The sequence below is a fragment of the Pyrgilauda ruficollis genome, unplaced genomic scaffold (genome assembly GCF_017590135.1).
Source record: "Pyrgilauda ruficollis isolate IOZ18807 unplaced genomic scaffold, ASM1759013v1 scaffold111, whole genome shotgun sequence".
NCBI classification, from domain to species: domain Eukaryota; kingdom Metazoa; phylum Chordata; class Aves; order Passeriformes; family Passeridae; genus Pyrgilauda; species Pyrgilauda ruficollis.
The window spans coordinates 221,314-333,056 of record NW_024509322.1 but is presented as its reverse complement, the minus strand read 5'-3'; the positions used below and the strand labels follow the sequence as shown (position 1 = coordinate 333,056).

General features: G+C 42.7%; 1 protein-coding gene across 3 annotated transcripts; it reads right to left on the bottom strand.

Moving 5' to 3' along the window:
- Positions 1–8,625: 8,625 nt before the first annotated feature.
- Positions 8,626–102,013, bottom strand: MKLN1 (muskelin 1). 3 transcript variants are annotated; one of them, XM_041477521.1, is made up of 18 exons: positions 101,889–102,013; positions 87,750–87,819; positions 80,129–80,271; positions 78,643–78,731; positions 72,718–72,827; positions 68,760–68,952; positions 61,562–61,639; positions 60,351–60,416; positions 52,254–52,366; positions 36,255–36,467; positions 34,178–34,399; positions 32,513–32,642; positions 24,454–24,601; positions 23,353–23,467; positions 21,579–21,718; positions 19,236–19,338; positions 10,950–11,004; positions 8,626–9,053 (listed from the first exon to the last, which is right to left on the bottom strand). In XM_041477521.1, exons 1-18 carry the CDS (start codon positions 101,981–101,983, stop codon positions 8,932–8,934), a joined length of 2,205 nt encoding a protein of 734 aa, XP_041333455.1. In that variant the 5' UTR covers positions 101,984–102,013; the 3' UTR covers positions 8,626–8,931. The 3 variants fall into 3 exon arrangements, with proteins under 3 accessions (XP_041333455.1, XP_041333470.1, XP_041333462.1); XM_041477536.1 differs by lacking the exons at positions 78,643–78,731; positions 87,750–87,819; positions 101,889–102,013 and having other exon boundaries at positions 68,760–68,955; positions 80,129–80,267; XM_041477528.1 differs by lacking the exons at positions 78,643–78,731; positions 87,750–87,819; positions 101,889–102,013 and having other exon boundaries at positions 80,129–80,267.
- Between the last annotated feature and the right edge of the window lie 9,730 nt (positions 102,014–111,743).

Below are 111,743 nucleotides of genomic sequence, written 5' to 3'. Positions count from 1 at the left end.
AGAACAAACAGATCTTAAATCAACACCCTTGCTAGCATATACATTTTTATTAAGAAAAAAATGAACAAAATACATTCTCTCCTTATGTACATTACATACAACATAACTACATTTGTAGATATTCCTCGTGTCACTCATTCATTTATGTACAGCATGGGGCTCACACACCAACCCAGAAATCATCAAAGATGATTTATGCCAAGGAAGAAAATTAACACTCCAAGCTGAACAAAGATCATCCATAAAGAAAAGGGTGGGAAGGGGAATCACCAGAATCCAGGGAAGATGCCTGTAACCACCATGGGCTCAGCACAGGAGCAGTCAATATTTGACCTGCCTATTAAAACACGTGAGCAGTTCACAGCTTTCATCACCCCACGGATGCTTCTTTCCAGCCCAGGGCTGTCCACACCTCTCAGCTCAGCTCTCCTGTGCTCAGGTGTCCCAGACAACAACTGCAGGACAGACACCACAGGGAATCCAGACGGACACCAGAGCCTGCAGGATTGCTGGGGAGGTGCAAACAATTCAAGATGAGTGCCAAAACAGAACAGAGAGGCCAAATTGTGGACAGGGGGCGGACACTCACACGTCCAGCACTAGGAAGGGAAAACCAGCTTTTGGGGACCACACTGCAGTGTAGAGGACAAGATAATGAACACTGAAGGTCCAGACAAACAAACCATCACACACTACAGTGATACCATCAGAGCAGAGGCAACAGCTCAACAAACAGCTCCAAACCCCACCCCAATCAGGTGATGGTGCCCAGCCAGCTCACTGGTGTTTGACCCCAAGCCACCAAGGTCCTGTCCACGCCACCAACTCCCCTAAGAGGGGCAACTGCAGCAGTTTCAAAGGGCAAACATTTAACGAGGCTCAATACTCCCAAAATGAGACACGCTGCATCTCAGCATCTGAATGCACATGTACAACAGCACCAGCCCACAAGGACGGGAATGTCACCTCCAATTAACTGGGAATGAGCCCACAGACTTTCAATTTCTGTCCCTCAGCAAAGTGGTCTGCGTGGTTCGGGGCCTCCAACTTGCAAGACTCCCATGAACACATTTGTTTGTATAATTAAGCTTTTTTTCTCTGGCTCATGGTCTCCCCAGCACCCCCTCATTTCCTGCTGTGGAGGAGGGAGTGCTGGAAGGCAGCAGAAAATACAGCTTTAGCAAATGGCAACAGCTACTAATAACGAGGGGTTTGTTTTCCTTTCCACTACCCTGCACAGCAGCTTCTGAAGTGAAGAGTGTTTTGCACATCAAAACATCAACGGGAGGGACAGGAATGAGGAGGGAGAGATGAAGGCAATATTCACCCTCCACTGCTAGTTTGCATTCCCGATGACCACAACAGACAGCAGGGGAAAACAAGTCAGCAGCACAGTAGTTCTCCTCCATTTTCCCATTTTAAGAGCTGAGATTTTGTCAAAACCTCAAAAAAAAAAAATCACTTTTCAGCCTTGAAGTGGCTTTTTTTAATGAACAGACCCTGCTCACACACCGCAGCACTTCTCTATTTAGTGAAACACTGAGTAATTGATTGAATCCCTTGGTTACTAAGTCAGGATATTTAAAGTATATTTTCCTATCACTGGGGAGTAAAACCTATCCATTGCTATTTGGGATGTGGAGATGACTGCAACTACTAGAGCCACTGTTATGGTCTAGCCTCCCCACCATCATATTAATTAAAAAGCACCTAATTTCCTTTAATCAAACTGGCAGATTTCATCAGAAAACTCAAAACATTGTTAGGTTTTAACAATCCCTTAGGGCAACCAGACCTGATCCAAAAGCCAATGGGGCTGCACCACCTCTGGTCTGTTTGAGCAGGGTTAAGCACAAGTGGCTTCCTCACAATTGCTGTGGAGAGAACAGAATTTGTATTATTCTCTCTGGTGTCTGGGGTGGAAAGGGGCGGAAGCTTCAGGTGAAGCTCCAGGACTAGAAGATCCTGACATTGCATCACTTCTCTCTGAAAAAGAGCCAGAGAATCCAGCTCACATTATAAAATCAGCTCTAAATAGCAAAGCTACTGCTAGGAGAGTCCTTCGAAGCCCTTCCACAAAGACAGACCACACCTTACACACCTACTCACATCAGCACCCCTGTATTAACCCCAAGACTATTTCTCTTCTCACTCCTTCTACCCTGCAGAAATAAACCAAACACCCAATATCCATGAAAGTTTTGGGATGATTAGAGCAGGTGCAGGAACGTAGGACAACTTCTCATCACCTTTTTCTTCTTGGGGCCACACAAAATAAACCCTGAGATGGGAGGGAAGGAGCATCACAGCACTGAATGTGAGGCCGTGGAAGGACACAAGTAAATAAGTGTGTGCTGCAGTGGGAAATCATCTTCCAGGCTTCCCTGTCCTCACCCAGGATGAGAAACAGCCCTGGAAAGAACAATATAAATCACAAGGATCCTTCCTGACTGTTTCAGAGGTAGCAGGAATTTTGCAAAGGAAACAAATGGAGTATGATGTGGAGAAACTGATGCCTCAATACCCACTACGCAGCTCTAACCTTTAATTCCTCCACAGGTATCCATTAAACTCAGGGAAGTCTGAAGCATTTTAATAGGAATGAACAGCCACACAGAGAAAGAAAATTCAGAATAAATGGGGGAATAACCAAGGGGTCATGCTTTAACCATCACACCTGCTAGTGATAAGACTTTCCTTTCAAAATTAGTAGCAAGCCCAAAAATCCAACCTGACAGAGCCAGTTTTGAGCTGTTCACTCACATCCCTGTTTCCAGGGATGAACTGTGATTCCACGCTGGAGCTGAACAGTCGAGTGAGTTCTGACAGCACTCACACTCTCCAGGTCATCAGTAAAAGCTGTGCTGACTTACAGCAAACAGCTGGAAGCCAAGGCAACGTGGAGCTGTGTCTGCACCAAGTATAAATTGAGATTTCAGGGTACCAAGGTGATGCAGTGACAGCAGCTCCATTGGAAGCAGAGCACTGAATTTGGGCCACAGCAATATCTGGAGTTCACCCTTATCAAACCAAGCCCATGAAAGCAAAGCAGACAGCAGCAATGTGCTATCCTCAGAATCTGTGCCTGGGGAAGGTGCTGCTCGGCAGAGCTCCACACCTCAGCCCCACAGCTGGAATTACACACAACCCACACAGCTGGAATAACACACAGCCCACAAACCCTCCTTGGAGGTTTAGGATACAACCAAAGCACACGTGGATAATCCCAAACTCCAGCCAGCTCTGTGACCTCTGCCCGGAATGCCAAAGGGATACCTGCTGGCATCCCCATGAGGCTCTCCTGTAGGACTCTCCAGCAGCAGTAAGCAGGTCATTAACTGGCTTCCACTCCAAAAATGTGTTTGGATCCATTGCCTATGGACAAAAACATCTGGAGTCAATTTATCCAAGTGCTGAGCCATGGACTCTTATCCTGGTTCCAGTACAGTTAACCTATTTTCTCCACTGCAACTTTTCATTATACTAGAAACTTTCAGTAAAAGAGGGATTTTGCCTATAAGCCATTACCACAACTTGAATAATCTCCAAAATAACCTTTTCTATGACAGGATATGATTGGGTCTCCCATTCCCACAGGCATTTAGATACACTAACAAGCTTCTGACAGCACATTTACATTTCAACAATATTTACAGCTTATATACTACTAGCAATCTATAGCAAGAACAAGTCATATAGCTGTTCTTAAACTCTCCTCTCACAAAATAAGACCCATCTCCAAATTAACACGTGTACTTATTATAATAGGCCAAGCTCAGAGTTTCTATAATCTTCCCCCTAAATCAAAACACCAATAATTTTAATTTTTCAACTGGGTCCACCTCTGTTTCTGTAGTAAGTACAGCTATAAAACAACACAAGCACTTCCAGAGACATACATGAACTGCTTTTACTGTCAGGACTTCACTTGACAATAGCCAAACATTCCTTAACTCTGAGCCAACTAATAAGCTAAAATTCAAAGCATACACGGGGACTTCAAAGTTTCACAAGACATTTTTCCACTTTTAAAAAAAAGGGACCGAATGGAAACGTATCTAATAATTTTTGCCATTTTCCCCAGAAGTGACACAGCAGAATTACTGCCTGTACAGAGATGGAGGTTGTACACAAGTCATTCAAACTTAAAGTTCACTCAATAAGCTCCACAAAAGTATTTATTTCTCGATTCTGAAATGCAGGAGGCAGCAAGAGAGCTGATAGTATTTGTGTTGCAGGTACCTAACACCCTCCTGCATTTGACACAAGCAGCATTAATGCTCATCTTCCTCACAGTAAGAGCAGCAAACAAGTTTGAAGCATTCCTCAGAACTCTGCTCTGAACCCATCACTCACCAGCACAGGCTGGCACAGCACGGCCAGGTCAGCACAAAACTCTGGGACAGAGAAAACTCCCTTCAAAAAATCTGCACACATCAGGAAAATGGTTCAGCCAACAGCTGTTCCACAAAGCCCTATGGAAAACGCTCTTCCAGAGTCATTACTCGGCTTTGGAAGGAGTTTCTTCTGGAAGAAGGAATAGCTCGTGGAGCCCTGGACACTTGTGGCTGCCAATTAAAGAAACACACAGATGAGCTGTGGCAATCCCTGCCCACCAGCCTTACATCTCTGCCACCCTCCTGCAAATAGGTGGATCCAGTTAATTTGATTACTGCCTCCTCAATCTTGAAACTGTAATCATTAATCATTCAATTTTCAGGCTGGGTAATTATAATCAATGACCAAAATGTTTCAGCAATTTAATTTAACTTTGTTACTCCACAAAGGGAAGCTTTTCTATGCTCTTTAGGAAAATTTCTAATTTCACTCCAGTTGCCACTGCACAAGGCAATGCCTTAGAAAAGCTTTTCCAACTGAGTGTTCCCAGACTGATTTTCCAAAATAAGACTTTGCTAACTGAAGTTCTGGTAGGAAGCTCCAGCATGATCCCTGAGCCAGCGTGTACCCGTGTACACCCAGAGCCTGGTGCCCAGGCAAACAAAATCCAAATTCCAGAGGTTTATTTACACAACTGGGTACAACCACGTTAACTACCCATGCAAGATGCCACCCAGGGAAAGGGCAAACTGAATTTTTCCAAGAAAAAGTTCTCCTTCCTCATTAGGCTCAGCAAAAGGAAGAGATTATAAGAATAAACACATCACAAATATGAAGAGTCAGAAGATAACAACTACAATTAATTTCAATGAACATTTTGCATCACCCTTGAGGCCTTCCCAGGACCAATACTAACTAATGGGAGCCTCAAAAGAAAAGAGGCAAAAAGGAGGCTAAAGTGGTTATAATCTCATTTAACAACATGTTACAAAGTCCTTCTGCCACATGACAACATTTTGGGTCACACTGCAAGAGCAGAACGTGCTTGGAGAAGTAATTTTGGGAGAACTCTTAACAAGTTCTACCTCATGCCTACTATGAGGGGTTGTGTAAGACGAACATTAACAAACTCACTTAATTCTACCTAATCCAAGTGACCAAAGAAATTAATTCTGAAGGGCTCTATTTCTCTAAGAAAATGCATCACTTGATAGGAAAAACAAAGAATAATTTCGTTTTCCAACGACATGATCCACTATAGGGTATTTTAAGGGTCAGTCAGTGAAGAATCAAACATAGGGATCTCAAAGGATATTTTGTAAAAAGCTAAATCAAGAGTGAAGTCTGGATGTCTGTGTCAAGTTTACCCCACCCTGACTTCCTCTAGCTTTAAAAGACATACCAGACCCTTGTAACTTTGGCTTTAAAGACCCAAAACATGACGAATGAGTCCCTCTCTGACAAGGAACGATGCTTTCCTTCGCAATACCTTATTTACAAGTTAACACAGAATTTACAGATATAACTACTGACTGTAGTGCAAAGATTATGTGGTGTCAAGTTCATACACAAAGTCACCTTATAATCTAAAGTAAAGGCAAATAGAGTATGTTTGTCTTGTCTAAGCTAAAGAGCAGCCTCAGACACAGCCTACAAGCAATGATGGTGAGGTTCGAAGACTTCTCACACACAGCCTGGATATTTATAACCTCGCATGCACTGGGCTGTGAAACGTTTTCAGGTGGCTGTTTTCTGATCCAGTGGGTTTCTTTACTGTTTGTATTTCGGGCTTTCTGTAATGAGCACATCAGATGCTTTCCTGGAATATCATCAGTGTCTTTAAAGATCAGCATGCAATGAAATTCAGACTACTTGTGTTACTGCCTGACAACAAGTGGCTGATTTTAAAAGGAAATTTATACTTCACTGCTCAGAATTTTTGGTTAGAATTTAAAGCAGGTAATGTAGCATACATCAATGCAAAGAGATCATTTGACTCCTAGCTTTAAGGACAAAAAGAAGGGAAGATCCTTGGCAAAGCCACAAGAAGCCTTCCCTTTGGATTAACCTCTCTGGCCACACGGTGCCTCTGCTGCTCAACAAATACCGCAGAGCCGAGCGAAGTTTCTGCTGGTTAATCACCAGCTGTAATCCATGAACTGTGCTGGTGCGAGCGGCATCGATCTGCTCGGGACAAAGGCAGGTCAATATTTGATCATCCTGAAGTGCTCTCGTTAGCTGGGACTGTCAGTCCTGCAGAAGCCACGTTCCCCTGGCTCAAAGAAATCATTGATTTGCACGACGCTACAGAACACAGAGCCGAGGCTGCCGGGCTCTGTGCGCACCCCCGGAGCAGAGGACAATGAGTTTGGATCGAATTCCTGTCACACAAATCAGACCTGACACGATGCACTGCTCACCAGCAACGTCATTCACAGCTCTGGCCGTTCCTGAACTTCCCCTGCCTGCTCACCAGGGCTTCTCCCCCAAGGTGTATCTTTTGGGTTCTTTCAGCCATCCAAGGTGGACACACAACAGTTTATGAAGAGCTTGGTTAATTTGAGAACTGTCACAAAGAGTATTTAATCATCTGACTGAAGCTGAGGATACACAAGCAATGAGATCAAGTGGTAAAGGAGCACAGCAGTACTAAATTTAAGTACTAAAAGGTTGCAGAATTTTGGCTGGTTGCATTAAAAGTGCTTATTTCGATCTCAATGGAAGTAACAGCTCAGTTGGAATATTCCCCCAGTATCTACATTTGTACTGTATAAACTCTACATTAGTTAACAAAGCCTCAGCACAGGTAGCACACCACAAAGCTCAGCAGTGATGTAAAACTTTCTGTGTCAATAGGAAAAAAACCTGCCACGTTCCAAAGGAACAATTTCATCAGATTTCATTTCCCACACCGAGTGGATTCTTCTGCAGACATCTGATTTGCCATCCACTGAAGTGCACAGTGTCTGAACAGTCTCAAGTGACAGGTTAAAAACACTTCATTTGTACAGTCCTCCCTGAAGACAAGCCTGGCCTCTGACATACTGTTCCTTTCTAAGTGATTAAACACTAGTATGAGGTTTTGAAATTTATTTCTAATGCACCAGGACTACAAAAGTTACACAAAGAACATGATAAAGAGGCAATACAATCAAAGCAAGCAGACACTCGAGCTCTGAAAAAGACACTTGACTAGCTCTTTATTTCAAGAGTCCAAATCATCTTTGCACACACAGGCCTTCCACCAAGTTCAACAGGAGCCACAGCGGGTGCAGCAACGATACCTGACTGGCATGAACACTGCTGGACAGAAAGTTTTGCAGTTTCATATAAATATTTACATCTGCCAGTGTGTACTGAATGCTCACGGACACTGAATGCAGAGTTTCTAATGCTGGGTATGCATGTCCTTCATTCAACCTCACAGTGCAGCACCAAGCCCTTACTGTGTTTATAAAGAAGGCTTTCAGCAAAAGGAAGAATACATTTTCTATACATATGCATCAGCTCATTTTCAGAGATTTATGCTAGGAAGGCCTCCCTCACATTCAGATCAAGGTCTAAAATGCATTGACAAGGGAGCTGCACTTACACAGGAAGGAGACAAGCTGTTGGGAGCAACACCCTGTACATGTACACATGGACAAACGCACACAGAAGCACATGGAAACGAAGAGAATCTGCTTCAGAAATCCTACACCCAACCTGGGGTCAGGTTTGCAGAGGTTGGGGATGTGTGTGGTGGAAGACCCAGTTCTGCCAGGCTCGCTGAGGACCCACAGGGCTTCTCAGTGGATGAGCACAGCAGCAAAGAGATCAATCCCTGAAAAGGGGCCCATGTGGGCGGTGACCGCACTCCCATTTTCCAGCTGTATCTCAGGTTCCCTCTTGCCTGCCAGGTTTAAGTGGGAGGCTCCAGAGAACAGGAGACAGGGATGTAGGTCATCAGTTTAGATGGAGTCTCAGAAGCAATTAGACATGACTCTCAGCACAACTCTGGGAAGGGGAGACAGACGGTTCGGAACAGATGCTCACCTTCCCGCAACACACCCTGAGTACAAGACTCAAGACATAAATTACATCATCTCAACACCTGCCAGTGTCCTGCCACCAAGTTATTCAGCTGCTGAGAATAAAGTTGTAGGATAAAGCAATACATCATGACTAGCTACAAATGAGGAAAGAAAAACCTCTTCCCCCTCTTCCTCAGGAAACGCAAAGTAAAACCCATCATCTTTAATCCCAGACAACTCACAAATCTCAAATTTTCCCCCATAGGCAAAAAGATCACTGCATGACTGGGTTTTATTATTTCTTTTTCTTTTTCCCCCACCTTTTCATCTTACATTTGCTAACTCAAAATCCAAAGTCAGAAAAAATATATATATTTAGTCAGAAGTACGTCAGTTACATTTTATTAACCTACTCCAAGGGAAAAGCTCCAGGGATTCACCATACAAGTATAAAACCCCTTTCAAACACCTAGGGGTTACTATATTAACTTCATCCCAGCAGTCAATCAATGCAGTAAAAAAATTAAAATACTGAAAATGGATGCTTTTCCCCTCTTCCATGTGTCCAGTGATTGCTCCGTTACAGCGTGATGAGGTCCACCAGGTTGCCTTTAGGAGGGGTCATGTTGTCTGGGAAGAAGTTGACTAACGTGTCAAACAGCTGAGTTCTCTGGGCATACGTGTGGTCAACGTCTGAAAATCCTGGGGGAGGAAGGAAAGGGGAAAGTAAGTCATTCCTCCTAATCCCAAAGACTCTGTTTAGCTGTGGAATTATCCATTTGGGATAAATGTTAACAGCTCCCTCTTCCTCCACTAATAAGGCTGCCAGCTCTCCGTCCCACTACTGTGAGCACATACAGAGATTATGTCACCCCAAGCCAGCACTGCCATCAAGATGCCATAAAAAGCAATAAACAAATGCCTGTCAAGCTCACTGACAACCCTGAAGAAACGGGGGAAGCAGGAGTTCTCAGGGGACTGCTCTGATGTCCCAGAAAACAAAATCCATGCAGCTATTTTTATTTGGTGCCTCATTCCTTCTGTCCTCGGGCTTTCTTCATTATCTTCACTGCCATAACCAGAACTGCTCCTTGGATTGCTTGGAGTTTTCCTTGAGATAAGCTGTGCTGACAGCAGGAGTCCCAACTCAGAGTTGGTATTTCCTCACTGGGCTTGCACCTGGCTGCATCTTGGCACACAGGAACTTTGCAAACTGGTTTCTGGAGTGCTGCCTCCCAAAAGGGCAGGGTTTGGTTTGCATTGTTCATCCAAATCCTGCACTAAAACCATCAGCAAGAACAATAGGGCAGGCACACAACGATCTCCTCCACTTTGGATTACTTCCATTGCTGCTATCTCAAAGGAATGCTTTTTAATTCAGTGAACTCATTCTACAGTTAATCAAAGTCAACCAAGTTAATCAAATCAAGGAGGGCTGGGGTTTTTGGTTTCAAAGCATCTCTTGATGTACATATCCTCCTATCTGTAAATCCAAAATCTGGATAAAGCATTGTACCAAGTCAAGAACTAATTAATCTTTTAAAACTCTTAAAACTAGGGAAAAGTTTTGAAGGTGGTAAAGCACTGGCACAGGTTGCCCAGGGAAGCTGCGGATGTCCCATACCTGAAGTGTCCAAGGCCACGTTGGATGGGGCTTGGAGCAACCTAGGATAGTGGAAGGCATCCCTGCCCATGGCAGAGGGGGGTTGGAATGAGATGGATTTTTGTAGGTCCCTTCCAGCCCAAACCATGAGTCCATGAAAAATCCAACTTTTTTGAAACTTGGGTTTTCTTTCTTTAAAAAAAGTTGATCCTATGGGGTCAATTTGATGTCTTCCAAACCACAGGAACTCAGCAGAGCTTCCTCATCCAGCAGGGCAGGACTGCAGTGGGCTTTAATATTCCCTCAGTTTCTCAGATTGGGAATTGCACCTCCATCAAAAACTGAAGTAATCTCTTCTCTTAGAGAGAGTTCAGTGACTTGAGGACACCCCAGCAGTACAAGGATGCAATTTCTGCCTCTACCTTTCCTACAGTTTGCCCAGGATGAGTCTCTAAGATCTCTCAAAGAGTTAACTGGACAGAGCAGTGAGACAAATCATGGCTTTGGCTCAGCCCTCCTGTTTCCAGCCCTTCATGCCACTGTTTTCTCCACTCTTGACACCCTGCCCAAAGAACTCGTTCTGCAGAGAACAGAGCGAACCAAACTACTCCAGGAATTGCAGTTATCACAGCAAACAGAGCCGTAGCCATGCTGTGAGATTCCAAAGTGACATGACAGGAGGTGCTTTATTCTGACCAAAGCTTCTGTTTACTTGGGTAACAGTGAAGGATCAGATGTAATAAGAGACACAAAATGATCCCAGGAGGCATTGGTTTAAAACCACTGATGTTGACAGATGTTTTAAATATGGGCTTGAGGTATTGGACACTGGTCATTATAAATAACCTCTCAAATGTCTGGCTAGTGGCACTTTGCATATTGAAAAGAGCCTGCAATGTTGATAGAAACTATAACATTTGATATAAAAATCAGTAGAAACTAAGAGTAATTATCAAAGAGAACATCATGTAATTCCTCTGACACACAATACTCACCGAGAGTCGTGAAATCCGAGCCAGACTTAAATAATGCTGAGGCAAGAAGCTGAAACTGCAGAAGAAGAGGTAAAGGGACAAAGAAAGAAAAAAGTATTATTAACTACAAAGGCAAAAACCCTAAGGGATTCATAGAAGTACAAGTAGCTTTAGAGTTGCTGTGTTTTCTCAACACAATCCTCGTAACTCCTGTGCCATACACACGAATAACAGCAGCAGGCACTTTCACATGAGCACTACAATTTGTCACCTTGGCACAAGTTAGATGGTTTTTCCTAGAATTAGAGCAGTGTTGATGCAATGAAAGGTATTTGACTGAGAGCTCTAAAAATCTCATTTTTTTACATATAATTTTTTGCATCTTTGGCAGAAGGTAGAGTCCCTTCCACACAATAACATTCCCAGGGATTAACACGGTACAGGCTCAGCAGCCAGGGATTAGATGGCACAAAAACAGGGTAACTGCTGGAGTGAGCATGAACTTCTTGAACACAGAGAAAGCTCTGCCCAGAGAAGCTGTGGATGCTCCAACCCTGGCAGTGTTCAAGGCCACATGGGACTGAACAACCTGATCTAATGAGTGGCATCCCTGCCCATGGCAGGGGGTTTGGAACTCCATGATCCTTAACGTCCCATCCAACCCAAACCATTCTATGATTCTAATAACAACCCTTCCTAACTGCCAGAGATCTCGCATCACAAATTTAAGGCAGTATCCTCTTAACTAAAAATAAAAATTCTTTGTTTGGGAACATCAAGACCATGAAGAAAAACATTTTACTTAACACATTCATGGTTTTATTCTCCCTTCATGTCTCACTGATAGACTGTGACCACAGTGTCTTCCTCTGCCCCTGACTGCTGTTTCCAGGAACCCAAGGAACAGAAAAGCTTAGTGCTTTGTCATGCTCCTGCAAAGAAAGAGTTTATTCCTTAAAGCCTTGGAATCTTGTGTCTCCTGCCTGTGTGTCTTTTCAGCACACAGCCTGAAGGAAAAGAAGGGAGAAAAAAAACAGAAGAGAAGCAAATATATTCAGGGAAGGAGTGGAAAGAACAGCCAGGCATTACATATCCATCAGTTTAATTTCAATTTCAATAAAAAAAATGGGAACACAAACAATTTGTAGGCATGTAGGAGTGGAGAAGGTGATGAGTAGCAGCCAACGTGAATTTGGCAACAACAAGTTGTAGCACATCAATCTGATTTCTCCTATGAGGCAGAAGGCCCTACGGATGGGACTTGGCAATAGACTTTGTCCGTTCTAACTTTCATAGGAATTCTAACACTTTTATATGATATTTAAGGCACACTGTCAAGGCATCACTTAGATTAAGCCAACCAGGTCAAATAACTTCTCTGTGGGTGGCCATCAATGGTTTGATATCAAAATGGAGCCTTGAATCAAGAGTGATTCATCTGTGCCCAGGGTCAGCATCACCCTGGGTTTTCAATGATAACCTGCTTGGCAGAACAGGGCAGGATCACCAGACCTTACACCACACTCTGACTGACTGGCAGCATGGAACAGACAGCCTTCCAACTGTTTTTCCACTTAATCCAAATTATAATGATGGATTGAGGTGCATTTCACCAGGGCCAAGTGCAAATCGACATAAACATGAAAAATCAGCAATACAGAACAGGTGCAGAGGCTCTGTGAAAATGCACTTAGGCACTACAAGAGATCAGTATCACTTCATTATAAAACTGACAAACGCAAGAAAAGAAGCAGAATCTTTAAATAAATACTCTTGCTGTTATCAAGGTTTTAAAGTCTCCTCTACAATAAGGAGACCATTTTGAGATGCCCTGTATCAGCTAGCAACATATGAGGAAACACTAGAAAAAAAAAGTGCTCTGAAAAGCAAGTTCTACGAAGAAAGCTCAAAGGATTCAGGGCTGCAGAGAACGATGGCCATGCGCAAAACTGCCAGAAGTCACAGAGGCAAAAAGTAGAAAAAAGTAGAAAAGAAAGAAGTAGAAAAAGTCCTACAGAAAGTAGATCTACAACCAAGTGCAAGAAGCTACAAAAACACTTCAGTAAGATCAGTTTCAATGTGACATCAAGGGGAAAATCAGGCTAAAATAAGGACTGTAGTGTCTGGGGTAAGTCTGCATCCTTTGGGGAGAGTATGGTGAGAAAGATACAGCACTGAGAAACTGGAGATGAGGGGGAAGGGGGTGAAAAGTGCCCTCTTGAGTGCAAGGCCTGGTCACAGTAAATCACTGCAATGCCACACGTGGATTCCACCGTGAGCCTCATTTGTGAGAGCAGCTTGGCTTCCCAGCAGCACCGTACTTAAACAGCTGCCCAGCATAAATAGCTCCAAAAGTTCCAATAAAACCCGTGGCTAAATCCCTGCAGCTTCTGAGAGCAAATGCCACGCTCTGGCCATCCCTCCCTCCCACACCATGGCCTCACGGCCCGCTGCCAGCTGCCTGGTGGCACACCCAGCTGGGATAAAGCGGGTGCCACGTGCTCCCAGGGGTTCCCATGCTCCTGCAGCAACGCCCTGCTGGGAGCACAAAGCCACGCTGGGGCTCAGGTGCCTGATTAAGAGGCCAGATGAGCAGGGTTCAGCCAAGAACTCGCTGAAGTGAGACCAAAACCCCACTGAAAATGGCCTCTGCCAAGTTTCCAGCCTCATCTGCACCAGGCATGATGGATTTTCATGGCTACGAGTTTCTTTGCAGCTTTGTGGGGAAGGAGGATCTTGTTCCCTTCTCCACTGATGGCAGCACACTTGAGTTAACCTCGAGGGCTGTTGTTTGTTTGGTTTGAAATTTAATTTGTGTATCAGCTCACACTTGAAAAGCACTTTCTGATAGGAAAGTCAAGCATGTGAGTTAAGAACATCTGTTAATGACATTGCTGAGCCTAAGCTGGTTCACTGCATTTGTATTACAATCCCAAACCCTACAATGTTCTTCCAAAGTGTAGGACCATTACTGCTCACTCCAGGTCTCCTACATACCATTCCCAGCAGATATCCAATGTACTATTTTCTTCACAAAGTACAAGCTCTGCTCTAAAGAAGAAATTAATTTCTTCACCAACTTTCTTATAATATTAATTGTTATTCTAACAGATGGCACTTCAAACTCTGATTAATTTTGGGTCTATTTGAAACTAACAGTATCTGATTTTTCAAAATATGTAGTGTTATGCAACAGCTTCTGAATTCACAGAAAAGCATGGCCCTCAAGCAAATCACACCTCAGATCTCTCCCATCAGGCACCAGAATGAAACATCCAATTAATGACCATCTAGGAAAAACAATTTGCTTAATATCACACAGCAACTCTGTTATGGAGACAAGAGCAGAATTCAATTATCCAGCAGAAGCATCCAACTGCTTTAATCACACCACCACCCATTTTCTTCTGACAATCCCTCTGGCTCACTGGCTTCATCCATTCCAAATTAAGGCTCCACTCAAAAGACAGCAGTTCCCTTTGTTACACAATTAACTTCTCTCTCGGAGATCCAACCAACCTCCTGAACAGAGGCAGGGGTTCCTTGGAGATAAACAGATCTGGTTAACTAATAGAGGGTTATATACTATGTCTATTTTTATATATTTGCTGCACACCTCTGCCTTTGCACAAACAAAATGATTAAGGGGGAATGAGTAACTCTCATTTGGGATACCTGGCTGGTTGTATGAATCAGACACAATTCCTCCTCCTCCTCCTCTGTAATGCCTGTGTGTGAGTGCTCAGATCACACCATAAACCAGTTCCTTAGCTTTGACCAGTTCTCTGGGGCTGGTGACTCCCAGCACAGGCTCAAAGGGGCAAAGAGAAGCTCAAACCCTTTGAGGATGGAGCTGCTGCTGAAATTGGGAAGGCCGAACACTGTTTTTTAAAGGCTCCTTGGCTCCAAAGCCTATGCTCCTGCAGCACTCAGGCTCTGAGGCTTTACAAAGAATCACAGCAGGACACAAAGAAGAGAAACAGGCTTTTCTTAGCTCCTTCCTAGAACTATTTTTCCCATTTGGGCTTCAATTTTCCCAGAAATACCAGTCTAATGCAGATTCAAACAATACTTTTGGGCCCTGATGGCTTTATCTGTCAAATTTATTAAAGACAAGGTCTTAAGAATGGAAAGTATGAAGCAGCCTTGAACAGGGGCCTCCAGCCTCAGTCTACAAGCAGGTCAGGCCTCAGACTGGCCTCCAGGTCCTTGCTCTTTCTCCTATCATGCTCCAAGAAAAACATACTGTGAGTTTTCCTTGTGCTTTGTATCTGTTTTACAACAATCATGGGGTTGAGCTTCATCAGTTGTTAAATCTCCATGTATAAAATCATCCTGCTCTCCCATACTTGGAAAGCACTGGACATTTTCTTGTGTCATCTTGATTTCTACTGCAGCCCATTTAACAGCAGCAAAGTTCTGGGTGTGATCACTGCAGTGTTCAAGGAGCACCTTTAGCTTTTATACATGAACTACTGATGTTTCTGTGATTTAACAGCACCTGTTTTTCTCTACAAAATTTGGAATTCAATTCGATATTTATTTGACCATCCTTTTATCTTTAAAAGCCTGCTTGTTGTAATCTTCCACCAAATTCACATCTGTGTGTGACAGAGAAGAACAGCCATGCCAGCAGAAAATTTTACACCAGCAAATGACCCTTTTATACAGTTTTTAATCTGTTAAATCACGGGCAAAATCCCCCATTTTCTAGAAACTTACCCTCCTTTTCCTACAGTGTCAGGACTATTAACCCACAGCCACAAAAAAGATCCACTGATTTGGGAACACTGAACTGACTGAGGAGGTTTAAGTGATGTCAAGCAGAATCACAGTTAACGACTGGATCTGCATTTGTGGGCAGAGAAGTTGCTGGCACACAGCCTGTGGCTACTAAACCAAGCACCCATGCAATACCTGTTACTTGCAGGCATCTACTTCATTTCACAGTAATAAAAAAGGAAAAAAACAATAGTCCTCATAGCATCCCTAAAATTCACAGCAACAGAATGAAAATCTTGGGGTATGTTCCTACTATCAATCATTCATGCTACTTTAAACAAAATCGGTTACTAAGGCCAAAGTAAGTTTTAAGAACAGTCTGTTTGTTTTCCTTGGCATCCAACTGCAAACAGCTGAACAGACTTGCCTAACTAAGTCAGAAGGAATTACTTCTATTACAAAGCAAGCAAGCCTCACCACAAGGGGAAATTCTGCTTGTAATGGTATAGAACACCACCCAGATCTCCATCCATAAAACATGAAGCCATACAGGCCAGTCTCCAGAATTACTGCACGAAGTTGGGAATGAAACTATTCAGCCTGGTCCTTCCCAAATTTAACAGCTGCTCTGGAAAGAGGGAAAACAGGAATAGATGCCTTTAAAGTTCTAAGATGCCTTACAGCATTCAATGCAGCCAATCACATCTATCACCTTTGCTATTAATTGAGATACAAATCAAATAAAGGCAGGGTATGGAGGTGTCTGGGCTGAGAGACACAATCAAACTGGTGCTTGAAATTCGATATGGAATCCAAAATGCCTGCGTCAGTCCTTTGGAAAGCACAGGAGCTATTTGAAGATGCAATGCCAGAGCAAAAAGCCAACTCGATGTGATAACCGGAAGGTAAATTGACGTCAACTGGAAATGCACCCAGTCAGTACCAGCCCAGCAGCTGGCTCTGTGCCACAGCCCTGGCAGATCTGTCCCAGTGTAAAAAAAGCTTTGGAAGTTAAAGCTTTATGACCAGCACAATGAATAATAATTAAAAAAAAAAAAAAACAAAAAAAAAAAAACACAACAAAAAAAAAAAAAAAAAAAAAACCAAAACCCAAACAAAAAAGCATCCCAGTAATTATTAGATGATTTTTGGAGATGGCTGGAATGGATGGAAGCTTTAATTCTGCTGAATGGTGTGTGCTGATCCGACAGCCCAGCACGACAGACAGAAGCTATTGGATTTTGTTTGGATCAGACATTAGGCCTGCAGAGAAAGAATCCACAATATATTCACTCAGCTGGACTGAGCTATGTAAGCTCATTCGCTGGATCATTAATGTTCAGAACACCAGTGTGCTCTCTGAAAAGGGGTAATTCTTTTTTTCAAATATTTTATTCTATTTCTACTGGTATGATACAGCTTCCACATTCCCCCAAAATCTCAGAGGAGCCCATGCAGGCATGTAAATTCTCCATTCCTACAAGGTGGACAAGTTGAACACTGAGCTGGGAAAAGGAGGATATTAAAGGGTTTTCTGTGCCAGCTGTGCCCAACATGCAGCTTCTGCAGCAGCTCGCTTGGTCTGTGGGCGACAGGAGGCAGCAGGAGCTAAGAGAGGAGCTTGCTCATCACACCACAAATGTTTGCTGTTCAGGGAATAATAAGAAGACCCAGCCAGCCATGAGGTGCAAGATCTCCTTAGGAATAACTGGCTGAGGAGAGACAGGCTACCAGCACACAGATGTGACATGGAGAAAAAAGGAATCAGAGAACACAGGACACATCTTACAGGAGTGGGAGAGAGCAGAAGGGAAAAGAGAGCAGCAGGACGGGGGCTGGTACTGTATGGGCTAGTACAGGCTCAAAGATGAAGAAGAAACCTTGAATTCTGGGTTCAGTTTTGGGCCCCTCACAACAAGAAAGCCACTGAGGGGATGGAGTATGTCCAGGGAGGGGAATGGAGCTGGGGAAGGGTCCGAGGCACCAGGAGAGGCTGAGGGAGCTGGGAAAGGGGCTCAGCCTGGAGAAGAGGAGGCTCAGGGGGTACCTTCTGGCTCTGCATAAGTACCTGACAGGAGGGGACAGCTGGGTGGGAGTCACTCACAAGTAAAAAAACACAGGAGAAGAGGAAATCGCCTCAATCGTATCAGGAAAAAATTCACCAGAAGGGTGGTCCAGCTCTGGCATAGGCTGCCTGGGGAAGTATAATCCCCATCCCTGGATGTAATTAAAAGCCATATAGATGTGGCACCTGGGGACATGGCTTAGTGGTGGCCTTGGCAGTGCTGAGGCAATGGTTGCACTTGACGACCTTAAAGGTCTTTCCCAACGTCGAAGACTCTTCCCAGTGTTACCACACTGGGAAGATGGCACATACTGGGGGGGAAAAAAAATCTCCTTTCCTACCTTAAGAAAAGCAGGATCATCTGTTGTCTTTCCTCTGCTAGAAATTACTAGAAAGGATGTGAAACTACTTGATATGGAACAATTTGAACAGGAAACCATTTACAGAGAACAGAGAGTCACAGCACTTAAATATTTTATTGAATCGCATGTTTATAAATGCTGATTAGAATTTACGATAATGTGATCGCTTCCAAGATCCTGATAAGAGTAAGCTTTTTTCCTAATTCTTTCTAACCCTACAATTCCATGCTGTGCACACGCAAGAATATTCTTATATTCTCCCCCAAGACCTTTCAGTGTCTATATAATCTTTTCTTTAACTAAAGTAGCAAGTTAAAGCCACCAGATTAAGAGATTTAATCCAGGGACTCAGCATGGAATAGAACTGCTCCTCCTCCTGCCATGATTTTATAAAAGGAGCTGTCAAATCCCTTCCCAAGTTGTTAAGGAAAGAAGACAGCAAGAACCCGACTTTTCCTTATCTACCCATCAGGAGCTGAATGCTGGCACATCTCAGCTGGCTGCCCCAAACTCCAAGTGGAAATTAATGCCAGAGTCAAATCAACCACCTTATCTGACACTTCTCACTATTTCTTTAATCCGTTTTGTAAAGTGACATGCACTGCAGTACTGGAATCAAAACAGGAAATGGGAACAAATTCCTGGAATAAATAAAGAACATCCCTATTGGATAATATTCAAAAGGCAAAGGACATAAGATTTTAAGGGTAGGAAGCAGTGTATAGATATAAATTACTTCCAGAAATATCGATCATCTTTGGAAAAGCTTTCCTTCCCCAGAGATGCTGAATATTGAGAAGCCTGAGCATGAGTAAGTTCCTACTCCCTTCTACTGCACAACCAACTACAGACTGGTGACATTTCAGAGAGTTTACATTTCAATTAAAGCTCCCAAAATACACACCAGCACACTGGAATTAAAACAAAGGCTTAGTCTTCACTCCTAAGAGTACAAAAGCTATTTTATCTGGACCTGCAGTTGTTAAATGACTGTTTCCAAAACAGTGTGACTTAAGTGCAGAGAAATACGTGATACAGCAAAGTGTCTGGCACCTGCTGAGCTTTTACAAGCTGAATAAAACCCAGGTTTAAGAGGCCCAAAAGTTTAAATGAGAATGCAGTCTAAATTTCTTTAGGACAAGGCTCATTGATCCTCACCTCCTTTGTCTCCTCAGGGTCTGAGTGATCCACGGTTACATATAAATCATTCTGCAGGTACTTCAGTGCACTAAGAGGGTCAGTCTGAGCTTTCTCTTCAAACCTGCAGAGAAGAGACAGAAAATTTGAGCACAGCCATATCCTTCAGGACTAAGTACTACTGGTTCAACAGAGAGCAAAACCCATCTAACAAACCCAGTATTTCCAAAGAAAACCACATTAATGGCAGCTGAGCCTCATGTTTGCTGGAATTTTAAGCCAGACTGAAACGTGGAAGAGGGCTTTTTGGGGTGTAAAGGAGTTAAAAGGGCAAAGTATTACATTCTTACTAAAAATATTCAAAAGCATATGCACAGAAACGTCTTAATATATAAATATAAAATCTTGAGTACAGCTTGTTTTCCACAAATGAAGTAAGATGTGAGTAGCATCTCACAGAGCAGACACAGGCAAGCCTTGAGCACTTCAGTCCCTGGGATATTAACATCTCACCTTTGGAAAGAGCACAGCTCCATAAAAATCCTGTGCACCACAACCATTATTTCCTCATTTTCTTTTAATGAACAGGAACTGCAACTTCTGTGAATTCCCTCAAGAAGTGAACAGAGCCCTCAGGAAATGATTCTGGGCTCAGCATACTCAGTGAGCAGAGCTCCTTCCCTGCAGCACTGAGCTGGTTGCATAAGCCTAGAAAGGATGAGGTTTAAAATCATCTTTTTCCTCCTCTCACCCACCCCTGAATGCAGCATCACACTGTTTGTCATCTTATCATATTGTTATTTTTTTATTTGGGTCATCTACCTGGCTATTTATACCACAGTGGACATGTGTAGCCTGAATTTTGAAACTGCCTAAAGACGTCAGTGATTGAGCAGCACAGGAAGCACAAAGACCTTGCTGTCACCTGATGCATCTGACAGTTTGGTCACTACACATGGTTTCAAACACTGCCATAGATTTTCTCAGATGACATCACCATGGTCCAGAGAGCTGAAGTGCTTTAAATGAGTAGAACCACTGCCACCTTGCTCCTTCCCACCTGCCCATCCTGGCTGACTGGTGCTGAACAAGTTCATAGGGAAAACAGGACCCAGGCTGATGCTGTGGGTTTGCTGTGGATGCAAGGCCAGTACCTGTTCTGTTACCCAGAGTCTGGGGGAGCACAGCTAAAGGGCAGCCAGTGACTCCACAGCAATTCAGCTCCAGCCAGGCACCCATCCCACCATCCCTGGTTGCTCAGGTTTGGCTCCCTCACACACACCCCAAAAATGGGAGCACGGTGCATAAACCCCAAACTTCTGCCAGGTAACACACATCAACATTTCCTGTAAGTGCAATTTAAGCAAGTAGAAACAAATAATTCAGAGCTGTCTCTGGAGGCTGCACAGCTGCATTTCCATACCATCACATCTGGGTTTAATAAGCCTCCCAGATAACTGGGCAAGGCCTTTATTCATTCTTGTAGGTATTCACATCTACTGTGTGGCTAATCTCAGTGCCTCACCCAGCCACAGTGGCTGTGAGGTGGGTACAGCAATTTGCTGGCTGCCTCAGAAATAAAATACCATCAGGTATTTTAACCTGACCTTCTAACTCTTGGCAGAGCCTGATAACAAAGTATTCTCTCCCAGAATGCAGGGAGGGCTATTTACTGCTTTCAAATGATTTGCTGGGTCCTGAAAGGCTCTCTCACTGCTGCAATTTCTTGACTAAGGCAACACCATAAGCTTGATTTTGAAAAGCTGTTGCCCTTAATAGCAAATATAAGGCAGCTCTGAAGCATCCAGAGTGCAAGAAGCACTGCAGTGTAGCTGAATTCTGCCTAAGTGAGCTCTTTCAGGAGTTTCTGAATGAGAAACTCTGATGACCTCACCACGGCTGAGTCTCAGATGTGCAAAGGCATCCAGCCCCCAGACTTCATTAGCATCCTTGCAGGCTGTTACTATCTCCAAGCACAGTGTTTCCAAAACATACTCCATTTCCTTGGGAGGTGACAGCACCAAAACACATGTTGATGAGCAGCAGAGTGAAAAGGGAATCTAAAAATTCCCCATGACTCCCCACACAATAACCAGATTCTTCTAGTTTTAGAATAGCATGGGCAAAATGAATCAAGTTAATTTTGTAGTTTAGCCTTGGCCCACTGCTTTTTATTAAAATAATTTTTAAAAATGAATCAATAAATGTGCAGAAGGTTTAGAATGGATCTTGAAGATCATCTAGTTCCATATAACCAACAAAATGACATTTCACAAAATGGTTTATGAGAGATTTGAGTCTTAGCAACTTGAAAAAAAGAAGACACCTGGAAAAGAAAATTGCAAACCACCCTTGTTTCTATACCTGTGCTTTCTGATGAGGTATTTGCAGTGTCTTAGCAGGTATTCCTTTGAAGGTCGACAGAGCTTCAGAGACCAGAAATCATCTAATCTCATCTTTGGAGAGCAGGATTTACCAGGATTCCCTCCAAATAAGTAATGAACCTAAGGAAATGAGAGGCAGATCAAAAAATTGATTGTTTGTGTAAATCCACTGAACAAAGACAATTTACTATGTCAGCAGCTTTGCAAAGGTTTATTCTGGTGGGATAAACTCTGCCTTTTAGACAAGTTGCTCCATCTTACTATCAGCCTCACTTTGTCCCATTGGAGATGAAGAAAGTTCCTCTAAACAATTTACATTTTAAGATAATCAAAGAGTTGTACTGTTAGAACATCCCTTTAGCAGATACCTGAGATATCTATAAATAAACATCTGAAATTCATGCAAACTCTTTCTTTAGGAAAAGCCTATGAGAATGATAAAATCTTAAGCACTAACAAAGTGAGTTGGCAGTCCTGAAGATGTCCAAAGTAAAGTGAGAGCAAGCCCAGTCCAGCACAATCTAGACTTAGAGAGAGGCAGATTTCCAGAAGAGTGGAAGTATCACAAAAGGACTGTTTATTTCTTTGCTAAATTTTTCTTCCCATCGTGTGGTAATTTCAGACTCTGAACTGTTGATATTAAACATGCTACAAAGGACCTTCAAATACTGAAGTTTAACAAGTCTAACAGCCTACCTTTCCCCATGGCTTTAAAAATAATCACTCAAACAATGTATTCTGCATCCCACTGCTGAAGGCTCTCCTTATTTATATCAGAGGAGTTTAGAAAGGTCATTGGAACAGAGGTTTCTAAAAATAAGACTCTTCAAAACAAGCACATCAAACAGCTCCTCAGATAAAGTTGGGCAACTGTGATTATTTAGCAACCTTCAGAGTAACTCAGAAAATACTACTCTCTCATGGTGCCTTACACTTAGAAGGAAAAGCAGAACACTATTCACTTATTTACTGTATCATTACAGTGAAGACAACAAGCAATTCAATTTCCCCATACAGAATCTGCACCCATTCCTCCTTAAAATCCCTCAAGTTTTGGGCTAGCTGGGTATCCCAAATTTGATTAACATCCCACAGAATGCAATACTAAAATATGTTTTTCTTTAACTCAAAAGAAAAATCTTTTTCTTACAGACTAGGGAGAATTTTTAGAAAAATCCATTAAAGGATTGGTAAACATGTCATAGTAATTTAAATTCATGAGTTTATGAACCTAATCTGTGGGTTTGTGCTTTACTGGCTAATATGTACAAAGCTGTAAGTTTACTGAGCTGTCATATACACTAAACCAAATTTTAAGTCTATTTAAGTATGAATGTGCCCATTGGAGGCTGACAGTGCTAAAGAACGACAGTTGCTTCTGACATGTGGGGCAAAGTCAGGCACCTCTGGCTCAGAGGATTCTTAACTGTGATTAGTTCATTCAAACACATCTTTTCCTAGAAATTCTGGTAACTGTCTGTTCTCATTTATTCACCAACAGGTGAGACTAAATCCCTGAGGATAATGAATGAAGCTTCGTGTGCTCTGAAGTGTGAGAACAGATCTCATGTTTACTTCATATTGACATTAAAAGTAGTTTAGCACCTTATTTCAAAATACAGGAAGTGAGAGTTATTCACCATATTAAAACAAACATTCAAGAAGTATATTTATTGTACCATCTTTAAGGAAACAGCTACATACTCAGAGAAAAAAGACTAAAAAAAAATAAAAAAATAAAAATCACTTTTTACCTTGTGCAACTCATCGTACACCAGCTGATGGGCAAACCTTGGGCAAGGTTCCTCTTCCTGAAGGCTTTTACCTGGATTCTCTTTTGCTGCTTGGTCATTCTTATAGACACAAGACCTGAAATTCAAGGCAGTAAAGAATTATGAGTTGTACCTATAGGAAGCATGAAAAGTTGGAAAGGCTGGAAGGTACAAATGATGTAAAACACCAAAGATTTTCTCATTCTATGTTGTCCTCTATTATCCCATCCCATCCCATTCTTTGCTCTACAAAGAACCCAGCCAGCAATCAGAGGTCATGTTGGCTGAAAACAGCCCTCAAGCACAAGCCAAACAGGAAAAAATTCTAGAAAATTATTTGTCATGAGCTTTGGGGATCTCTTCAGATGTTACATTATTTGCCTACAGAACTGTCAGCATAAAGTATTTTTTTATTATGGAAAATAACATCTTGGACCCAGTTGAGCTTTAGAACACATATTACAGCAGAGGTGGTATTTCAGTCAGTGATTTCCAAGCAGACTTAAATTATAACTGAGAATCACTTTTAAAAAACAACACTCACACCTTTTGAAGTGATTGACCCCACTTTAGAAGAGGCCTTGAACGCAAAATCTCTGCCAGCTCTGGAAAGGAACAGTGGCAAAGAGCAACTAAGTACAAAACCAGGAGATATTTTCTCAGAATATCCCATCTGGCACGGAGACTTCTCCATAAACATTCACTTGCACCAGTTTCCTCAGTTTCTAAGAACTAGAGCCATGTACACTGCTATTAACAACTTACACTGGACTGAATTTGCTGCACTGGACCTGAATCCTGGCCTTGAACCCTTCCTGCAGGAAAAGCTTTTTTTAACTGCTCACTTCCCCTCATGCCCTCCACCTGGCTCCAATAAAGATATTCACATGATTTCCCTCCCTCATTTGGATCACTGCCATTATTACCTCTAAAGACAATGGGAAAAGAGGTGTCTAAAGGGAACTCAGCTGTCTTTCACAACTTTCAACTATTCCATGGTTAATAGAGGTTACAGAGTTGCCTAATGGAGACAGGATTGCTTTCTAAATAAAGTCAGTGTGGAAGTCAGAACTTAGGACTTACCAGCTGTTCCTCACAATGTCATAAATCCAGAAGGAATTCCTCACGTTCTCTTCCCGCTTCTCCTTGTCTTTACTGAGCCCTGACAAGACGTGGATTTCATTCAGTTCAGGATCAATGGTGGCCCTTTGAGTGAAACCTGTCATTGGAACTGAGAAAAGAAAATAAAAATTACACGTTGGAAATAACAAAGGATGCAGGAGGGATCCAAACATCAGGCAAATGAGTTTCCTTCCCCCTGAAATTCAGCAGATCACCACGCAGAGGCCAACTTCTTCCCTGTTCAAACCAAGTCCAATGAAAATTCTTTTCTTCTCTTCCTATCTCTGACTCTTGGAAGAAAAAACAAACCATTCTGAGAGCTGCTGTTTCCTAGGAAAAGAGATGGACAGAGCCATTTGGGAGATGACCAGCTCAGAAATGAGGATTAGCTGCCTAATATAGGGCTGAATGACCAGATGACCCTTACAAATATGAATGGAGTGATTTTGTTATTATCTCATCTGTAAAAGGAAGCATTGATTCCAGAAAGCTTAATTGCAAAAGCTGGGAAACTCCAAAAAATTCAAGATGACCTCTCAATTCTATAGCTCACAACCCTGCAAGACAAAGATATCAAAGAAGCTTTTTGTATTTTCTGAATAGTCATGGCGTAATTACCAAACTATTCTTCTGTCCCACCTTCAGATTTAGAAATATGGTGAAATCCTGCGGATTCCGAAGGTTTTCACCATAATTCCCCGAATAAAAGGTCAGCAAATTTGTTTGGCAGTCCTTTTTGTTTGTTGTGTAATTCCCCGTTTCCTGTTTCCCTAGGCAACCATCCTTCCAAAATGTATTTGTGAAGGGCACGTGATCTTTGTTTACAGATCCTGTTTGTCTCCTTTCTCTTTCTGGGTCAGTTTACAAAGGCTGGTAAAGGTTCCTGGCCTTCGGTCAAGATTTTGGCATGAAAAATTCTCAGAACTCTTGTATTTTGCAAATTCTTCCTTGCAGTTAACTGAACTGCCCCCACGGCCTAGAAAACGAGCCCTATGTTAATAAAATATTTAATATTGCCGTTGGGGAATACACAAAATGGTATTTTTGAAACCCATTCTGTAACTGGTTTCATTCTCATGCTTCACTCTTTTCATTTGTTAGGACAGGAAAGCAATAAAGGAATTAAAAAATTCTGAGTAGAATTTGGTTCTCTACAATTTTAGCCCCTACTGAAGAATTTAACACCACCACAAAACCTAAACATTTCTTAAAGAAAAAAAAATTAAATGCTTAATTCTCATGTAAATTTAAATATAAACTCAAATATATTTGGATAACTCATTCTGAGACTCCCTTTGACAAAATCCTTCCTTATGATTTTACAGGAGCAGGAGGCTTTGGATCCCTCATTAGCATAAACCTGTCTAGTTTGCTCCAATTTTGCCACAAAGTTTTAAAGGAAAAGGAATCCAGTTTATAAGCAAATGGGTGATAGGAAAGATTAAAAAATAAGGGAATAACACTGACACAACAATGACTACACTTGTTTTATCTGCAAACCACAAAGAACTTAGTTTTTAAATAAGGCAAATGAGGACTGTGAAAGTCATTCCATAAGGAAATTGAGAACAGAAATATGACTATAGACTAAAAATTGCTAATTTTTGAAAAGTATCGTGCAATATGTTTGCTTGCATAGTCAGGGACTAAGTTGCTGACCCACATGGATTAAATTCAAGGTCTGTTTGAGACATTTCTGGCAGGAGAGCCATCTAAATTTGATCAGCAATGCTAATGCACATGGAAAATGTCTTTGCAACCCTATCTGCTGCTTTGAACATTTGAGACCAAGCCGGGAATATTACAAAAAAAAAAAAACCAAAAAACCCTGTGCAAATCTTCAGAGCACTAATACCTCATTGAAATGAAAATTATTATAATCATGAGGAACATAGCTGCTCTCTTACCATTGATACTCAAAGCATCTGAAACTTGTCTATGGAAGTCCCATCCCTCCTCCTGAAATGTTGTTAAATAAATTAATTTTGTATCTCGTTTATGCTCGATTTCCCGAAGCTGAAATTATTATTTAAATAATGAAGGAGGGAAAAGCTGCCAAAGTTCAGCGCTGGTGGTTTTTTCCTCTTGATATTAAGAATAGAATTCATCTGCAGCAACTGCAATCAAACCAAGATTCAAGTCAAGTAATTTCAGACTTCCCTCAGCTGTAAATCAGTCTCTTCTTGAGACTGTTTGAAATGCAGAATGCCTAGTAAAGTATCAGAAATATAAATCCCCACATTTACTAAGGGCCAGAGACAAGGAGCAACTTACATAAACTCTGTGACCTATCTAAGCAACTGGGTAGAAACTGTATTTAAACAGTGCCTTAGGCAAGAAAAAGTTGACATCTGGTCTTTTGCAGAGGAGGACAAAATGAGAAAGTTGGATGCAGTGTCATTAAAAAAAGCCCATAACACAAATTTGATAAACAAATCCCTGAAAATAAATAGACAGTAAGACAAGATACTACACAGTGGGCAGGAAAAGCTGTGATGTTTTAAACCAAACAGAAACGTCAAAAAAATGTTTTCCAAGGAAGTCTGATCCTTGCCAGAGCAAAAGGCCTCCATAAAAACCTCAGGACTGAAATACTTCCACTAGGGGGTAAGAGAGGTTCATCATCTGCAAGTGCAGCAGACTGGCAGGAAATGTTGGACAGAATTCAAACGAGAATGGTCGGAGTATTAGAGAGGGACACGGGCTGGAAACGTCGGAAAAATACTTGTGACATTTACGCAGCAAAATGTACACTGAGAAGAAAATCTATTTGTGCATGGGCAACCAAATTGAACCTGTAAACATGGGTTTATAACAGTGACAATAATTGATTGCTTAGGACTTGGGAGAAAAAAGTCAAATAACAAGGGGTGAGAACCAGAGCACTTCCAGACCTGTTATTTGCAATGTACTAGATCCAAGGGGTGAATCAAGTGGTAAAAAAGGTTCCATGCAAGTTTCCTCACTTGTGCTTCTTCATAGAGATGTAAGATCAGCTTTGGAGTATATCCCCACCAATTCCACACCTTTCAGGGTCAGCTGTAGGCAGCCAGCTCCGAGGACAAAGCAGTGACTGAGGACTTAGCCCAGGGTGTTTTGAACACTGGCCTGTGGCTACGTAGTATTAACTTGGCTCCTATGACAATATATCACTTATTGAAGAGGAAAAGCTGTAGAGAGAAATCACTGAATACCACATAATCCTCAAAAGTCTTGAAGATGGTGAATGCTTTTCCTGTGCTACTGAATGTTTTCTTCCCCCTTAATCTCATTAACCAGCCTACGGTGAAAGGCAGTAACTACCTGAAAATAAGAGGTCTGAATCCTTGCTCAGGAACTTAGTATTTTCATTCATTTTTACACAGTAAAAATTAAAAGCTTGTGGCCACAATATTTAAAAACAACATTCAGCCACACAGGCCTGGAGTTTGCAGCCAGTTCCATAAGCAAGCAATAACTCCTGAGCAAGCTCCGAGGAGATGCTGTGGAGCTCTGTGCAGTGTAATTTCCATTTAAATACAACACACAGGAAAAGCTTTTCTCTGAAAGTGACATCTAATCATGGAACAGCCACATTCCCACTACCACAGTCTCTGCTTACAGGAGTTTATGGGATCACAGTGATCATTTCAGCCAGCTGAATATTTTTTGGCTTGTGCATGCAAACAGCTACAGTTGTTTCAAGCACAACCTTGGCTGCTGCCAGTATCGAAGCAAGAAAAAAGCTTTTACACAGAGACAGAGCTTGCAAAGCAGGCAATTTAAATTAATGGAATTCTAGGGTGGTTTGGGTTGGAAGGGACCTCAAAATCATCCAGTGCCACCCCCTGCCACAGGCAGGGACACCTTCCACTATCCCAAGTTCCTCCAAAACCTGTCCAACCTGGCCTTGGACATTTCCAGGGACCCAGGGGTAACCCCTGCCCTGTGGGCAGCCTGAAGTCAAGTTTATGTTTACACAGATGTGGTTCTCATAGTACTGCAAAGCATTTTGGAAATTAAATCTCATGTCCTACATTTGAGGGGATACTATGGCAAATTTTTCAACACACTTTGAAACACAGCAATGGCAAAACAATTCTAAAAATGTATAGTCTACAGACCACGCCTGAAGGATTCATGAAGGATAAAAAAGGGAAGGAAGTTCACTGACAGAGTTTTAGTGCCACCTGAGTTATGAAACCCTCAGAACATGTGACTGCCAGTCCCACTGCAAGCGATTCACAAGAATCCTCCCTCCTTGTGATGCCTCGTGACTACAAAATTGGGAGAAAACTTCATCACATGGATACTGCTGCTCACCAGAACCTGGCACCTCCCAGCGGGTTAATTTTTAAAAAGTGGTAGGTGCAAATTATTCCAAGCCACTCCTTGTAGTTCCTATAAAGCAGAAGCAGCACCTCCCCCAGACTTTAATGGAGCAAGTCGTGGTGAGTGATAGCACCAGGCCAGCTGTTGACACAGCAAGATAATGATTATCCTCTTGGATTTTTCCTGATGAGACTGCATCTGGCAGTCTGCCAAGGAGCAGCTAAGGAGACCATCTGAACAGTTTGGTTGTCATGTTGACAAAGCAACAATCCAACGTCCAATGCTTGGGTCTCTCTGAGATTTTGGAAAAAAAACAATCAGTCAGTAAATCTGAATGGAATTCTGAGCTATGGCAGCTCTGCAAGGCATCTGTACAATCTGGTGACTGCCTGTCCCCCTCCTCACCTTCACAGGTAGAGGAATGGATTTGGGGATTAATTCTGAGAAGCACCTCACAAGATGAAAGGCACATAAAGTCCCTCACAAAACAAAATGTTTCCATGGCAAGGGATGCACTGGCCACTGGCAAGACCTTACCTGAACACAGGCACAACATGCCAGGTGTCACTAAGAGGTGATGAAAATGACACACTGAGGCTGCCTGTCTGAGTTGGATCCCAGCCATGCTGAGGCAGCTGTATTATCTATTTTGATTCATGTTTTTCAGACTTTGCTTTGTGTCCCGGGCTGGGCTGTGTCGCCTCTGTCCGTGGTACTTAACCATGAAATCCCCCATCCATCAGGTGCACAGCTGTGTTTGTGAAATGAGCACCTGCCCAACAAGAGCCCTGGGAGCTTCCCTGGTAGCTTAAAAACAAGGCTTAGCTTTAAAATCTGTAGGCTGCCCTTAAGAACCACTTCACCACCACAATGAGCCACAAGAACTTTTAAAGCTTGCTCACATCTGACTTTGCAAGTTACTTGATGCCAAGGGACGTAAGATGCTCTGCACATCCTCTTGCAGAAGGAATTCTCCCTCTGAGCAGGAGCTCTGACACACCACCTGAGTCAGGGCCAGAGGGGATTATCACAGCAACCTCGACCACAAGTGCTGCCACGAGCTCCCTCAGAGCTGAAATGACTGCCCACAATTAGCCATGGGACTAAGGGACCCGGGAAAGCTCCCAGTCCTTAGGGACATGCAGGACTGGTGGCATCTCCAGACCACTTGCACGCTTCAGTATACACCATTTTTGTTTGTTGAGGGGGGCTTTTTGTTGCTTGAGTGTTGTTTATGTGCTTTTTAAAGCAATTAAAATATAAAACTGCTCTAAAAGTGTGTCCATCAACATAAACATTTCTGTCTCTCCTCCAAATGCAAACTCTATTCAGCCGTACTAAAACACCTCTAATTTGCACCTCTGTTGTCTTCCTTCACATCCAACACATCACCACAGCTGCATGTCTAAATTTGTTAGAATTATGTATTTTACTTCAAATTAAGAAAATTTAAGTGTTACTTATCACCCATCATTCCCAAACACATCAGCCATCCAAGGAGCTGGTCAAAGGATCAACATCAGATGCACAAACAAAAGCAAAAAACGCTGAACAGCACAAATATCTCAGAAGATGAAAGCAGCAAAACCAACATATCATTACCATGGTTTTATAGCATTGCAACAACTCTGCGTTACTGATAATCCTTATTATACATTTCACTACTTTTTAAAAAATTCCCTACTCCACGAGATATTGAAACAAATGCACAATTAAGTTCTTTTAGAAAGGGTAAAAATCAAAATAGCTCAACTAAGAATAGAACTGAATGCCACATGCGAGCCAGGAACAAAATGTAATCATGGGACTTTATAGGAACATCTAGGTCAGGCATCCTCAACTTGACTCATCACACTGAGCAGCTTAAAACTTCACAGCAACCAGGCAGGCAATCACTTTGTTCAGACAGATCAAAATGGTGTATCACTACCTAACAAGAGCACAATAAAGACTTGCTTTTTTGGGGTGAAAATAGTGCTGTCAACATTTGCTGTCTGAATGTAATAAGCATTTTGTTCTCTTCCTGTTAAAATGCAAATCATCCCAGCGTTTTCTTTCAAAAGCAATGGAAACGTTCAAATCTCTTTGTTTACTTTCCACACACAGGAGAACAGTAAACCAAAAAAATCTACTTGTGAATTATTTCCAGTGAGTCATTTTCTTATTAAAAAAATACAAAATCTTCTATTCATCACTTCAGGGCCTGTGGGAATGGGGAGAAGGGCTAAAACTTTACTTCATTTCTCATTTACTTTACTGAACGTTGAAGTTCATGTATGAAAAGCAGAGCTCAGTGTCCTGACAAACTCAGTATCTTTAAATCTGAAGCAGACAAAGGTGTCAGCTTAAAGCCACATATTTTCAAGCTGCTGGCTATGAAGAAATGTAGCTTGAAAAGATCAAAATGGCAGAATGTTACTAATTTCCTGGAGAAAAAAAAATGTATTCTTTAAAAGCTCTAAGGACAACAAAGGGAGCGTGGGTGTGTACAGAGCAGCATCAGGCAATGTGCACCTGAATAAAGGAGACTGTCAACAATATGAGCTGCTTCTTTCTTGGAAGCACTTGAGTAAATAAATAACTCCAGAGAATTAGAGCTTGGGTACTTTTCTCCCTAATTGGCATAACTAAATTAATGAGCAAACAATAACTCGTCACCACCAATAATTGACTTCAAAATTTCAGCAAAATTACTTGCTAAAAGTTAAGCCTGATCAAAAGGAGGAGGGCAGCCTAAATTGAAAATTAATTACCTTCCTGGAGTTTTTAGTAACTGGAAGAAAAGACTGGGACTGAATATACAAAACATGAGAAACACTCATAACTTCTGTCCCATAGTGGTACACAGTGCAACTCAAATTACAAATTCTGACTGGCAGAATGAAGATCAGGGTATTTGTAACAGGAAAATGATGTGCTTATACATGCAGAAAGGCTTTTTGGGAAGAAAGGAACATTTTCCTCTGTCATTTGAGGAGAAAAGGCATGAAATCAGTTCTTCATGGTTATGTTACAGGCCTTCTGGGTGTTTTTAAACACTTCTGTCATACAGAACTACACACAGGCTATGCAGCTCCAGTGCTATGAATCACACAGAACTGAAGCCCTGCCCCCTCCTCTCCCTTTTTTTCACCTTTTTCTGATATTTATTACAAATATAACAGGACAACAGCTTGGTCTCATCTTTCTGGTGAAAATAACTTCTGTCCCTCTACTCCAATTCTCTGCCTCTGAGCACCCTACCTGCCTTTCTGCAGATTATCTTTATCTTATGGCAATTTGCACTTAGTGAAAACTAGAAAGATAAGCATTTACTTTCTCCTTTCAAGGCTTAAAGACTTTTTTTTCAGCTTTGTTTTTTAGTCTTTGTTAGAGTTTCCGGAAGAGGTACTCTTTGTTCTTATTTTGCTGTTTTGTTTTTTTTTTTTTTCTTTTGAGGTGCTATGTGGTTTCATGCATCAATTACTTGTATTGTGCTCAAGATGGAGAGTGTCAAATGACAGAAAGAACAGAACAAATGGCATAAGTTTAACCTGCATAGAGTGGAATTTACCTGGGTATGGAGGGTTAGTTAAGAATGCCAACCCAATCCCACGGGCTGAACCTGGCTTTTCACCTCCATATTTCTCCTTCTATAATATTTCATCTTTCATAGTATATTTCTCATTTGTACCAAGGGAATGAAAGGATTATGCAGTTATTCTCTTACCCATCCCTGAATCTTTCTTCGTGCCATCTGAGATAATGTCCACGTGGTCGCTGTCCACATCGTAACTGAAGAAGTCATTCAAGTAAGTCTTTGATCTCTGGCCACCAAATACATATAAGCAGCGATTTTTCTGGAAAATGGTGGGGGGGGGGGAATCTTTATGAGTTCAAGACAGCATGCTGGTCAACTGTGCTCATTAACAGCAATATTTATCATAAAATCACAAATGGTTTGGGTTGGAAGGGACATTAAAGCCCATCCAGTTCCAATCCCCTTCCACTATCCCAGGTTGTTCCGAGTCCCATCCAGCCTGGCCTGGAACACTTCCAGGGATCCAGGGGCAGCCATTAATGAATCAAAGAGGAACAGAGATGTCTCTTCTAAGTTTAACATCATTGTGCTCAGGTAACTGATGCAGCCCTGCCTCATCCAGCTTTGACTTCGGAACATTAAAGCAGCAGCTCATCTTTCAAGTTTATTATTAAAGAATTAACAGGCCCCATTTCTAAAGTCCGTCATAAAATCATTGTTAAAAACACAACAGGAACAAAAGACAGACTGTAGGAGAAACCATCCTAGTACCAGCACATTACTAAATTCAGTACAGGCAAATGGCAAGGAGCAAGCCAAGAATAACAGGTTTATTGCTTCTTTCAAGTCTGCCAAGTGGAAAGTCCGTAAGTGGCAGATTATTTTTCTTTCAAATGGTTGAGAAAACAGAAAAGGACTTCAACTTCCATGACCTGTGCTTACAGAAACCAGTACTCTTACATTTACCATGGACACCTATTTGAAAGATCCTCAAGTCCTTGTACAGAATTTTGTGGGGCAATATGTTTTTCCACCAGATTTTAAAGAACCATTCAGAACAAAAATAAAATGGAAAGCTCAGAAAGCCCAGTATTCACTGTAAAAATTCTGACCTTTCACTTGAAAGGGCAAGAGAAATAAAATCAGTAATTTCTTCAAATTGGTGGGTTGAGTTTATGGTATCAGTAAATATTTAAATGTCACAGCATTAATTTTAATTCTTGTTAGTTCTCTTAAATAGACATGTGGTTGATGAACACATCTGGAAAGGCAATGGAAGGTGGTTTTTAACACCCAACATAGAGTAAAATGCTATATACACCTCTCCCCCACCCTTCTGCTTCTCCATGAGGCTCTGGATGAAATGTTCATAATCCCAGCTGTTTGCAGTTGCTCAGGACAACAAAGAGCAGCTGGATGCTCCAGCACCAAAGACTCTGAGGCCTGTGCAACTCAATGCACACCCATTTAGTCCCACTCCAGTAACAACACAGAGTACCTACCAGACCAGAAGCTTCTAAATTGCACTTCTGTCTTAAAAGGAATACATTTTTAGGTCAAAATGAACCACAGGCTTTGTTTCTATTTACTATTATTATTTAAAATTAACTCTTTTAAATTCTCCTTGATTTTTACATGAAATTTTATTCAGATGGGAGTCATGAAAGCTCTGAAACTTGAATTAGCACCTCCTGCACTTACCAAAGCAGCATCAGAATGTCAGCAAACATTGAATTAACTGAGACAACACATCACTCAGGAGATTAAGGAGCTCAAAATTTGCAAGAAAAACCAAAACCAGATGTTCTCCTTAAAGTCAGACATCATAAATCAAAGTAGGGTGTGGATACTCACAGAATGGAACAACATGCAGTGTCCTATCCGGGACTGGATATCCTCGGGTCCGGCGTTGCAGGAATCCTCCCTCAGAAGTTTCCACGTCTGGCACTGGCAGTCAAAAGCAAACAAGCCACTGAACTGGGGCTCACTGGCTCTGCTGTCGTCCACACTGCCATTGCAGGTCAGGATTCGGCCTCCAAAGGTGTAGATCATGTGTTTTTCAGAATCCATGCACATCTGCAAGAAGCAGGGAAGCAGTTTTAAGCAGGTAAGACCTGAACACTCTGAGATCTAATACTAAACACCTCTCTCCTGCAAGCAATGCCTACTAAGCTAAGACAGTGCCCTGCACATCTCCTGAGCCTCCAACAAACAGAAAGGACACACATCTTCATGGTTGTCAGGTCTTAATCTCATAAAAGAAATTTAAAACACAAGTCTGATTTCTATATGTCATTTAATATGCAAAAGAAAAGACTAAATGTACTCTTCATCACCAGAAAACCTGCTGATTTCAGGGAAAAGTACTTGAGAGTCTTTCACAAGGATTCACAGGGTTCTTTTCCACAGACCCATAGATTCAACCGAAAAGATCCATGGGGATCTTTTCAAGCTACATTCTTCTAGCCAGAGTTAACAGAGTATCACCTCTGGCAATGGTTGTGCAAGGGAGAAATTCAAAATTCACTGCCCACTAATTAACTGATGCAAAAATCAGCCTGTGATTTGTTACTGAGATTCCATCCCCAGCACACATTTATCCCCATTACTGGAACACAAAGTGGGGGCTTAACCTGGCCAAAGATTCCTCATGGGAGTGCAGCAGAAATATGTTTAATCTGCAAACCTAAACTCAGTTTTAGGTTTGAGAAGCACTGCAACATCAATCAAACCAAACCCCCTGACTCCAGGTGATGTTTTCAGACAAAGTGCAAAGCAGAGAGTTACAAAATACCAGAGGGGGAAAAAAAAAAAAAGCAAACCAACAAACAGACAAGATTACAAGATTACAGTAAGATAGAGATGCTATTCAGCAAAGCCTACACAAAACACTTCTAGTGCAGCACATTTCTGAAGGTTAAATAAAAACTGCTATTGCAGTAGATGTTGAGGGAGAGAAGGAGAGCTGCAGACGGACAGAAGTCAGTGAGGCCCTTCTTCCCTGAGAGACAGAACAGGGAAAAAAGGAATCATTTCAAGAGGCAAGCAAAGTACCCAGAGTAGCCTTGCCAGCTGACAATTTCCTTGTGCCTCTTCCCCAACACCTGGGAGACTGGCACTGGTTATTAATAGAACAGAAAGACTGATTGGCTTTTGTTCTGCAGACATGGCGTATCTTTAATTTTCGGTGTCAGCAGAAAGGCACATTGTGCTGGCAAACAACAGCTTTGGTTACAAAACAGCCAGTACCAATAAAGCTGATCTTGGGCTGCTTTAAAAATGAGTTCTGATGTGCTGTTTCTTGGCGATGCTTCATAAAAAAAAAAAAATCAATTGAGAACAAAATACCTTTTTCAAGTAGACAAAAGCCACTGAACACAACATAAGTTAACGAAGTTTTCAATTTGAACACGTGGACAGATGTGACTTTTTAAAGGATTAGTAGCCATTCCTCTAAGGTGTTTTAAGCTCTATAAAGAAAGCACATTCTACAATTTTTAAAGGTAACCAATTTGGAAAGAATCCTGCTCCTCTGCTGGCCTCAGTCCAGCTGGTTGGAGTATACTTCCAAAGGTACCATACACAGTTTTACAAGATGCTCCCCAAGGCCCTCCAGGCAAGGCATATCTGCAAACCCAGCTCAAGGAGACTGATTAAAACCAGATGAACTGTGCTTTGGGCTTCAATAAAACGTGTCTTAATAAAATGCATTTGTTCACAAAGGTTTTTATGATTCTTCTGCCTCAGTTTGATTAGAACCAGCAGTCAGCGGTGTTGAGCAGCAATGCTATTAGGATTTAATTGAGTGCAGATCACACCTTCTTCATCCCTGCTCTGTTACCTGCTACAACGCCTCGAAATCACAGAGACTACAATCAAAACTGACTTTTGAACACTGAGAACTTGCAGCAGGAGGATGAGCGTGGCTGACCTGATGATCAAACACCAGCTTGGGGCCTCCATCTGCTGCAGTGTCCTCGCTCAGCAACATCCAGGTGTTGGTGTCGATGTCGTAGCGGTAGAAATCACTTTTCAGGGACTTGCTGTTCCTCACGGAGGAATCCAGGTACCGCCCCAGGGTGTAGATCTGCCGTCGCTGGATGTCAATGCACATCTTGTGACAGGACCTGGCACTGGGACCGCTCTGAGAATGCAAAGGACCACAAAAATGTAGAGAATAACAGATTTAATATTGTTCCAGGCAGGTTGCTAAGGGGAAATAAGTATTAGCAGCAGCTAGAAATCCTTGGGGAATTCAGGAAAATCTGCTTGTAATCAAATACAGGATTAATACATAACTAAATACAAGAGCACATCCCATAACTTCTGTCCTTTAGAAAGACACCAGCAAAAACCTCCATGCATTTGTCACAACAAACTTATGATTTGAACCTTTCTTGTCAGATTCCTTAGAAAACAGACAGTTTCTCCCAGAAGTGATTCTCAGAGGCGTGTGAAAACTACTTGATCTTTTAAAATAACAGAAGTCGATGCACATGAGAGGCAAATTAAGATGTCACAGCCTATAAATAACTACACAGGAAGAAGATTAAGAAGTGCTCTATTACAAGAGCTCTGTTTTATTAATAGGCTGTTTTCTAACAGATCATAAGCAGACACTCCCCCAAGCAATCATATCCTGTAATGGCTCTGGGAAGGTAACAAAAGCACTCCCTGTCCTTCACAAACAGATATGGCCCTCCCAGCCTCCAGCTGAAAGAAAGTTTCCCACGGTAAGCAAAACTGCCCTGAGTTATGATCTTCAAGAGAAACACATAGAGTGCCCCATGTCAAATTATTACAGGCTTAATCCATCCAGGAGTGCTCAAGTTAAATCATGCAGTAATTTATTTAATGACATTATGATGATGATTATGCAGACCTGGGCAGTTTCCTTTCTGCTTCCCAAATCTCTGTTTAAGGGCCTTCATACACTCCTTCTTGAAGCATGAGAGTGATGTTCTAGTACACCAAAATATTAGAAATCAAGATTTGCAAAGCCTTATGTGCAAAATATCAGATGAAAACCATCATATCGTGAGCATAGATCAGTTCTGTAGTTTATTTTGACATAGCTGAGTGACAGCACACAAGAATGGCTTCCCACTAACAGAGAGCAGGTTGAAATTAGATATGGGGAAGAAATTCTTCCCTGTGAGGGTGCTGAGGCCCTGGCACAGGTTGGCAAGAGAAGCTGTGGCTGCCCCTGGACCCTTGTAAGTGTCCAAGACCAGGTTGGAAATGGTATGGAGCAATTTGGGATAGTGGAAGATGTCCCTGGCTATGGCAGGGCATTGGAATGGGATGATCTTTAAGGTCCCTTCCAACCCAATCCATTATGGGATTCTATACAAAAATATCTATTAAGAACTATTGAAAAGTAAAGATTAGGCAAGTAGTCAAGGATACAGCAAATATTTAAAAACATTATTGAAGACTTATAGTTAAAGAACAATAGCCATATCACACCAAATAATCAGCACAATAGTTGCTCTGTGTACCACCTTATATGGAAAGTCTTATGAAAAAATCTTTATACCCTTTCACTTAAATTCTACTGAAATTTAGAGTACACTAATGGAATGCACACCACTAAATTGGATAAAACAAGAAAGGAAGCTTTACATCTTTATTGCCAAAAGCCTTTACTATCCACGTTACAAAATTCAATTTCTTGATTAAGCAATGGTTCCAGGAAACTGCTTAGAGTAACTCAAAAGACCATGTGAAGAGGTGAACTGAATTGTTCATATTTTGTAAATATGAAGCATTATGTTGGCAATGATTACAGCTTTGAGGATTAGTTACTTCATGGTAATTAGGATAATTTTATTTTCTGAAAATAAAAGTACTGATAGCAGTGAAATATTAGCATAAAATCCTGAAATGCAGCAAAAACTCAGTGATTGCCTTTGGTCACGAAGGAAGATGACACAGAAAGCAACAACGCAATTGTCTTTGTTCCTAGAAAATACAAAAACATTACCTTGCAGAGGACCCTGTTCCAAACACACGGGGGAGTTCCTTTGCATGAGAAGCACCAATCTGTGCACTCACAAAGGCAGCCCTTGGTTCACAAATAAATCACCCCAGTGTGCAAAGTCCATCCCAAGCCATGGAGCTGGGACCCTGAGGATATGGCACCGGTCCCCTGCCCATGAGCACCTATTTGCCTTGGCACAGCTGCCTTGTGGGTGAGATGTGAGGAGCCACCTGTGCTTTCTGAGCCTCCCCTCTGGCAGGCCACTGCAGATTTTTAATGGAATTGGACAATTTAAGAATCATCCCCCCCACTCTCTCACCTCTATGCGGACTAAATTAAATCCTCCCAAACTTGTTCAAATAATGTCTTTGGCACTTTTAGGAGTAAATCACCAATTTAGCAATTTCCAGATCTGCCTTGCCACAAAAAGCTACCTCATCAACCAAAATTGGTCTGAGCACAGACACAACACTGAGACACTTCACAACTCAATACCCATTTCAAGGCAACAACATCAAAATCACAGTTGCTACACTAAATATGCAACATACAGATTTCCTAATGCTATTTTAAAATGAGAAAAGAATTCAGGAAAAATACTTTTTTTCTTTAATTATCTCCTGGTCACATCTCACACATTAATACCTGCTTTCTTAAACAGCTCTTAAGGCTAGCATTTCATCTCTACAGACACAGAATTTTCATCATCTCAAGTTCATGCAAGAACTTCAGCTCTACCAAACTGCAGAGCCTGCCATAGCATGAACTATCTTTTGTCATACAGGAAACTTCATCCAATTTGAAACCTGTTATCCAAGAAAACTGGAGTTCTGCCTGCACACCACTCACAAGATCACAAGGAACCTGCCAAAGTTTCCTCCTTAGCCTACATGTTTACCAAAATGAGTAAATAACTCCATTAACAGTGATACATGCTGGTTTGACATTTAAGGCAGAAAAGGTCTAAATCTGTGTTCACTTCTGAGTTCAGCTTGACCATGGCAGCCCTTGTAACTCAAATGTACTTCAAAGAGGGACACAAAATCCATTTACAAAGACACTACAAAGGAGTAAAATGCTTCAAGGCACATCTGATGAATCAAATGCCTGTGGGTGGCTGTGAGTGTCCATCCAAAGTCGTGTGCTCCATGTGGTTACAACAGCAGCCTGTTGTTCACACCAGGAACACTCTGCCACAGTTTGTCATGGACATGACAATCCAGTAAATTCAAACAGGAAAGTTTGTTGATTCCACAAGTGTTCAAAGAATCTGACCCTTTAAAAGCAGTAAGTGAGAAAAACAGAGATGACTCTCCAACCCAAGGTTGAAGAGATCAAGCATGGCTAGAGGGCAAAAGAGCAACCTTCTGTCTCCCTGCCAGGATGTAGGCTGGTCACGATCCATTAATTAATGTCCAAGGCTGAGTGGCTCTTACTAGAGATCTCTATGCCCTTCTTCAAATTCAGGCCTTATCACCAAATCACAGTTTTGACAAGTTGCTTCTGTGACTGCGTGAACTTGTGACAAACCTGCGCAAAACTCCTCATCTCTGAAGTGTTCAAGGCCAGTGGATGAGGCCCTCAGCAGCCTGACTTAGTGGAAGGTGTCCTTGCCCATGGCAGGGGGCTGAAACTAGAGGGTCTTTAAGGTCCATCCCAACCCAAACCATTCTTTGATTTTATAATTAAGTACTTTACTTTAGATCTAGTTTCTTCTAAGTCGTTACATATGGAATCCACATTTTTGCAGATGAAGCTTCACGACAGGATTGACTGAGGTAGTAGAGGTGTCACTTCCCAAACAGAGCCCATCTTCCATAAGTCTCTGAAAGTCACATCCATCAACAGCACCCAAACGACCTGAACAAACACTGGCTCTGGGGACTCCTTCCAATTCTCATCAGAAAGCTCCTGGCACACACACTGCAGAAACCACACGTGAAAGGGGCTTGTGACTGGGCTAAGTCCTTATTCAGATGGCAAGAAGTGTGTCAGGCTGCTTTGGCCAGTGCCTCAGCTGCTGCCAAGGCTGTGATGGCAGGAGGAAAGCATTAGCATATCACATTTCTAACCTACAAGACACCAAACAATACCAAAAACTACTAAGCACAGGCACTCTTGGGTTTGTGTGGGACTCAATAAGTGCCCACACAGAGCCAGGACTGACCCGAACAAAGTGGCTCTGTGCCACCCAGCCCCACCATACAATCAGCACAGCACAATAACAGCTAAAACAGATTAAACAGCATGTGTAGGGTCCTGTTTGGAAGTGCTACAAAATACCAAGCTTTATGCCCAGCTCCAAGGCTCTTCTTTAAACAGGTTGGTGTTGACGCAACTCCTCCGGTCTCTACAGCACAGATAAACGCCCTGGTGAGGGTGGGATGGTGGGGAAAGGAAGAGAGGCTGTATGGCCAGGAGCACTTAAGAAAGGCTTTCAATCCTTTAAGCACCCAGGGCCAAATAGGATTTTTAGGTTTCGTCAGTGCTGCACGAAATTCAATTGTGCAATGCCAAGTGAATACACAGTATACTTTATGAAAAGCCTTCTCAACATGCTAAGCCACTTTATAAAATCTAATTAGAGCTTTCTTCATTTAACTTGCAAATGCTGAAAGCAATTATCCCACTTAAGGACTAACTTACAAAACGTTTTCAAAAAGCAACACAACAGCACCGAGAGACAACACCGCCTCCTTAGAATAATTGATTTGTTCCTATACAGGGGAGAAAGGATTGGGACTCAACTCCTTAGGGTAGGGTCTGCTCAAATCACTATTTATGCCAGAATCAGCAGGCATCATCTTAGCAACAGCATCCTGGAATCCTACATTAAGACACAAACATGATAGCTTTCATTTTTTGGTTTGTTTTTAAATAAATGTCCTATGAACCTTCTTTAATGAGAACATGACCGCAGGAAGCCGGTTCCACTGCCCATCCCAAACAAAAACTGGGGGAGCTTGGCTTCTTTTGGTTATCATAACCTTTTGCAAATAAAGGGGTTTCAGTTGCAAGAAAAATCTGTTTTATTCAGACCAATCCAGATGAAAAACCTCAGGAGCAAGCCTGGATCCCGTTCAAGAGTCAGGGAAATAAAAACAAAGAACAGCTGACTAACTCTCCGTTCTTGGTCCTGTAAAAGACTGAGTGGAATGTGAACACTGCCTCCAGTATGAAGTTCAAAAATAAGCGTCATGAGGTAAATGCTCTTGTCCTAAAGCAAACTAGGACGAGGACATAAAAAGACACAAACAACCTACTTTGTTTCCAGTCCTGAGAGCAGCCTGTCAGGCAACAAATAGTCCCTCCTGCCTGCACACAACTGCATAGATTAATTGCTCTCATTTCCCAGTTTTGGACTATAATTTGTTTCCTCCTCCACCCCACCCCCCCCAAAAAAAGGGGGGAAAGTTCTCCACAAACTTGAAAATGAAAGGAAATGCATATTATTCCTGGCATTAATTCAAGTCCATGTGCTTTAAGATTAGAGCTTGTTAGTGCTTTATCAATGCCAGTCTACAGCTAATGCGCTCCCAAAATGTTTAATCTGAGCTGCAGCAAAGATTTCCTTTGCTCTAGATGAGCACTAAATTCAGTAAGAGAAACAACTGCAGCCATACAACAAAATAAAACACTTTCATCCCATACAGGTTACTCACAGAAGGCATTTTAAGTTTACCATAACCTAAAGGTGCCAGAAACATAAGAAAATAATTTAATATATTCTCTTTTTTTTATGGTAGCATGGAGGATTTGTATGGTCCCTCAACACAAAACACAAAACAGGAGCTGGGTGCTGATGTATTGCTCCTATCACCATGAAATCACCGATGATGTGCCAGGAGCACCAAACCACCAGAGGGAGGGTCCTGCACGTCCAGTCACACAACAGGAGCATCACAACCGTGCTCAAGGCCAGAGCAGCCCAGCACAGGCACATGGCACGGGCTCAGAACCCTCTGTAAGGGTTTCTTCAGCGTGACAGACCCTCCCTCAAACAGCACATCCCAACCTCCTACTCTGTATGACGGCAGACATCAGTGCCACCTGTGTCATTTGATGTCCATAGACTAGGCACTTACAACACTAGAATTAAAAACTTTTGGATGTCACACAGGGTAAATGCAGCAAAGGACTGAATGTTTCTAGGATCATAAAATGAGAGTTTAGCTCCAAAAAAAATTTTTTGGATACTCAATGTACACTCTGTTCTTTAAATTACCCTGCAAATAATCCCTGGAAGTGTCCAAGGCCAGGCTGGATGGGGCTTGGAGCAACCTGGGATAGTGGAAGGTGTCCCTAACCATGGCAGGGGTTTGGGACTAGATGATCTCTAAGGTCCCTTCCAACCTTTAACATTCCACAATTCTTGTCACTATTTATAAAAGTAACAGATATTCCAACTAAATTTTAAGGCTGCTTTACCAGTTATAAAGAATATTTCTGAGAACATGCAAGTTCATCAGCCACTGAATGGTTTGGGTTGGAAGGGACATTAAAGCTCATCCAGTCCCACTCGCCTGCCTTCCACTATCCCAGGCTGCTCCAAGCCCCTGAGACTGGACACTTCCAGGGACAGGGCAGCCACAGCTTCTCTAGAAAACTCTTACCTATAAACTACATATTTTCTGCCAAAAAACATTTTGTGAAGCTTAAGAAATAGACCAGAATCTATCAAAGAGCCATCATGCTGAAAACTCCTCAGCACCAGTACTGGAAAGGCAGGAATTTACACAATTTTTCACACGAGAGAGTTAAATGCCTTATGATAAATATTAGGTTTGGATATTAAAAAGTTATAATTAACTATTAATAAGTCCAGGCACAGCCAAGACAGGAAGACACCCTCGGTCAGGCAGTTGACACAGAATCTGAGCTATGGCTAATCTGCTTACTGGTGCCCTCCTACAGCGATGCCACGGGATAGATTTACCAGCAAAGTCCTTTCTGGGCATCTGACTCAGACATGATGGAGCAGATTAAAGTCAGAAGCAGCTTTCAGCACACAGTTTTGTTTGCACATCTCTTCAAGGTGGGCAAACAATAAAATTTAACAGGATGAAGCTTTCTTTTTCCCCTTCCTAAAAGCATCCTCACATTTGGGACAGTCCTAATTTCCCACTGTTGATGCTGCATGGCCTTGAGCTGAGCCTGCCACAAAGAGACTTTCCCTGCTTAAATTAGAATTAAAAAAATAAATGGCCTGATGTTCTATTTTTGAAAGATGGTTCAATGAGCTTATAAGTCAAATGATCAGGCTCAGAGATCATACAACACAATCCTTATGACAGCAGTGGGCTGGATTTGATGACCCTTGACAGCCCAACCCTTCCAGTCTGACATGAACTTGACTCCAAGTCTTTGCTCCATCCTCCAGGGATCAGCACAGGTTTATCACAGCACAGACTCTGTGCAGCCCATGAGCATTGCTATGAAAACAAATAGATAATGTTCTGTTCTCATTAAATTATTATTTATTAGCCTCTGTGCCACCTGCTTGTAGAAATAACTAATTTGAGAGTATTTTCATAAAGGAATGAATTAATACATGATCTTCTGGCTTCTGATGTGCCCTGATCAAGGCACCTCTAAAGACCAAGTGTGTCCTCACAGCTGAACTTTCCAAAGCACCAACACTGTGCTTTGACAGCTGTGCTGCCTGAGTTTTCCTACAGTGCAGAAACAGCTTTGGCAGCCACTGCCAGAGAATTACCAGTGCAGGAGCCACATTCCTGGATCTCCTGAGTTCTCTGCTCTCACACCAGGGTATCATCAAGGCTTTCCAGCAATCCGTAACACCATGGATCTTATGCTGCAGTAAAACATCTTAAAAGCCAGTGGGAAGGGGAAAAAGCTCCCACATCTTCAAGCATGCAAATAGTGGGAAATAATCTGTGGCCACTCAGTATTTAAAATGGGGTTATAAAAAAAGATGAAGGGGGACTTTTTACACAGGCAGATAGTGACAGGACAAGGTGGAACAGTTTTAAACTGAAAGAGAAGACATTTAGATCAGCTGTTAGAAAGAAATTCTCTGCTCAGGAGGGTGGTGAGGGCCTGGCACAGGGTACCCAGAGAAGCTGTGGCTGCCCCATCCCTGGAAGAGCCCAAGGCCAGGTTGGATGGGGTTTGGAGCAACCTGGGATAGTGGAAGTTGTCCCAGTGGATGGTAGGGGGTGGAATGAGTTGATCTTTAAGGTCCCTTCCAACCCAAACCATTCTGCATTTCTATAATTTATTTGAAGAAGGTTGCAGGAATGTGTATGAAGGTCTTGTGCAGGCTTTAGTTTACAGTCAAAAATAAAAGTCATCCAACCTTTGTGATTCAGCTTACAAATGCAAACAAGAGAAGTACTGAAGGAATACCTCAGTACATGGTGACCTTGCAGCAAAAGGACATCAGTTCTGTGCTATTTCTAACAAAAGGCACAATTCACCTGCAAACAAAGCACTGCTCACACTGGTGAAATGCGAAAAAAGTTTCAACTTAAATTTTACCAAGTAAATTGTCAGTTTGTTCCACATCCACTGCTCAGCTTTGCTTTCAGCAACGCTGATGAAATGTAACAGACAAGCCACCAGAGAACCAGAGCTTTCACCAGCTCCGAGATGGGCCCTCAGGACAACGTCCCTCGTGTGTTGAATTTAACTAACCCCATTAACAATTGCAGGATGTTGAATGAGGTCATTTTTGCATGCATCACAAGTTCACGCTGTCCTCTCATTACCAGTAACAATGGCCAGTGAAGGTCCAGCCAAGAGAGATTTTTCCATAGACACAAACTACTCAGCTGAGTTACAGCCCCACTTGCAGACCAGAAGGCTGAAAAAATTTAACTGGTTGCTTATGAACTGTTTAGCCACAAAGGTTACAAAGCAAGGCTACACTTTTGGAAGTTGTTCTTTTTTTGTAATTAATTGTCCTTGAGATGCCGGTGATAGACAAACATGAAATTCTAAGTCCAAATCCTTCGACAGCCACAGGCTCTGAGATGTTTCTGAGAAAGTGAAGACAGTTTTTACCTGTGACAAAAGAGTAGTTTGCACCTGAAGGTGTTGGCAAGTTGTAAAAGTGGCTGTTTAATTTCCTAGAGCCCAGTATCAGTAACATCTCCATCACATGCAAGCCCTGGAAAATTCAAGGATTAAGTCCTATTAAACACAGTAAGCTCTTTCAGACAGATCTGAATTCAACACATCATTGCACCAACCACTGTGCCAATAAGTTCTCTTTAGACTCCAGAAAGTTCAATTCCCAATTACCTCCAAAACCCAATTGCTGAAATATCTCAGTAGCAAGGTCCACAAAATCTTACTACATTTCCAAGCACGTAATTATACAGACAATTTAGCTACAGATTTGTCTGTGATACTACTTGAGACTGCTTTCTCTATGTTACCACCTTGGGATAACTGATATTTCTTCAGGGATTTCTGTATTTGTACAGACTGAGCGATGTTAATGTAACATTAATGTAACAAGTCTCTCAGTGTAGCTGTAATATGACATTACTCCCAAGGCAAGCTGACTGGTGTGTGAAGCTATTTTCACTCACCGGCAAAAGAGTTAAGTTTTCCTTCCACCTCTACATATTCTCCTATTCCTTTAAAATCCTTTTCTTTTAATCCCTTCAGTGTGAAATGCTGGGGTTCTGGCATTCCAGCTGGCTCATCTCACAGGTGCATATTTCTGTGTCTTTAAAAGCCAAAAGGATATAAATCAGAATTTTTTGTACCAACAGCAACCTCTTCACTAAATCTTTACCTGAAAATCCTGTAATGTCATTTTCCCCCCAGGATGCATCCACAGCCACCCAAGAATGACTCTACACTGCCTCATCTACAATTTACAGGGAATTGCAAAATGCATTAGGATGATGCAATAATGTCCTAATAAAGCCATGTAAGTAAAATAAAGTTCCATTCCAGACCAGAGATCAGAGCATTAAACTCCTCATAAGCTGCAGCTGAAGTGGTGATTTTTATCGGAACATAAACGCCACAAATCAACTCTGCCTGATGCATTACTTCAAGGACTAAAAGTAGTTTTACTTTGCAACTGAAAGCTTTATGATGACTTGGAAATTCAGCATAACCTGAAGACTGGCATGCACAAGCTCCAGGGCTGCCAGAACTGTGCAGCCTCCAGAACACTGGGCACAAGGCATTTATTTAATGCTCCTTTCTCCAAAAGACTTGAACAGCAGCATGTGGAGGAAAAGGACCTCCACACATTCAAACACCTGGTGTGAGGAATAACTGAAGTTTGGCTGGTTTTCTGGGCTTTTTTTCATGCTGGAAGCAAGAAATACAGGCACCTAGTGAAGGAACTGAATAACTTAAGACCCAAAGTTGTTTTCAAATATGGATGATCTTTCCCTTAAAAAAATGTCAAAGTTAAAAAAAAAAAAAGACAAATAAACCAGGATTAAGAGGACAGAACTCTTGAGGCACACAAGATAGCTTTAAAAGCTGAAAACCTTTTCCAAAGAGTTTACTTAAAAATAAATCATTTTAAAAGCTGAGGTGCTACTCCCTCAACAGGGCTTTTTTGCTTTAGGCTGCCTAAGTGGAAATCACTGGGGATGTCAGTTAGGCATATGTGAAAGTCTCTCTCAAATATTCTGGTGAAAGAATACTGGCTTAGAACATTTCAAACCATTATGCTACTAAATAGGGAGGAAAATAAACCATTAGCCTGTGATATTTAGGATCAGCCTAGGATACTTTTCATTTGGTTCACTCCAGCATCTGCTGTCTTTGTCCCTACTTTTGTAGGCATTTGCACTATTTAGGGAGTTGGCTCTGAGGTACGTCTGCAGTATCCAAGTTTCTTTCAGGGACAGCTGCCTTCTCCCTATGTGCTTTTGCAGCACCAGGGATCTCCTACAACTGAGCATCTGTACCACTGGAACTGCTCAGCAGTAGGACATGGCACACTCACTGTATTAGATCTCAACTACGTAAACATCACAATATTTGCAACAAAAAGCCCCTCAAGTCACTTGATGTGTCTTCCAAACTGTATCACCATCTGTGGGGAGAAGTCAATATTTGAAACTAGTTCAGTTCCTACTCTTCAAACAGCACAGGGTAAAAGCTTTACATTGATAAGCTCATGTACTTTTGCATCACACCCAAAAAACCAGTCAGAGGTGTCACAAACTCCTACAAAAAATGCTTCTGTGGTTATATGACACTGAAAGCTTTGGGTAAAGTCATCCATGTCAACAAATGTAAAGAAATGCATGCAGAGACTGGAGAAAATTTGACTGGAAATACAATAGCAGCTGAAATTTCCCTTGGCTCTCACCATTAGCAGATCTTTCTACACTTGTCAGCTTTTACTTTCAGCATCCTGGAAAAGCACTTTCTGTTCACAGCAAACTGTCACCTCACAATATACCCATTTTCTACATCATTTTGAACCTACTGAACAGGAGGCACTTGTTGACCTACACTTTCCTTCATTGTGAGCAAAGATTTATCCTCTCAAGCAGTTAAACCACGACAAGACCTTCACTTCTACCTTTGGTAAGGAAACACTTCAACTATTTTTGAGAGAAACACAGTGTCACCTAAACCTAACCCATTTACACAATTTCCACATCCTTCACAGAGCTGATTTGTGAGCAGGATTTTCCTCTGAAGAAGCCAGAATGAGGATGAGTCAATGTATTTTCCAAGAAGCAGCACAGAAGGTACCAATCAGTGCAGTGACACTACTTGAAGGGAGATCCCCCCATCTCCTGTCTCTAGGAAATACTAGAAACAAGGTAGAGAAATACCAGAGACACACAAAATATGCCAACTATCACACTGCTTTAGCCTCATTTATCTGATCTCCAGAGGCATCAACACCCCTCAGCATTTTGATCCTATTTCAAAATCCCCTGACTATCAATTTACACCAAATGAAATGTCTTTCCTGCATTTAAACCTGTCCTCCTGCACTGATTTTAACTAAATTACCCTTCAAAAGAGAAAGCTGCTGCTTGGAAACTAGAAATAGACATCAAAACACACACATGAAATTTCCCTGTTAACTGACACTGGCTTCGAGTAAAAATGTCCAAGGAATGACAAGGTTTGTTTTTTTAAAACTATTTACTCCCTAATCCTGAAGAGGTCTGTTGATCTACAGCCACTAAAAAACCCTGAAGACAACAGCATTTGTCAGAACATTCCACTTGATTCAGGGTAGAAACTCTTAAAGGCTCTTAAATGAAACCCATTTTGGCTGTGCCTTGTGCCAGCTGATTCACAGGGCTGTCACACACTCCAGAGACAGAAGCTGTGGCTAAGCTGAGAGGTCCTAAGTTGCTCCATGGAGCGTCTCCCTGGAAGGATTCAGGTTTGAGGAAGAGGATTTGACAAGCACAGCAGGAGTCCTGCTGGATCCGTACTCTGAAGGGATGGTGGGGTCTCTCTGGCCACCAGCAGTGGTGGTGTGCTCACCAGCAGGTCCTGCAGACCCTGTTTTCATGCTGTAGGTGATCAGCTACTCCAGCAGTGCCCCGAGCATTTTGTCCAGACACACAAGACAGACATAAGGAGCTGGAGTATATCCAGACAAGAGAACAGAGCTGGGGAAGGGTCTGGAGCACCAGGAGGGGCTGAGGGAGCTGGGAAAGGGGCTCAGCGTGGAGGAAAGGAGTCTCAGGGGGGACTCTGTGGCTGTGCAAAAGTCCCTGACAGGAGGGGACAGCCAGGGGGGATTGAGCTCTGCTCCCAAGGAACAGGGACAGGAGGAGAGGAAATGGCCTCAAGTTACACCACGGGAGGTCGAGCTTGGATATTTGGAAAAATTTCTTCAGAAAGGGCTGTCCATCCCTGGAACAGGCTGCCCAAGGCAGTGGTGGAGTCCCCATCCCTGGAGGCATTCAAAAGCCATGTGGATGTGAGACTTGGGGACGTGGTTTAGTGGTGGCCTTGGCAGTGCTGGGAAAACCAGTTGGAAATCTGAGGGCTTCTCCAACTGAACTATTCAATGAATCTATGAAAAAGAGCTATGAAAAATCAGCTTTGGTAGTCTAATTGTTAAAAAAGACAAATGCAACTTCAAGTGACAGACACCTCACTGGAAAATGTTGAAAAACAGCAGCAAAAACATTTTCTAAAAAGATCACACAACTATTTTAATCATGCACTGCAACAGAAGCTCCCAGTATCCTTATCCCAAAAACATTACTCTGCATTATCCCTACAATAACACTGGACAGGATGCAACTTTCACCATATTTCACTCTTATCCAAGCTTAATTATTGAGTGGCTAATTTAACCACTGTCACTGATTAATTAGAATAAAAAAGCCAGAAGCAGAACTAGCATAATACAACAAAACAAGATTAAGCTCCACTGGAATCTACTCTGAATATTTTTTTAAAATTCCATGTCAACAGACATTTCCTTTTTGCAAATTGTTTGTGAGCAGTTGATGTCCCTATTAGAGAAACATCTGGAGTCTTTGTTTTTGAATATACTTCTCAACATTTGAGATTGACCTTTTCATTTCTAAACCAGGTTTCATCCAGATCTCTTTGGAGAAAAAAAAAAAACAACAAAACACAACCCATTGCTGGTTTCCAAGTACAGCAGCTGCCAGCTCACTGTACCTCAGAAAGCCACCAAAACCCCTGAACTACAGTTCAGGAGGCCTCCTGAACACTGCTGAATGTATCACAGAATCATGGAATGGTGGGTGGGAAGGGACCTTAAAGCCCATTCAGTGCCACCTCTTGCTGTGGGGAGGGACGCCTTCCACTATCCCAGGTTGCTCCAAGCCCCATCCAACCTGGCCTTGGACACTTCAGGGATCCAGGGGCAGCCACAGCTTCTCTGGGCACCCTGTGCTAGGGACTCCCCACCCTCCCAGCCAGGAATTCCTTCCCAATATCCCATCTAACCCTGCCCTCTGGCACTGGGAAGCAATTCCCCCTTGTCCTGATACACCATGCCTTTGTCCCAAGTCCCTCTCCAGCTCCTCTGAAACCCTTTTAGGCACTGAAAGAGGCTCTGAGCTCTCCCTGGAACCTTCTCTTCTCCAGGTGAGCACCCCCAGCTCTGCCAGCCTGGCTCCAGAGCAGAAGTGCTCAAGTCCACATCATCAAAGCCTGTTGAGCTTCTCATCCATCAGCAACCCAAGTCCTTCTCCTCCTCCTTGGGGCTGCTCTTGGAACCATTCTCTGCTTGGCCTCTACCTGTTCTTGGAATTGCCCCAGTCCATGTGCAAGACCTTGCACTTGGCCTTGCTGAACTCCACAAGGCTCACAGGGACCCCACCTCACAAGTTTGTCATGGAGAGTTCTTCCAGAATTCCCTTTCCAAAGCCATGACTCTCCACACTTCTCTCTATTAAGTACATCTCTTCTTCAAAACTCCTCGCACATTCAGCAAGTCTCCACTTTTTAAAAATTCCTTTCTTCTTCTCCTCACTAGACCATTCCCATCTTCCATCTGAATTTCCTGAACTTCCATAACACTCTGCTAACACTTTTCCCTCCAAAATCCCTTTATAATCATTTAATCACATCAACTCACAACTCTTCTACTGTGTCTCTTCCACAGCTCTCCTTTTGTGCATTCCTCCTTTCTCCCATCCCAGCCAGTCCTCCTAAGCTTTAGAGAAACTCAACTGGATGTGGCACGATGCCAGCAAGAAGGAAATGCATCCCATAAACACCAGACTGACCCACACTGGTTTGGGCAGGAAGAAAACACAGCAGTCCCTTTTTGACTAAACAGTACATAAATATAAGAATTTTACCTCTCCACAGCTCTGACAGAAAACAGAGTATCACGTTCAGTTTTGTTATTGCTCATTTTGTAAAGGATGTTCCAATCAGTAAGTACATGACACAGAGATTCGAGGGTTACAGGAAATGCCTGTGAGATTTTATTATTTTTTTTCAGCTCAGGCTATATGTTCTACTTGAACACAACCTCTAAAAAACCTTTGCTATGAAAAAAAAGAGAAAATATTAAATGTTATTTAATCTGGTAAGGAAGCTCACAAAATTAGCTGTGACAAGAAACTGAGAAATACAAATGAGAAACAAGATGTTTTTATACTGTTTTCAAATAGCTGAGGAAATCAGCTCCTGAATTTGTAAAAAAGTGGTGGGATCTCAAATTTTTCATACCTCCAAGAAGAGGCGGCATGAATTTTCCTCTGACAAAGAAGTAATGAACACAAAATACAATAACCACACAAAATTTGAAGATTTCAGTGTACACTGAAATAAATTACAGAAGCCAAAGGTCTTGGACATTTTTTGCCTGGTCCTATAACCCAAGCTACATTCATTTCAGGTTTCATACGCCAAATACTGAGCAAAACAGGCCAAGGAAAATGGTTCAAATGAATTCCACGAAAGCTCTCGGGGTTGTGTAGCCTTTGGCAGTAACCCCTGTCCTCTAGATTTCCATCTGGTAGTTGTCCATTTCTATTCATTTTTGACAGAAGCTAAAAAAATAAACAATTGGTTTCTGAAGCTCAAACACCAGGATCAGGTCTGAAATGTTCATTAGCAAGTTCTTGGAACCTTCCAGTGGGAGGTGTCCCTGCCCATGGCAGCAGGGCTGGAACTGGATGATCTTTAAGGTCCCTTCCAACCCAAAACATTCTGTGATTCTGTGATAAGTCTGATTGTTCAGCCACACAAAATTATTTAACTCGTGCTCTACTTGCTGAGCTGATTTTTTGCCCGATCATTTCTGCTTTTGAGAAATAAACCTTTCCCCTCCAGGAATCTTAGCACTTCAAAGCCACCTCCAGCTCATACTTTCCCCACGTAAGCATTTCAAAAGTCTTCAGAACTTGAAGGTCTGAACTTTGTGGCTCTCACCCTTATACTGCACTTCAACACAAGTACTTTAAGAGGGGCATTTTTGAGGGCAACCATTGATGTATTTTTAAAAATATGGATGTTTGCAGAACTTACCTCTTTCTCGGTATCCCTGGATATACAAGTCCACTGGTTTTCCTTCACACTGTATGCCCAGAAGTCAGCCAGATCCTGAGTTCCATCCCAGCCACCAAACAAATAAACAGTTTCTATTAAAAAAAAAAAAAGTTAATTTTATTTTAAAATGAGAATGTGTTTAAACAGGCTAATGCCTACAAAATATCTGTGACAAAGACAAACTATCAGAAGATAAATTTAAACTCTTTTTTTTACTTAGAACACCACTGCTCTTTGAATGGAACTAGTCATCAAGAAAAAAATGTGGTTTGGTTTAGTAATGGAAGATTTTAGGATTGATAGACAGCCAATTCTCAGAGTCATTTTCTATTTCCACATTTACATAAGAGGCAATCAAACCCACAGCCTTCTGATTAAAATTCCAGACAGACAAATGAACAATATTTAACATTTTGGATCCTGTGCATGTAGTCTATCAATGACATCTCAGCCTGTGCCCTGTTTGGTGCAGAATTTATACATCAACAAGATTTCAGTTAGGAGTAGCAAAGTTTTTCTGTTTAGTCCATCCCTTAGATAGAAAAATCAAGTACAAAATCCTCTTCAAGGGAAATGTCTTGCATAAACTAACTTACCTGATGCCACAAAAGCCCGTGAGTACAAGAGTCACAAATTTAAGTCAGTGTTTCAGGGCTGTCACCTCAAACCCACAACTGCTCTGTGTACAGCAAGTTCTAAGGCTTCCCAGACTCACTGATAAAGCCAGATGAAGCCTTTGAAAACGGGAAGCATTTAAGAAAGGAGTTTCTGTTCTGCCATGGAGAGATAACCAAACTGCTCCCATTATAGAAACAGCACTATCTGGTCTCAAATTCTAAAAATACTTCACTTTTAGACTGCATTAAAACAGAACACAAAGCCAAGCCCAAGAAGAACAAGCTCCTCAAGACTTGCAGAGCTTTGAAAAACTCCTTTAAAATCCACAAACCACTTCTATTATGGAGGTAATGGCCACTTTTTAATCCAACACCAATTAAACTGCGGAGTTAGAGTGCGATTATAAAATGGGACTAGTCCCTGACCCTTACCTACCATCAGGATAGTGGTCATCACCATGGAAAGGTTACCCTGGTTCATTAACTTTAATTACCCTTCCTCCTGGACTCAGGGCTCCCAGTGTTCCCTGCAAAGAGCAGGTCCCTTTGTGCACATAAATTCTCACAGCTCACAAAACCCACATTACCACAACAGCTTCATTGATAGCCGAGAAAAATAAAAGATTTGGCACCAGCTAAAAATCCTACTGGGGCCTTGCCAAAATGTCAGGCCTGCCTGGAAAGGCTTTGTTGGCTCACATGAAATTTAATAGCAAACCTGAATGACTCCGATGAAAACTCAGATTTTGGAAGTTACCTAACCCAGGCTGACAGAATTAAATTTGAGCACTGAGAGAGGAGCATGAGCACCCAGCTGGTGCTGAACATCCCCAGCGCAACACCCTGAGCACAACTGGACATGAACTCTGTGCCAGACCCATTTTTCATCATGAAGTAAAATTGTAGCTCACATGAAAGAAAGGCTCCATCACTATCTAGACCCAATGAAAATGATTTTTTGTTTATTGCCTTATTGCAGAAGTATATACATATCTTAGAGGAAGGTTCCATGTTTTAAAAGGAATATTTCTTAATGCATAAATGCATCTGTTGCTGGTAATGTCAAGTAAATAATTTTTTATAGTTCTCCTAAAATTTGTAATTGTTTTCCCATGGTACAAAGCAAAAAAATAGTTGTTTGGTTTGTGGGATTGTTGTTGTTTGGTTGGGGTTGGGTTTGATTGTTTTGGTTTGGTTGGGTTTGAGTTTTCTGGGGATTTTAAAGTTTTTTTTTAAGTGAAGCTTCACTCTATTTCCCAACCAGTATCACCGCTTGTACTCTAGCTATTAATTCAGATTTTATGGAAGGGGTTATTTTCACCCTGCATGCAGAGACCCAACCAGGACAGATATCAAAGGGCAATATTCAAAGAAGAGGACAGAGGCCACAAACCCCAGGCTGCAGCAGTGGGGCAGCTCAAGGGGAGCCCAGCAGTCTCACACCAATATAATTCTGGTAGCACTGGGGAAACTCAAGGAGGAAAGGATCCTCCCTCTGCATCCAAGCAATATGGAACACAGCAAATTGATGCTGCTTTATTAAAGCAAGTCTCTATTCAGCTTTAGGAGCAGAGCAGGAGAATTTTCAAACCTAGCTGCAAGGCAACAAGAAAAAAACATGAAAGCAATTATATTTACCCAAAGCTTTTACCAGCTACGTTTAGGAAGTCAAATTTCTCCTCCAGCATCCTCAGCTTATTTCCTCTACATTTTTTTCTGAATACAAATTCAACACTTTGAATTAAATATGTTCTGTGAGTATTTCTAAACTGCTTGCTCAGTCAAAAATTTTTCTGTAATGTCTGAGTTCTTTTCTTCCCTTACTCTCTAGATGATTAAAAGGTGCCAGAGAAGTCCTCAAATTAGAGGACATACATTCCCAACAATCCACATATTTCCTGTCAATCTCTCCTTAATTTCTATTTCTCAGAAAAGCAGCAAAGCAGCCTTTTCCAACCCATTAAATATGAAAATTCCTGGGGTGGTTTCAGTCCGGGTTCACCCGCATTCTCAGGGACAGTTCTCTAACTCCTGTTATCTCCATTTTCTCCATATGGTGAAATCCTTGGTGGTATTCTGCTACAGGAGGTCTTCTTCAATGAGTATATTCCAGTCCTGGTGACATATTTAACTACATTCTTTGGTCAAGTAGTATTTTCATGTCTCTGCTAGAACAGTTCTCCACGGAATATAAGAGAATTGTGGATCCACAGCACTTCTGCAAGGTGCATCAGACATCAAATTCCTCACAGGAGGGCTAACTTCAGCAGAGACCACATTGCCCAGGAATTATTCAGTTATACTTTGTCCAAGGATGGACATTTCAGATGAGATCCCTGCTGCAATGACTGATTAACTTCATTACAATTTTTTCCCCCTAATATCTAACAGGATTTTCCCTTCCTGTCCTGTATCCTCTCCCTCTGCTCCCCCCAGAATGAGCCTGGTTATCTCCATGCTCTCACCAGTAGCTGAAGACAGCTCTAGGATCCTCCCATGAACCCTTTTTCTACCAGATGAACAAAACTGGCTCCCTGAGCGTCTCCTCACACATCACACGCTCCAGCCCTGACCACCTTGGTCAGCTCAGTTTGACACAATCCTTATTGCCCCAGAGAGCCCAAACCAGGCACAGCACTCCAGATGTGCTCCTGAGTACCCAGAAGAGGAACATCACCCTCCCTTCTCCCTGCTGGCTGAGTTTGTGCGGGTACAGCCCAGCAGGAGAGGCGAGCCTTCAATGCCACGAGGACACGCTGCTGACGCACATTCCGCTTCCAGTGCCTTGCAAATCCTTCCATGCAGTCAGTCCCCAGCCTGTCCTCCTGCACAGCTGTCACATCCCAGGGGCAGGATCAGAACCTCACAATGCTCTCCTGCAGCCCCTCAGGGTCACCTGGACTCATGGCCCTGCTCCCCATTTCATCAGCCACTGCTCTCCCAGTCAGCTGCCAGCATAGACTTGCTGGGACTGTACTGGAGCATTACAGCTATGAGGGATTTCTCTTAGAAATAACAAACCAAACAAGGTGTAAGATCTCTCAGAAGCCTTCTACAAAAGGATGTCACTTCCCCAAGTAGCACCCACACCTTTAGTTATGTGCTAGCAGCGCTGCCCACTTTGTGAGGAGCATTTAAGAGCACAAATATAAAACCAGCCTTAAATCTTCTTGCAGTAACACACTCCTTGGTTTCTGAGCCACAGTTCAGCTGGATACAAGTTGGCTGAATACAAGGGGGTTTTTTTAAGGATAGGCATACAGTCTCAAATGTGAAAGCCCCATGAAGTTGAGTAACCTCCAGGATTCAGCAGCTGTTTGTGTTTCAGAGCTTAGAAGCCATCTGTGTTTTGTTTCTGAGATCCCTTCATCCTGTACACAAGTCTTGTCTTTAAATATCTTATGGATAGCAGTGTTTTCCTCAGGCAAAACAGCATCCTTCATGTCTGCTGCTCTCTCTTCATCTTTTTCATCTTTCCATGCTGCTTTTGAACGAGCCTTGTCATTTCTGCTGTGCTGCCCACGTATACAACGGGCACGCTGGGCCCAGTGCTCTGAATCTCCCTCTGTTCCCAACCTACAGATTTGTCCTCATTTATCTAATGGAAGGAAGCAAACAGAATTCCTTTGGACGAAAAGAAAAGCAAAATGATGTACAACCAAAATTACGCAGCAGCTGCACTTCAGTGAGAGAACAGAGGTACCACATCAATAAAGATCACTTCACTAACATTTTCCCTCAAAAAATTGTTTCACTTGCCAAAGAGAAGAGAAACGGAGACAGAAGAAAAATCATCCTGGTTGCTTTGCTGTTATTTTTAATGCAGGCTCATGGGAAAACTTCAACATTTAAGAAAGCCTGATATAACACCAAATATCTTTTTGTTTAACAGAATGATTTCTACATGGTCCCTATTTCTATTGTTACCAAAACAATTACATGGCTTTATGGACTGCACTGTCATTCACTGTCTGCCCTGTAAGAGCAGAAGAGATCAATTCCACCTTGCCTATGGAATTATAAACCACATCTCCAAAACACAAAACACGCGCTGTTCCTAAGTACCAACATTACTCCTTAAAACTTGCTTTTGGCAATTCACTTACCCATTCCCTCTTCCAGAACGAGCACTGGAATTTTGACACACGTGGCGTATCTGACCCATAAGGAGGCCAGGGAGGGCAGACTCAAAGAGCTGTTAGTAAGGAACCAGTGCCAGATGCTGACACCCTCATCCAAAACTGCATTAGGGTTCAATTCCCTGGGAACACAGTTCTGCACACGAGCCTGAGTGTTACTGCACCAGTATTTCCCCAGGGCCTACACAAACAGCTTCTCATGCCTGACATGCAGCACACAACACTGTGTTCTTGTGTACTTTTGGGGTTGTTTGGAGGACAATTTTGTTTTAATCTATGTACCTGGGTTGCAACTACTCAAATACTTCCCCTACCTTATAGAAAAGCAGAGAGAACTCTCCAGCCTCCCACACAGAGAGCTGCATGAAAAATGCACCTTGCAGGGAAAAGCAGGAACAACAGGAGCTTTCTGTTTTCATTTGCAGCCTAAAGCTTTAAAGTACTTAACAGTGGCTTCAGCTATAACTGTGAATTTCTCTTAGTTTATGTTTCTGCACATGTACTCCAATCCAGAGTCATTCCAGTCTCAGTGTTAATGTGATTAAAATGATGGAGGATATGTGGTAATCACTAACTTCCCATTTTTAATTTAACTTTTTTTTTTTTTATATAGGAGGATGTCAAGCTGCATTCTCAGTTCTGCATCCCACAAGGCCAACAGTTCTATTTCAAACTGCTCTAAGAGATTTCCAAAGCATCAGGAACACTGCACTTACTCAGTCAGCTGTGGCAGGTATTAAGAACAGGAGTACCAGATGGAAATGAGCTCCAGCACAAGTTACTGGCTGCCAGCAGTGATGTTAAGTTCTCCTTCAGTTACTTGCAGCCTACTCTAAGGGAAAGATACGCCATGCTAAAAGGCAGTTTAGACCAAGATAATCCATGTTCTACCCGAAACTGATAAACAAAGTCTCAGTGACTCCATGCACTAGCAACAACTTAAGATCTAGTTCAGCTACTCACCAACCCACATCCTCTACCTTGACACCAGCACCTGAATCCAGCAGGCTCAGTACTATTAAATTAGAATTATTTTTCTAGGCAATAATAAGTGGTTAAAATCTCTTTGAGGTTAATCAAAATACTGAACCATTTATAGTTCATTTATAGCTACAGCAGGTCTGGACATCAGAAATGAAAATTTGCTTCCAATACTTAACTCTACGTGATAGGAAACTTCAGAATCTCGTTGTAAGTATGATTTTGCTGTTTCACTTCTCTTCCAAAAGATTCAAGTTGAAGAAAATACTGATTTTTTAGAAAGGATCTAACTCCTCTAACAAGGAGTGCAAAGTGAGATGATTTTTCTTCAGTTGCCAAAGTCTTCTGAAAAAAACCCACTCAGCAAATGTGTGAGTAAGGAGGGAGGATGTCTTTGAAGGGAAGAGTACACCACTGCTCCCTTTTCCATTAGCACTGGATCTGTCCAAGGTTAGCCAGGGAGCTTTCCAGCTCCAGTCTGTAAAACACATCCTGACATAACTGGCTACATTCCCACCAGCTCATTAAACTCCACCTATATTCAAAAGGAAAACTCCAGCAATCAGCAATGGGAAACAGCCCCAAGAACTTCCCCTGGCCTGTCACGAGCTAAATTAAATGGCAAAACTGATCATCTCAAAAACATTTCAGCTTTTACAAGCCTCAGTGGACCTGGATGCAAAACTGAGAGCAACTTCCCAAACAGCTCACAGGGAAACTTTGGGAAGGTATCCCACCACCTGTAAATAGAGCTACAGCAAGAAAGGACCACCATGAGGGGGGGAGATCCAGGACTCCACCTCTGTGGGTACTGTCCAGCACTTTTGTGCAAGCAAAACAATTAAAATAAAATAAATAATTTGTATGTATTTGATACATTTATATTATAATGTATAATATACATATACACATTTATAATATAATGTATATAATATACTATACATATATTTCCACAAATAATAGAAATATTATTATATATGAAATAGACACATATATCCAAAGTATATATAATACATATAATATATATCAAGAAATATTTAAAAATATATGTATGAGTTTCACTGCCTTGTTAAAGCAGAGTGAAACTGAAGTCAAAGGCAGAAGTGACAAGCTTACTGGGACTTGAAAAAATCAAGAGCAATGGAAAGGAAGGCTCACACTACCATGGATATTTTATTTTCAGGAGGTGTGCAGGACTATCTTTTCCAAGTTGACAAGGATCATGTTTCTTCCACGCTCTTGTGAAACACTCACTACTAATTCCCGAGGCCACTAGGGAGCGTCCCCAGCCTCTGCATAGACAAACACCAGCAAATCTTCCAGCAGTGTTTTGTTCTAATCAATCTCAAACCTTTCCCACCAAATGAAAGAAGTTTACTCTCCTACACCAAATAACTTGAGTGCTTCCTCCAGTGCAGTAACTACTCTGAGCAAAAGCCAGAGGCTGCAGCTACTGCTGGATTTTTGCTTGTTCACCATGACTTAGCAAATTACTCTGGAAGGTCCTATCCTGTCACATGCTCTGTCCCCGTCCTGTGACCACAACAGATATGGTCATGGGCATTTTTTTGCCAGCTCCTTCAATGCCACCCTATATTCCTGTCCAATACCCACGCCCTGATTTTGTTTCTCCCTTCCCAAGAACAATCCTTTCACTCACGCAGCAAAGACTCGGGCAGATGCTTTCCTTATTTTAGTAAGGACTGACGTAGCACAGAAATCTGATTAAGTAACAGACAAAGATATAGAAAATTATGCAGAACAACAATCACTGGAACTGTTCCTGATACACCACCCCACTTTCTTTTCTCTGTATGTTCTCTGAAACAGAGGCTGAGCTATTCCTTAAACTGCTACAGGAAACATTTTTGCAAAAGATGTTTAAAGAATTACATTTAACAGGAGTTTCTAGCACACTCTGGAAATTAGAAGCCACTCCAACCAAAATACAAGGAATGTTTCAACACATCAGATCTATTGCTTGAGCACAGCCTGTAGCAGATAAGGGAAATTATTTTCCATAATTTCTCTTCTCTTGTTTGAACTCCTGCTCTAAGATGGCAGGAGGAACAAAAAATTAAAACCAATTGTTCTTGGTTTCTTAGTTAAGACAAGATAATGGCTAAGGCATAACACAGAATTATTAGGGAAGAAGGAGAAAGGCAGCTGGAATATAGACCCAGAGAGGAAGCAGAACATTTAATCCAACTATTAGAAAGTGCTATTTTTTTTCCTCAAAACCTGAAGCTAACACAGTGTCTGAAGAAAAACACATTTGCACATTAATCTGGAAAATAACTGATCAAATAATTTAGTTAAGAAATGTAACAACTACTCACCTGTCTGCACATCTATCACCATCTGATGGCCCCCTCTCATCCCTGGCCGACTGTCTTCCCCGTCACCTTCGGAAAAAGAGGGAAGGGAGAATTTTCCTTTTTAAGATTTTTAAACCAACAAAAGATACAACCTCAACATGCAAGCAGAGGAACTGAGTAACTCACCCTTCCTTAAACACTCACATGTCACTTTTTCCAGGTAGTATTTTTTATGCATTATCAAACTGTACAAAGTTTTATACTGAACTATCTGGTGACTGACAGTACAGAGAGCAGAAGTGAATACTGCAACTCTCAGTGCCTTGCAAAGGAGCTCCAATGTTCCTGACACACTCGGTGCACAGAAAAGAGCTCTGAGTCCTTGTAGCTCTCCAGAAGGGATGACACAGCCACCCTTTGGCTCCCCTTCCATCTCTCCACACCTGAGAGCTGCCTGAGGGCTGAGCTGTGAGAACAGATACCCAAATGACAGGGAAATGAACCCCTGGGATGGGAGCAGGAGGTGATGCAAACCACAGAACACAGCCAGCTTTGCACCAGCTATTCTCACATATAAGGGAATTCCAACTGTCCAATTAAAGCAGCTTTCCAACCACTTTATGTATCTTAAGCATTCAGGACAGGTGACACAGATAACCCCTCCCAAGGGGCTTGGGAACAGTGCTCCACACTTAGCAATTGTCACCTTGGATCCTACATTTGCTCTGTGACAGTGATTTTTGCACTCTACAGTTAAGGATGCTGCTACAAGTCTCCTCTCAAGGCAGACAGGAATGAAAAAGATTGTGCAGTTTGGATTTACTCTGTAATAGATCAGGACTTCAAGAGATCCACCTCATTTAAAATACTCCCTGTTGAGATAATGTATTTATTTGCCAATTCCTCAGTTTAAGTTGAAGTTACATCAATTCCATGTGCTAAATTCAGTAACACAGATAGCTGTTCTCATGTTTAACCAATATTCTGGGATTTGTTACTAAACTGATGATCTATCCTTAAAGTCACAAGTATTCCTACAGTGTTCCTTACTCAACCAGAGAGCAGGCTGAATTTCATTGAATTTGCAGACAAATGCAACTTTTTCAGAGAAGAAACCATTCCCTAGAACTCTCCTAGAGGAGACTTTCTTGCATCATTCTCTTGCTCCATATTCTCAAAGGAACAAGACAGAACTGGCAGTACATGAGTTCTATCTTAAGAAATGCTCTTACCTTTGGTGCTTTTGGGGATAATCTGCCCCCAGCGAGGTTTGTACTCTTGCTGACTGATATACTGATTGAACAAGCCATCTGCAAAACAAAAATTTTGCTGGATAAAACATTTATCCTTCCATTTTAGCGAAATCACTATTAATGTGGGTAACTTCAGCCTAACTCAATCCAGTATGCCACTCCAAAGCTTCCATTTTCAGTGAATTCTCTATTATGTGTCAGTTAGTTTGTTAAACTTTTGTTAGTTTGTTAAACTTTTGTTAGTTTGTTAATGAACTAAATGTGCAAGCACTAAAATAAAAAGAATACTTGCTACTAGATCAATCAGGAATTATCCAGTTTGCCTGCCAGGTCGTGCCAAGTGTCTATAAATCTCCAGTGTGGTGTATTTAATTAAGAATAGAATCCCTCCCCCTTATTTAAGCAAAAGGAAAGTTGCCAGTGCATATAAAATTCAACCATTTTAGTGCACGTTAAGTTAAAACTAGGTCAGACAGCATCTCTGGAGCTTCATCTGAGGAGGGAAGCAGAGCAGATTGTTTAAATGCGGTGATACGGGACAACCAAGCGCTGGATGAAAAACGAAACAAGAGTTTACATTCTCTTCAGAGAGTTAAGCAAGAAGAGCAACAGAGGAGGCGTTAGATCCTGGGCCAGATGTGCCAAGTGCAGCATTTCTGTGAGCAGCACCAGCTCCAGCACTTTATCCACACTGCCCTTGTGCACTCCACCTCTTCATCATCCAGAGGCCAGTTCCTAATCCTGTTCAGATGTTAGCAGTCCATCACATAAACACCAATTTTCTGTAAAGGAGACTTGTAACACCCACACTCCCTAGGACTGCTCTCCAGTCTGGGAAGGGCTTGGCACGTGGGGAACTTTTGTTCTTCAGTCTCCTCTGAAACACCTACCTTACCTTCTGAAGCACAACAAACCATGAGAGCACCCGAGTACTGTTTGCCTGGCTACATCCCACCCATCACCCACCATCTCAACACACAAGCTCTTCCTGACAAATGTTTCTGCTCTATTAATGCACTACCTGAAAAAAAACCAATAGGAATTCAATAGATGATGAACGCCTCTGCTTATTTATACAAAAGCCCTTTGTAGGTATATAGGCAAAAAAGAATGATCCTTACTGAACGCATCACTATTTATTTAGAAAAAGGTAAAAAATCTTTGTTAAGCACGACACAAGGCTCAGAGAAAATTTTCAAGTGTTTCCTGGCATCCTGTAGTTTGTCGTGACTGAAATCCAGGTTTTAATTAAAACCCAAGCCAGCAAGTATTTCCTGGGAGAAGATGAAAGCTCTATTTAGAGACCATCTAACAGGAAAACAAGGGCACTCAAGAGCTCCTGAAAAGTGATGAGTTTGGTCTGAAAATATAAAACTTCCATAAACTCAGCTGTGCAAGTTTTTCCAAATAAATACTCTGAAAACAGGGCAGATTTTACTTTCACCTCAGCGCTGAAACCAGCAGCACTCTCCCCCCCCACATTAGGTAATCGAGGAAAGCCAGAAGTTTGCTCAACGTATGTAGAAGGAAAAGTGGTTTATTTTGGGTTTAATAGCAGGGTTCTTAACTCCCACTTCTTCAGCATTTATGAAGCTGGGACAACACACTAGAGGCTTGAAGCTTGAGATCTCATAAATTGTGATTCAGAAAAGCCAGGCCTAATAGAACAAATGCATGTGCTGTAAGAAATCCCACAGTGACTCAGCCACAAACCCAGACAGAAATGCAGCTTTTTGGTTATCGTTACAGCCTTGGGTCTGCAAGACAGAAACCAAAACTGTATTTATCCCTATGGCAGCCAATATATAATTGGACATAAATAGTTCAAAAGGATGAATTACACCACATAGGATCTGAAAGGGTGATTTAACCTCTCTCCCATGCTCTACACCCACAGGCTGCACTTGTCAAGATATGACACTTCTCCCCTACTGTGCTTTCGGCCTCTTTTAATAATGCTTCTCGTCTTCCATGGGACATCGGTTTGGAAATACTCCAGCTTGCTTCCCAGAAATGTTTCCTTCTGCTGGAATCAGTTCCACATTCACTCTACTTGCACTGCAAACCAGCAGGAGCTTGTTTTGGAAGCTGAATCACCACCTGTCTGACACCACCAGGGAAAAAAAAGGAGGATTTCTAGGTGGATCCTGTACCCGACGCCAGACCTACGCCAGCGCACTCCTTATGTTCCTTGTCAGGAGAGCACTGCTGACCAAAAGGTCTCCAAAGCTCCTGTGAGGAGCTGAGGCTCACATCTAGGCCTGCTCAGGTCTGTCAGCTGTTCCCAATGAAACAGGAGTTTAAAATAAATTTCAAGACTCTTGTCAAAAAAAAACCTGAGTGCAAGTTTTTAAATGAAGTGTTTTCTTTTGCTCCGGAGACCTCTCACTTCAATGTCCATGTTTACTAAAATTACAGCCAAAAAAACAACTTTGTACTATTTTCAAGCCCTTTGCAGTAAGCCATGACGCATTTTGGATCTAACAACACGAAGTTCACCGTGATTAAAGCTTGGTGAATTCTGCCTCCCTGATAACCCAAGTCTTTATTTTGCCAGCCAACTGTAGGTTACCCAAAACGATTACGACAAATGTTGCGGACAAAAATATTTAACTTGCTGAAGCCAATCAGGAGCAAGTTGTATACAGTTTGGGGGTTTTTAGGCAACACATATCTCCAGGTAGGGTTGCTGAAATCTGTTCCTTTCACTGCCAGTGGCTCAAAAACCTTCAGAGTGACAATTAGCCCATAATTTCTGGGTGCTGGGGTTGAGGTTTTAGATTTTTCTCAAACCAAAGAAAAGTAGCCAAAATACTTAAACAGTTTGAGGCTTTTTGAGTCACGAACTACCTTCTAAGAAAACCTGAAGGAGAGAAAGGTTCTACCAGATAAAAATTCAGCCACTACTTGACAATTTCCTCGAGACTTGGGAGAAACAAGGAAACATACAATTTTTTTCCAGCCTCAGAGCTGTAATATTTTCTTGCACTTTGTTCTTCATAAAAATGAAACAAGGCTTGCTCTCAAATCCATGTAAGTTATCCTTCTTCTACACAAAACCCAACCATTTACTTCCCAGAGGCTTTGGATCCCTAGCCAGCCTCTCCCTTCCATATATCCCAGTACACAGAACAGCTTTCTCAGAACTAAATCCAGACAATATTAAATGGAAAAATTCAGGAATACGTGTGTGTCTAGAGTTTCCAAGGGAATACAATTGTTCCTGTGAATCATGAGTTCTGGGAGACACTGGAGCCTGCAGGCTGCGCATCACAACTTCTTGTTTGTCGCACAGGACTGACTTGTCACCAGATAAACACACGTCACATACTGACACGAGCAGTGCCAGAAGGAACACCTCAGTCCCTGGAATATTAATGGGAAACAAGCAGTTCTTCCACCCATTCCAAGCAGCTCTCCATGTCTACAGGAGCTGCGAGCAGTTCAACCAAGCAATTTGCACTCCACATACTCTCTCTGCAGGAATATTAAGCAGATATTTTTCCTTCAATAATATAGGCCCGAAAGCTATAGGAATGGATCCAAATGTGAAGCATTTGAACCTAGTCTGTGAACCAGCTGAGATTTAGGGAACCTTTTCTTTTTGAGACGAAGTCAGGCAGCTGCCAGAGTTTCCATTTGCCTATTTTCTAAGTGTAACGCACAAGTCAAAAGAATCAGTGGGAAAAGTGTGGCTGCCTGCCACCAAGCTCTCAAAAGAAATCATCTGGTGATGTGAGGTGGAAGACAGCGTTCATCATTAGCAATGCAAAAGAACAAGAGTTAGCTCTGCCAGCACTAATTCTTGACCACCTACTCTTTTTCTACATGACTAAGCCTATGGAAATAGCCCGCGAGAGATGCAGAGCGTTGCACTTTGTCAATACCCACCACTGCAAATATCAGCCTCTACAGAAGACATTTTAGGCTGAACTGAGTGTGCAGTATCTCTGTCAACCTCGCTGCACTTCTGTTTGTGCCTTTAAGGCACTGAACTCCCAGATCAGCAAGCGGTCAGGAGTTCACATATTCATGCCCAGTCTGCAATAGAACAGTTGCTCTTTGAACGATTTCAGGGATAATTTAAGGATCTGTATGTCTCAATTAACTCTACACTTCAGCTACACTACACAGGCACAGGACTAAAGTTAATCCTCTTTTATTTGGAAAAACAACACATCAGACAGGAGTTCAGTGGTAAGAACACCCACACCTTAGAGACTAAGCAGCAAGATACTGAGACTTCACAACAGAGCTGCTAGGAAAGTAAAATGATAAAAAAATCATCACAGAATGGCCTGAGTTGGAAGGGACCTCAATAATAATTTAGTTCTAACACCCATGCCGTGGACAGGGGCACCTTTCAGCAGACCACGCTGCTCAGAAAATGCTGGGGAGCTTGACAGATGCAGAACAGAGTAAGGACAGTAACTGTGGAAGATCACAGGGAGCAGGAGTAGAAATACTGTAGGAGAACATGCTGAAGGCTGAAAACCTCTATTATCCTACCAAGAAGAATCCAGCTGTTAAGCACCATTAATATTCAGCACCTTGACTGCCACAACTTGAGACAAATTGTTCCAGCTGCAGTGTTGAGGGGTTTTGTGGCTATCAGAAGAGGTTTGTCCTGCCCTCTCCCCCACCCCAGCCTGATCAGCTCCCTGTCTGGGTTGGCCATGTGGCAGCACGAGCACCAGTGCCAGGGACACAGTGTCCTGAGCAAGGGCAGGATTGACCCAGTTAGTGAAAACCCGCAGTCGTGTCAGCTTAAAGCAAATATGGGATGCAGCCTCGGTGTCTCGGGATAGATAGCACTTCTCTCCAAAGAGTGCTGGGAGGCGATAGAGCTTTAAATGGGTACATTTAAAGCTGAAGACAGCATAAAGAATGGGAGGAGGATGGGGGAAGGAAGGTTAATGTATTCCAAGACAAGCAAAATCATTAAGGATGACCAACAGAGCGACGGGAGATGCACACACTGACATTTAACTTCAGCTAGCCAGGTGCTGGATTAAAATGAAGCAAAATAAACATCCCCGTGCATATTTTTCTGTCCCTCAGAAGCAGTGACAAAACCTAATGATGCTCTTGAAGACTCTCCTGCTAAATTATCCACCGTCTGTTACTACCAAGACTTGCTTCTTATACTTGCTGGAACAAAAAAAGGCTGATAAAACAAGCTGCAGCATATTCCTTCAGCTCACCTAAGCGATGCCGAGCTCCTCAGCCTCCAAAAAGGGACGTGATTACAAAAACCAGGGAAGGAGGATTATCCACATCAAATCTGACAAGAAACAAGTGTCTGTCAGACAGAACTATACAAGACCTACAGTTTCCTACCAGGCCAGTCCTTTGCCAGTATTTGCACACCTGGAAAAGCAGAGCACTGCTGACAGCAGCCCCACTCCCAGCAAACATTAAGTAGTAAAAGAAATTAAGATATAAGAGCTCAAAACATGAGGCTACAAATATTCACTTCATTAGCGCCCAAGAAAAAATTCCATTTTTGAGAGTACTTTTTCAGCACATTCTAAGACTTTGAGTGAAATTCCATTCAAGAAATCATTTCCACTCCAGCCTCCAATGAAGTGGAAAGAGGACAGCCTCCAGGCACTGAGATTAAGCTACGGCCAAGGCAGCAGAGCGAGGCAATGATAAAATCATCACCATCAGCACACAGCACTCCTCTGGCTGCTGCAGCATCATGGTGGGCTCATCAGCTCCCTCCAGGCACTCGTGTCTTTGAGACACAGACAGAAACAGCTCCCTGCTGCTTTTCCAGCCTGCAATCCTCCCTTGCCCTTATAATTCAGGAGGAAGCTGCCAGTTGCAAAATGCCCCTGCATTGCAGGAAGCTGTTCACACTGCCAGCCCAGTCAACACTCCACTGTCTTGGGAGGGTGAGGATGAACATGGCAATTCTCAGTCTCAACACTTGTAGCTGCTCATGGAGCTCAGCACAGGGCAGGTCTCCACTGCTCTGTCTGAAGACAAACCTTGAGCCAAAGCCATAGAAAACTACTTACTGCAGTTCTGGAAGACCTGTTGCAATAAGCTCCTTAAAATTGTGCTCAGTTGTACAGCTTAGTCACAAAAAGATGGTGGGTTTTCATGGAAGACAACCCTTGATTTCCAAGCTATCGTTTCTATCACATTCTGAGAACCACTTACAGCTTGTTTGTGGTACAAACCACACTGATGGGAGTCAAGCAGGTACACCGGCATCTTTCCAAAGGTATTACAAAATGACTGATTAGCCCAGAATTAAAGAATAACATCTCTGGTGCCAGCTATCCATGAAATTGGTTCACTAAGTCCCTAACTCTACTGGCATCAGACACAAAGTTTTCCTCTTACACCAGTACAAGTCTCCCATGATGAGTGACTGCACAAAGTCAAAAAGCTCTACACCCACAGCCAAGAGCACCTCTGTTTTAACAGACTGCAATCCAAAACTGCTGCACAGGTCTTGAGAGTCACTTCAGTGCAACAGCCCCACTCTTTCTGTGTCCCATTCAATCAAGAGAAAGTACATCTCCCTCCTTTTAGGAGCTGAGAGCTGTTTATACACTGTGTTTTTAAGTAGAAAGCTTTCAAGTAAAAAATTAATAGCAGTTCCAATGAAACTGACTGCCCGGCCAAGGTCCCACTCTGCAAAGGAAAACAAGCTCTGCCTCCAGTCACTGACTTCCATACAACTGTCCAAGGATTATCCTCCCCATAAGCAAAGAGAGCATCCTCATCCAAACACAGCTGAAAACTTCTGCCTGAACACCAACTCAGTGGTGAGCTCCAACCAGAAACCACGATCCAGATCACCACTGAGAACTCCAGTCTTCTGCTTCCTTGCTCACCATTCCAGTGACTTTCCTGACAGTTTAAGCCCACCCTCGGCTTGCCAACACTTAACATGAAGAACTTCTCTTAACCCACTCAAGTGCACCGCCTTGTCATCTCTGGGGAAGATTACTCCAAAAGTAGCAGTGATAAGAGATTTCATGAATTTTTATCCTTCATCACACACACACTCACAAGTCCAAAAGCTGACAGCACACTAGAAATGAAACAACACACAGACCTGCCAACTCTACTACTAAGCACACTAACATTCAAAAGAAGGTAATATTTCAATGCACTTTTTTTCAAACTAATGAATCACTTCCTCGGATTCTCTTACCATTCACAGCTTTTTCTATCAGTTCTTCACAAGCATCGAAGTCCCCCTTCAACACCAGCTTGTCATGCAGGTCTGTCAACATGGGGTGCTCCAGAGCAATCTTGGTTTTCTTCTGCAGCGACTCGAAAGCCTCGGTGTAGTTGTGCTGCCGAAAATGCTTTAGGCAAAGGCGAATGGCTTCCTGTTCACGGTACTACTGGAACACAAGAAAACCTCTGAGACATGGAGATTATTCCTCTGACCAGCACTGCTGGCAACTACCTGTGAACCTGCCCAGAGACAGGATCTCTTATCCACGCTGCACAAACGGCTCGCGAGCTCATGGAGGAAGGCTGTGTGAGAGACATTACAAGCTGCGCAGGCATTTACTTTCCAACAGTACAGAAATTATACAATTTGGTATAATCCAATTTAATAAGCATACAAGAAAGAGAGTGCATGGTGTCCCAGATCTCTGGGGTGACCATTATTTCCCCCCCATCTGCTTGGCCCTGCTGTTTGAGGCCTACACGAAGCACAGAGCAGGAAAAAGCCTTCGCTATCAGCGTTACATAATTTGATTGTATGACTCTTACATAACAAAATAATTTAGAAGAGTAAGTAGGTCACAGCTTTTCTAGAAGCAGAAGGGAAAAAAAAAAAGCTGTGAGAATGGGAATACTTGCAATGACCAGCACTTCTGCCACGGAAAGGCAGAAGGCTGACCCCAAATCTTGCGGGTTCATGAGGGTTTGGGATCAGCAGCACCAAGGATTTCTGTGCACACCGAAGTTTTAACTTCTAAATATTCTCCTGCATCTTGAAGCAGAACCTCTGCTTTCACACCACGGATGGAGCCACAGCTGCCCATCTCCCACTCAGCTGTGGGAAGGGGTGAGAAAGGTGAAAGAAAACCCACGCTGGGTCAAACATCCTGGCACAGAACACAAGGGAGTAGTAAACTCTGAGTAAGAGCTACAATTTTCAAAGCTGCTAACAAGACGTGTAAGAAACACAGATTTTTAGGTTGATAAGTAGCAGAAACACTTATTTAAAATAGACTTTTCAATCCTAAATTCTAAGGCATTAAAGAAAAAAAAAAATCTCCATTTCCATCTTTAACACACAACTACTGTGGTAAAAAGCAAATGTAACTTTAAGCATCTATAAGACTGATTAAATTACAGACAAAAGATTTTACTCCTAAATGGACACTACTGCTAAAAGTGAAGTTTATAGTATTTAAATGAACAGAATCTTTCTGAAAACCTGGAACTAATACTGACATTTGACAAAATTTAATGCTCTTGAAAGAATGGCTCGATAGCAAGAATCTCAAACTGAAGCGCTAAAAAGAAACACGGCCATGTGCTGTATTTTTAGTTCTTAATCCATCAGTATTTCACAGCTGCAAATAGCCAGAACTATGCATTTTTAGAAAACCAGCTCCCAGCCCACATAAAGGCCAAGGACATGTACCGATAAGAATGCAAGGCTGCAGCAAAGAATTATTAAAGCTAAAACAGTTTTACAGCACAACTGGCAAAAAACAACTTTTTTTTCTTTCCAAGAGATGCCTAAGACACTCTCTAAGCAAATCTTCACTTGCATGAGTCAAGGCCAAAACCAAATTGGATTTTTTTGTTCAAAGGGATAGCAAGCAAAAGGAGAGCTGCACAGCAGTAACTACCAGCTTCTGCATTTTTAGATCCTCCAGTTTAGAAATCAGAAAAAATGCAGACTTGAGACAGAGAGTACCTCCTCCCTTTCACTGAGGCTCTCATGACTGACAGACCTGCCTTAGATCGCCAGGAATTACTTGGATGGAGTCTGGCCACTTGATGCAATATAAAAGTTTATATTCAAGTGACACCATAGTAGTACTTCAGAATTTAAATGTAAAGACCTGCTTTAAGCAAAAAATGTGTATAAAAAGTATATAAAAGGCTCCTTTTTAAATGCTGTCATACAGGTTTAAAGAGATGACAACCCAAATAATAGCTTTGATCTGAAGCTGTAAATAATTCCTATGGTTAAAAACGTAACAAGAGCATGAGACTAAGACATCAACCCTGTCAAATACACTCGCAGAATTAAAAATACTTATGAGCTCATTATCAGAAGTGGTACCCAGTGATAAAGTACCCCTTCTTAGGTGCTTTTTACCCTCCTCAGGAAAAAGGGGTAAGGCTGTTTGGAGGCAGTAGGCTGAGCTGGACAGCAAGGAGAAAGCCCTGAGGAATGTTTCAGTCCTTATCCATTATCCCCAGCTCCACTCCCCACAGGAGAGGGAGGTTTTGTTGGCACAAAACAAAAAGGAAGGGCAACATGGTATAGAACTTTCATCTGATGTCGCAGGCAGTGAAGAATTATTACACTTCAAAGACTCTGAGATTTCCAAAAACACATGTGAAAATATTCCCACCATCTCAAAGAACTGGAAGAAACAGGTCAACCTTTCTGCCTTTCCCTAAATATGGGACAGCACATCCCCCTCTGTGGATCCAGCAACAGTGGCCTCTCTGTCAGAGAGGAGAACATCAGTGACACATGCACTCATCACCAAAAACTTGGCAGTGGATCCTAGCAGAGCTCACACCACCGTGACTCAGTCTCTACACTGCTTCTTTGGGGCTCCAAGCTTTAGGAGAACAATGCTGGCACCCCCTTAAGAAGCTGTCCCTACACACAATGCTGACCAGGAAAAGCGCCGATTCCATGGGATAAGATGGAACAAAACAGATGCAGACATCATCACTGCATGACTCCTGACCAAAAAAAGAAAATAAAAATCAGAGCTTCCTGCTTGCAGCAACTGGTCCAAACTGCCAGACACACCACCACGTGCAGAGCCAGCAAAAGGAAAACCACCAGCAGCTTCTGTCAACTGGACTTTTCAGAACTGGACATCCATCATCAGCTGACTCATGACCACAACACCACTTGGACCATAAAGTAGCTCCAGACAACTTCCACTGTACTGGTTATTTAAATCCTCCACAAAGCAGCTCATGATGTTGGTGTAAATGGGAATGAGCCAGACACCACAGTCACACACAGCTTCTTCACCACTCTGGCAGCACCATGAACTAATCACACACAATCTCCATCCCCTTCTAAGTTCTTCCTTCTGGAAGCAGAGATACACTGCTCCACTACTCAGTCCTACTCAGATGGGAAGGATGTCTTCTCTGCAACACAATATGAGTTTCATTAATTGTTCCAGAGGATCCAAAGCACAAAATGTACCAATAAAATGTGTTCTGCTTGTCAGTGTGCACTTCCCTCCCACAGGAGAAGCATCTCTAATACTCAATTAAATACAACTTATAAAGTTTGGAACCCCTTGAACTTTCTGTCTATGACAGATGTCTATGACAAATGACATAAATAATCTCATCTCATAGTCCAGTGGCACCAGCCCAACTCTGTTCCAGGATATTCAGCAAAAAGACGGTAAGAGGGAAATATCTGAAGTGCAAGACACCAACAAGTATTCTCTTTAAAAAAATGTAATTTTTACACCCTGTAACAAAAGGTGCATCTGTAACCCAGAAGGTTACAGACTCCATGGACTGGAATTAAAAGAATCGGAAGCAAGAGGAGGGAGAAACAGAATCTGGTTTTGTTAAGATTCATTTCCCTTCCAATACAAATACTAATACTTTACTAATACTGTCCCCTCTGGCTCAGTGTTCCCTTCTTGTGATGTCTACCTGTCAGGTTTTTTGGGTGATGCTGGTGGTTATGGCGTTTCTTGGGGCTGTTTTGTTGGTTTTTCAAAGAGAACAAACAGATAAAATTCAGAAAGTTTCCCTTAGGGTCAAAGTCAGCCACGTGTTTCCAGCTATGCATGTTTGCTGTTTTAATAGCTGATGTTCAAGGAAAGAAAAGGTCACATCACTCCAGTATGAGAAGTTTCACAAGATTCTGAGACTGGGAATCTTCAAACAAACAGGCATCTAAAATGCAGGCCTACCTTGCTGTACCAGTTGAGGCACGGCTGGACCACATCTGGATCATCAATGCCATTTAGTTCAACATACCAGATACTAAAATTGAAGCTAGGTCCCCACGATAAGAGTGGAACTGGAGAAGAAAGGAAAAGGAGAAAAACTATGCATAAACATCAAACAATCACTACTGCAACAGAATGATTTTAAAGTTTACACAAAATTCAGTGTTTCTGACTTAAGTTCTAGCTCATTTAACTTAGCTTAGGAAAATTACCAAATACATCATGTTCAAAACTGTCACTTAAAGCAACCTGTGCTGAGCAACATTAACACAGCAGATCATTACAAAGCAGAAGCTTGCTTTAAGCAGAAGAGCAAAAACACTATCATTAAAAACAGCTCCAAGAGGCAACAAGCTTTGACAAGGATGGGAATCACGAGCATACTAGCGACAGTATTTGCTCCTCATAGTACATTTATTTCCCCATTTGTCAGCAACAATTATTTTCCCTAATGGTGAAGACAAGAAGCTTGGGTATTTTAAATTTTACAAAATTAGTAACATCTGCAAGTTGTGGAGGAGCGAGGGAGGGATAACTGTCAGTTTCTAACTTAAAAACTCTATTTTTTTAAAAGCTTTATTTAATCTGTGCAGGTTTTTTGCTGATACTATTTTATCTGACTATTGGAACAAATGGACTTGAAATACTAAAAGACCCATGAAACACAGTACAGCCTCTCACCTATGGCTTCTCTACCACTCTGGGTTAATATCTGTGGCCTTGCACTGATTTTGTGGTTACTCTGCAGGTTAAGACCTGGTTCTGCTTTTTGAAGCAACACCAACCCCCAGAAAACTTGTGTGTGAACTCTGACTCATTAAAACTGCAGTGAAATTGAGTGGTTTCATTTCACATACTTTTGTTTCCTTTTTATTTGACTGTAACTGATAAACAGGAAAAGACAGTATTGAAGTTGAATGAGCAGTTACCAGCAACAGCAAGGAGTCCACCACCTCCTCCCTTCCACTATTTTTGCTACTAAGAAATTGCCTGCTGAAACAGGCACCATGAAATACCACTGAGATTAACCTGCTGAACTCCTGTTTTTCTGACCTACTCCTTGAGGAAATAAAAACCCCAAACTCATCATAAAGCTGCTCCTGAGCTCTTACAGGTTCTTAAGTATATATACCTCAAACAAGCTACATCTATGATTGTCTGCAATGTGTTTGGGCACAAGGCACATGTTCAAACACACGATTTTCTAAGTTTTAGAGGGTGTATTTACAAACTTATTGCTAATGATGCACAGTAACTTCTGGGAACAAGAAGTCAAGATCCAAAGAGACTTTGTATATGACACTTAAATTATTTTAATATCCCTAAGAAGGTACTTTCTATTTTACAGCTCTCAAAACATCTTTTCAAACAGGTTTTTTTCAACTAGGTTATTAAGCACACCGCATGATGTTTTCAGAGCAGCTCCTTGTAGGTGCATGTTTGTGGAGAGAAGACAAAAGTGAGGTGGCCAGAAAAACCAAGAGTCACCTGTCTCCCATCCACATTCCATATTCTCTGCCCAGGAAATTTCCCTCTTGCTGACTTTCATCCCCTGCACAAGCTGAGTGCTGCCAATACGGTAACTTAACACCATAGAACATTGCTGCTAAATTCAAGTTGGGTCCCGGATATCCTACCCATTACTGCAGCAGTCTGGCAAAATACCACATCTAAGGGTAGCACCTTTGGTCTGTCCTCAGACCTGAACACACAGACCAGACCAAACTGAGGTTAAATTTGGTATTTGGTCAGCTATAAACATCAAAGTCTATCCAACAGCTCACTGAACTGAAACGCTCAACTAAACCACAGACCACCTCAAATGGGCCAAGACCATACATTTCCTGATGGTAAACCTGAGGCCAACTTCCAAACTGAAGTATTACCACCTTCTCTATCCACCTCTATTTCTTTTCAGCAATTCTCCTCAAAACTTCTATGAGCTTATCTCAGAAAACAAATTAACAATTCACTCTCCTCTCTTTGATGCTAACTACAACCCCTAAGAAGTTATTGGGATGTAGACAAGAATCTGGGGCTGCTCCCACCACAAGAAAAAGCAAAACCATCAAATTACTGACATTTGTCCTCCCCACAGTTAACTCAGAGCTTCCAACAGCCTTTTCTACCAAAAGGAAAAAACAATACACCCAAAATGGTGAATTTTAACAGCAAGATTTTCATGGTGCAATCATCTTTTCTAAGGAAAGAACATTAAGGTGTACAGGGAAGGGAAGGAAAACACTTCTCCAGAACTTCACAGGCAGAGAAAACTGAACTCCATAGGAGCAGGAAAAGAAACAAAGCTGAAGGTTGAGACTGAAATGCAACTTCTGTTCCAGTTAGGCAAGTTGAAGTGTTCTGCTGTATCATCTCCACATTTTTGAACTTCTTTCCTGACTCCCAGGAGACCCCTCTCACCCCTTCTTCTACCCTCTCTTTTTTGAGGCCTCCATAGGAGTGCTCAGATCTTCAGAAAAATCTCCTTTTAGAGCACCCACAATCTGACTTATACCTGGAAAGAGAAGGCACTTAGTGCAGCACGGAAGCACTTTTTTCTGCACACCTTTGAGATGGAAATGTACTACAATCAAAGATGCTGCAGGCCTAAAGATATATAATTCCTCCACTTTTTATCAAAAAAACACCTCACTATGTTTTTCCTGCAGGCACCACAGCAATCCATCCTGAAAGGTGCAACTGTTCAGAACAGCTGAATTGTCACTCCACAGTGAGAGGAGCTCAGCAGAGGAAAAATATTTAAAAAAAAAAAATCAATATTCTTCTGAGAAACAGAAGGTATTTGAATCACTTACATACTTCTTAATCCATACATGGATAATTTTAGGGGATACTTCTCAATAATAGCTATGCCTAGACAAGGACTGCAACTCTACAGTAGAGAAGCTAATAGCAAAGGCATTAAACACAGTAATTTTAAATACCTCTCTCAAGCGAATTTCTTTGTCACTCATCTACAGGCAGACATACAAACAGGTACACTTGCAAAATTAAGAAAATATCCATTAAAAAAGTATCCCTCATTTTTCCTCCATCAAAGCCTAAAAATCTTGAAGCCTAGTTACCAAATCCCATGCTAGTAACAAACTGCAATGAGAATTACACTCAGAATTTTTCAAGTTCCTTCATGGCAATCAGTCTACACCTTCTGCTTTCAAGGACACAGCACAGAAAAATCTCTGCTTGGGGGAACCATGAGAACAGAGCCAGAAACAAAGCTCACAGACATGAAAAAGATTATTCTTCGATATTTTGTCCTGATAAATACCTTCTTCTCTCTCTCCAGCTCTTTAATGAGGTACTACATGAAATGTAAAAATTACCTGTCAAGTAAGTTAAAAAGCCTGCACAACTGGGCATTTCAGTGCTCAGGAACTGCAGCTGAAGTAATTACACTAACAGAAGTGCAAGGCTTTTCTTGACCAAAGGAGAGAGGTTATTCATTCTGCGTTTTATGAGCCTGAAAACTCCTCTGCTATGTGAGCAATGGAGGCTGGAGCAGGAACTTTCCTCTCTCCCAGATCTGCCCATGGTTTCTCCTGCCCCATGCCCCCATATACACCCCACTGCTGTGTTGCTGACAGTGTTGTTGTAGGTCCCTGTGCTGATCTGTGGAATCCTAAAGCCCATTCCTGATGCAAGTGCTGTGAACCCCCAAACCTCACTGATAGCAGGATTTCGCCGTGTCAGTCCCCGAGAGTCCAAAAGGGCAGATTTTGGCCTTGTTTCCTGGCACTGTTACAAGGAACACAGCATGGTGCTTGAAATTTTGAGTTACTTTGGCTAGCAGCTTGGAAATTTTAACAAACTCAAAACATTTTCAAGCTGTGAATCTGAAAAATAACAGAATTTCGTAACAGTGTTTTGCAGTTGTTTCACAGTAAAAAATGCTCTCACAACTTCATCAACAAAATGACACCAGCCATCAACCAGAGGCTTTCATGGGTTTAGGTGAAAAGACCATTTCCAGTTCTGTCTCAGCACAGGAATTTCTTCATGAAAGACAGCTTCAGGAAATGAAAAGCTACAAATAAAGGAAAACTCATCTCAAACCATAACCAGTGGAAGTGGCAGCTCAATGCAAACCTAATATTAATGTAGATAATAATGTTTATTCATGGAATGGTTTGGGTTGCAAGGCAACTGAAAGAGCACCCAACTTCACCCTCCTGATGTGGGCAAGGACACCTTCTGCTATCCCAGGTTGCTCCAAGCCCTTTCCAACCTGGCCTTGGACACTTCCAGGGATGCACGGGCAGCCACAGCTTCTCTGGGCACCCTGTGCCAGGGCCTCTCCACCCTCACAATCAGGAATTTCCTTATAATATCTAATCTAAATCTACCCTCCTTCAGATAAGGGCGTTTCCTCTTGTCCTATCACTACATGCCCTTGAGAAAAGTGCTACATGAAGATCCCATCCCAAGAAAACAAAGTACTGATGTAATTTCAGAGGAAAACGTCCTGGTAATGGGAATTAATCAGCATTTCACTTTCATAACAAGTATCAACTCACAGCTACACTTCATTTCATCAGAATACACTTTCCTGGAATACAATTTACACATCCAAAGAAGCAGCCAGAAATCTTTCCATTGGCCCCTTTAGCCCTCCAGGAACTACTTGCTAGTTTTTAGCCACTGAAAAATAACATTTTCCAAAAACTTAATGTTGGAAGCTTCCGAATAAAAATAAAAAATAAAGCTTTTAAAAATTCATTTAACTTCCCTGATGTAGTCAACCTTTAACTTGATTCCTCTGCTACTCTTGAGGTTTCCTAAAGCCAAGCCCTACAGTTGCTTCCAAAAGTAGCAGCCAGAAACCAACCCAGTGAACAACCAAATCCTCTGCTTCTCTAAGAACAGGAAACCCCACAAACGATTACTGGATTCCCAGCCTGAAGCTTTCAGTTCCTGACAAACATGAGGAGATTCAGAAAGAACACAGTGGGCAAAGGGCTCAGAGGGGAGCCCCTGCACAGCCACTATCATCAGAGTCTTGGCAAAGGAATTACCCAACACATCAAAACACTCCTAAATTCATGTAAATTAGCCAACAGGATCTCATCTCATTTTTCAGCAACTACCTCCTTGCTCTATTTTTAACCTTAAACAGCTAGTTTAATCCCAGTCATTCTTGTACTATCTCAGTAGGTAGGAAGGGAAAGATAAATTTACTGAGCAAGCTGAAAGGCTCCAAATCCTTGGATTAAATCCAACAACTGTAAGGCTCTTGTTCTCTCGGGCCTGCAGAAAGCAAGGAAGAGATATCCTTACCTGCTCCCACCACACATCCCAGCACCTAGCCTTGGGGAGCACCCCCTCAACCCCTGCCCCAGGCAAAGCTGACATCAGGGGTACAACCCCTCCTGCCCCTGGGTGTCATCCTTAGCCAGAGGTGAGTGAGACACTGTGATAAGAGCAGCAGGGAGAGAACAAGGGAGGCTTCTGCTGTCGCTTTATGTGTTGCAACCGTGTTTGAGAACAAAACTTTTCAAGCTTTTGCAGACTTAAGGGCTGTCAATATGGAAACTTTTACTTGTATTTAGCTTAGTTATTTATTTAAAGCTCTATACAGCAATTCATAGGAGGACAGTAAGCAGCTTCTCCCACAATTAGTTGACTCAACAGCTGTATTTCTGAAAATTGCTCTATTTTGCTTTCAGTCCCCAGGATCTAAATTATGAAGCTACTATTTCTTATTAACAGGACTTCACTGTCTTCCAATCTAACCAGCCTAAAAGATGATGAAATGGAACAGCTATTGTGGATACTGTGCCTGAGTACAATGAAGTCACAAGTGCCAAGACAGGCACAAGTATCAGAAGAGATTATTTTCTACTCAGAATGCTGAAAAAATGCATTTACCTATCTTAATGAATCGACAGGGGAACATCTGTTCATCAATTTTATGCTTCAAGGTGAATGTTTCTTTGTTATAATCATTCTTTAAGCCACTGTGGGAAAAAATAAATAAGGTTACTAAATCTTACCTTATATTTAAGGACTAGCTAATAAATGCAATCTAGGTCACGCCTGAAACACGCAGCTTGTTTCACACCACTCTGAATCATCAGTACACGTGCTGGACCGAGGCCTGGGCTGCTCTCCACCTACCTGTGCCTCCCTGGGAGGCAGCACTGGGATTTTGGGAGGGAATTGGCTTTGGATCAGTGCTGCTCCTCTGCACCTGGAACCCTGAGACTTCAGTTCCTGATCTGCTGAACTGCACTCTTCCATTCTCAAGAGGGAGATGGATCAGATCTCAAAATTATCACCCTGACAAAGTGCTTTGTGATTCATTTATGGGCATTGCTTTCTAAAAATATCAAATATTTAGTATAATTTATCAGAAATCTTAGGTACATTTTTACTGAAAATGCAAGTACAGGTCCCAAAATGAGGATTTTTCATTAAACCTCAGCAGAAGTGAAACAATATTAAATGCCAATAATTACTGTGATAATAAAAGACTTTTCCCCCCACAATTGTAACAGCAATAAAGGTAAATTTCAAGACAGATCTATCTAAAGAGGGCAAAAGTGTGGGAAGGGCTGTGAATAGATTCTATATGGTCTTGAATGATACCCACAACATACAATTTCCCATGTTTGTCTGTGGCTACTCTGCTGATGTACCCCTAGAGATGGACTTCTCTTCTGTAGGCCCCCCAAAATACACCGGTTCTTACTACTTTTTTCTCTTGTACTCCTGGATTTTAACTCTCTTTTCCCTTTCTGAAACAGCACACTCCTTAAAAGGCCCTCACAAATTTACATTAGCAACTACTCAGAAGTTCTAGATAACCTGAACAGCCAAAAGGCTCTTTTTTTAGTCCCTATCAGTACAACTCTACGAAATCCAACTAAACGAAGGAAAATGCAGGTTTCCATTTGCCTGTTTGATTTATTTACCCATCTGGAAAAGGCAGATCAGCTGACTAGTTCAGATCCTTAAGGCTACAATAAGGGTTTTGACATGGGGGGGTTACTTGGGCTTTTAAAAGTTACTTCAAAGTCCCCTACACCTGGGGAATAATTTTTTCCACGCCTCAAGCACATGGAAGGAAGGAACTGCAATCCAGCAACGCTGCACCCAGCACTCAGCTCTTCCAAATCCCCAAGAGCTCGCTCTCCACAAACCCTCTGTGGTTAGAGCAGGATAAGGAAGGCTCCTGGAGCGAGTGTTGGGATTGCTGCTCTCTGACCTGATCACAAACACGAGGGCAGCCAATGGCAGGGTCACAACCACAGCTCTGCCCCACTGCTGGCCATGTGTCTGCTGGGGAACCAAGGGGGAAGTAAATTTTGGTCCAGCCCTTATGATTCCCAGAGCTGATGGAATCATGTCTTACCTGGATAAGAGGTCTGTCATATTCTCCTCATTCATCCCACCAAAAACTTTAAACTTCTTTAAATTGCAGACATGTGTTTTTTCATATTTGCCAAATGTGATGCTCTGGACTATGGCAGGTCTTTCCAGCTTCAGAATCAAATACTGTGGAAGAGAAAACAGTGAGTTTGAATATTAAAGCCAAGGCTGCAAAACACACTAAGGGAAAAGCATTACAGCCTCCAAATACTCAGTTTACAAAGCCAGAGAATGAAAGTGAAGTTGAAACCTCCCCATTATGGTATTTTTTCATTGGTCCTGAAATTAAGGAAAGGTTTTTTAAAAGTACTATTTTAAAATAAGTGTACCTAGGAAGAAGATTTGGTTGAACTACTTATGCCAAGCAATTTTATTCAGAGCTCACATACATTCCTTTAAGTTGGACTCAAGACTTCCTCAAATCTGGCAAATAGGATCAAACTACAGAGAGTGAAGATTCAAACGCCCACTACAGCTTGAAATGAAACCTAAACTGAATACACAATTAGATAAATACAGTATGTTCCACATGCTAAGAGAACATCAAATTACTTTTCCTCTCTGGGCTGATGCTGTTCAACCACTGAACACAAAGTTTGGTGTGTGGCAAACACAGGAACCAACTGCTTATTAACCATCCCAAATAAAACTGAGCCACTTAATTACAGAAAATGAGCTTTACATGGAAAATGATGAAAATGTTCTCCCTTGTGAACAACTGCTTTCCTCTCACACTGGGTGGACACAATCTGTGTATGAGTAGTCAGATTATACTCAGGCCACAGCTACCAGCTTCACCAGCACTGCTGGAGGAAGAGATCTGTTCCCATGGAAAAGCAGGAGCAGGGAAGCACTTGCATCATTCATCAGGGACCACCAAGTACCTTCCCCTACCAAACAGCTCTTGGGGGAGTCTGGAGACACCTTGTTTTTTCTCACCTTGCAGAATACATCAACTTTTATATCTGAAAATGTGTTTCACTCTTTTTCCCTGATTTCTCAGAAACAAGCAGTGCACCACAGAGGCAAAGCACAGAATGACAATTACTCATCGTGCTGGATTTTGTTACAAAGCCCTGTCATCAGGACTCCAGCACAAGCAGATCAGCACGTTGTAGGACACCTCCCACTGCAGGCTCTGCTGGTGGCCCTGTCCTCCAAGCAGCAGCACTGCCAAGCCAGGCTTGACGCCTGAGTTTTGGTCTTTCATCAGCATCAAGCAGAGATATTTGCATCCGTGTGGCTGCTTTCTGTAGATCCTGAGTAGTACCTCCTATGTTAAACATCTTAGCAGAGTATCTACTATCTTAGACAACTCCATCAGCAGGGCAATCTTACCCTGGCAAGGTAACTTTTGAGAGAGCAGCAGAAAAAACTTGCTCATCCATTTAGTTCTCAGTCTTTTTTTTTTTTTTTTCTCAGCCCTATAAAGCAAATAATTCTCAATCTAGGTGCAGTACTGATATTGCTCTGGAGAGCACCAGGACAAAGGTTTGACCTCAGTGGCCGGTTCCTACTACACTTACAAAAAGCTTAGATTCAGAGAAATACTTGTACACAGAGCAGTTACAGATGAGGATGCAGACTGGACAGGTACTAATAGCAGACTTACTGTCAAACATGCTTCCAGCATCTCAATTTTTTTCAAAATTAAGAAAATAAACCAGTAGCAGCAACTGTGAGGGTACAACAGAAGACCACTTTAGTGCTTTTCCAAATACTTTTAAAGAAAAATTTCCTCTTTTGTGAAGAACACCATCCATCTAAATGTCAGAATCCACTGTTCATGCAGCAGCAAGCCACGCTGTTGTCTCAAAGTACTTCCCAAACTTCAGGAAAAAAACCCACTAAAATTCTACAGAGAAAATTGATTTTCTAAAGAGAAGAAAGGAAAGGATGAGCAAAAGAACGGTCCTTTAATGAGCAAGGCAGCACTTGATACATGGCACAGCCTGCTGCCAAAATTCCCATAAAGAACAGACAGTACACAATGTCTAAGAACTCCTCCTACACCATCATATCTGCTGCAGATTTCTCCCAAAGCTGGAAAAGTGTAGCCAACACTACCAGCAATTGCAATTCTTAAGCCTGCTGGAATCCCAAACCTAATGCCTGGGCCATGAACACATACTTTCTCAAGCACCACACAAGATTTGCAAAAACTTGGCACAAACGTCATCCTGCATTATTCAATTCTTACCCTAAATTAAAGGAGAGAAAACCAGGACTGCAGTTAAATCCTTTATGCCTGGAAGGGAGAAAGGCACAGCAATTACTCCACATGGCCAGCAGTGATTTCTTAACCCTACAGATAGGGAGGGAACTCTGCCACCCTCCTTCCCACTTCCACACATCCCACCACCTGCTGAGTCATGCAGACCCTACAGAAAATAGAAGCATAAAAGCTAAACTCCACATTTCTTTGTGAATTATCTGCTGATTGACATGGAAACAAAGGACAGATCTGCTATAAAACCCTGTACCTAGACATATGTTTTTCTGGTTTATAATGCATATACACACATATCAAACTGAAAGATTTTCACACTAAAAGATACATCTAGGTTAGCTATTAAGAATAAATTCTTTACTGTGAGGGTGATGAGACCCTGTGAATTCCCAATCGCAGGAAGGTCCAAGGCCAGATTGGACAGGACTTGGAGCAACTTGGTCTGGTGGAAGATGTCCCTGCCCATGGCAGGGGGCTTGGAATGAGTTAAGGACCCTTCTAACACAAACTATTCTGTAATTCAATGATATATGTAAAAATACAGAGATGTACTTTTTGGGTTTCTATACAAACACACACTGCTGCCACTGTGTGGGTACCAGCTATGAACCTCACTGATCTTGAAAAAACACACTGCCTCAAGAGCTGCTAACAGCTGGCTGCATGGATATTTCTGGACTGCTACCAGGATTTTAGCTGTGACAGACTATTCTCTGGAGCTCTAAAAGATGTGACAGAAGTGTCTGTAGGATCAAGTGATTTATTCAACCTGGAGAGAGAAAAAGTCTATGAGATTTCAGGCAAATACATCAAGATATTTGACACTTTTTCCATTTTATTGCTGTGAGCAACATCAGTACACTTAATGTCCACGTATTCATGCAGTATTCCAAAAATTATAACTGAAGTGTTTGTCCATTAGAACGTGGCACACAGACACTAACTGGCATGACTGAGCAAAAACCTCAGCCCAGTTGTTAGGCCTCAAATCACAACACTAACAAAAAAGATGCTATGAAGAACTAGAGGAGGAAAACGTCTGGCTTCTGATTCAACACATCTGTAAGTAAATATGCACAAAGAGCAGAGTAAGTCACATATGGCACTTTAGCACCCCAACAGCTGCTTACAGTGCACCCCTAAAAAAAAGCAAGTCCAGCCTTGTCACACTTGGCGCTGCAGCAAATTGCAAACTTTTTCGAAGCTCTGGTCTGTGCTACTATTTAATGACAACCATATGCAAGCTGCTGCATCACACTGAGTGTAAATTTTATTAATGTACTTCAAATTAATTCCTGATACAATCTACACAGCAGCATGGAAATCAGAGGAAAACTGGTCTTCAGATGCAAAACTGAAATCAGTTGTTTGGACAATGCCACTAACTTTATGCATATGATCTTCAACTGTTCAAAATTCACAATTCCACAAGACTGGAATCAGCTGCCCAGGGAGCAGGTGACAGAGTCACCATTCCTGAAGGTGTCTAAGAAACAAGTGAATGTGGCATCTAACTGGACCCTGGCACTGAGAAGGTGGTGATTGGTAAAGGGCTGGACTCTAACCTCAGAGGTCTATTCCAACCTAATTGATTCTGTGACCAAATATGCTGAACTAGATTCCAAACTGCAATACACAAGTTGCCTGTACAATTGGAGTCATACAATCTTCTACCAATTTCTTTCTCTTTAACCAGTTCTGCTCAAGCATTTTTGATTAGGGGAACAGTGAAACTTGCATTGCATGTAAAAATAAAACCCACAAAATAACAAAATAACAAGGGATCCCCTTGTTCACAACACAAACATCTCGACTGCTCTTGCAATTAAGCTGGTGGCTAAATAAAAATCTATGCTCTTGTTTTACATGTTATTAATCAAGCCACTCATGGGAATTAAGTGCTCTGCACAGTCTTCCACATTAGACCATCACTGGAATCATCAGAATGAGCCTTTCTGACAGGGCCATGGTCTTCAGCATCACCAGCCTCATTGCTTCACACTTCCAATGTAAGCCGAGAACAGCAATAAAAATAGAACCATCCGCACTCTCCTGCCTGAATAGGCTACTACATAACAGGTTTGTTATTAAATATACAATTTCTGGGTCATCTATTTCAAGACTGAAGAAAGATATCTAGTTTAATAAACAGAAAAACAGCTGTCAGATGTATTTCCTTTCACTGGCACTCATTCATAACCAACTGGTGGCTTTCATGGCCACGAGAATTATTTAACTCTACCATACCCATGAAGCCCTAAATAAAGTCACGTGGCAGCATTTCAAGTGCTTGCACTTCCACTTTCATTTTCTTTCTCCTTTTAAAAAGGTTTGCTATGGACTTTAGCACATTTACTGCATTTTCATTGCGTTTCTGAACACATCTTGATGGTTTTGCCTATGTTCCTCTGATTCGTGCTCTGAAAGAAAAGGTGCCTGAAAAGATTTTTTTTTCAGTCAATGAGGGAAGGGAATAAACCAATGTTTAGGGACTCACTCATATTTTTACCCTTAAGCCAGCACAGCATCATCACCTCAGCAGGGAATTGCTAAAGCCTGGCATTAAGGTGAGGCGCTGAGACAAACACGAGCGATCAGGGCTGCAGAGCTTATTAAAATATCTCACATTGAGCACGTTGGACATCAGTTCTTGTGCTGTGCCTAAGCCCTGGTTTCAGCTAATAAAGCTGGAACAAGCAGAGCTTTATTTCCCTGACTTTTAGTTCGCATCCTGTCCAGGCCATTATGGCCACCCACACACTTCAGCAAGTGCGTCACCGCACGAGTGACCAGTTTTTAAATGGAGAGCTGCCAACACAACACCTATGAAATGCTTTCCAGCTTTATTTCCTATAGGATCCATGATGTTTATTCCAGAGATTAAAAGTCATTTGTATAAATCAACATTTTTTGGAACATGAACTATTCAACTTGATTTTTTCCCAAATTCTCTCCTCACCACACTTATAATTCAGTCATCCACTGTTTCAACTGAAGTTCTCCAAGCTAAGATTCTGCTGCAACAACTTCAGCCACTGGGAAAAGAACAAGGAAGCAGAACACCTATATAAATGATTTTCCTGCATTTAATTTGGCAGTCTTTCAATGGACAAGGTGCAAGAACTATTTCGATCAAAATGCAACCAAATCTGGAGTTCTTTCATCTGTCAAATATGAGACAACACAAATGGGAACTGCTTCTATATGCACAGAAATAACAAAAACTGCACTCTTTGCACACAGGACTCTTCTGCAGATTTTAATTCCCCACTTCCTCTTTGCAGCTGATTTTTCAACAGAGAAATTAAACCATAAAAAATGCTTTACATGAATAATTAAACACTCAGATTAGAAACATGAGAATTAGCTGCAGTATATAGCACTTTATATAGCATAAAGGCACTGCAAATACATCATCTCTCTCACTCAGTGCTCAGGATTGCGCTTGCTGAACACATGAGCAACTACACAGTACTTTATATTCTCATTATTAGATACAAAGATTCAAGCAAGAGAATATAGCAACGTGGTCTTTTCCAGCCTGGCAGCTAGGTTTTCTGTTAGTTTTGTCTTTAAGTAAGAGACTAAAACTCCAATACTGTCTTGCCAATCTCAGTTGCCACATGAGGGCTTTTTCTTGCAAGCCAGGCCTTAATTCTGGATACCTAATATATGTCTTGATATGTGACACAAAGGTAGACAATGCCAGTGTTAATTCATCTCTCTCCTACCAAGAAGTTTGGGTTAAATGCCTTGCTTAGCATGCAGAGCAGTGCCCAACTCTCCAGGTTTGGAGTCAAGTCATTCTGCAATAGTATCTCCATTCAGGTCACGACTTGTACACATGAATTTTTTGGAAGACATCTCTTTAACAAGCTCATGTGGTTTGTACAGAAGTCTGCCACTCTAATTAATCCCTGCTTAATCTACATGTCTGAGTATAACCTGCATCACTTCTTGTCAGCCTTAAGTATAAACTGGGAATATTTTAAAGCATCCACTTACAGGAGGCTCATTTCCATTCCAGAATCAGATTTTTAAAAGGACTGAATATTCAGGACGGCTCAGAAAATGCAAAAGTGAATTTAAGCAACAAATAAGAGCACATCTCAGATGAAAAACCCAGCCCAAAGACACACCATGAACCAACTTTGCCTTGGGAACAAAAGCACCCCAAGAAAAACATGTGCTTCCTGCATAAAAGAAAGTAAAGGATGGGACAGGCTGGGATACAATCCATGGTCAATACTCATTACTCTGCAATCCATAGTTCCTAGATAGACTAAACTGCTTCAGGCTATGGATTTAAATCCTACATTGTTTATCAAAATATAAATAAGTAAAATAATCAAATTCAAAGAGCAGTAGATGCACAGAGGCATCAAGAGAATCAATATCAGTCTTCACAATTAAGTTTAAGGAATACAAAGGATACCTTTCCTTCTCCTCTAAAAAACCCAAAAACCTAATTTTACAGACACAATGACACAAGAGGATTGATCAGAAAAACCAGGTGAAAGCTCTTCAGTGGCAGCAGATGACCTGCTTCTCTAGGGAGCCACCAGTGAAGACCCTAGACCTTTAACACAACTCCAAGACAAAGCAGCAAGATTTACCTGGAGAAAGACCCTGTGAGATTTCACTCATTAGGAATACTTGGATTAAATAAGTAGATAAGCAGAACTTTGCAGGAGAGGGACATTGTGCAAGTCACTCTGCTGTGTACCAATGCTATAAACAAAGAATTGAAAACAAGTAGCGTAAGAGACATAGAAGCTGATCAAACATGCCAGAGTAGTAAGGTACAGATCTAACACAGAGAGAAGGATAACATTCACTGGAGAAAAAAAAAAGTGGAAAAGAATATTCTGGATAATCTAACAACCTTAATAATAGTGAGAAAGCAAATGAGATGCTAAAATCAATACAAATCTTATTTTAATAAGGTGCTTAACCAGCAGAAGAGGTGACACTTGTGTCTCTAACCAGAGGCCACATTTCTGAACGTGCTATAAGGAGAAACAAATACCAGCTCCTTAGATCTGGGATTCAAGGCCAAGAACCTACAACAGCCTCCAGTAGTGCTGACAAAGGGGGACCTGCACGCCTCATTAGCAGCTTAATCTCACCATAAGGTTTGATTATTTCCAGCACGACCATGACTGCCAAGGAGGAAACCTGAAACTTCCCCCGCAATGAAGCACTTCTAGAAGGATCATAAATTGCTAGAAATGTAAATATCTCATGTACCAACAACCTGCATTTTACTCAGAGAAGGAAGCCTATAAATATGTTGATGTCAATAGCAGCAGCCTACATTTAAAATAAAAACACAGCATACATTACATAGAGCAGCACAGATTCAGGAGCTTACCTGGGGAGGATAATTGCTTTCTGAAGACCATCTTGAGGACTGATCATTTGGTCTATCCACCAAGATATTCCTAAGAAACAAGAAGCCAAAAGTAATTTAAGTAACAGCTGCATATTTTACATCTCCAATAAACTGTTGTATATTCAGATCACTAGCATTCTCATGCAACTACCTAAATCATTAGGTACAGACTCAGGTTCTCCTCCTTTTTTTCTAAAGATTTTCTAAATTGCTATTTTACAGGACCCATCAAAATACGCCTTCAAGCTTTGTGGTTGTGAAACAGAGCTCCAAGTTGCGAAATAAAAAAAAAATTCAAATTGTGACATAAATGTAAAACAGATGAATTTACATAGGCTTAAGTCTGTAATGAAGTGGAAAAAAATAGGCTTATACACCTCAGTAGGGTAAGAACTTTTCAGTATGGTTAAAATCATGAGCAGTTGGAGGGTTAGTGAGCCAAAAACTCTCCTTTAGTAGGTAGGCAATACTGGAAGGGAGAGAAAGGGCTGCTAACCCACTTAAGCTTTCCTGGAGCATAGAAAGATGACCACCGGAGTCGTGCCAAATTTTAATAAGTATTTTTCACGAGCTACAAGCCCAGAACAACACACAAAAAAGTAGAAGTTCAACTCTTCAACCAGCAAAATTGAGTTGCTTTCTTCACTTTGAAACAGTACAATACTTAGGTATTTAATAAATTCAAAATAGTTATTTTTTGGCTAAAATGAAAAGAGATTCATCATGACAGTTACATGACACATCTGCTTTCTCTTCTATAACCATGCAATAAAGCTCACGTCCCAGATTAAACTAAAAAAACCAACCTAAAAATCCCTAAAATATATATAATTATTGGCAAGGTGACAATGCACCACCTGCTGGACAGGGCTTGTGAGCTCCACCACTTCCAACAAACGAACTCGTCAGCCCATAAAACTTATGTAAAAAGAAGGAAACAGTCATCAAAAGGCTTCTGCCATCTCCATCTGCTGTGTAGGAGGAAAAGAACACGAGCATCTGGATTACTACAAAGGGCTGGAGGAAAAAGCACTCCAATGAAAGCTCCAAAGGGAAAGAGGTTAAGTCAGAGGTTGAGCATTACCAGACAGAAATCAGCTGGCTCTTTCCACACTGGGCAGCCCAAAATCACCATAGTAGCAACAGTATCCAGGCAGTCCCATGATGGGACAAGGGACACAGCCAGGAGCCACGCCAGGGTGGCCTCTTAAATCTGAACACTTTTGAGAGCCGGCCAAGTGGCTGTGTCTTTCCACAGGCTTGGAGAACACCTCCGGATTTTCACACAGTGCCGGAATAAAACTGAAGTTCCCCCTCGCTTTAGCTGATTCCCATCATAGCATGGCATTTATTAAACAGCGATGCCAGCACCGAGCCAGGTCTGTGGCTGCTTTATTCACCCATCCCCACTTGGGAAAATGCAATGGAACAGCACTGCCCTCTGCTCCAACCCCATCAAACATAAAAACATGGCTCTACATAATTCAACATCCAGCTAACAACATCATCTGCACTGCAAAGAGGCTCAATTACAAGAGAAAACCTGGTCCTGGCTTTAATAACAACTGGGACAAAACAAACCAATCTAAGCAAAGAGAAGAATTTGGGAACTGAGACACAAATTTCTAATAAAAGCTGCCAGTCTGAAAGCTAAGTCCCCATTAGAAACCACAAGACACTTGCTTTCGAGAAGAATCACCTGCAGTCTCCTGTACCATGCCACAGGCAAGAGCATGGTATTTGATAAATTCTTGATAGCTCTTAGCATCTGGAGAGAAAAAAAATGCTAAACTTAAAGATATGTATCTTATATTAAATACTTTAGGGATACAAAGGCAGATAAAACTAAATAATGCTGTATGGCTTTTCTCCTTTATGGAAATTTATCCTAATCCTGGAACACAAGAAGACAAGTTACCCTACGGAATAAATTTTATTTATGATTCCATTACATTTGTTTAAACATTAGACAATAAACTCTTCATACACTGAGCAACACTCGCAGGAATTGGCACTGCTGCACAGTCAGATAATGCCCAGCTGGAAAGAGGCATTTTGTACCTGGGACAGATCCCAAATATCATATTTTTAGAAGCAGACTTGTTTGCTTCTCCAGGTCAAAGATCAGTTTTGCCACAACCAAGGAAGATCTCAATCACTACAGCTAGACAAGATAAAAACCCTTCCACAGAGAAAAGGGACAGGCAGCTCACACAAAATAAAGGCTAAAAAGAAATGTGAAAGATAAAGATAGCAGTATCAATGGAGTTAGAATGTTTAAAATACATGGGTTATTAATTTATTAAGATTAAACAAACATTGAAGACAGAAGTCCATGTGTACAAAGCCATACCATAACAGTTTAGGAAAATTTGTGGACTTGGAGGAATTCAAGCACTGCAGCAGCCCTGAGGCAATAAGAAACAAACAAATGCATGTCCTAACAGCAGATGCTTTTTCCATGTAAAGCCCTTTTTCTGGACATCACAAAACTCCTACACAGTACCCGGAGGGAGGCTTTGCAGATATGACACCTAGATTAAAATCTGAGAAACTTTAGAAGTGAAAATTCCATTAACACAACGACTTTCCATGTAATTTTCACAAGACATTAAAAAAGGTATTTGTAAGCCCTCGAGCTACCACAAGTACCAACGGTTTTACGCAAGCTTTTCCTGTGAAAAAAGCAACCCATTAAACGTGGTTTGAGATAACTTCTCATCATCAGCTGTGGGTACAAGATCAAGTCTAGCACGAAACTACAACACTGCCAAAGGGACCACCCCACCCACTCACAAAGGATCCTCCCCCTCCCTGCACCAGCAGCTATAATAAAGATTTGCATAAATAACTTCTTTCGTCAGATCAGTTCTCCAGCTCAGCTCATACCATAACCAGCACAAACTGGGACTAAAAGATGAGCAAGCAGCTGGATTGGGACCAGGGGTTCCACTGGAGTGAACTCCCAATCCCCCCCCTTCCCACTGGAAAGAAACAACTAAAAAAATGAGATGACATGATATTGGAACTCTGGATGCTGAGAATTTTAGACCCTCTGATTTTATAATTTTAGCACCTCTGCTATGAAAAGCAAAGCAGAAGGGGCCATTTTATTAACATCACAAGCAATTCCAGAGGCAGCCCTGGTGCTGCCTTATTTCCTAACCTGGCTGCCTGCACAGCTCCCAGGGGCTAAGCCTCACTGTAAGCATTCCCATCACTAAAGAGTGGATGGTTCCACGCAGAAAGCTCTTGGCAGAGCACGGTGCAAGTTTCTTTTCATTACCCAGGCAGACACTGGTCTCACAACTGCTGGAAGGAGATAATTTTTCCTTTTACCAACCCAGAAACTGTCATATCCTTTGTGCCAACTGTTGGCTGGTCTCTGCTGGAATGACAGAGATGTCCCCATGCCTGGGAACTTCTCTGTGCAAAGAGCTCTGTGGGTTCAGGCACGACAATCACTAAGGGAGAGTTTTCCTTTGCTCCAGTGGGAAAGGGAGAAATAAGATGACTTTGCAGAATATGCTGCAAATTATGTTTAAGGCTGCTATAATTTGCATCTAACCTAAATATTTTCATGGAGCTGCTATTAGGGAAATCCATGAGTTTAGGAACAAGTCTTTAAGAATAAACAAATCCCAAACACTCTCTTTGCTTGGCACACTCATATGGCTCTTCAGAGAGCAGCTGTGCAGGAAAGGGCACAGGCTTTACTAAGAGGACTTGGAACTCAGACTCTCTTCTTCTAAACCACAGAGCTACCATGCCATTACACTGCAAAAAGGCACTTGGAGTGCTAGGAAAACACAGACTGGCTAGAAATGGACTAAATACTTGCTCCAGGTTTGTCCACGTGATGATTCTTTCAGTTTTTCCTACAACCATCCCAAAAGAGATTGGGAAGAATACAGCAACTGGAATACACAGACTAGAATTTCCACTAAGTCCACTGTAAGACGTGGTGGACCAAACTATTCCAAACATGCAGAACCCTCACAGCAGCCAGCAGAAAGCATCCACGGAGATAATCCTGCCCAGCCTAGACACTGGAATGTACACACAGCCTTAACCAAGAAAAACAGGGGCAAAAAAAACCTACTTACCACCTAAAAATCCAGTGGATCTGGAAAGAAATACACAAAGAAATACAGTTGTTGTTTTTTTCTCCTGCAACTCCCATAACTCACTACAAGCCATGCTGGTTTTGAACCACCTGGCTGCAATGTTTGAAAATCTGCGTGAACCTATAGCTGCCCCCTAAAGCAAGTCCAAAAACACTTTTAAGGTTCTGCTACAGTTTCTCTCCTTCTCGCTGGAAAAGTTCTCTGCTCAGAGTGGCAGAAGGATGTAAAGACATGGAAATTCCTTGATTGAAAAACAGTAAAAATGGGAAGTTATTATGCAGATCCATTGAGGAAAAAAGTGGAGGGTTTTGGGGTTGCTTTTTTACAATACAGAACTTCTTAACCTCTTGCATAGCAAAACTAAATTTGAGTAGAACAATGCACAGGAGCACAGTTTTAAATATTATAATGTCACGAGATTGGCCAACTTTCTGCTCAATTCTGCTTCATGTGCTCACACTGTCATCCAGTATATTATAAACCTATTTCTATAAAAAATAGCTTAGTAAATACAGCATTACAAAAATAAACTGAAGAATTTAGAAATCTTACAGAAATTTATTCATCAGATCACAGCTGACTATACTGGTCAACAAATCTGGGATTACTTAGCTCTGGCCTAGAAACAACCCAGTTAAAATCACGTTCTCAATTTTTTCAATGGAAAGTTTGCTTTTGTTTTTTAAGGTGCCTATCATCACTGCCAGACCAACCTAACTTCTTCTCAAATGCTAAATGACTCTGTCACAGACATTTCCAGTAAGAGAAGATAAGAAGTATTTTTTATCACTCCCCCATCTAGTTAAGACTTTAAAACAAGACTTTTTTGATTCATCAGTTCTTCCTGGAGACACGACAGGAATTAAATAGTAACAATAGTGACTAAAACTGCAGCAGTGTAGTGCGGGAAGTTACAGAATCACTTGGGGTTAGGAAAGCCCTAAGATCACCAAGCCCAACCATTAAACCAGCGCTGCCAAGGCCACTCAGGTGCCACATCCACTTGTTTTTAAAATCCCTCCAGGAACGGTGACTCCACCACAGCTCTGGGCAGCTGAGCCAGGGCTGGACAACCCTTTTGGTAAGGAATCCCTTCCTGAGATCCCATCTAACCTTCCCCTGCCACAACTTCAGGTCATTTCCAAGTTATCAGAGCCCAGTAAATAACTTCTATTCCAGTGACACTCAAAAACCCTAAATCACGGATTAAACTTTTGACTGTATCACTGAGAGTTTCAAATCCTTGGTGGCAAGAGCTCCCAGCTCCAGGCTGGGAATACCCAGTATTAGCACAGAGGAAAAACAAACAGGAGAAAAAATAAAGTCAGGCTTATTTACTTGAGTTGGTACCCACAGTAACTTCACGCATCACAGATGATTACCAGCCTAATTGTCCCAACATTTAGGGATTATAGTTTAGATGCAATTTCACTGCTAAGTGATGCTGAGAATCTTCTACGCTTGAAAAATTGCCAAGGTTTGTTCTCTCCCTGCACTAACTTTGGGTTTAAATTTAAGAATTGTTAGATCACTAAAACAGATCTTTTCTATGTAGTTTGATTAATGTCTATCTATTTTTTTATAAGCAAGTAACTTAAAATGCCAGTGATATTAATGAACTCAGTGATTATAAAATCATCTGATGCAGTTTCTTTTACTCATTTCATACTCTGTGTTCACTGGTACATATTATTACCTGTACATATATTATACATGTCCACTTGTACATATTATTATCCTCAATAAAGATATTTGAGCACACAAGGATATCTGAATTCCTGCCTTTTAACCAAGCTTAGGTAAGATACCAGAAGACTCCCTGAGTAGAAATAAATCCCTGGCTTAATAAAAAGACCAAGAATAGCATGAATTCTGCCCTCCAAGACTCAAGGATAAAGATGAAGAGATTACACTCTGCAGTTGACTGAATTTGTAGCCAATAGATAAAATACTGGAGACTAAAATCCTCCAGAGTTTAAAACATCACCACCCACAACCACTGGATAGCAAGTTTTCATTTTGAGAAAATCTCCTGTCCAGCTTGAAAATAGTTTGGATCATCCGTGAACATCGGGATTTCTACAGCCAGCAATCAGCACAAAAACTTGGACTTTCCAAATCTTCCACTCTGGTGGATGGAGCAGCCCACTTCAGCACTGCTCACTTCTCATTTCCAAAAGCATTTTTTTGGGACAGGACAGACCCTTTTTAAGTAGATTAGAAGAAAGCAATGTCTAGCACACATCTATGCAAATTCCCTGTGCTATATTTTGGAAGCATCACAACCTCAGTAGAGTATTTCTGCTTGACTAATGCACATATGGAAAAACTTAACAAAGGCCACGAAGTAGATCAAGGCCTTCCACGATTTCACAACACGGCAAGGATGCTCTTATATTCCACAATATCTGTAATAATTCCACTCAGGGGAAGCCACAAAACCAGACTGAGTGATGATATATAAAGATATACATTGCTAATGTAAGCCATAAACACATCTTTAATACTCATCAGCACTGTAACCTCACACCCAGTAAAAGTTCACCCAAAAAACTGATGCCTGTAAAAGAATTTAGAGCAGACTATGTTCAACAAAACAGACTGAAGCGCCCTCATGCCCAAAGTGATGTCAGGTTTGGAAATTTTTGCACCAAAACTCTATGGAAAATGCATCCTGGTTCCAGGTGGGAAAATTTTCACAGCTTTCCTTTCAAACTTAAGCTTCTCTCACTGACAGTGCGACTCAGGGAATGCAGAAGACAAAATAGTGATCTGGGAAGATAAGGAAGTATCAGCCTGTTAAGTGCTGGTTATGTGGAGAAATGTAGTACAGGTCAAACATTTAACCCTGGATTACATTAGGGAATAATTCCTTATTTTGGATCAATAATTCATGCTAAAGGATACAGAAGTTCCCAGGCCAAAATTACTTTCTATTTGGCAGATTCCAAATCCTGTAGCAGAAATGAGGATTTTTAGAAGACAAAATTGAAACTTAGCAATAGTGCACTGTCACGTAAGAGTGGAGTGGGACCCATTCATCAATTCCTTATTCACGGGTCAATTTACCTAACCCAAATTTTTACCTCCAATTTAACACTCTGTGTTAAATTGCATCTCTTTACTAATAAAACTTTCAAGTGCAGAACAGGCTGGGAAATTGCTGTTTAACTATAATTACCATAACAGCCAAATGCTGTTTAAACTATGTACCGACAGAAAAGGATTCCAGAAAAACACAGGTCATGTCCTAAAGAGAGTTTCACTGTTTTTTCAGGCACCCTCCCAGAGCTTGAGCATGACATTATGAACCCAGTCAGTCTCAGGAGGAAAGGCAGGGAAGACCAAGGAAAACACCACCAAATTCAAACTGACCAGAGCACAGTTTTTCTCCATGATGAAGATCCTGTCCTTTTCCAGGAACAGCAGAAGGTGCCAGCAAAGGAAGAGCAAGTGCTATCAGCCAGTCTGCTCCTGCAGTTCAAATTCAGACGTGCAGGCTGCTGTCCTCAACTTAAATAGATGGTTGTGCTCCTTGATTTAAATTGATTCAGGAAATAATTTCTCAAGGATTATGCACAGTGAGTTGGAAGTAATGACTGAAATAGCAACTACCTAAAGGAACAAACCACTCTACAACCTCAGTGTTCCTCTTCCCTTTCCAGTAACTGGTGTATTATGGAATTCAAACCCAGTGAACTTACAGCTCACTCTTCCCACAAAATTCAACAGGTAAAAAAAGCAAAATTACATCTGGGTTTACAAGTTTATATTAACATGCAACTAAGTCAAACACTGGCTTGCTTTGGAACAAGTCACCGTCTATGTAAGTGATGGAATCAGCGCTACCCACACTGCTTAATCTCAGCAAAAAAATCAGGGTCAGAGCACAAAGTCAGTGGGGGTGATAAACCTGACCAGTCTACCAGCAATCTGATAAAAACATAATCAACATACAGAATTAAAAACCATATTCTTTTGCCATAAAAAAAAAAAAAAAATCAAGCAGACTGTACATGATGCCTGAGCAATAACACTTATCCCAAGGAAAACTCTGTTTTAATAACTAGTTAGTCTTTAAACCAGTAATTAGTAATTAAAGGCTGGAAAACTTTTATTAAACTCAAAGGCTATACAGCCACATATACAGCAAATTACGCACAATCTGATGATGTTAACACCTCCCATGAAAATTTTACATTCTTAATGTTCTGTAAAATGCCATCCCAGAATAGGCTGAACATCAGAGCACTACAGGTTCTGCCAGGTTGGGCACACCAGGGAACCTGAGCAATTAGCATTTCACCTTCCTCCTTCTGCCAGTGAATAAACCTGTCCAATCTCTCAAATAATGTCTATATTTTAACTGGAGCCTAAAAAGGCTCATACTACAGCACTTGTGCTTTTACCTGGGGAACAAGAGACATCATAACTCATAATCCCTCATAACTTCATAATTTTGGGGTTTTTTTTCACTCCCTCCACCTCTCACATTTTTCTTTCTCACTAATTAACTTCATCAGACACCAAAGAAGTATTTTATAGTTATGTATTCAATCTGTAGGCAACTTTATTTTCTACAGAGCTATTTTGCTCTGTAAGTACTGAATTTCAGCACTCACAGAAAAATCCTAAGCTACAAAAGTGACATAAACAAGAGGAAAAATGCCTGTCAGAACATGAGGTTGTCTAGAAACATCCAAAAAGTCCACACAAACAAGCAGAGGGGGAAAAATATTTTCCACTGGCTACTTAAAAGGACGAAAAGCAGAACTGAGAGCATTTCTGTACACAGGGCTCAGCTGAGAGGAAAGGAGTGGGGCAGCTCACTGGCTTGCCAGAGTTTGCATCCCCTCCTCATTTTAAGAAATGGTGGAAGTGTTGATCAATATTGAAAGTCATCTGCAGTTACAGAGCCAGCCCCTGTGCCTGCTCACCTTCCCCTATGTAAAGGCAAAGCAATTGCAACAAGGAAAGTGAACTGGCTACGTCAAAATACTTAAGTAAGCTAGAAATGCTGACAACTTAAGCTGAAAAAAAGTACATTAATGCTTATTATTAGTGCAGAAAACCTTCAAAGTTACAGTTCCACAACTCTTCCACCATTTGGGTCTGGTTTAGATGGCTTTAAAGTGCTTAGACCTCAGCAGAAGGTATCCTCGCCTTGTAAAGGGAACAGAGCTTGGGTTCAGGGAACATAATATTAAAAATAAACCTTTTCATTAGTCATGAATGCTCTCAGCTTGAACAGGAGATTCTTCAAGAGCTGGATGCATCTAGAAGGAGACTTATGAACCTCTGTGGTACAGATCCGAGTCATCACTTTCATGTGGTTGGAGGAGAAACTGGGAACCACATTTCACTGGCCACAAACATATGTTTTTTCCTGTTACAAAAACCTCAGCGAGCACAGGAGCTGGAATTCAGGTTATTTTTCCCTTGGGGCTTTTTGTTTGTTTGTTTAGGTCTGTTGTTTTTAATCCTTATGGACTTTAACCCAAAAAGTTTGCTGCATGTGTTCTCTTCACCTTCTTGATAAGGTTTTGCAAGATTTGAAAACATTAGAGTACACTTCTTTCAGAGTGTACATTTTAGTCTACAGCACTACATTTTAGTGCTGTACACTACATCAGCACATTTTAGTCTGGCCAGGAACTTGGTGTTACATCCTCATAACTAGAAAGCAAACATAAGATTTGCATTCTCACTTTAAAAGCCTATGAGTCACTCATATTTTACTTACAAAGTATCTTTCACTAAGTTTTCTTCCCCTAGTTTGATGGAAATACAGAAAACTGATGAAAAAATAAAATGGAGTATATTTTAACAAATAACTAGATCCTTCCTAGGAAGGGGACAACAGAGTTATTCAGCCTTCAGCATGACACCACTCAAGGCATCAAACTGAAGAAGACTGGAATTCTCTGAACAACTGAAGTTGACCATTAAATAGATGAAAGTGAGTTGCAGTGAAAAAGTGACACCAACCAAAAGGTTGTTAATGGTATTTAATTATCAGCTAAGAAACCAGACTTAATTTATATTCTTAATAACAACCTTAGCACAAGAAATAAACAAAACACTAATTAAAAATCCTGGAGTCAAACACAGGAAATATACTCATCTTCCTCTACAGAGATGCCAAACAGGAAAACTTGAAGGACTGAAAATCTGAGCAACAGAAACAGGATGAATGTTCCTCACTAAAGCATGTGAATAGAGGAACACAGTAAAAAGCTCTTGTTGGTCTCTCAAGTGGGATTTCAGCCATATAAAACAGTGACAGAAGGACCTGAGTGCATTACCAAATACAAAATGCCATCAGTCATGAGGCTGATGCAGCCACTAGAACCCACAGCCCCAGGATGCAGTAATCTGGCAATAAAAAAGGGTACAAAGCTGCCATCACAGAGTACAGCACTTCACCTCTCATTCACCTCAGGAGGAAGTTCAAACAGGAGCAGGTACAAAAACAAGCCACTGAAAAAGTCAGGATATGAAGTACTTTTCTCCATGTAGAGCAAGAGCTTCTGGTTCTATTCCTTACCAAAAAAAAAACAAAACCAAACACCACCAAATTGGAGCAAGGCCGGCATTACCTTCTGTAACTCTTTATTCCCTCCTTGTCCCAAAAGAAACAAAGTGACTGAGCTCATCACTTCCTGCAGGAGGGCAAAGAAGGGAGAGGATTGAGCCCATCTCCCTGTCTCTGTGCATGTCTAAGGACAACAGCACTCGTCTGTGTCCCTGGAGAGAAGCCACTGTCACTGCTGGAGCAATTCCTAGGCCAGCCCCGTGTGAGGCACCAGGGAGCAGCCTCCCCTGAGGCTCCATTCCTCCCGGGAAGAACCTTGGAGAGGCAAGGAATGGATCTGACAGAGCAGTGTCAGGCAATGGGCCGGGCTGATCATTTTCCTAGTTGGATAACCTGAAGCCTCTCAATGCACCGGTGCCCCTGCACAGGCAGAGCACCTCTGGAAACACCAGATGTTTCAGCACCAAATTTCCTCTCGGATCAAGTCTCTTCCCAAAGGCACAACCTCCCCTACAACACAGACTGAGCCAGCCACTATTACCAGATCAATTTTTTGATTTCCACCCACAGTTTCTAAAATAAATATCCAAGTAAGTCTTCTTGCTGGTACAAACCAATAGACAACTCCAGTGATTTGCAAAACAGGAGAACTATTTCTTTTCATTAAGACAATCCCCACTTAACGTCTGGAAAAGTCCTTGCAAACATAGAGGTAGCTGCAGCACTGGTAAAACTGCCAGAAACTGGATCCAGCACTAACTAATCCTCCAGTACCACCACCAAATGCAAGAGGAAAGACACTGGCATTCAGCAGGGGAAGCTTCTCTGTCACTGAAAGAAAATGAGTTTTTCAATAGATCACTGATCCTCAATTAGAGCATGACCAGAAAGGCCTCTGAAAAACACTTTTTGTTTTGCTTTGTTTAGGCGTTTTTAAATTAAAAGAGAGGTTATCAGATGATTTCAGTGTTCAGTGTCAGTTGAGCATCACATAAGCAGGTGAGATGTCACTAGACATCTAATTTCTTCCCTAATCAGGAGTGATAAAAGTTTTACATTCCAGAACTTTGTTTCACATTTAAAACCATACAACTACTTAAGGCATGTGTTAAAATCGTGCTTAACTCCTCTGCTGCTCCTCCCCAGGCACTTTGCCTGTAATACCACAACTCCCAACAACAATCAATAATATTTAATAAGTTGTATATTCACTCCTACATACATGAGGGCAGAGCCCCTTTTCTCCTAAAGTAGTTTCTTTCTAGCTATGCCAGTGAATTTATTTAAACTACAGCATAACCAGAACTCCCAATGTCCTAGAATCATGCAGGTTGGAAAACATCCTCTAAGATCAAGTTCTTCCAGACAAGCATCATTTTGTTCTAAGTATTAAATACTAAGAGAACCTTTAGCTCTATGTGCATGTTGATCCCACAGGGTGTTATGGTCTTGTCCCAGCAATTTTCAAGATTTCCATCTTCAGCCCATCCCCAAAATCCCACCCTCCCATGTATTTCTTATTAAACTTTCTCTTTTTGAAAGGGTGATCTTAAATCACAGGTCAAAGCCTCTCCTTTCCAATTCAGATTGTATTCCAGCTCTCTCCCACACCATGGGAATAAAAAGTTAGCAAGCAAAAACCAAAACTTCCATAACAAGACCAGAATCCCTCAGACCAAGGTCAGCACACCAGAGAACAAGCCCATTGCTGGGATTACAGCGCTTAAAAGCAGATAAAGTTGTTTTCACTGATGACAAGCACTTTTAAACATCTTAAAACCAGCCAAATGCAAGGTCACACATTTGTAAAATACCATCCCAGCGACAGGAACATGAAGGCATTAAGGACTTTGGGCAGCACTGCAGATGCCACGTGAAACTTAATTCCTGACACGAGTCAGTAGCAAAAGGGACTAATGGGAGCCTTGGAAAGGAGTATCAAGGACAAACACAATACTCTGTGTTTATAGCACATCACTGAGATCAATAACGGACTGTCACCCCCTCCTCAGGGACCAACACTTTAACAAGATTTAAAAGCCAGAAATGCCAGTAGAAATAACATCAGAGACCTGAAAGAGGCACCCTAAGGACAAGCTGTTTTAACAGGGAAGGTAAAGGGACGGCTTCATTAGCACCAAAGATTACCAATTCGCAAAGAAACCAGTTCTTTTTCACATCTAACACAGAAAATATACAGAAAAGCAAAACAATTCAGAGTTCAGTTAAAAACCCGGTTTTAGAGGTTTACTTCATTTTGCAAAGTGGAGATAATTGAGGATATTAATAATTAACAACTAAGGCAACTCTGTCACTTGTTGACAGCAGGTGAGTTGAGGATACATCAATCAAAGGTCAGCAAATGCAGCACAATCAATGACGGGATGAGTCTCAACAGCCCTCCATGAGCTCGTTGTGCTGTGACCCCAGCAGTCCTCCCGAATTCCAGCACCAAGGATGGCTTATCCAAAAGGTGTACCAAAAACATCACACCTAAACCATGCTGTGGCCGCTCCAAACTTGACTGTCAGCGACTAGTGGCGTTCCACAGGCTGCAGCTGGATGCCACACGGCCAACAGAGGATGGGACCACCTGATACAGCAGCACAGAGCAATGGCTGTAACAGCTCCTGCCAACCCCAAATTCCTAGAAGCAGGCGATTAAGGCAGCAGGTGACCCCCTTCCCCTAAAGCCACACACAGCAGGGGACACTGCCCAGCATTCTAGAGGTCAGGGGCAGGACAGGACGCCCAGCTGCCAAAAAACACAGAGCCCACAAGCACCTGACAGAGGCAGGGCAGGGCAGGAGGGGCACTGACCCTTCCCCTCGTTTCACCCACTACCTGACCAGCCTCGTCCACGATGGTACCTGTTCTTCCCCCAAATCTGGAGTCAGCTTCTCCTCTTTAGCTGCAACTTTCCTTTGCCCGTATCTCGTGCTAAAGCTACCCCCAAACCGGACTCTCCAGCCCCTCCCGGTTTAACTCACCACTCGAAACCTGCAAGCCCAGACCCTCTGCCCCAGGCAACTCCTCCCAAATCTCTTCATGAACCACTTCCCCAAACACAGCCCCAAATGATAATACCCTGTCCCTGAACCCCCAGCCCAGCTGAGCACCTCCAGCCCCACTAACACCCCCAAGTCCCGCAGCACAGATTTCCGTCAAACGCAGCCCCCGAACCCTGCTGCAAAGAACCCTCCCATACACAGCCACCCCAAACTCTCCTGTAGAGACCCTGCTCACACATGGCCCTCCCAAAATCTGCTGCACAGAGCCCTCTCACACACAGAACGCCGCTCGCACACAGCTCCGGTCCCACTCCCCCCGCCGCGGCCTCCCCGCGCGGGCCTCAGCGCGGGGCCCGCGCAGGCCGCACACAGGCCCAGCCGCTCGGCCACCCCCAGACCCGAGCCCGCAGCGCGTTCCAGGCGCGGTGCCGAGCTCGGCACTCACTCGGGCAAGTAAGTAGAGGAGAAGCTGCTCCAGCGGTGCAGGCTGTAGCCCAACACGCGACTCTCAGCGCCCGCCGGACCCGCCGCCGCCGCCATCTTGTTGTCAGCAGCGGCCCCGGCAGCGACCGCGGGGGGCGGGGCCAAGCTCTTAAAGGGGCCGCGCTCTTAAAGGGGCCGCGCCGGCGGGGGTGGGGACGGTGTGAGGGGTTTCGGGGGTGGCTGAGGGGCTGCTCTCTCGGGCTGAGGGGTTCAGACGCTGCCCCTCGGGGCTGAGGGACCGTGAGGTGTTCAGGGAGTGCCCCATGTAGCTCAGAGGGGCAAGGGGATGCCCTGAGGGACTCAGAGGATGCCCCATAGAGCTGAGGTGGCCTGAGGGGCTCAGGGCATGCCCTGAGGGACTGAGGTGGCCTGAGAGGCTAAGAGAGTCTGAGGGGATGCCTTGAGGGACTCAGAGGATGTCCCAAGGAGTTGAGGTGGCCTGAGAGGCTCAGAGAGTCTGAGGGGATGCCTTGAGGGACTCAGAGGATGTCCCAAGGAGCTGAGGTGGCCTGAGGGGCTCAGAGGGGCTGAGGGGATGCCCTAAGGGGCTCAAGGGATGCCGCAAGGGTTTGAGGTGAGCTGAGAAGGTGGGGGAATGCACTGTGGGGATGAGGGGCTCAGGGTGTGCCCCATGGGGTTCGAGAGGGGTGCCCTGAGGGGCTCAGGGGGCTGAGGAGAATTACCATTCTCTGTTAATTACCGAAGGAAATGCTCCTTCCCCATGCGGGTGAGTGATTGGGAAAGGAGTCAAGAGAAACCCAGTGAGGTTCAATCCTGCACCAGCTCCTGGAATTATAAAATTGTTAAGGTTGGAAAAGACCTTTAAGACTATTGAGTCCCCCCATCAACGCAGCACCGACAGGACCAGCACATAAGCTGGGCATTCTTTAACAAGCTTTTCTCTGTCTGAGGTTGTTGTAGGGTTATTCCTGGAGAAGGGAGATGTTTTCACCCAGAGCTCCCACCAAAGCAAGGGGGAAACGTGGGACACCCCTGGGGGAGCTCTGGGCTACTTGAGAATGAAGGGGAGATATTTCAAGACCAGGGGGAGGAAAAAAAAAGCCAAACGAATAAACCACTGTCTGTTGGAAATGACAGATTGGAGAGATATTATGAGGCAGGACAGCAGGATGCCTGGCTAGATTAAATTAGCACAAGGATTCTTTTATTTTTTTTTTCCTTTTATTTTAGGAAAGTGAGTGAGAATGTGGCAGCAAAATCTGCCTGCGGATGAAAAACTCTCTCAGCAGCCTTGAACATCAACTGGGTGTTTCAGAAGTGAGGGGGAGCAGAAAGCACTTCATCTCAAGACCCCTTCCCAGAGGGGGTTCACTGTGTTTTCACTGGTATCAAAGCCACACGGCTCAGCAACAACACAACAAAATCCATGGACGAGGCACAAACATCCACATCTCCTTCTGCTGCTTTACTAACGAGGCCTTTTGAAATTTGTGGCATTTCTGACTTCACTTATCCCAGCTCCAGCCTGCAGGCATCCCCCTCCCAAAATTGCCACAGGAATAATAAAACAAACACTTTGCTGATAATATTCTCCAACCTTGAGGAAGAGATGCCGCCTCAGTGTTCGGAGCCTTGCTAACAGCCACCCCAAGGGGAACGATGCTGTGTGAAACCTGTGACCTCTGAATATGAAATTTAGGGGATTGAGAGTGGGGGTAAGAGCCCTGCAGCAGCCAGGAGGAGGAGGAAAAGGAGGAAGAGCCAGCAGCTCGCTGCTGCACAGTGAAACCACCCCAGGATTTCTCTGCCCAATATCCTGTTACCACTTGAATCAAGACCTGGATGCCAAGCCAGCGTATTTTTAGCACATTTTGGACTTAAAGTGAAGGGAATGCTGGTGAAATACGCAGTACTGACAGCCCTGGAAAATCTTTATTCATCTGCAGCACAGGCAGCAGGGAAGGCTGTGAGGAAGCAGAGCAATCCAAAGCTGCAAACCGAGCCCTCTGGTCCCTCCAGCACAGCCTGCCCAGTCCTGTGCAGTTACCAGTGGCTGCTGGAGAAGAGGGTTTTTGCACACTCTGAATGGACAGAGCACGGTGGGGAGGAGCGTGGTGGGCAGGGCAGTGTTGTGCTGCAGATTTGGACGGCCTGCAGCCTCCAGATGAGCTCTCTGTATCCCAAACAGGGCAGCTGCTGGAGCCCAGCTGGTGACGGGGCCGTAGAAGAGGGGGAGAAAACTCAGAAAACACAAATATCTGAACCCCACTGTGCTGGTCCAGGCCTGTGCCGTGCTTGCTCTGCCAATGTAACACTGGATCTGAGGAATGTGGGGAGCCCAATGGCACCAACATGCCTCATCCTACCTCCAGCAGTGACTGAGACCCATTGTTCCAGGGAAGTACTGGAAAGAGGGCACTTACACATAGAATCATGGAATCATTAAGGTTGGAAAAGACTTTTAAAATTATCAAGTCCAACCATTAACCCAGCAGTGCCAAACCCACCACTAAACTATGTCCCCAAGTGCCACATCTCCATGATTTTTGAACACTTGTAGGGACGGTGATTCCACCACTACCCAGAACAGCCTGTTTCAGTGCTTAACAACACTTTCAGTGAAAAAAATTTCCATAATGTCCAATCTAAAGCTCCCCGGGACAACTTGAGGATGTTTCCTCTCATCCCATTGCTGGGAGCAGACACCAACCCTCACCTGGCTGCACCCTCCTGTCAGGGAGTTGTAGAGAGTGAGAAGTTCCCCCCTGAGTCCCCTTTTCTCCAGGCTCATTCCCTCCAGCTCCCCCCAGCTGCTCCTCATCAGACTTGTGCTCCAGGCCCTTCACAAACTTCCTTGTCCTTATGAAGCAAACCCTGTGCAGAGTTTTCCTTCTTCTGCCCCCCTCACTTGGGACCTCACTGAAAGCCTCCAGCACGTTTTGGTGCCTCCCAGCCCAGAGCTGCCTGGGTGGATCTGTGCTGCCTGTGGCTGGCTGCTCTCTGAGGATGGGGCCGCCGAGGGGAAGTGAGAGCTTTCCTAGCAGCAGAAGGTCCCTTTGGCGTTCAGGGACCAGCCTGCCAGAGAGCTCGGAGGTCCCTGGACGTGTGCCTTGGACAGTAGCTGGAGTTGCTGGGAAAGGCCAAGGTGACCGCAAGAGATGTTCCCCACGTCTCTTTGCCAGGAGGATGCACACACAGCATTCACATTTTTGTCATCAGCGAGCTGGAACCCCAACTACAGGAAACTTGGGGATTTTACAATTGTTTGTCAGCCTCGAGAGAAATATCTCATCCCCTCCATCAGAAACTTGCTTCTCTACTGCGCGTGTGTTTCGAGTTTCCTCATGCAAAACCTCGCGTGGGCGTTTGGATATGTAATGAGCACATAGTTCAGGATGAAAACAAGTTTCGTGGAAGAGCCAAGTAACGCCAGAAAAATGAAAGCAATACAAACAACAACATGGCACGCAGCCATACCAGCCAGCTCGTGGGCCAGCCGGATCTCACGTCCTCCCCGGAGCTGCGGAGCCGATCAGCTGTTGGAAAAAGAGACCTTTAAAGACAAGCGAGAGAGGAAATAGCATTGGCAGCACAGGCCGCTGCATGTTTCCTTCCAAAGCAGGACAGAGCCAAGGACATTAGGCAGAGCTGTAACATTTGGGGTCTCGTTGCTCAGCCATGAAGCAAGGCAGAAACCTCAAGTGGGCTGCAGTTGTGTAAACTCCTATTGTTTAGGGAGCGGAAGCGGAGCGCTGGCCCGGCGGGGTATTGTCCTACCAGATTTTGGCGGTGCTCACCTAACCGAGCTCCTCCTGCGAGGCCAGGGCCTCGTTTAACTCAGACATGGTGCAAAGGGAATAAAACCTCCTGCCTGCACCAGACCCAGGCTAAGAGCTTCCTCCCGAGCCAAATGCCTGCTCCTTCCCCTAGCACCCTCAAAGAAAAATGTTTCTAACCTGTGGGCAAGGCTGGAGCAGGACCAGAGGGAATTCCAAAAACTCCTCAAACTGGCCTCACTCGTCTTCATCTCTCATTTTGATGACATGATGGAAAAAAGTGGCAAAGCTCATTGAGACCCATTTCCTGTGGGGCTGCCATGCACATCCACACCGAAAAGGGATGAGAACAAGCCTTAAAACCAGATGATGTTTTATTTCTCCTCTTAGAGAGAGGGATCATCTGTGCTTCCTTACAATGCAGTAAAACAATACCTCCTTCAGCATAATAAAATACCTCTTCTGATCTAGGCCCTGATCCAAGCATCTGCTCCTGGGCTAAACACTCCAATACCTGCTTGAGTCCTCTTCACTGCCTCTTGCAGCATCCGTCCTTTGGTTGAAGGCTTAAATCAGTGAAAGACCTCACTGACAATCCAGAAGATTGAAAAGGGCCCGAAATGCCAGCGCCTCCATGCACACATTGGCATAATTCTCTGCATAAAAGCCAGCTTTAAAAGGCTTGTTTTGCAAAGCACAAGTGTGCATTTTTTTCGAATCAAGGTCAGTAACTCAGCTTCATTCACTAGTCTCCAGCTGCAAAACAACATGCCCCAGACAATGGAGGAAAGTGTATCTGAGTCAGAAGATGCCTTTTAAGGGATGCAAGTGGCTCTGAGCCACACTGGGGAAAGAAGGTCTCCTTGGTACCCTGGCATGCTCAGCCCTGTCTGAACTGAAATAGGACACCCGAGGGCAGGGAAAGACAGTGAGATGGGAATGGTGGCACAAATCACACTCACACTCGCCATCCTTTGGTAAAATCACAGAATGGTTTGGGTTGGAAGGGACCTTAAAATCATCTAGTCCCAACCTCACCTGCCATGAACAGGGATACCTTCCGCTACATCACATTGCTCAAGGCCTTATCCAGCCTGGCCTTGGACACTGCTAGGGTTGGGTCATCCACATCGTCCCACTGGTGCTCCAGTGCCTCACCACCCTCACAGTAAAGAATTTTTTCCTAGTACGTAGCCTTAATTTCCCCTCTTTCACTTTGTACCCATTACTCCTTGTCCTGTCACTACAGTTCCTGATGAAGAATCCCTCTCTGACTTCCCTGTAGGCCCCATTCGGATACTGAAACGTTGCTATGAGATCTCCACACAACCTTCTCTTCTCCAGGCTGAACAACCCCAACTTCCTCAGCCTGTCTTCGTAAGGGAGACGTTCCTCTTGTCTTGCCAACTTTGTGGCCCTCCTCTGGACTTTGCTCAAACAATACCATGTCCTTCTTTTTTGGAAAATGCAGTTTTCTGATGTCACCTCCATGCCACTCCCTCTGTGCCCACCGGTGTGACGCGCCACCACGCTCAGCTCCACTCCACAATTCAGCACTCGTAGGAAGCAGACTAGACACTCCCAGCTGTGCCTCAGGCTAAAAATATTTACTCATCTCTTCCCCCCCAGGCAGGTGTGTTCATCCCAGGCAGGACTGCTCCCACAGGGATGCTCTTCCACGGCAAGCACTCGCTGCTCATTGTACACTGCAGAGCGTTGGGGTGTTGTGATGATTCCTCTTAATCACCCAAAGAGAGCTCTGTCCTGTGTTTCAGATGCAAAATGTGCCTTGGAATTCAATAGTTGCTATAGTGCCTAATTACACTTTTTATGGCGTACTTAGTCACAATGGCTAGAGCTCTTGTTACTAGACTTGAGCTCCTTCTGTTGCTATAAAGCTCCACTTTTTGCTAAATGTTTTCTCTCTGCATTAGAAATAGTGTATTGCAGCATTTTCTCCCTCGAAAAATATCCCAAATTCATAGAGCACTGGTCATCAAATTGATAGTAATGATCTTGCAGCCCTCTTTCTGTCTGTGGTGCTCCACAATGCTCATCAAAGTCGGCTCAAATGACAGCAGCAAAATATTTCCCAGGATCCAGGAACTCTTGAGCACTGGTCCTGGCAACACTGCAGTCTGTGGTTTGGAGACAAGTCACACTGTCTGCTTGGGGCATCCACGCCTTCCCCTGGGGACTACAGAGAAGGTGGACTCCTTGGGTGCTCTTCCCAGAGGATGATTCAGCCCACCATAGTCGGATACGTCTTGTGTGAAGCCGAATCACTCTCCTGAAGTGCTGGTCTGTCTAAGCACATTCTAGAAGGGCTCAGCTTTATTGCAGATGGCTGAGATGGGTAAGACAAGTCCCATGCTCTGCATTCCTCCTCTAAACTGGAGGAATTCAATTGGAATTGACTGGAAGGTCACACCCCACCTAAGGCACTGTGTTCATCTCTGGAGCCCCCAACATAAGAAGAACATGGAGCTGTTGGAGCAAGTCCAGAGGAGTCCATAAAGATGATCCAAGGGCTGGAACAAGAGCCCCCAACATAAGAAGAACATGGAGCTGTTGGAGCAAGTCCAGAGGAGTCCATAAAGGTGCTCCAAGGGCTGGAACAACTCTGCTCTGGAGCCAGGCTGGGAGAGCTGTCAGTGTTCATCTGAAGAAGACAAGGCTCTGGGAAGACATTAGATCTCCTTCCAGTGCATAAAGGGGCTCTGGGAGAGCTGCAGAAGGACTTGGCACAGAAGAATGGGGTGACAGGATAAGGGGGAATGGCTTCCCACTGCCAGAGGGCAGGGTTACATGGGATATTAGGAATAAAATCTTCTTTTTGAGGGTGGGGAGGGTTGCTCAGAGAAGCTGTGGCTGCCCCATCGCTATAAGTGTTCAAGAAGAGGCTGGAAGGGGCTTGGAGCAACCCAGTGGAAGGTGTCCCTGCCCATTGCAGGGGAGCTGGAATGAGATGATCTTCAGGATCTCTTCCAACACAAACCATTTTCTGATACAGGTGCAGGGATGTTCTCCACCATATAGGACAGGATTGGTCTGTCCCCTATTAACTTTTTTTGTGCCTGGTTTTCTTCACAAGGAGAAGGAAGCTAAGTACTTAATTGCCTACTTTCTAAGGACTCAGGCAGGATAATTAACTAATGTTTGGGTAATGTGTCATAGGGTAGGAGTGCTAAGTAGTGTTCTGTCAGCAGCACAGTGGGAAAGTGAAGGACTCAATCTTGTTTTTCAGCTGGGAATGTCACGATCTCCCCTAAGTCCATTGTTCCTATTGAGTCGTTTGCTGAGGGCAGGGAACTTGGGCAAAGTGTTTGTAGGAAGGGGATGCGAGGGGACAGCGGAGAGCTGTTTGTGGTCCAGAAGAACAGTCAGAAAAACTGGGTGAATTTTGGAAAGAGAAAACTGCCAATGAAGCCAAAAGCCTGAGACAGCACAGAAAATCCTTACATTTATAAGTGTGGTGTAAATGTTCAGCAGCAACATCCTCCGAGTAACAAAAGTGCATCAGAGAAACTTTTCTTGCACTGCACTTATTACACACAGGAAACACATTGGGAATTATGGTACAAGGACCCATCTAACTCACCCTGGGGATTGAAGCAGACTCAGCCCAGCAGAGATTTCACATCTTTAATTTTTATTACTCTGCAAATTACGTTATGGATGAACTTCAAGCCCTCCTCATGTCCGCTGATCATAATTGATGAGATTTCAATCGCACCTCCTTGAAGTTAAACATCTGAGAGACACTTTGGTTAATAGTTTGCCTTTCAGAGCAGTGCATTAGTTCTCTTGTGCTCCTGTCTGCTTAATTTAGAGCGAGTGGCCAAGAGTGGTGCAATTAAAGAAGGAGGAATCTTGGGTTGTAGCTCTCGGTGCTTTCAAATGACCAGCAGGCCCTTCAGAGCCAGCTTGTTTTTTTTACAGTAGCTGGAACAACACTTTTCATGACTCACTGCTAATTATGCTCTGGATTTGCAAATAAAGGGTTTTAACCTGTTCTGATTTCATATGAAAATTATAAAATTCAGTGCTCTCCCGGTGCTCTCCTAGGATGTTCTGTCCCACCTCTGCAAGCCTGACTCTTTCCAGGCCAATCCAGGGAGGCACATTCTCCTTCTGCCTCTCTTCTAAACAGCCCAAGGTTTCTCACTCTCTTTAGTTATTTTCTCCTCTTGAGGACAGTTCCATGTTTTGATCTGTGCAGAAGATGACTTTTCCAGTGAGGCTGTTGAGCTCCCTGTTTCCTGTTTGGAGTGTCCAGCCACAGGCCACATGGAGATGATGCCAGCTCCCATCCCTTTTCCCTGGAGTGGCTTAGCCAGCTGCAGACCATCTCAGCAGCTTCTGACAACTGCTCTGCATTCTGTACAGACTTCTCACTTGGAATCTCCACAGCCAGGAGTAGGGAGAGGAAAAACCACGGATAACCTGGAACTGATCCTCTCCACCACGGTTGTTCTCTGATCTTTGCAACAGAGATCCATAAGGAGCAGTAATGCCTGACCTCTGGAAAAGGAAAGCATCCTTTCACTTCCCAGGCTTGACGAAATGCAATTATATGGCCACGCACATGAAACATCCACATGCCAAACCCACCAACCCATCCCAGCACTTCCTGAGAAGAGGTTGTGCCCAGTCTCCAGTCTCTGAAAAGCTGCTTTATTCCAGAGCATTGCTTCCTGTTGTGTCTGTTCCTAGTTTTGTAGGTGGAAATACTGGCAGCAGTTCTGGGAAGGGCAGGGCTTGGGGAGGGACATGCCTGTTCACCAAGGTCACCCTCCATGGCCATAGATGCTCCACTTAAGACCCTTTTTAGCACTCAGGTGCAAGTGGAAAATAAGGGGAACACACTGCTCCCATGAAGAGAGATGAATTTTGCTTCCACTTAAGAGAGAAATAATATTCTATGGAGGAATAAGCATTTTCACTCAGTACAGGTCATTCAGGGATCTCAAGCTGCATTTTACTGTTGCCCCAGCAGCAAATCCACCCAAACAGACTCCTCTGTCCTGTCCAGGGCCCAACCCCACCCCCACCAAAAGGCTTTTTGGGAGGGGCTGGGGTGACACATGGTCCAGGGCTGTTTTTATCAACAGATCCAGAAGTTCTCAGTCCATTGCGGGACAGTGCTTCCACTTTTTTCGGCAGAGAGGAGAGCCACATAGCCAGCAGGAGGCTCGTTTTTTCCAGGCTCAGCTTCTCCTGCCTCATCAGAAGCAATTTCCCAGGAGCCACAGATAGGCATGGACTGATGCCTGAGCCCTCCATGCTCTGCTGGTCCCTGTGGTTACATGGGTTTGCAGTCTGCTTCTTGGAAAAAGGAAAGAGGCCTCCTGTGACTGCTGGAGGCTTGGGATGGACTCGTGCTTACAGGCATCATCTTGTCACTGTTGCAGGTAGAGCTCAGAGGTTTGTGGGATGTGGGAGGGCCACCCCTGCTACTTTCCTGACCTGTCTCCAGATCCATGGATTGACTGTGGGGCTCAGGGGCCTCCCCACATTGCTGAGAAGAAAGGCTCCCTCTACAGAGATGCCAGAAGAGAAGAATACACAACACAAAGCCAGAGAAGAGAGACAGGAATATGACCCAAATCACCACATCCTTCAACATGAGCATCTGGAAAAGCACAGTCCAGAGAGTATCAGCCCCAACACGTGCTGGAATAAAACAAGCTTCCTCCTAACCCCATCCAGCACAGGTTTTCCCTTGCTGGTTTAGACTGGAACACAGAACAACATATGAGTTGTGTCCTGAAGTGGTGCTGCATGCTGCAAGCCAGGCAAATCCCAGTTTCTCCTGGTTCTGGTAACAGGAGGGACACCAAAAGGCAGCTTTCCCTTCTACTGTCTTGGCACTTAGCAAGAGACTTCTCTTCCTGCACAGGTCATTCCACATCACCTGGTGTATTCTTGTTTGCCCAGATTCAGGTGTGGAAATTCAAGCTCCTTGGTCACTGCAGGGGGTGAAGGAGTTTGCTCTGCATAAGCCCCAGGTTAAGAGCCTTTGTGCAGACACCTTGTTCCTGGGATTTGTCTCAATGGGGCCTAAGTCTGGCTGTGTC

Coding starts and splice junctions, on each gene's coding strand:
- MKLN1 (XM_041477521.1), bottom strand. CDS start 101,983: ATGGCGGCGGCGGCGGGTCCGGCGGGCGCTGAGAGTCGCGTGTTGGGC. Junction 80,272..87,749: donor AAAGCAATTATCCTCCCCAG/GTAAGCTCCTGA, acceptor TCTCTTCCACAG/TATTTGATTCTGAAGCTGGA. Junction 61,640..68,759: donor GATAGAAAAAGCTGTGAATG/GTAAGAGAATCC, acceptor TTTGTTTTGCAG/ATGGCTTGTTCAATCAGTAT.